This window comes from Xenopus tropicalis, chromosome 5 (genome assembly GCF_000004195.4).
Source record: "Xenopus tropicalis strain Nigerian chromosome 5, UCB_Xtro_10.0, whole genome shotgun sequence".
Taxonomy (NCBI): Eukaryota; Metazoa; Chordata; class Amphibia; order Anura; family Pipidae; genus Xenopus; species Xenopus tropicalis.
The window spans coordinates 35,482,256-35,626,434 of NC_030681.2; the positions used below are offsets into that span (position 1 = coordinate 35,482,256).

At 40.1% G+C, this 144,179-nt stretch overlaps 4 protein-coding genes and 1 long non-coding RNA gene across 5 annotated transcripts in view; 4 read left to right on the forward strand and 1 right to left on the reverse strand.

Annotated features, from left to right (window-relative positions):
• Positions 1-4,784: 4,784 nt before the first annotated feature.
• On the forward strand, positions 4,785-43,797 carry pnpt1 (polyribonucleotide nucleotidyltransferase 1). Its single transcript, NM_001017033.1, is given in 28 exon segments — positions 4,785-4,971; positions 6,806-6,866; positions 7,891-7,965; positions 9,646-9,751; positions 10,243-10,292; positions 11,082-11,145; positions 11,790-11,837; positions 13,453-13,566; positions 17,146-17,332; positions 18,880-18,931; positions 20,377-20,434; positions 21,692-21,788; positions 21,868-21,970; positions 22,733-22,803; positions 25,742-25,778; positions 29,176-29,242; positions 29,939-30,028; positions 30,250-30,303; positions 30,386-30,495; positions 32,873-32,944; positions 33,036-33,099; positions 35,389-35,472; positions 36,453-36,536; positions 38,360-38,466; positions 38,555-38,610; positions 40,998-41,076; positions 41,621-41,668; positions 43,542-43,797. Coding segments are annotated over 28 exon segments (2,370 nt in total). The 5' UTR covers positions 4,785-4,792; the 3' UTR covers positions 43,695-43,797.
• A 3,237-nt stretch (positions 43,798-47,034) lies between these two features.
• On the forward strand, positions 47,035-49,021 carry LOC116410807. Its single transcript, XR_004222644.1, has 3 exons — positions 47,035-47,264; positions 47,345-47,401; positions 48,968-49,021. It is a non-coding gene; the product is annotated as an uncharacterized LOC116410807 (long non-coding RNA).
• Positions 49,022-52,646: 3,625 nt separating this feature from the next.
• Positions 52,647-77,357, forward strand: ppp4r3b (protein phosphatase 4 regulatory subunit 3B). The gene is given in 16 exon segments (NM_001005004.1): positions 52,647-53,064; positions 57,478-57,533; positions 59,859-59,957; positions 60,529-61,152; positions 65,716-65,793; positions 65,998-66,114; positions 66,606-66,722; positions 67,847-67,978; positions 69,396-69,498; positions 69,873-69,914; positions 71,183-71,341; positions 72,077-72,246; positions 73,121-73,260; positions 73,827-74,011; positions 75,389-75,591; positions 76,818-77,357. Coding segments are annotated over 16 exon segments (2,463 nt in total). The 5' UTR covers positions 52,647-52,922; the 3' UTR covers positions 76,914-77,357.
• A 6,385-nt stretch (positions 77,358-83,742) lies between these two features.
• On the reverse strand, positions 83,743-98,058 carry cfap36 (cilia and flagella associated protein 36). Its single transcript, NM_203760.3, is given in 10 exon segments — positions 83,743-84,508; positions 86,761-86,910; positions 87,844-88,007; positions 88,933-89,008; positions 89,159-89,207; positions 91,335-91,422; positions 92,440-92,554; positions 95,482-95,583; positions 96,825-96,889; positions 97,776-98,058. Coding segments are annotated over 10 exon segments (1,020 nt in total). The 5' UTR covers positions 97,879-98,058; the 3' UTR covers positions 83,743-84,400.
• Positions 98,059-143,151: 45,093 nt separating this feature from the next.
• The window catches only part of foxa2 (forkhead box A2), a 2,620-nt gene continuing 1,592 nt past the window's right edge, over positions 143,152-144,179 (forward strand). Inside the window, 2 exon segments of the mRNA NM_204092.1 lie at positions 143,152-143,250; positions 144,086-144,179. The exon segment at positions 144,086-144,179 is cut by the window's right edge and continues 1,592 nt beyond it. Coding sequence (NP_989423.1) covers positions 143,182-143,250; positions 144,086-144,179 — 163 coding nt within the window. The 5' untranslated portion in view covers positions 143,152-143,181.

A 144,179-nucleotide genomic window follows, 5' to 3' on the forward strand; every position in this document is an offset into this window, starting at 1 on the left:
CCAGGTTGGAGCTGCAGAGTGCCAGTGAGCCCCATGGGAGACTTTCCTTGGGCCAGGTTGGAGCTGCAGAGTGCCATTGAGCCCTATGGGAGGCTTTCCTTGGGCCGGGTTGGAGCTGCAGAGTGCCAGTGAGCCCCATGGGAGACTTTCCTTGGGCCAGGTTGGAGCTGCAGAGTGCCATTGAGCCCTATGGGAGACTTTCCTTGGGCCGGGTTGGAGCTGCAGAGTGCCATTGATTCCTATGGGAGACTTTCCTTGGGCCGGGTTGGAGCTGCAGAGTGCCATTGAGCCCTATGGGAGACTTTCCTTGGGCCAGGTTGGAGCTGCAGAGTGCCATTGAGCCCTATGGGAGACTTTCCTTGGGCCGGGTTGGAGCTGCAGAGTGCCATTGAGCCCTATGGGAGACTTTCCTTGGGCCAGGTTGGAGCTGCAGAGTGCCATTGAGCCCTATGGGAGACTTTCCTTGGGCCAGGTTGGAGCTGCAGAGTGCCATTGAGCCCTATGGAAGGCTTCCAAAATCATGCAAAGTCTGAAAGGTTTGCCCGCCGTTTACAAGCACTCAATACGAAAAAGTCGCGACAATATACGAGCAAATCGTAACGGCTACGAAAAAGTTGCGACAATTTACGAAAAAGTCGTAACGGCAACGAAAAAATTGCAAAAAATATGAAAAAGTCGCAAAATGTTCGTTTCCAATCCGAATTTTTCCCATTCGGATTCATGGATTAGTAAATGTGCCTCATAGTCTAACTAACTGAGCATGTACACCGGTCTGGGTCTCGGTGCAGGAGTGAGGCATTATGGGAACTTTCTTTACACAGCTCAGCATTTTTTTCTTCCTGTTTGGCTTCTGATTATCTGAATTGGAGAAATATGGGGAGATTTAAGTGCACTATTGAGAGACCTGAAGGTATGCCTGCAGCTTGAGATTAACTCTTTATTAGCCTTTCATTCTCCTTTAAGATAAGGGGGAGAAAATAGTTTTTCTTGCCCTGATCTTTTGCTGTCTAGCTATTGCCTGGCTCCAGCTGCTTCACTTTTCTGGATGCCATTATCTGTGGTGGAAACTCAACTAGTCTGTTTCCCCAAAGAGGTACTGGTGAGCATTAGCATCAGCGTTGCTCTCCATCTTTAAAGGAAAAGTAACACTAAACTTGGCTTCCTGTCAATTGAACTATGGCGATACGGCGAAGGAAGGAGCGGCAACCACTATGCAACGATCGATTGATCGAGCCTAGCCTTCTTTCTGTAAAGGAAGGAGTCAGGCTAGGCTCGATCAATCGATCATCGCATAGTGGTTGCTGCTCCTTCCTTCGCCGTATCACCGTAGTTCAATTGACAGGAAGCCAAGTTTTAGCAGGTATTTTCTATTAAAGCATTTAAAATACCAAGTGGTTTGCAGGATAGGGCAGTTATTGGTGCAGGGTAGAATAGCTTTTTTACTTAAAAAATGTTAGTGTTACTTTTCCTTTAATAACAGAATTTCAATCTGAGTTAGACTAAATGGTGTTACAGTTTTGCTTCTTACGCCTGCAGGTTTTGTACATTTCCTTTTATGTATTGTTAACCCTCTTTCAATGTTTGTTCCCCTAAGTTTTTGTAGGCTGTTTGTGCCTACATTTTATTTCGTATGTATGTTTTAAAAAACCGTTTGCCAATTAAAGTGTTGTATGTGCCTCTTTATTGACATTACCCAGTGCCCTTTTGCACTTACATCCATACTTCATACTACAGCCATCCCACTACTAATCAGAGTTAGCCAAGGTTGGCTATATAATGCTGATGTTTAAAGGCAAAATTTGGAGTGGTCAATGCCACTTTGGCAAAAGAATAACCCTCTTGAAAAAAATCCTGTATTGAAATTTGCTTTTCAAGATCCCACCGATTGTTTTATATTTAATTTTGAAATCTGATGTGGTGCTAGACATATTCTTAATTTCCCAGGTGCTCTCAGTCATGTGACTTGTGCTCTGATAAACTTCAGTTTCTCTTTACTGCTGACCTGCGAGTTGGAGTGATATCACTCCCCCCCCCCCAAGCAGCCGATCAGCAGAATAATGGGAAGGTAACAAAATAACAGCTCCCTGACACTTGCATTGCTAAAAATGCTCCCATGCCCCATCTAGTGATAGATATGAAAATAGCAGATAATAGTAAAACCCAAGTCCAGCCATGACTCCTTCAGTTACATTGAGTTGGAGAAACAGTAGCTTATTCCATCATGCAGTCTCTTTTTTAAAGCACAGGATCAGGCACAATGCACTGAGATGGCTGTCTACACACCAATATTACAACTATAAAAAATACATTTACTGCTTTAATAAAAAATTTTATATGATAGAATGAACTATTTTTATTGTACACCGTATAATTAATTATATTAATTTATTAATAAAAAAATGACAACATAAAAATCATGACTGAATCCCTTTAAAATAACAAACAAGAGAAACAATGTATTTTTTTCATCTAGATTTCATTATACCTCTTGCATTCACTTCTGGCCAGTATCTCCTTGCCAGTGGCACACCAAAATGCATGTAGTCAGCCCACAGGCGTACATGCCTAGTGTTGCTATATGTGGAGTAGAATGAATCAGAATAATTGTACAAGACAGAAAACCCTTAAAAGATTAGAGACCAATTAAAAATCAACAGTCCGTTGTAAACATTTTATGATAAGTTAACTGGATTATAATGAACATTAATTGACTCCATCTATCTCTAATTACAGTAAATATAGCAGTTATGGAGGTGCAAGGATTTACTGTAACAGTAATTAGCCACGTGTTTATGAATGAACAGCATTCTGTTTGTTCAGTTTCTGAAAACAAACTGACATATATAACAGGCAACTATGATGAATGGGAATCTCACTATGCAGGTTTAAGAGAACCATTGTGCAGGCCAAGTCCAACATCTCCCACCCAGTATTGACGAGAGCCCTGCTTAGTAGGTTGGCTCCTGTGTGCAGTAAGCAGCATAATTCTCACTAGTGAGTTCCCAGCTAAATATATATCAAAATGATTTGTGTTACTTAGCCTAAATGACTTATATAAGGAATGAAGCACTTATACCTACCCTCTGCACAACTGACGTATTGGTGATAGGCGTAATTAACATAGGGTTTCCACACTAGTGCTTCCCATTTGCCAAAACATGATAGATGATCTCCCTAGAACTCCATAGGGCCCCTATTGCCCAGCAGGCCAGAATGTACAATGCAGCTGGGCACATTGCTAAATGCTTCACCTTGCTGAATGGAATGCAGATAAAGCTCAAATGTAATAGGTCACAATTGCACTAGGGTGACTGACTTAAATTGGATATATGTCATAAATATTGGTGACTATCGGTTTGAAAATGACCACATAGCTTTATCTTTAGTTTATTCTGCCAACATATGACAGCTTTCAACAAAAGAAAGGTCAATAATATATTTTATATTTGTACTGGCTTCCTGCCACCACCACCCCACACAATGATCCTTAAGGGATGAGGGAAGTTTTTCTGCAGGAGATGAAATAATAAAATTTGTCATTTTCTGCACCCTACAGAACTATGAGACATAGGCCCATCAGTTACCCTGCATGATAGATGTATCTAGGCAGGGGTAGGGAACCTATGGCTCGGGAGCCAAATGTGGCTCTTTTGATGGCTGCATCTGGCTCGCTGCCAAATCTTTAATAAAAATAAAATAACGGGGGGCGTGTCCTGCGCTCGGCAGATAGAAGACGTGTTCTACGCCCTCCTCCGCATCACATCCACATCCGGCATCCTTGGCACCCACCCTACCTTGCCCCTGTGCTCGGCGGATAGAAGATGTGTTCTAAGCCTTAGAACACGTCTTCTATCCGCTGAACGCAGGCCACGCCATTCTCTGCATCGCATCCGCATCTGGCATCCTTGGGACCCACCCTACCTTGCCCCGAAGCATCCGCGGCCAAACATATTGTTTGGCTCTCACGGAATTAATTTTAAAATATGTGGTGTTTATGGCTCTCTCAGCCAAAAAGGTTCCTGACCCCTGATCTAGGGTAGTTGGCCAGTTTGGTTTTCTACATTCAGAAAACTAGGCAGAAACCCTCTAAATTGGGTCTAGCGGACACATTACCTTGTCCCCAAAGTCACCACACCACCAGAAACAATTATTTGATGACATCACTGTAACAATTATGTGATGACGTCGATGGTTTGCGTGATGACGTTGGCATTGTACGCCCCCAGTGTTATCACACATGGGTCCCCCTTTGTCTGGGTTTATATATCAACAGATATGGCAACCCTATGAATAAACCAGAGATTTTACCAGCTTGATAGTTTTCCGCAAAACCTTGCAGCCCTAACTCAATATGGACTGGATGTATAAATGTAAATCGGGATTAAATAGCGGCATTTTTTCAGAGCAGCCCCATCTAGTGGCCGAATGCATGAACTAAACTCCAGATCTTATTAACTTTAAAAAAGCAGCACAACTACAAAACGTGCATGAACGCGGAGTAAAATCACTGGTTTCCGCCTTGTATTTGCGTCTTAGCAGCAATACTTTGTACTAATTGCTTAGAATAACAAACGTCTCGTCAAGTTCTCTCAGTGGAACAGCGCCACAGACAGCAGCCCTACCCAGCGGCCTAACGCACGAAGTACACGTCAAAATGTACACGACGTCACGGCGCTTAATTCAAAGGAAGAGAAACTAGGGCGATAGAAACTGGAGGGCGTGGCTTCATGCAGCGATCAGCCAATGAGCATCCGGGTTGTTGCAGCATGGTGAAAGGGCTAAGGGAAGTGTCATGGCAGCCCCCATTAGATGCCGGTGTTACGCGATGAAACGATTTCTGTACAGAGCTGGAGGCGCTGTCTGTGCCCGTTGGGCGGGGGTACATCGCTCTGGGCTGCTTTGTTACCGGATCCCACTCACACCGAGCAGAAGGGAAGCGAGCGGAGCCGTGACAGTGGATTTGGGAGCCAGGTGACTAGTGTGGGACTGAGTGTGGGACGGGTCACATGTCACACAAGGGTAGAAGGACGGGGGGGGGGGGGTAACTCTCTGGTGTTAGACTGGCAGTGATCTGAATAATCAGCAACCAATGGGGGTGCTGGGAGACTCCTATGTGGCCATGAGTGGAGAAGGAGCTCCCCATGTTCCACAGGTTATCACTTCAAATGTTATTACTTGTAGTAGGCAAGGCTGCTTAATGCCAATTTCAATATGGGACCGCTGGGGGGCACTGTTTATATGTATACACAGGTATATATACACAGCTGTATAACCCCAGGGGTTCTGCCAGGAACTCTGCTTTCCTCCCACACTCTAAAAGACATACAGCCAGGTTAACTTGTTCTAATCTGTCACATATATTTATATATTATGTATAGAGTTAACAGCATTACTAGGACTAATTAACTAACCCCCTTGTACATTGTCACAATTCCCTGGAATAGACACTCTCAGGGTTATGTTATGAAAGGCACTAAATTTGCCCAGGAGTAATAACCCATAACAACCAACCAGCAGGTAGAATTTACATATTATATATATAGAGAAACACACAAAGGTTTGCTAAAAATTGTAGTCACAAAGGGCATGAGCCATGCAGGTAAGTACAGCAGCCCTGCTATGTAGGAATCCTTAGATGTTGGGGGTCTGAAAATAATAACTGGAGGACTGACAGCTCCATTGCAGCCCATCAGATACTGTTGTAAATACTTACCCAGTGTTGTGGAGACATATCCTATAAAAATTATAAATGTACCAGGGAATTATACTCCTCTAGATATAGAAGGATTGTGCTTAAAAATGTTGTGTTTTGAACTGATTTTTGGAGAAATTCCACCAAAACCCCACTAGCCCCGCCCATCTGTTCCACTTCCTGCTGGCTGAATTCTCTGGATGTGCAGGGGGGGCCAGCGGCTCTCAGTATAGGCACTGTAGGATAGGAACCAATCAGCAGCTAGGCTGACCTGATAGGGAACTGAAGCCTGTCTGTGCTTGTGTGACTGCAGGGCTGTGATTGGCTCTCCCCCTCCTACTGTGCTTCTGGCAGGAACTGTTAGGACACGCCCACTCTTCATTTCACACACGGACAGAGAAGTGATAGGATCTATAGGGAGCTCCAATAAAGGGGCCATTTTTACAGATAGGATTAATGTTTAGCCCAAAGTGAAACCAGCACTGTATATTATTCATAATTGCCTACAAAATTAGGGGTTTCCCCATTTATTTAATATGTCTCCTTAAAAGGACAAGGAAAGGCAAAGTCACTTGGGGGTGCCAAAATGTTAGGCACCCCCAAGTGACTTAAATCGCCTACTTTTTACACTGGTGCCCCTGTTCGGAGAGAACAGGACCAGCCCGGGGTAGCTGCAGCGCTTCCTCCTTCCTGCTTCAGTGCGCGCTCATGCGCAGTAGAGTGAAAAGCTGAAGAAGTCAGAGTCAGAGAAGTCAGCTTTTCACTCTTTTCACTACTGCGCATGCGCCTGTCGTTTAGTCCTTGCAAAACGAAGCCGGAAGGAGGAAGCGCATCGCTGCAGGTACCCGGGCTGGTGCTGTTCTCTCCTAACAGGGGCACCAGCCCGGGGTACGGGATAAGCGATTTAAGTCACTTGGGGGTGCCTAACATTTTGGCACCCCCAAGTGACTTAGCCTTTCCTTCTCCTTTAAAGGACATACATAAATACCAACATCAAACTTGGTTTACTTCCTTCAGTTAGGCAATTAAAACTCAATTTTACCTTTAACTTTCCCTTTAAACGTTTTTTTCTTCATTTTTCAAAAATGGTAATTATGTTTTCCTAATTAACAGGAAGCTGGAAATTTCTTCTGGGAAGCTGGCACGGTTTGCAGATGGCTGTGCCGTTGTCAAGGTAAAAAATTAATATTTACTGATTTTTGTGCAAATCCTAATTTTTCTGGGAGTTTTTTTTCCTGAATTTAAAGGGGATACGTTTTAGTATGAGACAGTGATCCTTAGTTGGTCTTCTTTTTTTCCCCATCAAAAAATCCCGTTTTGCATTCACAGCCTATTTAGTTCATTGGAGAGCAATGAACTGTCTGCAGAGTCACGTAACTTGCATATATATGTAAGAGTGAATATTTCTCTTTGTTTGCATGGGTGATATTTTTATTTTATCTTTTTACTTTTTTACCTCTTTTTATTTCTGTTGTAGGTGTCCTTACTCAATATGCTAGTAAATCAGAGTAGGGGCACCTTGGTAGCCATGATATTTCCTGGCTTGTGTTTATTACGATCATATAACTGGTTCCTGTGCAATGAGTGTAAGGTTTGACAGATTCCTATTAAGGGGCTGAGATATGGCAGGCTTGTGACACTGGAGATTAGGGATGTACCGAATCCCGGATTCAGTTTGGGATTCGGCCAAATCAAAGCTTTTTTTGAAGGATTCGGCGACTCAAATCCTAATTAGCATTTGGAAAGGGTTAAATGATCAGGTGATATTTAACCCCTTCTGATCCTAATTACCATATGTTAATTAGGATTCGGTTCGGGATTCGGACGAATCCTTCAGAGCGGGTTCAGCCAAACCCAAAAAAGTGGGTTTGGTGCATCCCTACTGGAGATTAATGCCTTCAAGTTGTTTTCTATAACTGCATATTTGTTTCATCTTGGAGACACAGTGCTGATATGATGCCTACACTGGACATGGCTGAGTGTTGATCAGCCTGCTCTGAAGTTTATCCAGTGATGTTAGTAGTAAGGGACCAGATACAGACTACACAAGGATTTGGAGCCATAGCTTTCACAATTCATAAGGTAGATCTTCCTTGGGCAGATCCTTTATGAAGAAATAGCTTGGAATAACGGATAAACTGTAATACCTTAATGTCATTCGTAATTTGCTTTTAATTCCTTTTTAATATTTCTTCAAGTTAGGTGATTCTTCTGTGATGGTAACTGCTGTCAGCAGAACTAAGCCTTCTCCGTCACAGTTCATGCCATTGGTGGTAAGTGAGTATCTTTTTGTGGTGATCTTTTAGTTTAATTTCTGGGATTGTTAGGCAAGTCAAAGCAAAATGATATTGGCTTATTAAAAAATATCCAACACATCTGTCTGTTTTTTACATTCTGCCACTTTGTAACAATATTATACCATACACAGTTTGTAGCATTTTGCAGTTAAGTGCCATTAAATCCAGAAAGGGGGTGACTTTTTTTTTTTTTTTTTGTCTGTGTGTCTGACAAAAATTGTAGGTTTTGCTGAGACTTTTCTCTAGAAATGTTGAGGCACAAGTGGAAAAAAGTCTCACAGATCACATGTCATGAATCTACATTGTTATATTTATATTCCCACAGACGAAAAGATAGTATTGCTTGCTGTTATGACAAATTATTTCTAGAGGCAGATTCTTTCCATAAACTGCTGTAGAGCAACTCTGTGACTTGTGGTAGAGGCAGCACAACTGATGTTTGGTATGAAATAACTTTTGAATAAAACCTATCCTGTAAATGGCAGGGTCCTTATTTTAGAAATAATAATGGGAAGTGATCACAATCACTTCCAGCTTCCTGAAATGTATTGGATACAGATTTTTAGCGACAAAATCGAAAAGAACAGGAAGAACAACACCAGCAGGTGTAGCAAGTGAGGAAATACAGCATTATGGGAGATACTTTATAGTACAAGTTGATCCAGGGACTGGTCTGATTGCCATCTTGAAGTCAGGAAGGTATTTTTTTCCCCTCTAAAGGGTTTTTAGCCTTTCTCTGCATCATCTAGCAGTTGGACAGGTTATTTATAGGAATAAAAGGTTGAACTTGATGGATGTGTGGCTTTTTTTCAAACTAACTTATTGTGTTACTGCTAACTATTTATTCAGGTAGGGGTTACACAACATGTTTTGGATCAATACGTTTTAACATGTCGTGTAACCACTAGTTTGAATAAAACGGTTTGCAGTTAACCTGCGGGTATTCTTCTTCCTATTCTTTTGGATTTTGCCAATCAAGCTTGGTTGCAGCCAGAACGACAGTAGACATATATACTTTTGTACTTTTATAAATCGCCAACCATTTCATTTTAGGTTTTGATAGACAAACTAAATAGGTGTAATCTTCAGTGGGAAACTTTACTTCTTGGCACTTAGCAGCATATTCACAGTCTGCTGTGGAGTCACATAGAGAGAAGAAAGGAGGTACAGGTATAGGACCCATTATTCAGAATGCTTGGAACCAAGGGTATTCTGGAAAAGGGGTCTTTCCGTAATTTGGATCTCCATACCTAAAGTCTACTAAAAATCTATAAAACATGAATTAAACCCAATAGGATTGTTTTGCATCCAATAAGGATTATTTATATCTTAGTTGGGATCAGTTACAAGGTACTGTTTTATTACTACAGAGAAAAAGGAAATCAGTTTTAAAATTCGGAATTATTTGATTAAAATGGAGTCTATGGTAGACAGGCTCTCTGTAATTTGGAGCTTTCTGGATTATGGGTTTCCGGATAAGGAATCCCATACCTGTACTACTACTACCATTCTTTAGCCCATAATTAGATGTTGCATTCTGGGAGTTTTCTTTGGTCAACTGAGGTTAGGGTTACAAAAAAAAAAAAATCTACATGAGAAATATCATGCATGAACACTGTATAATTCTTTAACCATAATTTAATCTGATTTTTAAAGGTTGATTATCGTGAAAAATCTGCTGCTGCTGGAAGAATACCTACAAATCATCTCAGAAGAGAAGTAGGCATCACCCCTGATGAAATTCTTACCAGTAGAATAATAGGTACTGCACTATCATGTACTACATTTACTTTTATTATTTTCACTGTTTTGAACCAATTAATTATTTTATAATTTACTGCCATGAGTTACAGCACTGAAGATGCAAGTGTACAAGCAGGTGGAGCAGGTTTATTAATGTATTTGGTGCAGAATTCACAAAATATTTAAATTATAAAATGGATATGCTTGTGTGTGATAAAATGAGCTTTAATCTGTGCATTGGTAAATTGGTATTCTGGATGGCGGTGCCAGCACTTGATTTTACACATCTATTAAATTCCTACCATAAAAGAATGTATTGATACCATGCTCAAAAAAAATATTTTCCTTATACAACAGCAAATAGATCAGTGCGAGATGCAGAAGAGATCTCGGGGGCTTTGGGAAGATAAAAATATGTAGTTTGTATGCAAACTTTGGGTATCAATTTTCCATGGTCTAGAAAAGAAAAAAAACGGCAAACATAATTAAAATTGTGTTTCTTACTCACAGATCGTTCTGTACGACCTCTATTTCCTGCTGGCTATTTTTATGAAACACAAGTAAGTTTTGCATGCAAATTTGTCTGCAGTTTATACCTCGTTTTTTCCGTATTTAGCATATTCTTTGTGAATAAATAATCTGGCATACTTAGAGAAAAACTAAAGTTTAATTAAATAGCAAAGAAATGTTCATATGTTCATGTATATATGTTCTGTGCTTCTGTATCAGCCCAAGGCTACTACAGCCCTTTAGCAGGGAAGATCTGTGCCTCCAAAGATGCCCCAGTAGCCCCCCATCTTCTTTTCTGCTGATTCACTGCACATGCTCTGTGCTGCTGTCACTTACCTGAGCTTAGGGACTGACTCACAATATACTGTGTATGCAGAATATAAATGTGACAATATAAGGCTGATTAGTAATTAATACAGATAATTACTAAATGCCAACTCTGAAAACAATACAATAAGCATCGTATTTAATAAACAGCCCTGTAGTATCTGCTTCCATGACAAACCTCATTTACTGCTTGATGATTTGCGACAACCCCTAAGCTTAACTTCTCAACAGCTGCCCAGAGCCCACTGAGCATGTGAGTGTCTCTGACACTCCTCTCAATATCCAAGATGGGAAGCTCCTGTGACAGATTTGAAGCTCACTATGTATAATATGGCATTTCTAGCCATAATTATTTTAAGGGTTTAGTTCTCCTTTAAACACTATCATACTTGGTATCTCTGTGACAGCAGCACTTTGTGTTGTAAACTCTAGAAGCTACAGCATGCAATATTTTACTTGTTCTATTTAGTGTTTTATATATCGCATACAGCCATGTTCTTTCCATTAACCAGATCCTGTGCAATTTATTAGCAGTGGATGGGGTGAATAAACCAGATGTTTTGGCAATAAATGGAGGTGAACTATTTTATTTTTTCTCATTACAATTTTGAGTTTTGGTTTGTAGTACATGTATTTTCTTGAATCCTTTAAATGACATATGCCACAGAGTCTGCGGTGCTGGGGTAAAATTATTATTATGCCCACGCTGTAGCTTTCATAGCTCCAAAATGATCTATGCTGTGCCACATGTTTACTGGTATCAAGGAGTGCTGCAAAATTTATAGACCCAGGCATTGAACATACTGTCTGCAGTAATATTTCATTGAATACCCTTCCACTATTGCGGTGCTTTGTATGACATTACCTTCTACGATTCTAAACATTAGATTTTCTGGGCTTTCAAGGCTTCCTTTGCATACTGTCATTTTTTTAGGGCCCCCATTTCTCCTAAAAAAGATTACACTGCAGGATGTGCAATTGAAAACAGTTTTCCCCATATTCCCCTTCATTCTAACTGTGCAAACTGCGGTGCACAATTTGTTTGCAATATCCCCTTGTTTAGTAAATGAAGTCTGCAGAGTGAAACTTGGTAGGATAAGTAGAGATGTAATTGTAGCATAATAGTGTTAAAGCATGTAACAATATTAGAATAAGCTGTTAAGGTGCATCATTTCAGTTTGGTAATGAAGTGTTTATTTTCTTTTGTGTGTGTTTTGTAGCTTCAGCTGCACTTGCACTTTCAGACATACCATGGAATGGGCCTGTTGGTAAGCATATACTGAGCATATATCATTTGGATAAAAGTATAATACAGTTATTATAAAGCCAAAAAAAAGATTCTCAGAATAAAATTATGTTTGATAGCTTTTTCAAAATGTTTCTTTATGTTTCCTGCATTTTGCAAAATATAGTTTATGTGGGCCATAAGCATCACAGTTACAAATAACTGTAATGAAGTGGAATTTGAGGCTTGTAAGTTGCTTTTAGCTTTCCAAGGTTTAACTGGACAGGTATGGAATCTGTTATCCGAAAATCTGTTATCCAGAAAGCTCCAAATTACAGGAAGGGATCTCACATTGACTCCATTTTAATCAAATAATTCAGTTGTTCTTTATTTTTTAGTAGATTTTTATCCACTACACACTGCACTTCAATGCCACCCACCACATCTACTTTTCTTCATTGTCTTCAATTACCTGTGAGCAACAAAATGGAAACAATTGTTCCATCTAGTACAATTGGAACAATTGGAAACATTTGTCCCCCTGTCTAGCACATGCACAAGATTTAGGGATGATTCCAAGCTTGTCTTGATGACAATTTCCACCAAACAGGGTCAAGATAGAGCTGGGCGGTATGACCAAAAATTTATATCACTGTATTTTTCAAAATTATATCGGTGTCACGGTATTTGACGGTATTTTTTTTTAGGTATGCAGCTGTTCACAAAGAGATGTTCTCCATCCCTTCGGGAACATTGACTGGGTATTCATAATAAGGGAAATATTCTTTCCTTCTGGTCATTTACTTAGATGCAGGTTTATGAGACCTTTCGTCAAAGAATTCTGCTTTGCAACGCATTATCAAGAATAAAAGAGCTTGGTTATGCTGCTGATTATGTTTTTTTAATGTTCTTAGGCAATTTTAAAGTGGACCTTTATTAAAGATACAAAATTGTCTAAAAGAGCACTGCCCTCATAAAACTAGGGTCACAGGTGGAATGTAGCAGGGCTAATATGAAGAGTAATGGTAAAAATCCACTATTTGTGTTCTTTTCTTAAATGTCATGGTTTGGTAAATGGATTTCTCTACTTTCCTAGGAGTGTGCTTCTACATTAGTCTAGCAGCAGTCGCAGCCGCTCTCTCCCCCTCACTGCTGACGTGTCACCCGTGCGCTCATTTCTTCCCCTTCTGCCCAAAGACAAGCGGCGATAGGGCCTTTTATAAAGTTGCGCCCGTGCGTACTGACGTCACGTGCGCCCGTGCGTACGTGACGTCCGTACGCATGGGCGCCCCGTGCGTACGTGACGTCAGTATGCACGGGTGCAACTTTATAAAAGGGCCTGCCTCAACCGCAACCCCGATCTACACCGGTATGGGGGTATTTGAAAAACTAATATCAGCTTTTTTTAAAAAAACGGTATTCGGTATATGGCGGTATACCACCCAGCACTAGGTCAAGAATAGTGTCAAGTATTTCAAAAAAATTAAACATTTGTTTAATGCAAGTGACATTTATTTTGAAGAGGGTAGAAAAGGAGATAAGGTAGAAAAGGAGATAAGTCGCCAGTTTGAGATTTGCTTAGTAAAAATGTTCAGCTTTATCATTTCTTTCACACATGTATGGAGTCAGTGTTCTGTGTTTTTTGTTTGTTTGTATAGGTGCAGTGAGAGTTGGTCTGGTTGATGGAGAATTCATTATTAACCCTACCAGAAAAGAAATGTCTTCCAGTCTATTAAACTTGGTCATAGCTGGTGGAGTGCAAAGCCAGATAGGTAAGAGAGCATACAATTTTTAGAATGCTGTTATATTGTGAATAAAATGCGTTGGTCTAAAATGAATAGTTACCTTACTTTAAACATTGACTGAAATATTACAAGTAGCATGGTCATTTCCCTCAATATTCTGTGTTTCCATTTTCAGGTTATAACTATTTCTCCATTTCCTTAGAGACAAAAAAATCCTGTTGTAGAGCCTTTTCTCCTAGTTGGTCTTTTCATGTTTAATTTATGATCTCCCTTATGCAGAGATGATTTTTCCACCTTTTGCCCATTTTCAAATGCTATCACATTCACAAAGTGTTGGTGACACAGGCAAAAGTAACAGACTTAAAGGGATTCTGTCGTGATTTGTATGTTATAGTTTGTATTACACCATTCACATGGAAAATAAATCACTCTACCATTTAAAATTTAATTTTTGAACCAACAAAGGCGCCATCTCAGTGCTTTGTGCCTGATCTGAGCTTTCAGAAGGAGCCAGCGCTACACATTAGAACTGCTTTCTGGTAACCTATTGTTTCTCCTACTCCCATGTAACTGGAGGAGTCTCAAGCTGGACCTGGATTTTTTACTATTGAGTGCTATTCTGATATCTACTGCTATCTTGCTATCTTGCTACCTTCCCATTGTTCTGCTGATTGGCTGCTGGGGAGGAAGGGAGGGGAGTGATATCACCAATTTACAGCACAGCAGTAAAGAGTGACTGAAGTTTATCAGAGCACAAGTCACATGGCTGTGGCACCCTGAGAAACTATGAATATGTCTAGCCCCACATGAAATTTCAAAATGAAATATAAAAAAATCAGCTTGCTCTTTTTAAAAAACAGATTTCAATGCAGGGTTCTCTGGGAGGATCCTATGCATTTTGAAAAAAAAAAAAAAAAAACATTTTCCTGTGACAGAATTCCTTTAAATAGCCAACTCCCTTTGAGAAATTCTTGGTCACATGGCCTAAAGTAACTTGAGAACTAAATGCAATAAACTAATTTAATGGTTTTTCAACTTACATAGTTAGAATGAAATACATGTTGAAGTTTGTAACGATAAGTTTTATGGGCCAGTTGCTTATCCCTGCATGCATTGCATTGTATTTTTTTCTCCCAACCTACAGGCCTGTGAGAAAAGCACCAAAATATTACCCAACAATATGTCTTTACATAACCTCTTCATCAACGTCAAGATTTAAAATTAAAAATATGGAATTCATTCATTGAATTCAAAGTATTAGACTAAGGGGCACATTTACTAACCCATGAACGTTCCAACGGCATCCGAATGCGTTTTTTCCGTAATGATCGGTATTTTGCGATTTTTTGGAAAATTGTCGCGACTTTTTCGTAGCCATTACAAATGTTTCGCAAAATGTCGCAACTTTTTCGTAGCCATTACAAATGTTTCGCAAAATGTCGCGACTTTTTCGTAGCCGTTACGAATTGCGCGAAAAGTCGCGACTTTTTCGCAGCTTTCGCGCCGAGTACGAAAGATTCGGATTCATTCAAGCTTCAGTATGGTGACTTTTCTTGGACCAGGTTGGAGCTGCAGAGTGCCATTGAGCCCTATGGGAGGCTTTCCTTGGGCCAGGTTGGAGCTGCAGAGTGCCATTGAGCCCTATGGGAGACTTTCCTTGGGCCAGGTTGGAGCTGCAGAGTGCCATTGAGCCCTATGGGAGACTTTCCTTGGGCCAGGTTGGAGCTGCAGAGTGCCATTGAGCCCTATGGGAGGCTTTCCTTGGGCCAGGTTGGAGCTGCAGAGTGCCATTGAGCCCTATGGGAGACTTTCCTTGGGCCAGGTTGGAGCTGCAGAGTGCCAATGAGCCCTATGGGAGACTTTCCTTGGGCCAGGTTGGAGCTGCAGAGTGCCATTGAGTCCTATGGGAGGCTTCCAAAATCATGCTAAGTCTGAAAGTTTCGCCCGCCGCTTACGAGCGCTCAATACGAAAAAGTCGCAACAAGATACGAGCGAATCGTAATGGCTACGAAAAATTCGCAACTTTTCGCGCAAGTCGTATTGGTTTTCTATAGACAAAAACATGGCTGTGCCATGGGTTCGCCTGTGTCTCCAATTGTACCGAACCTTTACATGGAAGAAGTGGAAAAGAAAGCCCTGGACACCTTCAAGGGAACAACACCAAGTCATTGGTTCAGATATGTGGATGACACCTGGGTCAAAATTAAAGAACGCGAGGTTCCAGGCTTCACCAAACACATAAACTCGGTGGACAAAAACATCACGTTCACAAGGGAAGATATGAAAGACAGCAAACTGGCTTTTTTGGACTGTGCTATAGTTATCAAAGAGGGGAGGGACCTGGATATTGAAGTATACAGGAAACCCACCCACACAGACCAGTACTTGCTGTTTGATTCCCACCACCCTTTGGAACATAAACTGGGTGTAATTAGGACTCTACATCATCGGGCTGAAACTGTGGCATCCAATGCAGAGGCTAAGGAGAAAGAATATAAACATCTAAAAGGAGCTCTGAAAACATGTGGGTACCGAGACTGGGCCTTCATCAAAACCAAATCAAAGACCAACAGAAAGACCAGACCTACAAACAGAAGGGAGGAACACAGCAGGCGAAACAACATAGTCATCCCATATGTTGCTGGAACATCGGAAAAACTTAGGCGAATTTTCAACAAACATCGCATTCCTGTGTTTTTCAAACCCAGCAACACCCTGAGACAAAAGCTGGTGCACCCGAAAGACCCAACACCCAAGCACATGAAAAGTAATGTGGTCTATGCTGTCCAGTGTAGTGAAGAGTGCTCAGACTTATACATTGGGGAGACAAAACAACCTCTCTGTAAGAGAATGGCCCAACATAGGCGGGCGAGCTCCTCAGGACAAGACTCAGCGGTCTATCTACACCTCAAAGAAAAAGGTCACTCTTTTGAGGACAGTAACGTGCATATTTTGGACCGAGAGGACAGATGGTTTGAAAGAGGTGTGAAAGAGGCCATTTATGCCAGCCTGGAAAAACCATCCCTGAACAGAGGAGGGGGCCTGAGACACCGCTTGTCACCAACATACAATGGCGCGTTGACATCCTTACCCCGGCAGTTTCACAACAGTTCACACTTCCAGTCATGTACTTTGAAGGATTAACACCTTCATCAATGAGAATCTTGGTACCATTGTGATTGGATCATACCTGTCAGTTTCAGCTAACACCTAACTGAACAAGTTCAATGGAACCATTGTGATTGGATGTCTGTGACTCTACTACCATCAAGAGTTTAAATACCGGGGAATTCCCTACCAGTCATTTGAACTGAAGAAGCCACTCGGATGAGTGGTGAAACGTTTTCAAGAAAAACTCAGAAAAGTCCAGTTGTTTTAGACTTAATTCTACTAGATATCGTATTGGTTACGAAAAAGTCGCGACAATTTTCCGAAAAGTCGTAAAGGCGACGAAAAAATACGAAAAAGTCGCAAAATGTTCGTTTTCCAATCGGAATTTTTCGGATATAAATTTGTGTCTTGGTAAATCAGCCCCTAAGTATTGAATGTAATGAATGATAACCAAATGAATGGTCTGTGCTTAGCTTCAAATTAATTATTTTGCAGTCATGATGGAAGCAGCTGCAGAAAATGTTCTACAGCAGGACTTTTGCCATGCAGTCAAACTGGGTGTGAAACACTCACAGCAGATCATACAAGGCATCCAGCAGCTGGCTAAGGAACATGGGAAGGAAAAGAGAACCATACAGAAGATTTTTCAGGCTCCAGTGGATATTGTGGAGTCTGCAAGGCAGTGAGTATAAAGCCTAGCTTTTAATTTGAAACACAAGTTTTAGTAAGACAGTATTTTTATTTTGTTGCACCAAAATAAACCCAAAGCCACCTGTTAGGTTGCTGGAACCCCAGTATTTGTCTGTGTGTAATCGTGGTGTGCATTGGTGCTTGAGTGTGTGTCACATATTGGGTGGCCACTTTGCAGGTTGGATTGTTGTGCATGTATTTGGATTTTCTATTTCTTTTTAAAGAGGTCGTTTGCCTTTTATATGGCATTCGCAAATCTATCAGTTCACATTAATAGAACAATCTTTTCCATATACATAGTTAACAAAAAAAATGTGCAACTGATGAGATATCCCCCTCAGAATCATCCCTCTGCTAATCCTTCACCTCTGCGCAAACTCTAAGCTTGGGGGGGCAGGGACCCCTATTAACACTACAGTTGCTTTTTTACTTCCTTATTTCATGTAACACAAAGTTCTGGCAGCAGACTTAACTCCTATTGACTGTGTCTTCCATCAGTCTTTGCTTCCTGTGACAGAGTGCTGCAAATCTAACATAATAGTATGTTAGATTTGGGATATGCTGAGTCTGTTTGACTATGCTATTGCAAGGGAGAAATTAACCAATGAACTTTCAATTTAAACAACTGGTGCAACTTGTTATGGTGCACAAACAACCAATGAATTGCCCCAATAGGAAAAGAGTAAGGGTAAAGCATGGACCTGATGATTTAAGCATATAGAAAGTTCTCAGTGTGTCCGGTTCAAAGTAGGCCACTCCCGTCCCTTCAAAAAACTGAGAGACAGGAGAAGGACTGATTTTAATAGGTATAAAAAGTAGCTTTTACAATGGCTTTTTTTTATGGAAAATGGATCTTCTAACACGCTGAGAGAATTGTTGGTGATTTGGACATTAAAGGTGAACAACCCCTTTAAGTGTCTGTTGACCATAATTGTTCTATCAGGTGCAGGTGCCTAATTATGTCTAAATATTTAACCATACCATGGTCCAGCTTTTTGAGGTTGATTTACTAACATATTTGCTAAACTGCCGTTACCCATAGCCATTAGCTTTTGTCAGGCTACTACGAGTTAGTAAGTGGAACATCTGACTGTTAATCATTGGTGCCTGAACTGATGCCATGTAGCACATGCTGTAAATTTGTGTCATTTCAAATAAACATTTCACACACTTTGGCTGTCTGTTAACAGAAACCCTGTAGGTTTAGCAGTATCTTGCTTTTAGCAAATTGGGCAGAAAATATAGTGTGAGACAGTTGGCTGAAAGGGAAAGAATGAGATTTATTAGTGTGTATATTGCTTATTTCCAGCCTGCAACTGAAAAACGATATGGATGGCAATTAAAAAAAACTCCAATTAGCGTGTATCTTTCTGTTCTAGTCCTCTCCGATTCAGCTTCCAAACTGCTTGCTGGTTACCAGAGTAATTCAAAAGCAGTTGAAATTCCAATTCCAATAAAAAATGTATTCTAATAATATTAAGGGTAACTATACTTTTAAAGAATAGAACTTTTATAATACTGTGGTTGTTTTTGTAACAGGTATGCTTCTGAAAAGATATACGCTGTGTTTTCTGATTTTACACATGACAAAGTGAGTAAAACTGAAGTACTAAAATATTGTTTTGTATTTTTCACAAGTTCATTTTTGTGGCTGACCAAAACAGTTTATTAAGAGAGACTGACTTGTAAATCAAAGTGCTGAATATAGAGGTGATGGTGGAGGAATCATGTAATGGGGTGACAAAGCTGCTCACTGAAGTTTACAGTCCTAAAAAATCCTAAAAAAAATGCACTTTTTTAATGATCTTCTAACAGAAATGGCACAGTAACAGTGATCATTTTTTAGGTGATTTATAACGGTGAAAATGCAGTGTTCCTGTAACCTGTAATACATCTGCACTCACATTTTGACCTGTCGAACATTTTTTTTTCCAGTAAGTCCCAAATCCCTCTTTTAGCTTAATAGCACCAGACTATTAGGAGCTGCACAGTTTTTAGTTTATTACATTCATTAGCCTGATGATATTCACTTTGGTACATACGTAGTGTTGTGCTTGCATGCAAGAATGGGCTGCTGGCAGTAAGTGCAAAGCAAAGTGTACAAATGCACAGATGAAGGAAATTGCATTAGCTTTAAAGAATCCAGAGTTTGAACAAATTATTCTGGAGTCCTGTAATGGGGTTTTAAATCTATAGGTGCAAGACATTCTACCTGTAATTGTTGTACCTTCTAGTAGAGTTCAATCAGTCCTCAGGTGATGTTGTCCATGTATCCATAGATAGGATAATATCGGTGCGTAAAGGGCCTGCTGCACATCTATTCCTGTTTGAGTACCCATATTTCCTTGCCTGAGAAGGTTATCATGTTCTAGGTTCATCACACATGTTTGGACAGTGTTTCTACTGCACTGTACTTTCTTACATAATTCAAACGTGTTTTATAGACCAAAATGTTGTACGGTATCAAGACAATATTGTTTCCAATTACCTGTGAGCTGCAAAGGCCCCTTGTGTATGCAAGAAACTTTTTGTCTTTTGGATACTGAAATGTCTAATGCGTGTATATGCTAAAAGCTCACAATTCACTAAGATTCATAAACAGCAGAACATTGTGATAACTCCATCTATAATTGCGTGGGGGAACTGTTATAGTGAATGGTGTGTACACAGGGCTGTATTTAGGACCTAACTATGCCCCTAGGATGCGGAAGTGACCTCACGTGTACAAGTGCGCGTTATGTGACTTCCACCTGACTTGGCCTGGAACCATCTGGCGGTGGCCGGGGTAGGGTTTTATTTTTTTTTTATTTGTTTAAATCATCGATAATGTAAGCACACGGGGGCTGCCTTAGGCACAGACCTAAGACCAGGTGCTTATACATAGATATGGCCCTGTGTATACACCATATTTTTTGTCATTTTGTATCTTGTATAACACATGTACAGTGTACAGTTCTAGGCCTTTCACCTTTACAAACACCTTTTTTTGATTCAGTGCAACTCTGCTATTATTCTAACACTATAACGTATATTTAGATTTCTAGAGATGAAGCTATAAACAAGATTAGACTTGAGACAGAGGAAACCCTAAGAGGTATCGCTTACATTTTATTTTTCTCCCTTTGTTATGAAAGATGTTGCTAAACCAGCTGGCTGCTGCAGTCTTTTTTAATCATTTTCAAAGGGAGATGAAGCTGACATATGGAATTCTGTTTGCACTTCAGTTCTGAGGAAAACCAGGCAACTCTCATCTGCTGTTTGGCAAAAGTAAATTTGCCTGTGGAGAGAGAAAGTAGCATGGCAGCTGCCACATGAATAAATATTAAACATTTGTATAAAAATAAAGTAAAAGAGCACAGTTATGGCCAATTTTAGAAGTTTTATCATGTGTTTCTGCTCTACAAAACTGATGGCTCATTTACAATAAACAACCACTAGTTCAGGGGTCCCCAACCATCTCAGTCGTGAGCCACAGTCAAATGTAAAAAGACTTGGAGAGCAACACAAGCACCATAAAAGTACATGGAGGTGCCAAATAAAGGCTGTGATTGGCTATTAGGCAGCCTCTATGCACACAATCACAGTAGGCTTTATTTGGTAGGAAATCTTTTTTTTATTCAATCTAAACTTGCCACCAAGTCAGGAATTCAAAAATAACTCCCTGGTTTGGGGGCACTGAGAGCAACATCCAAGGGGTAGGTGAACAACATGTTGCCCCCGAGCCACTGGTTGGGGATCACTGCTCTAGTTCAAAGCAAAACTGAGTGAGACTTGATGCCATTGGTAGATGCTCTTTGTACACGCAGGGAGACCCAAAACACCAGACCAGCTTGCTCTAATGAAGTGTGAAAGTGCACTTGCCATTTACAAAATGTAAGCACTAATTAGCATGGCGCACCTCCTGCAGTTTCAATAGCTGCAAATTAGCCATCTTTTTGCTGGGGGAATCGAATTGTGGGTAGTAAAAAAAAAAACATAGCAATTTCCATTCAGAAACAGCTGTTTGCAATTATCACCACCATGTTAGTAAGTGAGCCTTCTATTGTTTTATGGAATAATTGTTTATTTAGTTGCTGAATACTAATTATTAAACTGTTATCCAGAAAGCTTTGAATTATGTGAAGACCATCTCCCATAATTCAAATTTTTAAAAATGATTTCTCAGTTGTAGATGATCCCAACTAAGATATATGTAATCCTTATTGGATTGGATATGGATGTCCAAATTACAAAAAACCCCAAGTCCTGAGCATTCTGGATAGCAGGTCCTATACCTGTATAAACATTTTATAGTACAGTGGTTTCTTGGAACAGCAACACATTTTCTTGTTTTGTACGATTTTATTTTTAGAGAGGTTTCCCGATGCAGAGCCGTTTGAAATAATGGAGGCGTTTAGTGCTGTTTCTAAGGAAGTTTTTAGAAACATAATTTTGAATGAATACAGAAGGTACTTTTCCTGCATTCTTTAGCACTTTGAATATTAGATGGTTGAGTCAGACTTGACAGAGAAGTTGCCTTTTCCTTAGGTGTGATGGGAGAGATTTGACTTCTCTAAGAAATATAAACTGTGAAGTTGACCTCTTTAAACCCCTTCATGGATCTGCCTTATTTCAACGGGGCCAAACACAGGTAAGTGTACGAACGTTGTATAAAATGTTTTCTTGAGGGTGATCTGAGCCTCCAAATTGGCACAATTTGTCCCCCACATATACTGTAAGTCAATAACAACTCGCTGTAGTTTCCCATCAGTACCACAGGTAGGCAAGTTCTGGCAGTTATACCTATATATTAGGATATCATTATATATGGGGATCCACCCAATCCAGGATTTAGCGATATCCCAGGATGATTTGAAGGGTTCAGTGCATCATTAGGACCTATATATATATAGATATAAATCAATACCTTTATTATGAAATGTTACTGCATTTTAACCCTTTCCATGCCACAGTCAGCTTTGATCCATGGTGCTGCCTGTATGAAGTTTTATGTAGGCACCATATGTTCTATATTTAAGGCACTTAGAGAGTTGATGGACAAGGAAAGGGAAAGTCACTGGGGGTGCCAATGTGTTGGACATACCCCAGTGAACATCATTGCTATCCTTAAACCCCGGACCGGTGCTTCTGTCTGCCATTTAGACAAATGTTTTTTTTCCAGACACATTAAAAAATTAAGGATTTTGTGCTGTTATCATTTTCACGTGACTTCAGAATTTTAGCACTAATAATTGTCACCCCTAAATAAGAAGAATTAGAATTCATTTTAATGCCTGAAAAAAGTTCAGAGCTCTCACTTTACAATTTGCAGTGCTGTTTTTGTCTATAAATGTAATGTAAAATCTACATGTTTAATGGCTATTTAAAGTACTGCTTTGTCCCCCCTTAATAGGTTCTGTGCACAGTTACATATGACTCAATAGAATCAAGCATGAAATCTGATCACATCACTACAGCACTGAGGTAGGAAAAGCATAACACTCCCTTACCTACTGCACTAAATATATATGTTATGGATTAAATCAGTTTGACCAGTATTTGTAAATTTGGGCGCCTAAGTTGTTTCTGTTTTTCTTTTTATAAATTTAAAAGTGGAAGTACCCTGAAGTGCGAGACTGTGGTATGTGTCCTGTCTCCTTAGGAACCCATTACCACTTTCTAGTAAAGGTTTCTTATAAGCTCCTTCAGTAAATGAGAGCATGTTATACAGAGTTTCTTAAAGGGCACCTGTAACCCCAAAATTCCCCCCCACCCCCCATAGGGGTGCAGGCTAATATTTTAAAATTTAAACACTTTCCATACAGGCCTATTTCAGCTGATTTTAACTATATTCCCCTAACATTTGGACATGTATATTAGCTTGGGAATCACTTTTTGACAGTTTGTAAGATTGAGTTGTTTAAACTAAAAATGCTTGCTCATAGATGAGAAAGTAATTATTTTCTCTTAGATCGAATCCTTCTCACTCAGTCTGCCTCAATGTTACAATAGCATAGGCCATCCCTCTGTATGGTCAGCCTATTTGGCCTGTCAGCCGGTATCAGACTTTATGTGAAAGAAACAGATGAACGCTTTGTTTACATCAACAGCACCAATTAATGTAATGGGAAACACCCAAAATAGTAGTTTTATTGTTTGTGAACAGCACTTAGTTGTTATGATCTACTGGTGACAAGCTTATTATCTTCTGGTAATAACACTGTGTACCTTTGGGGCACAGCGGACACTTTGAAAGAAACAGAAAAAGGTAAAAATGCCCAATTTGCTTGTAGACGCCGGTGAACTACTAAAAGAAAAATTTGGCTGCTTCCAGAGAACAACCATTGTTTTTGAATAGAAAACCCATATATCACTTAACCTGATCAGGAATGGGACCACACTGGAACCATCCAATAAAATTGCTTATGGAATATTAGCTTGAAATTGCAATTTACTGTGTTTTACCACTAGAGGGCAGAAACAGACTAGGAAGCTGTTTTGTATGTATGTATATTATATTTATTTATATAGAGCAAACCGTGTACAAGTGTTAAACACAAACAGGCGCTATATATATATATATATATATATATATATATATATATATATAATACACACAATGAAAATATCAAATGCCTAATGTCTCAAAGTGCTTTGTTCCATAAATTTCCCCTGCTTGGGGCCTTTTTCAAGGTTAAATAATTCAAAGTGAAACAAACCATTTATACCATGTGACAATTATTGACAACCAATCTCCCCACATGTCTGTTAACTATACATGTGCCAATTACCATATATATGTATATAGGGTATGATAATGAATACACTTTACAAGTGCTGTGAATTGTAATAAAGTTCTGTTTGAATGAGGTCCCTGACCCAAAGAGCTTACAATCTATGAATATGTGTATAAAAGATAGTGCTAGAGCACCCAACTGTAGATGTGTGTGTGAAGCATGCAGAGGGTGCTGTTTGTGATTGCACACCTCTATAATTAAACACCATTTTTTAAAGTAGCTTCTGTAGTTTCACTTTTCCATCTTGTTCATCTTCTTTTTCAAGGGTGTGTGTTTTTACTTATGCCCAGTCTTCACTCCCATGCATCATTATCCTAAAAGCAGATTTACTGGTTACCATGGTTGCAATACTGATAGTATTTATTAATAAGCCCAATAAAGTTGCGTTCTTGAGAGTATACAGCTAAATTTTGTATAAGGGAAAGGTCACATGAACATATTGGAAGCTTGCGTATAAGCTCAGCCTGACAGTACCGTACGCCTGTGTGACCTTACCCTTTGCTTCCTCTCATGAAAATAAAAAAACGTCAGGGGCCTATTTATCATGCTGTGTAAATAAACTGTAGCAAAACACACCACACATTACCAGGTATCACTGTGTACATAACAGTGTACCTCTATGAAAATGTGGTATTTATCCATTTGATCCAGTTGAAGTTTTTGTGCAACAAAACGAAAAAGTTGAGGTTTTTGTGTTTTTTCCACTTTTTTTTTTTTGCATTCATTCTTATTCAGTTTGGATCTTTTGATAAATTACTCATAAATAACTCATTTCTAAGAATGTCAGTTAATTATTCAGAATGCTCAGGGCCTGGGGTTTTCTGGATAAGGGGTCTTTCTGTAATTAAGTCTACTAAAAAAATGTATTTAAACATTAAATAAACCCAATAGGATTTTTTTGGGACTGTATGGGAGAAGGCTTTGCCATAATTGGGAGATTTCTGGATAATAGATCCGACACCTGTATATAGAACTTTTCTTATTTCAGTGAGAGGAAGCTTATGTTACATTTTTATTTTTCCCAATAGTCACCCTATTAATTTATCTCTCTACAACTGTGAAATCAATGTATTAAGTTTTCTAAACACATTTTTCTTGGATTTAAGCTAAAAATAACATATATTCATGCTGAATGAAAGCCTGAAAAGCTATTCTTTGTGTGGAAGCCCTAAAAATACACATGAATCACAAGCAAAAAGCATGAATGTGCGATCAGTCTTTTGTGTGCAAATCAGCGCGGGAAGAATATTGTTGTCTTCCCATTTATCAGCCTGTGCAGCCGCAGTTGAGCTTCAGAAGCCCCCAGATTGTGCCAAAGCTGAAAATGTGAGTCACTAGCACCACGTCACCAGGAGGATCGAGTCACATATCTGACATTTAAACTTGTCCTGATGCTGTTGCTTCCAGAATGACAAATTGTTGAAATTAAGTGAGCGCGTGGGTGCAATTTGTACAAGCAGCGTGCGTTAAGCGTTTCCATTCACAGCACTTGGCTGGTAATTGGCTGCTCTTTCATCTGAAGGAAAGTACCATATGACGGACTTAGTTAACACATAACTGCTGATGAAATTCTGTGCAGTGCCTTAGAAATATTTATGCTTTTATCTTTTTTTCTTTTTTTGCAGTGGTGTGAAAGATAAAAATTTTATGCTACACTATGAGGTAAGTATTCGCTGACATGTCGGATAATCGGAATGTCTTCCCAGCCAAACTGATAGAAGAGCTTTGAAAGCTGGCTATGCATTAAAAGATGTAATAAAATATTTTCCCAATACCCCCACCTTGAGGTGGGCAATATCAGGCTGATCCGACACAGGCCTTCGGGGCAAGAACTGTACCAACAAGCCAGTGTGGTCATTGCACCAATGAGATTATTAAACCTGTCTAATCAATACCTGCCCAATTATCGATCGATACCTGCCCAATTGTACAGTATCAGATGGGAGGGCCATTGGAGTGCCCCATACATGGGTAGATAAACTGATGACTTAAAGGACATGTAAAGCCTACATTTGCCTACAATGTATATCAGTTGGGCACGCCTCCCCCACCCAAATGGCATCATTTGTATTGCATATATCCCCTCCGCTTGCCAGCACCATCACATTTTCCTAAAGCAAATAGCAGCTTTCTCCCTGTGGCCATTTTTTCTCTGATACATTTAAATCTACATACACACACACACACACACAGACCCTTATTCAGCATACATTTCATCAAGAATACAGGCTCACACAGGCAGAAATGTCTTCGATAAAAGTTCTGCTTTTTTAAACTGAGCTCAGGAGAGAAAGTTACAAGAAAAAAAATTAAAGCAGACAGCTAGAGCTGAGTTTCTATGGAAACCAGCAATGCCATCTTTTCACTGGCTGCTAGACTGGAGGGCTTGTTTAGTAATCTGAGCTGAGAACAACTGAGCATGCCCACAAGCCTGGAATCAAAGCAAATTACTGAGGGGGGGTGAGTGGGTTACAGGAGGAGAAGGAAATCTAAGTGATAAAGGGGAAGCTGCAGCCTTACTATTAACCTCTAGACAACCAAAGTGGCTTTTATTGAAAGATTTCAAAGAGGCTGTTCACTGATTACATTTTTGTGTGTGGGGTTTACATGTCCTTTATCTGCATCAGCAGCTAAAATCTGCCCGTATACAATCAAATGAAAAAGTTTGGGAATCCCTTTCAGCCTGCATAATTACTTCACTTTCAACAAAAGAAGATCAGTGGTATGTCTTTTATTTCCCAGGAACATCTGAGTACTGGGGTGTTTTCTGAACAAAGATTTTAGTGAAGCAGTATTTAGTTGTATGATATTAAATCAAATGTGGGTACCTTTGTAATTTTGCTAATTTAAATGCATGTAACTGCTCAATACTAATTACTGGCAACACCAAATTGGTTGAGTTAGCTCGTTTAGCCTTGAACTTCATAAACAGGTGTGTCCAATCATGAGAAAAGGTATTTAAGGTGGCCAATTGCAAGTTGTGCTTCTGTTTGACTTTCCTCCGAAGAGTGGCAGCATGGGATCCTCAAAGCAACTCTTAAAAGATCTGAAAACAAAGATTGTTCAGTATCATGGTTTAGGGGAAGGCTAGCTCAGAGGTTTAAACTGTCAGTTTCAAATGTAAGGAATGGAATTAGGAAATGGAAGGCACAGGCACAGTTGCTGTAAAACCCAGGTCTGGCATGCCAAGAAAAATACAGGTGCGGCATATGCGGAGGATTGTGAGAATGGTTACAGACAACCCAAAGACCACCTCCAAAGAACTGCAAGAACATCTTGCTGCAGATGGTGTGTCTGTATGGCAGGGTGATGAGAAAGAAGCTCTTTCTGCACTCACACCACAAACAGAGCCACTTGTATGCAAAAGCTCATTTAGACAAGCCACAATAAAGTGCTTTGGACTGATGAGACAAAAATGTAGTTATTTGGTCATAACAAAAAGTGCTTTGCATGGTGGAAGAAGAACACCACATTCTAAGAAAACCACCTGCTACCTACTGTCAAATTTGGTGGAGGTTCCATCATGCATTGGGGCTGTGTGGCTAGTTCAGGGACTGGGGCCCATGTTAAAGTTGAGTGTCGGAGGAATTCAACCCAATATCAACAAATTCTTCAGGATAATGTTCAAGCATCAGTCACAAAGTTAAAGTTACGGGGTTGGATATTCCAACAAGACAATGATGCTAAACACAGTTTTGCAGAGGGAGAAGTACAACATTTTGGAATGGCCATCACAGTCCCCCGACTTGAATATCATCGAGAATCTATGGGATGATTTGAAGCAGGCAGTCCATGCTCTGCAGCCATCAAATTTAACTTAACTGGAGAGATTTTGTATGGACGAAATGATCAAAAATACCACCATCCAGAATCCAGATACTCATCAAATCAGATACTCATAGGAGGCATCTGGAGGCTGTTACATATGCAAAAGGAGGCTCAACTAAGTATTGATGTAATATTTCTATTGGGGTGCCCAAATTTATGCACCTGTTTTTTTTATGATGCATATTTTCTGTTAATCTAATAAACTTTATGTCACTGCTGAAATACTACTGTTTCCATAAGGCATGTTATATATTAAAATGAAGTTGCTACTTTGAAAGCTCAGCCAATGATAAACAAAACTCCAAAGAATTGAGAGGGGCTCACAAACTTTTTCATATGACTGTATTGCCACATTTAGTCTCCATATTTATGGTTCCAAACTTCTAAGATCAGTAACTAACTGTGAAGGTGTATGTATCAACTCCTAAGCCATTATACGCCTAAGACGTATTCTGAAATTCTCTTCCTCCTTACCCGGGGTAAACGGTGGAAAAGCAGTTTATTTGCCTGCCTTTTCAAAACGTGATGACGCCATTATGCTGTGCTGGTTCCCTGCCAATGACTGATCCCCTAGAAAGATAATACGAATCTAAAATAAACAAACAGCCTATTCATTTTCGGCAAAAGAAAAAACATCTTGGGTTATTTTCTGACCTGAATATGCGATTTTAGCTTCAGCGACACAGGCTTTTCTTTGCTAGTCCTGCATGAATAACTTGGCTTATGGTCACCAGCCTATAAAAGGTCTCTATCTCTAATCTTATATAATGTCTGCATGTTTACATAGCCAAAAAACAATTAAGCTGGCCATACATGTTCAGATTTCAGACTTATTTCAGTGAATGTGTAGATATTGATCGTTTAAATACAATAATCTAAAACTAACATTCAGACTGAAATGTTCTAAAAGGTTGCTATGTATTACTGCAATGAGGCAGACTTTGACCATGTTACTACAAAATCCAAATCATTTTTTTTTTTTTTTTTTTAAAGCATGGGATCTAGTATATATTTCAGTTATGCCAATTATTTTTTGTACAGAAACATACAAAATATTTAGAAAAAGGAGAGATTTTTTCCAGTTACAGATGTATTTATAGGTGTAGTATCTTAATTCACTTGCTGTACATTAAATATCCAACTGGACCTGATTGTTGTCGTGTTCTTGTTATTAGTTTCACATTTAATAAAATCAGAATTGTCCTGTTTCAACAGTGTTTTTGATTTTCAGTTTCCACCATATGCGACTAATGAAATTGGTAAAGTGACGGGGATTAACAGACGTGAACTGGGTCATGGTAAGCTATAATGAAAGCTAGCCACTTATGCAGATGCTGTTTCATTTCTATACAGTATATCCTCTTTATCACAACATGTGTTATATTGTTGTTGTTGGTTTTTGGGCCACCATGGTGGGGGGCAGGGGACACTGTTGTCCCAGGCCTGGTAAAATCCTTGTCCAAAGAGGGGCTAGAGCCTGGCCTCTTATGCAATTTGTTTACCACTTGTTAAGTTAAATATAAAGCTAGGGTAACACCTACGTAACTTCAGCAAAACTGCCCAGACTAGCCTAGAAACTTACGCAACTTACGTAGAGGCTTATGTAGCTTACGGGTCAAGCAGAAGACAATGCAGAGAAGCTTGACAGGGGCATGTATGTGACAGTATTGCTTTACTAGGGTATATTCTGTACTTTGTTAAATCAGATTTTAGGCTCTAGAAATGTTTTACATCATTCCTGTTCTGTAAAAGGTAATGTTAGCCTCCCACATTAATTGTTAAGGACAAAAAAAAAAAAAAAAATTAAGTTCCTGCACATATTTTGTACCTCATGGTAGTTTAGAACCAGCAGAATATACTCTGGGATGAGGACACTGCCTATTTAATGGTCTGGGGAAAGTGGCATGTATCCACAGAACTAGGATAACCAACCAGTGCCAAAGTGCTTGGAGGTGCTTTACATTGAATCACAGGAACTTGTGTTTATTTTGTAGGCGCCCTTGCAGAGAAAGCATTAAGACCAGTTATCCCCAAAGATTTTCCTTTCACAATAAGAGTGACCTCTGAAGTATTGGAGTCTAATGGTAAGTACTTTTAGGAACTCGCCTTTCTGGTCTTTAATCATTTATGGGGCAAAATGTAATTATAGTCTGGTGCAAACATTAGACCCCTGCAAGTTAATTGCTTATTCATTCAGGAATGGGTTATTAAACTGGAGCAAAGTATGCCTATATTATTACATAACTATGAAAATCTCTTGATTTGTTGGTCTAAATTATATTAACAATGTCATCAAACATTGCAGGCTCATCATCTATGGCTTCAGCTTGCGGTGGAAGTTTGGCATTAATGGATGCAGGTAACATTTAAAATTGCGGATGACTTCATTCTAAAAACTATGTTAGATACATGCAATTAATAATTTTTTTCAACCCTTTTAGGGGTGCCTATTTCTGCTGCTGTTGCTGGAGTCGCAATAGGTCTAATAACAAAATACAGCCCTGACAAAAATGGAGAGATTCAAGATTATCGCTTACTTACAGATATCCTGGTAGGTTCTTTTTTTATCATGCTGAATTTTTCCTTACAGTGTTGGTGTTACAATAACCTTATAATAATTGTCTTTCAAGGTATAAGGTGATAAGGCATGCTGCAAGATAATACTATTTCAAATTGAGATGCTGTTACATAATGTAATATTTGTTCCCCCAGCAACAGCTCACTGTTTATCGTGAAAAGACTCATGATAAACATAAAAAGAAACCGCTTACATGTATTTTCCTAATGCTTAGTGTTTATTCTCTCTGGTCGGTTTATATATTTACTCCTACTCCTTATTCCTCCCACACTTAACCATTGACTTAATGTTGCATTTTAGAAGTATTTATCTCTATGCTTTATATTTATGTAATTTAGATAATATGCATACATACATACAGGTATAGGACCTGTTAGCCAGAATTCTAGAAGCCTGAGGTTTTCCAGATAAGAGGTCTTTACATAATTTAGATTATTCTTTGTCTACAAAAAAAAATTAATTTAAACGTTACATAAATCCAATTCCGGATAACAGATCCCATGCCTGTCTGAATGTTACAGCCTCATTGCACCCCCACCTATTGGTCTTAAAATTTAGTGGTTGAGCACACACATTTTTCAAACTAAAATGTATGTTATATTGAGTATATCTAATATCTACTTGATTGTAAACTGTCTTGGGCAGGGCCTTCTTTAATATGTTGGAGTTTCATAAATACATATTAATAATAACACAGGTATAAGATCCGTTATCTGGAAGCCTGTTTTCCAGAAAGCTCCAAATTACGGGAAGGCCAGTGGGCAGTGGCACACGGGGAGATATGGCGCCCGCAATAAATTTTCACTATTACAGGCAGCTAATCTCACCAATATGCCATCCCAACAGCAAGAATGTAATCACTGGTGGGATGGCATACGCGTTGCTTCAGTTTTCCAAAGCCGCAGGAAGTTTCCTCCGGACAGGCAACTTTGCATGACTTCGGAAACCAAATCGATTCAAAGGGCTTTTCGGAGGGCTTACTCACCTGCGATAGCAGAGTGATTCACACCATGGGTTTCGTACCCTAAAAAGGAAAAAACCCATCAGTTAATAGAGCTTCTCCAGCAGAATCCTGCATTGATTTTTTTATATGTAATTATAAAATTTCACATGGGGCTAGCCATATTCTTCATTTCCCAGGGTGCCACATCCATGTGACCTGTGTTGATAAACTTCAGTCACACTTTACTGCTGCGCTGAAAGTTAGAGTGATATCATCCCCTCCCAGCAGTCGATCAGCAGAACAATGGGAAGGTAGCAAGATAGAAGCTCCCAGTAGATATCAGAATAACACTCAATAGTAAGAAATCCAAGTCCGGCTTGGGACTCCTCCAGTTACATGGGAGTAGCAGAAACAATAGGTTACCTGAAAGCAGTTCTAATGTGTTTAGAAAGCTCAGACTCTGGCAAAATGCACTAAGATGGCGTCTACGCACCAATATTACAACTAAAAAATGCATTTGTTGGTTCAAGAATAACCGTTTAAATGGTAGAGTGAATTATTTCCTATGTAAACAGTGTAATGTAGAAATAAAAAGTATACCATAAAAATCATAACCGTATCCCTTTAAAATTAGTTTTTTCAACATTGTTTTAATTTAGGAAATTGGTCTTTTTTTGTATCTCATGTTAAACTGGGCAAACAGAAAAAATGATATATGTTTCTAACTTCCTGGTACTTTCAAGGTAATTAATCAGTGAACAAATAACCTATCCCCTATGCATAAAAGACTTCTGCTTATCTGTAAGCCAAAACAGTCCTGGCAAAAGAAAAGGGAGGGGGTTGTTTATATAGAACCTATTATCTGTATTTAAACAAATGGCACAGTGTAAAAGCGAAACAATGCATCATTGTTTAATAATAAAAACTATGTAAAATGTGTTTTTTTATTATTTAAAAAATAGGCAGAATTATTTAAGAGCAAATGTTCAGTTAATTTTTTTGAAAAAAATGTTTATATTTGTATTTACTTTAAAATCAGTAAAAGCTTTTCCAGCCACATATATAGCCAGAATATCCAAAAGTACACTATTTAGTTACACTTCACAGTTTATATGTAGACATCAATGTGTTTATCACAGTGCATAACTGGTGCACCACCCTAGTTCACCGCTCAGTTTGCCACATTGTACTGCTAGATATGCTCACTCTGCTGGGCTTGCTATCAGCCAAATATTAATATGCTGATCAATTAGTGACCTAAACACATAGGGCTGTTGCATATGCACTATTCCCTGAGAGATTTTACAGTTCTGTTTGTAAGAGAAGGGTTTTATTTACTTTGTCTTTTGTTTGCAGATTTAGCATAAGTTATATTTTTGCTACAAGTGAATTCTTGTCTTTTTCTAGGGAATAGAAGATTATAACGGAGATATGGATTTTAAAATGGCGGGTACGAGCAAAGGTATAACTGCTTTACAGGTAATTAGCTGGTAAACCTTTTCTTTTAGTTTCAGTCTTTTTTTCTTATTAAAATACCCTTGTACTAAAATAACAACTTTCCTGATCCTAGGCTGATATTAAAATCCCAGGATTGCCGCTCAAAATTGTAATGGAGGCTATTCAACAGGCAACAGGTAAATAATGTATTTATAGTAACATTACTCAATGGTCTTAACAGGGTAGTTCCTTCAAGCTAACTTTCAGTATACTAGAATCTCCTTTTCTCCGCAACTGGTCTTTTATTTTTTATTAGTTCTGAATTATTTGCTTTCCTCTTCTGCATCTATACAGCTATTAAATGGGGGTCACTGCCCCCCCCCCTCCAAAATAAAAAAAAATGTAGTATTTTTTTTTTTTATTGTTTGTTTGGCTTTCTGTTTAGACCATCTCCTACTTATGTTCCAGTCTCTCGATTAACTCTATGTAACCGTGGCTGGTTACTAGCATAAATTGGGTAACTTGGATCCTTGCAACAAGATAGCTGCTGAAATTGTGAATTGGAGAGCTGCGGACCAAAAAACAAAATCAATCAAAACCCATCAAAAATAAAATACAAAGACCATAAGTTAATCTAGAGGAGCATTAGTAGAAGAAAACATGTTTTCCTATTGTTTATATTGCATCTGAGTGCTTCATTTATGTTGTTTTAATACAGCAAAAAACCAGTTCATGGTCATAATCCAAGGGCATAAACCCTTGTGTCCTGATTTGACCACAGGTTGCTACTATATATTATCACTATATATTCCACAGACTGCTGCTAAGGCATAATTCCTGGTGATTTTTTTTTGCCGAGGGCTGTTTTGGGCAAAATAAATGACAATAAAACTCGATGGCATGGCATTTTGTGCAGAAATAGGCATGTAATGTAGCCTGCTACTTTCTGTTATGGTGAGAAGGACCAACAGCTGCAGTCTAGTGGCTGCTATGGAGAGAAAAACATGCTCTATTATAAGCTCTATGTAAATATTCCATTTGACAGAGTTAGTAACAGCAGGAAGTGCTATGCCCATCAACAAAGACAGGCACCCAGCCAGGCAGTGGTGAAATGTGGGACATGTGGGAACATGACCAAAATGCATCTATGCTTTCAGTTTTAGTGCACAGGTTTTATTGAATGGGTTTTTATGAATTATTGGTTATTGTATAAATTCTGATGAGAAATCATATACACATCAATACCTACTCTCTATTAATGTGCTGAATGTGTGTGCAGTGTGTGTCATGGGCTTGTTTAAGAATCACATCAGAAATGTAAGCCAGCAAAATCATGAAATAACCAAGATAATATTTAGATTCTGTATTGATTAAAAGTGGATGGAAATCACCCCTAAGGGCACAGTCACACATGGTGGATAATCAGCTTTTCTCATGCAGGCTGAGAAAAGCAGATCCCCTGTCATCTGCTTCAGGTGGCTTCACAGACAGGCACAGTGCAGGAAACGCAGGCTGTGAAAAATGCATCATCCACCCCATGTGACTGTCCCCCAAGGCTCATTAAAGCCCCATAATATATTTCCTGACATATGCATGTTATGTGTTGTAGGGCTCTTCACATACTCTTACAGGACAGCCACCAGAAATAAATGGTACAGTAATATTTAGTTAGCGGGGCAGCTTGTCATAGAGTTTTATGACATCCCCCTGTGTATGTGCTACCATGCAAATATGGAGTTTTTGTAGTTGTATTAGCGTTTGAGCAGAAAAACGCATACAATAGTGTAGCCTGGCAGATGTCCGTTTGTAAGATCCCCATGGGATTACAATGGTGTGTATCCCATAATTGCCTGTAGGGCTGCATTTTATTCATATTTACACTCAAATCTGCATTTTTAAAAATGCAACCTAAAAACACCCCATGTGACCTTAGGGGCTGCAGGCCTTGCAATCACTCACAGTTTAAATTGTTGCATCTGTTGTATTTCCCTACATTTGAGTCTATAAATAGAAAGTATGCTTTTTGCACATATTCTTATACTATACTCATACTACATCAGATATATCCACCTGACAGTTAGTCAGCCACACATTACTGAATTGTTGCTGGACTACACATCCCACCCAGCATACATTAACATCAAAGCAGCAAAATAATCATCCAAGCAGAATCATACCTGATCTATGTAAATCTGCCTCCATGTTGTTTGTTCCTGCACTGGAAGCTTTAAACAGTTTTCTGGTGCTGAAAAAGACTATCCTCCTTCCAAATGTTTGATGATCCTGTAAGCCTACTGCTGCAATTATTTCTTATACAGTGTGGTTAGCTTGAAAGGAAACAACTGTATGATCTTTCTAAAGGCTAATATGACTATTATAATGTTCTTTCTATGCAATTTATGAAAACAAATGTATAGTGATCACACAACAAGCATACTAACTGGTTTATTTGTCATATTGCTTGGTTCCTTCATGTATTCCTATAGTGGCAAAGAAAGAAATTATACAAATTATGAATAAAGTTATTTCAAAACCAAGACCAAGCAAGAAAGAAAACAGCCCAGTAACAGGTAAGTGGTATTTGCCTGTCAATCTGTCTATAAGCTAGGCTAGAAATCCTGCACATTATAGGCTTCTTTACCAGCCCAAGACAACTACAGACCTTATAGCCACTACTTCTTACTCAGTCTCTATATTTTCCTAGTTTTTTAACATTTCATACTATAATTTATTCTTATATATATATTTGCTTTGCTCCCATAGAAAAATAAGTAATGACCATGAATTAGGCCAAATGGCTACAAGCAGGAGCGCCCACTGACACCAGGGCCCACCAGAAATTTTCCTGGTATCCCTGTGGGCCAGTCCGACCCTGCACTAAGTGGAATAAAGCATGAAAGCAACAAGCATACCTAAGCAGTTTTGCGCCAAATTCCGCATTGTGTGCCTGCACCCAGGCCGACACAATGGCTGCAGGTGGAGCATAACCATAAGATTTGTAAAGCGTTAGGGCAAAATCTGCTCCGTGTGGCATCAGCTTTAGTGGTAAAGGCCTGTGCCTCCTAAGATGCTAAACTTTTGCTGATTTACAGGATATGCTCTGTGCTGCTGGCAGTTGGCTGAGCTTGAAGACCAGCCATGATACAAGGCAAATTAATATTGAATTTCTAATCACGTTTCATGCTATCTCGGAAACTAACAATTGGAATTATTTCTTGTTAAAAAATGAACGTAAACCCCTTTAGACAAATATTGCTTTCAAGGGCAAATACATTTACACATAACTTAAAATCATGCATCAGTTGCAATAGATGTATTTTGGAAAGTTTCTTTGAACTACAGTCTTTAGGCAGAATTTTTTTGGGGGGGTTTTATTTCCTTTATGAGCCCCAACAGTTTTTTTAGGAGAAAAAAAAAATGTAACCTGCATTTTACTGTTCACACAATGACATGCTTTCTTGTGTCTAGGCTGCATCCACTAATTCTTACTGAGACCTTGTAAGGTGTACAATATTACAATAACAGTAACAGATGTTTGCCTGATTTCCAGAAACAGTTCAGGTGCCTTTGTCTAAAAGAATGCGATTTGTTGGCCCGGGCGGATATAATTTAAAGAAGATACAAGCTGAAACAGGTCAGTCTATGAATAAACGGTCCCTGTCCCCAACACATAAGACTTTCATTGTAACAGGAGTAACAGAATTACCACTTTATGGGACCTTTTTATGAAACGATTTTGCTGATTTTTCTGACTTCGGCTATTTATAAGACCTAGTCTCTGACTAATTTCCTTTCCATACAACTGACACAATACAAGATCTATTTGCCATACTGTCACTGAAATAATTTCCCCAGCTCAGACTAATACAACTAATATAGACAATGACTTCAACAACACTCTTGCTGGAATGTGTTTTTGAGCCTTAAAAATAAGCATTTGCAATATCCATGAAAACTGGCAAAATGCCTTGAAGCAGTAAACATAACAATATTTATAAATGTTGTAGTGAGCATTTACTTACATATTTAACATATATGTTGTAGGGAAATCCTGAGTGTTGCTGCAGAGAAGCCTTTTGTCTTCATACTCCAAACTCAGCTCTAAAGTGGAGAAAATGCTGTTTACCTAAACGATTCTGTGTGTGGATGCAGTTGGGTGTTTAAAATGATAGTTAAAAGTTCTATAACCACTGCATTCTCTTAGGGCTTGGAGCTGCTGTCATCTGCATGTGGCTGCACTGACAGGTACAGCATTGGCCTGAGTGCAGCTACACTGAGCGTAGATCGTCCCAAAAACTGCGAAATCCATTTTCTAGCGCTTAGACCGACACTGTGCCTGTCAGTGCAGCTACAAAGAGCTGAAGATGAGAGTGGATCCAACACATCTAGTAGGGTCCACTTCTCTCCTCCTTCATTTTGTAGCCAGGTGGAGAGAAGGTAACCTTACTCAATGTGGTGGTTTGCCCTTAGTGCTTACAATGCGCTTTGCAGTATAGATATAATGCAAGCAGTATTTTATAGCTCTGCCCAGCTACGCAGCTGTATAAGTGCAGAAGAATTGGGGTGGGGGAGCATAAAAAAGATGTCATGCAGAGAGCAGAAAAGAATTAAAATGAAAGGAAGAGCAGGAAAACAAATGGGGAGACAAAAGTTAATAATAGGGTAGAAAGGTCAGGGAGTATGCAAGAACATGAGAAAGGGGTGGGAAGAGAGAATGCACAAAAGTAAAGGGAGTGGAGAGAAGGAGAATACAGAAGGATAGGACAGTATGAGAATAGAACAGAGAGAGTTCACTTAAATATAAAGACTAACTGGGGTTTTAAAGAAAATACCCTAATGGAATGTGTTCCCATTTATCTTAACTTGCAGAAACACCAATGTTTTATATTGTATTTTATTCATATTATCTATTAAAGGAGAAGGAAAGGTTAATAAAGAGTTAATCTCAAGCTGCAGGCATACCTTCAGTTCTCTCAATAGTGCCCTTAAGTCTCCCCATATTTCTCCCGTTCGGATGATCAGAAGCCTCATAGAAAAAAAAAAACGCTGAGCTCTGTAAAGATAATGCCTCGCTCCTGCACCAAGACCAGTTTACATGCTCAGTTTGTAAGACTATGAGGAAGCTTCCTGCTGATTGGCTCAGATCCACATTCCTAAGTGGGGGGGGAGTGAGTTCTTAGGGGACGGGGGAGCAGGAGAGGTGAGAGAACTGCAAAGAGACAACAAATCTTTTGACAGAGGACTCTCTGTAAGTGCTTATGGCTGTATTTACATAGACCTTTCTGATAAAGCTTACTTCGTTTTTACCTTTCCTTCTCCTTTAAACATGTTATACCAACTAGAACTTTAATATGACTTCCAGTTTGTAGATCTAGAGCCTATAATGGCTAAGGTTGTGTGTCCCCTGCTTTGTTTTTATAACTAGCCTCTTTTTTTTTTTTTTTTTTTTTTGCTCAGGTGTCACTGTAAGCCAAATAGATGAGGAAACTTTTTCTGTTTTTGCTCCTACACCCAGTGCAATGCATGAAGCAAGAGAGTTCATTAACGAAATCTGCAAAGATGATGTAAGCAAATTAACAATGCTCTTTTTGGGTTGAAATTTTTTTTTTTTATACATTATTCTTATATGCTGCTCCTTTATATGTTTTTCAGCAAGAACAACAGTTAGAGTTTGGAGCGGTATATACAGCCACAATTACTGAAATCAGGTAATATTTCCATATATTTTATTTATGAAGCTCTATGTGTAATAAGACCATAAAACCCAATGGCTTTACCTATTTTCAAATATCTTAAAGGGGTGGTTCATTAATAATAATATACACCATTCTGTAATTTTAAAGAGGACTGTGACCATATAAAAACATGAGGATGCAGATCCAGTCCAGTGTATTTACACAGGGCACACACAGCCTTTTATATGTATGTGTATATATATATATATATATATATATATATATATATGTTTTTTTATTGAAAAATAGCACAGCACCCTGTTATAGAAAAATGTGCGGTGCAAGTCCCCAAGAGGCTCCGATTCTCCTTCCACAATATATTTCAAAAACGGACAGCACACACAATGAAAGTGCAAAAGGTATATTATAAAAATCGCGTCATGATCTTATTGTACACAATGAACTGCGACGTTTCGAGCCCGGCCAGGCTCTTCCTCAAGGCATGTGAACAGCAGCCACATGTACAAATTATCAGTAATGACTATTCATAGTCCACCAGAAGGAAATTACATCATTGTTCTATCACATAGGCTCAATACAGGGTTAAAACCCTGTTAGCAATACAAACATATATAGAAGAATATACCTCATCTTAAAGAATTTCGTTAACATCATTACTTAACATAGAAATGTTCATAAAAATAAATACAGATTATAATCCTTATTCAATCCATTAGGATGTAAAGAATTTAACCTCTTAATCCACCATACCTCCCTCTGCTTGAGTCTCAACTCCCGATCCCCTCCCCTTTTTAGTGGGGGCACTAATTCTAATACAGTATATCTCAACTGTACAGGGGTATGTCCTTGTTCTTTAAAATGTTTGGATAATGGTAAAGTGATATTTCCTAAGTTGATTGTAGACCTATGCTGTGAAATCCAAGATTTAACTCTCTGTATAGTCTCCCCACATATATCTTTTTGCAGGGACAAACTGTAGCGTACACCACAGATTGGGACAGGCACGTAAAGTGTCCCCTTCAAACACTTCACCCGTAGTCGGATGTTGGAATGTTTTCCCCCGCAACACATATTTGCATTGTTTACAGTCCACACAGGGGTACATACCATTTTGTAAATAACCAAATAAAGTCTTCGGACCTCCATGTTTTACCTTCGGGACAAATGAAGTAACCAATTTAGAGCCTATAGTTTTGCCTTTCCTATTTGAGACTAATGGAGGCAAGGAAAATTCTTTCACCTGTGAAAAGAGCCTTACAATAATTTAACAAACAAGGGTGCCAATAATTGTTGAGTGCCCTCCAATTTCCTGTAGTCCTTGTGCCCTTCCATATTCACCTTCTCACTATACTCTATGATGGCTTTTTATATTTAAAGGTGAAGGAAAGGCTAAGTCACTTGGGTGCCAAAATGTTAGGCACCCCCAAGTGACTTAAATCGCTTACCTTTTACCCCGGGCTGGTGCCCCTGTTAGGAGAGAATAGCACCAGCCCGGGGTACCTGTAGTGCAGCGATTCCTGCCTCGCTCACGCGTGCATGCGCAGTAGAGTGAAAAAGCCGAACTTAAACTATAAAGTCGGCTTTTCACTCTGCGCATGCGATTGTCCCGGGAATTTGCGGCAGAACGAAGCAGGAAGGAGGAAGCACTCGCTACAGGTACCCCGGGCTGGTGCTGTTTTCTCTTAACAGGGGCACCAGCCCAGGGTACAAGGTAAGCGATTAAAGTCACTTGGGGGTGCCTAACATTTTGGCACCCCCAAGTGACTTTGCCTTTCCTTCTCCTTTAACAGTAGGGGGTATATTATTTTATGTGTTAATGTTAGAATGTATCTCTGGTTTCATCAGGCCATTTAACTAGAGACTTGAGAGGTAGAGAGGCCAGGACTGGGAATCTGTGGGTTGCCAGAGGGGCTGCTGTAAGATGCCATAGACAGTCACTATTTATTGGGCTGGTGGGGGCTGTTTGGGCCTCTGTGTACTTGAAATGTCTGGGTCTATTTTGAATCCCAGGCCTGGATAAGGATGTTTAGCGTTAGGGAAAAACATTGAAACTACTCTTTTCAGCCTCCTCTGCTGCTTCTCTCATTTTTAATTTTAAACCAAGAATATTAGCAGTATGTTTGTAATTAGCTTCTGAGTTGTTCTGCAGCAATGAAGTAAACACAAACTGCACTTACACACAGAAACCTATCGCTTTGCTGTGTAGCAATGCAGCAGTAATTAACATTGTAGCTAAAACACCTTAAGGCCCCCAAGCAATGCAGCTAATATAGTATAATAGAGAAATGGATTGTGGGAAACAAAACAGATGTTCAATGACATGAGATATCCAAATAAAAATGTATATTAGTATAAACTTAAGATTTAATTTTGCGTCTTTAAAACCATTCTTTTTTCAGGGATATTGGCGTGATGGTGAAGCTTTATCCTAATATGACACCTGTGTTACTTCATAATTCACAGCTTGATCATCGAAAGGTAAATATAACCATTTTATCATAGAATTGCTTAGCAAGGTTGTGTGTGCCTCAAGTTACAGGGACTGGACCAGCCTGATAGCTATAAGAATATTTACAGCTGAGAAGTTAGATGACACAGCTTCTTAACCAACCCAGACATGGCTTAGTTGATTCCCTACTATATTCTGTTACAAATGACATGACAAAGGTGAAGTGATTATGAAGTCAAGATTATGTAGAAGTCCTTTTTCTTCATTGGAAGATCTTTCTTTGCTTCAAATCTTTAGAAGTTTTTGGATTTTTGATGCTGTCTTTTGTGCGACAATACGCAAACATTTCCACAACTTCTTCCCGCAGCTTTTCTGTTCAGATTTTTTGATAAATGTTTGATATTCATGAAAATTAGTTAATTTTTTTTTTATTTGAATAAAGAAAAACTTGTGTTTTGGTAAATTTGCCTCCCAAATTTAAATCTATGCAAAACATGTATCACACATTTTTTCCCTCTGTTTGCAAAATAATAGACTTGGCTTTGTTTAACTGATTTTCACATTCTGTTCCAGATAAGACACCCAAGTGCCTTGGGTCTTGAAATTGGGCAACAAATTCAGGTATGGTTTCCTGTATAAATAAAAGTCCAGAAACTGATTTAATGACGATCAGCAAAGTTATCTTTAAAGGTGTTGTTCAATGTTAAATTAACGTTTAGCATGATGTAGAGACTCCTACTCTGAGACAATTTGCAGTTGGTCTTCATTTTTTATTTGCAGCTTTTTAATTGTTTAGCTTTTTTTTAAGCAGCTCTCCAATTTGGAATTTCAGCAGCTGTCTAGTTGCTAGCATCCAATTAAGCAGGCAGTGGTTTGAAAGAGAGATATGAATATAAATAGAGGAGAGGGCCGGATTAGAAAGATAAGTAATAAAAAGTAAATATAACAATAAAATTGTAAGCTCACAGAGCAATAGTTTTTGGCTGCCGGGGTCAAGTATTGGAAAGCTGAAAAGAGTTAAAAGAATAAGGCAAATATTTCAAAAACTATAAAAAATGAAGACCAATAGAATAGGCCATTTTATAACATACTAAAAGTTAACCTGAATGTAAATAACCCCTCTAACTGAAAACATGACTGTTCTGCAATTAAGCTAAAATAAAATCACATTGTAATTAGCTGTCATGAAATGCTGTCAATATTAGCTGTGAAATATCTCTAACATTTGGCGCTCGTGCTACTGGCCACAGTTGCTGAAGAGCAAAACCGAAGTATGATCAGCGTTACTGACTACAAGATGAGGATGTTTTTATAAAATACAGAATGTCACTTTTAACACACACACACACACACACTGTACAGGCTGAAAGAGAAATCAAGCAAATTCCTCCTATGGACTGTGTACAGAGTCCACTCTGAATGTTTGCCAACCTATTTACTGTTGCTAAGCTGCTTTTTAGAGCAGGGTTACTATAGTATAGTACTGTAGTATGTATATATTTAGTACAGTGGTAAATATGTCTGTTTATGGATGATCATGCTGCATTTGGTGCAATTAATTGGGTTGTTTACCTTCTAAAATAACTTTTAGTATAATGCAAAGAGCTATTCTGAGACAGTTTGCAGCTGGTCATCATTTTTTATTATTTTGTTTTTCCAGTTGCTAGGGTCCAAATTACCTGACGAGGCAGTGATTTCAATGAGAAACTGGAGTATGAATAGGAGAGGGCCAAAATAGAAAGAGAAGGAATAAAAAGTAACAATAACAATTAAAATGTAGCCTCACAGAGTGATAGTTTTTTTTACTTCAGGGGTCCGTGACCCCCCCATTTGAGACTTGGAAAGAGTCAGACGAGAAAAGCAAATAATTCAAAAACTACAAAGAATGAAGACTTGAAGAATTGGGCATTACATACATACAAAAATGAACTTTAAATGTGAACAACCCTTTAATATATGTAACTGTAAGACTGAGTACGTGGTACACCAGCAGTTCTGCATTGTAATGTAAGGCAGGGGTCCCCAACCGCTGGGCCGCGAACGGCATGGCAGTGGGCCGCATCAGTTCCCGCAACGCAGAAAAACCATGCGCGTTATCCATGTATAACGCGCAAACACCCACCCCCAGCGCGTCGCATGTATAACGTGCCTGAAGTTTGTGCCTCGCAGCACCGCGCCCCCCTTTCCCCCCGGTCTGTGGAAAAAAATTTTTGCCTCCTACCGGGCCTTGGGGCAAAAAAAGGTTGGGGACCCCTGATGTAAGTGATCATTTGTATGTCTCGTTCCAAAATTCCCTAGGGGTGAATTGTTCCCTTATTTTGGGTTCTAAGGCAAGTATAGCAGGAGGCATATAAATATCTTTCGTTTTAAGAAGCCTAATCCTGAATAATATATTAATAACAATGATATTCAGTCAGTCTCACCCTCATAATGCTAATGTCTGTTTGCAGGATATCTAAACCACCCTAACGGGCACATTTTTTACGCTTTACAGGTGAAGTACTTTGGCCGTGATCCAACAGATGGGAGAATGAGGCTCTCCAGAAAAGTTCTTCAGTCTCCTGCAGCAACTGTAATTAAAAGCCTGAATGACAGGAACAGTATTACCATGGGAACAGGGGACCCTCATACATCCGCTTCCTCTTAGAATCCTGCAAATAATAAGCTCTGGCTTCTCCTCACCAGAAAAGAACATGTATGTTTGTACATTCTGTAGATATCTGTTTTAATAATTTTGATTAAATTGTATTTGATACAAGTGCTGTATTCAGTTGTGTTTATTCATGGGAAAGTGGAATGTTTTTCCTATGTACGGTAGAGTAGTCCCCTAGGTCTGTTAGATATTAACACACACCTTTCTCTGTTTATAGAATACTTACCATGTCTTTGTAGTTTTTTGAGTTGTCCTACAGTTTACCAGACTACCATTTGAACTTCTTTATGGTTGCTAGATTCGGTGACCCTAGAAACCAAGGTTTGGGCAGCTTTGAGGCAAGGGCAGAACTGGACAGTTTACAAAATATGAAAAAACTCAGTGAAATCATTCTACCCTTCATTTTTAATGAGAAACAAGTTAACAAGTAACTAACAATAAAACTGTAGCCTCACAGAGCAATAGTTTTTTGGTTGCTTGGATCAGTGACCCATTTAAAAGCTGCAAAGAGTTAGAAGAAGAAGGCAAGTAATTAAAAACCTATAAAAAATAAATAATGAAGACCAATTAAAAAGTTGCTTCTAGCCATTCTATACCATACAAAAAGTGAATTCAAGGGTGAACCACCCCTTTAGGTTTTGCAATTTTTGCTGCAAAAAAATGTAAATGCAGATAAAAAGTCAACATGGAACAAAATGAGGGAGTGATTGAATGACTTACTACTAGGATTATGGCACATGTGGCTGAAATATGCTGTAGTTTCATGAAAACACCAGCAATTCTCAAGAGGCTGTGTCACCATATCGACTCAGTGATATGCTGCCCCTCCTCTGATGGGTCCTGTTCCCCGCAAGGTTGCCAAAAGAGCGTCTTTTACCACCAGTATGCCCACCAAACCTGCCTGATCTACACCTGGATGATTTTCAGCCAGATATTGATTTGGTAGGGCCATCAGAGGTCACCATACATGGGCAGATAAGTTGCCAAATTGGTCTGAAGGACCCGAATTGGCAGGTTAAATCTGCAAATGTATGGGCACCTTTAGGTGGGTATATGGGTGGAAGGATCTGCTTGTTTAGTAACCTCACCAAAATAGCATATCTTATAGACTTTAGACAGCATTCTATAATGATGAACAGCAGACCAGTAAGTACTGTAAGTAAGCTGTATGAGTGTAGTGACTTCTGTGCCACTAGCTGCTGTGCGGAGTAATTACCAAGCCATTCAACCCAAGCAGATGCTGCAGGGCAGATCAGTAATGAGTTCAGATGTGCTGTGCTGGCAGTTTAATGGGCTGCAATTAACCAATAGATCAAATACTGACCCGTGTCTTATTTCAATTAAAAGATACACTTGACAGATGATATTTCACTTTCTACTAAGTAAACTGTGAATTGGTTCCTAAGCTGAGACGGACACAGAGTGCTTCTTTCTTCGCCACTGTAAGCAGTGGTCCCGTTGGACTGGTACATAAGGTACAGCATTTAGCCCAGTCTTTTGTTGTACTGCTCTCTTAATGAAAAGGCAGACCAGTTTTCTATACTAGAGGTTCCTAGATGTCTGTGCAACACATTAAGTTAAAGGAGATCATGTCTGTAAAGGGCAAGAATAGAGTACATAACGGGGTGCCAAATAAATTGATAACCCTAGGCTGAACCTGACTGATACTCCTTATTGGTGGGGTATATTTCTTATCTGCACTACACCTTCTTCATCCACTTTCCAGTCCGGGACCATGCAGCTGCAGTTGTCCAGGGCCAGGAGCAGTATATTAAAAATTGTAAATGTTACTATACCACCATAGGCCTTATTTAGAACCACAAGCTTAGTTTGTGTTAGTGCAAATTTTCCTGAAGTCAGTTGCTTTATTAAAGGTACGTACATCAAAACATGCTCCCTGCACTTCAGTATAGTTGCACTTGCAGCCACTGCATTCCTATTCCGAATCGAGTGCTATTGTCTTTATTGTATTCTATGTATTATCAACCAGACTTTCAAAATATTTGACACAATTGTGTCTGATTTGCAACAAGCACAAAAGTACAAGCGCAATTGCCATACTTTTGTGCCATCTGCCACAATTGCACCATGAGCAACCCCTTGTCCCCCTTGTGACTGCAATGACGGTGATATTTTGGAAGAAAAATGCATGATGGACAAATACATAGTGTTTGTGCTCAGAATTGCACTTCTCTCACTGCGGAAGTAAATGAGCCCTTGTGTGTCAGTCCTAGACAACTAAAAGGGACCAATGGGAAGCAGTTGAAGATGACGGCACTGATGAGCATATACCCCAGACCAGTGTGTTTTTCAGCAAAGTAGCGCACCGACCCAGTCTAAGGTTAACAATTGTATTCAATGGGGGGGGGGGGGTACCTAGTAAAATTGTACCCCAGCCCATTAAATTGCATGTTCTTTGTCCTTTAAAAGGAACCTGATCAGTTTACCTTACATTAAATGCAGTCTAAAGCAAACTTCCTAATAGAGGACTTTTGCAGTTAAATTTTCTATTTTAACCATTTCATAGTTATTATTTTAAAGCCATGTCTTAAAATGAGGGATAGCCAGCAGAGACAAAAGTTACACCATGTGCCAGATACACCTTTGCTAATGGGACACACAGAGAAATATCTATAGGAGCTCCTTCAGCCTGTTTTAACTTTCTACAGAAGTATATTCAGTGCAAAACTCTTAACTTTTAAGTTAACTTTGAGTATGCTATAGTATGTCCTATTCCTAGCAACTTTGCAATTGGTCTTCATTTATTTATTTTTTTTATAGGTTTTGAACTATTCGCCTTACTCATCTACATCTTTCCAGCTTTCAAATAGGGGTTACTCTATTCATTCCCTCTCCTATTCATATTCCAGTCACTCGTTCAAACGACTGCCTGGTTGCTAAGGTAGACAAGGCCCTAGCAACCAGATAGCTAATAAAATTCCAAACTGGAGAGAAGTAGAACAAAAAGCTAAATAACTGAAAAAGCCACAACAAATAAAAAATGAAAACCAATTGCAATTTGTCTCATAAAATCAATGTCTGTCATGATAAAAGTTAAAGTGAAGATGAACAACCACTTTAAAAATGGATATCCAGGAGCAGGACAAACCGACAATGTCCTAGGAAAAGGACATCAGGGAAGAGTGTCAGTGTTTACTCTCAAATTCATTTAACCTTAAGTTGATAATGTAGAATACAAATGCTTCTTATTGCTGATGTGATTTTGTATTTAACGATTGTTAGAAAATTACATAAGTATGTAAATAAATAAGTTAGTTTGCATCCTATCAAAAGTGTCTTGGGTTGCCATAGTGACGCGGATTCCACCATTTTGAAAAAATGTAGGTTAATGGCTGTTACAAAGAGATGATAGCTGTATTGGCACAGGAGACAGAAAAGGCTAGAGCAAAAAAAGAGTTTTATAGAGCGAGACAAGAGTTGTTCCAGCAATTGCATCTGTAAAGCCTGGGCACAATACAATAAGCAGGGGTTCAGGATCCAAGAGAAGTTTCTGACCCAAATGCCTGCCTGCCTGACTGACGTGACCTAGTATTGGCTAGAAACGTAAGTACCCCTAACGCACACTAATAACCAAGAGTAACAAACACACTAAGCCTCTAACTACCTGTTTCTTCTGTCCCCAGCCCGATGTAATGATTCGAATACTACACAGAAAAATAATAACTATCTATATCAATATGGTAAGATATGCCCTAGGTCACAAATGAAAGTGTCACTTAACTGCACTGTCTTGTCTGTTTGTGTTTCTGTTAAATACAAAGACCTGGCTATAGCAGCTACATTCTATCAGCCCTTTCCTGGGCCCGCGGGGCCACATCCTGTCCTGCAAAGCATTATGTAAGGTTCATTGCCTATTCGAACTCTATACCAGTGTTTTTAGGGGCCCCAAATAATATTGCTGATGCAGCTTTACAACCCAAAATTTGGTTTAGAACCAGGCCTAAACTGGCAATGCCAGAGGGGCTGCTGTAAAAATGTCATAGACAGTCACTATTTATTGGGCAGGTTTGGGTCTCTGTGTAATTGAATTGCCAGGACCTATTTTGAATCGCAGTCTGGGCCTGTTTAGAGCCAGTCATCCACCATGTTTTTAATGACTATTTTCTGTTGTAGAAAGAAATGCTGAAATTAGGCAGTGTAGTATTCACAGGGAACAAGGTGCTGATGTTTGGGTGCGGTGCAAAGGGTTAAAGCATGGTTTTTGCACTTTATACCCACGTGTTTATACGTGAATAGATAAAACATAAAATTATAACGTGCAGTCATTAGCACTTGTTTAAAGGAGAAGGAAAGGCTAATAAAGAGTTAATCTCAAGCTGCAGGCATACCTTCAGTTCTCTCAATAGTGCCCTTAAGTCTCCCCATACTTCAGCAGTTCAGAAGATCAGAAGCCAAACAGGAAAAAAAAACACTGAGCTGGGTAGAGAAGATTCCCATAATGCATCGCTCCTCCAAGACTTAGCGACTTGTTACTGCAGGCGGCGCATGCGCAGAGGGCAGAAGCGTCCGGTTGCCATGGCGATACAGCGTCGCCGAGCTCTGTGACAAGCGGGGGGGTGGGCAGGTGCTGCGAGCGCCGGGGGTTTGTGGAGCTTGGGGGGGGGGGTTTGTGGAGCTGCAGAATCTTTGTAACAGGAGCGGGGAGCTGCGGAATCTTTGTGACAGGAGCGGGGAGCTGGCTTGTGCTTTTCAGCCCATACAGACATGCTGGACAAGATGGCTGCGCCGTTCACTGAAACAAGTATGTAGGTTCTAGTATGTGTATCTCTGTAAATCTTTCATTAGGCAAGCCAGGAATATAGCGTTTTTACACAACAATAGTAGTACCATTTAATAGTGTGCTTAATAGATTTTGCCTTTCCTTCTCCTTTAATAGTTATCCACTAGTGACGAGCGAATCTGTTATGTTTTACCGTGGAAAAAATTCAATGGGGGGTTTTTCCCCCATAAAAAAAACATTAAAGTCACTGGCGTTTTTTTTCACACAAAATACAGTGAAGTAACTGGGCATTTTTTTTTCTCACAAAATGCATTAAAGTCAGTGGGTAGTTTTTTGCTGCATTTTTTTCTGGCAAAAAAAAAAATCACCAATGGTGAAACACAGAAGTTCAAGGCAAATCCATGCCTGACAAAATATTTTGCTAATCACTATTAAGCACCCCTGGATAGTTTATGTGTTCCTTAGAGCTATGTATGAGTGTAGGATTGAGGAGTTTTCTTTAATCTGTGCGTTTTCACTTTTACAGATAGAGCTGATAGAAGCTGCATATTCACTGTTTTGTGCCTGTTTAAAGAAAGGTAATATACAATGGGCATTTCCTCCTACTGTGTGTTTTAGGGTGTCACAGGCAATGTTATGCTTGCTGACTTTGTGATAGATTAAAGAGGGCAATAGTTTTTCCATACATTGCTTTATAGGGGGCATATTTAAGAATATGAATCCATTATAAAGAACCACTTGATGCATTTAGAAACTCCCTGTTCGCGGGCGACTAATCTCCCCGTGTGCCAGAGCCCTAAGGCAGAGAAATAGCTTATTACATCATTATTTTATTCCAGTCTAGAGCTAGCATAACCCATTAAAGTCAATAGGACAAAATCAGGTAGTAGGGTGACCAGACCACTTGAAAATTCAGGGACACATCTATAAAATCCAGCTAGAAGGGCTGCACTGATTTAATGAAATGCAATGAGTGCCCTGTATCATACACTTATTAGAAAAGTCCCTGAATTTTCAAGTAATCAGGTCACCCTATCAGGTAGGGAAGAATATCTGACATGAAAAGAGGAATAAAACGCAACTCTACTTGGGGTGCTTCGGTTCTAAGGGCTATTTAAAAACACCATGATCAAAGCATCAGGAAGCACTCCATAGGCCATGTTTTTCTTTCCCCTTCAAGCTATTAAGCTGTTTTAAACTGCTGCTTTAATTAATTTTGTTACAACAGTGCCATCTCCATATCAGTTTTCTTACAGTGATACTGTAAGAAGAACATGTGAAAAGCCGGAGAACACTTCTGATGTTGTAATACATGTAATACATGAAAAAAAATGCATCTGAGAGTTCTGATCTCTTTCCTGAGCAGATAAGTAAGTTACTGATAAAGGTTGCCATACATGGGCTTATTGTAGCTGCCGATATCAGTCCCTTAGACTGACGATATCTGGCCTGAAATCGGGCAGATGTTGATCGGGCAGGTTAAAAAATTTAGTCGGATCGGGGACCGCAAAGGCTCGTTGATGCAGTCCCCAAACCGACTGCGCCCATTACCGTCCTTTTAATTCGATTGTTTGGCCCCGGGCCAAACGATCAAATTAGCCTAAATTCCAACGATATCGCCACCCGTAGGTGGGGATATCGGGAGAAGATCCGCTTGGTTGGCGACCTCGCCAAGCGAGCGGATCTTGACTTGTATGGCCACCTTAACACTGTATCATGGCTGGAAGACTAACCAGCAGGTGGCGATATTGTTATAAATCTCATATTAGCATTTAAAAACAGATTAATAGCAGGAACATGAAAGGCTGTGTACCTCAGCCTTGATTTTGAAAAATTAATTTTAATAAAGAAAGTGTTGCAAAGGTGAATTAGCTTTCCAAATATTGAATCTATTCTATGCAATTTTTCAGACAGCAGTTTGAAAGGTTTGTTTTCCTAAATATTAACTTTTAGCATGATGTAGAGTAGACCATGCATTTCTAAGAGTAACTGCAGTTGGTTTTTGTTTTTATGTACTTACATTTTTTCTTCTGCAGCTAGCTCTCAGATCTGGGATTAAAACAGTTATTTGGTTGCCAGGGCCTAATTACATTAGGAACCAGGCAACACTTTGGAATTAAAATTAAGTGCCTATAAGTAAATGATATACATGCCAGGCTACATAGAGAAACAGATTGTTCATTAGATTTCCATGCGACTAGCCATGTTAGATACAGTTCTTCCTCCCAAAACTGTTATTAATACTGTTGATGAAACTTACTTTTGATGCACCAGATCAGGGATCTAGCTGAATTCTTGGCAACAACAGGATTTGCCTGAACCTTTTCCAAATGCTTAATTTTTTACTTTTGTAAACTAGACCACGAAAGGGAAGCAAAGTAGTGTGGAGTGACATGGAGATCAGACAGGGGTTTATCTTCATGGACCTGTTACTGCCAGCATAGTAAAGATTTTTGGGGCCCAGGGCCTATTTTTGACTCCCAGTCCACCCTCCACCACTTGAGATATGACTTACAGCAACCCTAACTCCTGTGCTGTGCATGTCAACACCGCCCCCCCCCCCCCCCCCCCCAAAGACCCCTCTGCATGTGCATTCCAGGTTACATATTTCACCAAAAGAATTAATAGGTTTTCTGTTATTATTACCATTTTAAAGATGAGCAATCCTAATTGCAGCTGGAGAAGTCATGTCACACACACAAACCTCCAACGATAAGTAGCTAGTGTTACCCTTTCTTGGCATTAATTTCCAGGGCCACACTGGGGCGCTAACAGGATAGATCCCAAGCCTTCACTAAAGGCTGAGGAGATTCACTACAGGCAGGGCTGGAACTAGGGGTAGGCAGAAGAGGGCCTTTCCTGCCTACCCCTAGTCCACGCTCCTTTGTCATTGCCCCCGCCGCGTTGCCCTGCGGGAACTGCGCATGTGCTCTAAAGCACACGTGAGGGGGGGGGGTGTAGGGGTGAGGTGGCCGACCGGTCAGCTTGGCCCACCCCTGACTACAGGTGTCACAGAGGCTGCTGGGTAATCCCAAATCCAGACCCAGTGTATAGCTCAGACCGGCTGCACTAGTCCCAATTACTATATGACTGAATGGGAAACATAAGCAAACTCCCTGTGCTCTATTTGGGTCCCTATATGGTATAATGTTCAATAGGTGGAACACCTTGCTCCCTACTTGTACTTTTATTCACAGAAAGGGTAAGTACCAGTGGCCATACACAGGCAGATTTCAGCTGCTGATTCAGGCCCTTCAGAACGATTCGGCAGCTCACCATGTATGGGCACCCATGACAGGCCTATCCGACCAATATCAGGCCTAAAATTGGCCAGATTTCTATTCTTGTTAGATCAGGGACCCCATTGGCTCTTTGATGCGGTCCTTGATCCAGACTGCCCATATACCCAATCTAAGAAGCCCAATATTGGGAGACAATCTGCTAGCTTTGTGACCTCGCACCCTTACATTTCCCTACACTAGGATTGGAGTTGCCACATTTGCCTGCCATAACTTAACATGGGGTTATTAATACGCACCACACACAGAATTAGCTTCACTAGACTGGGCAACTAGAGAATACTGCTTATAGAAGCTGCTGTTTCTGCTTGGTCCATATAAAACCAGAAACACATGAATCTACAGGCTGAGTAGCTGTAAGCTGCAGACTGCAATTATTTCTGTGCAGCCATGCCACATGCATCTCAAATAATTGCTAATTAGCCATAAAACGAGTAGATTTAGTATTTATTTGCCCCAGTAGAGACTTACAATATTAAATGTGGCTGTTATAATCTATACTTTCTTTTAGAGTACATTCTAAGCTTTAGAATTCAGTGTCTCAAGCAATCGAATAATACTGATTTGACGGTGTAGTACAACACTAACTGAATTGAAGTGTGTGAACCCGAGAATACGTATACACGTGAATTGTTTGGAATCACTGAACTACCTGTTATCGCTTAGTCCCGCCGCACAGTCGCTTTCCCTCTATCCATAAAGTATATTCCATTCCTAATGACCCGCCCACCCCGCGTCTCAGCCGGCAACTCTGCGCCCCTCCCACCTGCCCATTCACGATGTTCTCCCAGCATTCATTGCTTCGCGTAATCTGCTTTTGACTTTCTTGGTACGAGCGCGCATCCGTAGCCCCTGGGAAACCGCTCCGTTCAACCCGTTTCACTTATAGTTGGAGGAAGAGAAAGGAGAGAATCGGGTTACAAGATGGCGGACGTGTGATTTACCGACAGAGCGGGGGAGGAGGCGCGGAGAACGAGGGGGACAGCGGCGAATAGAACCGGACCCCACAACAGGCGTTTCGTTTGTGACGTTCTCCTTCCTGCCCCCTTTGCGTCCCTCTGAGGATGCTTTGCGGCGGGAGTTCCCCGCTGTAGTGTCCGGTGACAGGACGGTGGAAAGAAGCGGCCCGGTGTGGTTGAGGGAAGGATAAGCGGTGCCCCGTAGGGGGGAAACGGCGGCATCATGTCAGACACCAGACGCCGCGTAAAGGTCTACACTCTGAACGAAGACCGCCAGTGGGACGACAGGGGCACCGGGCACGTCTCCTCCACTTATGTAGAGCGACTGAAGGGGATGTCTCTGCTGGTTCGGGCAGAGTCCGACGGTGAGGGCTTTGGGGGGTGCTGGTGAAGGGGAAGGAACATTGAATGGTGTTCCATTACTGGCTCTTCTTTTAGAGTTCAACTACAACTCTACACCTTCTCTGTGCTTTCTGGTGCTGTTTCAGCACATCTGATATACATCTATGTATTCTGTTTACATGGCACACACTCATAGGCACTGTGCCTGGGTAGGCTTGTTTACCTTACAACTCTGGGAGGGTTTTGTGCAACTATTTCATCGCAGCTCCATACAGCAGAGAATACTAGATCGCATGTAGGGGTAGCAGAGTAGTCTGAGCTCTGTGTAGGACGTACCACCGAGGTGCATAAGGTGTATGTGTGGCCTCTTGTTGTACAGCTGGGCTCACAGTAAGGACATTTTCCTGTAGCGCTGAGATGCACATACACCTTCACTAGCACCCTGACAGACTTTGGGTCATTTCAGACTTTATAACTTCAAGGGGCATTTAGGCCTTAGCACATCCCCACAGCCATGGATTCTGAAACATGGATCGACATTGCTTATTTTTACTCACAAAAGGCACATTCTAACTAGCCGGCATCTCTTTTTATAGCTGACTTTAGTTTTCTTAAGGGTGATTTAAGGAAAGATCCTCAGCAACAGCCCGAAATAAAATAATGATTTTTTTTTTGTGTGTGTAAAATGCCCATTGTTTACAAAGGGAATAATGTGCCCTCTGTTATAGGGAAATTAGAAGTCAACTCAGTCCTGTCAACAAGTAAGGTAAATTCCCATAGATTGTAAAAGGCCATAAACTGTTATCTGCCGAGTAAGTTGTGCACATATATGTGTGTATATAGATATGAAATCTGACCCCCCCCCCCCCTACAGCCTACAGTATAGGTTACTTTAGAATGATCATTGATATTTAGTAACTGCATTGGTGGGTCTTATGAACAGAGTTTCTGTGGAGAATGCTTCTGCAGTCATGAACAGTATGGCAGCACCCATAAATACCTCTCCCTCCTAATATGACAAAGCGGAATGTTACCTTATGACAAGGTCTGACCTTATAATTGTCAGAAATTATATAGAAAATAGCCATTGATTATTAACAGGGTATATACTCCATATCTTATGTTTAGCAGACTAGCTTGATAGCAGGTCTAAATCTAATAATTTAATTTATACATGAAAGCCAAAATAAGTATGTGCTTGATTTTTTTTATATATATTTATTTATATATTTATATAATATATAAATAAATACTGGGCAGTAACTCTTATTAGGATTTTGAGGAATCCGGGATTTGATTCTGGATATGGCCTTTTTTCAGCAGGATTTGGCCACTGTCATGTGCCTGCCTGAACTGAATCTGAGTCCTTAAAATAACATTACTTTTTGTCACATAAACATGAAAGACAATTTTTTTTTTTTTTTTTTTGCTACATGCTAAGCGTGCAATATTCTTTAACCCCTCCATAACATAATTTGCGTATGTAACTTAGGATTCGGTTCAGAATTCAGCCAAATTTTTCATGAAGGATTCAGCTGCATCCCTAACTCATATTAGCCAATAGCAAGTATAAGCTTTTTGTTCCATCTGGAGGGGCTTTTGGGTGCAGCCACAGTTATGTCAGAAAATGAACGAGACACTAACATGCAGTTTTTGACTTTTTTTTTTTTCCTGTCAAGCAGGTTGTTTTTTTCACCAGTATTTTTTTCCAAAAATAAAAACCCCATAAGGTCTAAGGTGGCAATAGCTGCTAATATATCAGCCCCCAGTTGTTGGTTGATTGCTATAGGCTACTGCACTTGTGGTGTATAATTACTTAGTGTTGTAAATACAAAATATTAGGATTCTAAGTTTTATTTACAGAAGTCAACCCACTTGTGAAATTGTTCACTTGCAGGCTTAACAGATTTAGGTGTCTAGAAATTAAGATGGTGTATTATGATACAACATATATACATCTAACGGTAATGGTACAGCATCTAAGGGTGCTTGGCCACTAAGGGCTGTGTTCTCGATAGCCCCCAAATTGGCAAATGCATCCCCCTCCACCCAGGCTGACAGATGCTTGCTGGTGCTTGTCCAATGTTGATTCGGAAAACTTAGCGATACACGTCCAGGCTACTATAACTAAAACAAGACTTGCCAGGCAATATCCAAAAGTCCGAGTCCTGTTCTGGGTGCTTTTGGCTGTTTTTTTTTTTAAATATTTTTCTTATAAAGAATAAGCGAATTGAAAAACATAATTTGCAAATTTTCATATCATTGTCAACATCTTACATTAAAGGAGAAGGAAAGGCTTAGTCACTTGGGGGTGCCAAAATGTTAGGCACCCCCAAGTGACTTTAATCGCTTACCTTTTACCCGGGCTGGTGCCCCTGTTAGGAGAAAACTGCACCAGCCCGGGGTACCTGTAGTGAGCGCTTACTCCCTCCGCGTTTCTTCTGCGGCGAAATCCCTAGGCCGGCCAACTTTCTTGTTAAAGTTCGGCTTTTCACTCTACTGCGCATGTGCCACCGCGGAAGAAGTAAGCGCTCGCAGCTAATCGGGCTGGTGCTGTTCTCTTAAAAGGGGCACCAGCCCGGTGTACAAGGGCATTGACACACCAGGATATTAGTCCTCCAAGATAAATCTCCTTCAAATGCGGCGCAGCTACTTTGCGAAGTGGCTTGAAGTTGCCTCTCAAGGAAATGTTGGGCAACTTTGGAAAGTAGCTGCACTGCTTATGTTTCCCCACCGGTGATTTGCATTTTAGCCTTTATGAAGGTAACAAGGGATGTTTTGTCACCCAAGGTAGCCAAGATTTATTGCGAGTGACAGAAGATCCTGTGTGTCATTGCCTTAAAAGTTTATTATCTCTTTAAATTGCCTGAAGTAGCCTTCTGTGCCATTATTCTAAAGAGCATCTAAGTAAACTTCGTTTTAACATTTGTGATCAATATTTTCAGGTCTTTTTCAGTAAGAAAAGTGATACTTAATCATCATGAAATTGCGTCATCCCCAGAATCCAGTGTTCTGGGATGTGTGTTTAAAAACCCAAGTACCCAAGTGGTACAGACACCATAAGTTACCACCACTGCTACTATCCAGTCTCTCCAGTTCTGACCGTAATTTCAAGCAACAGCACAGTTTTGGTTTTATTTTATTAAGTTCCATCATCAACTTCTGAGGATAATGTGGGCATAATAATATGTTCATTTTATTCAATTCTGCTTTACATCTCAGTTTATGTACTAAACTGCAATACTGGGATCAACATCTAATAAACACATATGGTTATGTTCAAAGAAGAAGCCAGAAGTCAGTCATGATCAAATAGTTTTAGGTTAAATTGTTATACTAAGGGTCTTTGCACATGTGTGTTTTTTATTTCCCTGTGCCAGCATGCATGCAGAGCACAATTCGGTGCAATATTGCATATTTTTACGTTCTAGTGACATATCTGCTTTATGTATGCTCTGACACTCAGTGCCATTTCTGTCAGTGCATTGAGAGCACGAAGTAGAAGGCAGCTTATCAACCCTTTGTAGAGAAAACAACTAGTGTGCCAGTGGTCTAAACTGGACAAAATGGTGGTGGTGAAAGCAAGTTTTATATCTGCTCTTGCAGCATCAGTCAACAAATATTAAAAACTCAGCTGAAAGCTATAATACACTCCCATCTGATAAAGACAATAACCTTGTTATTTTCTGTTTATAAACATTTGTAGTTTTTTCCAGAATGTATGCAAGTATCACTATTTTTTTAATAGAATAATCCTTTGAAATTTTGATTTTTTTTTTTTCTGTTTAGCACCAGCCTGCACATTGCTGCACAGGCCCCTCTTATCCATACTCCTGATAAAGGGGACCTGTCCACAAGGCCCAGTGCAGAAATGTGCACTGGGGTGAGCTGCTGACAAGTTTGGCCACAGCGCATTCTGCCCACACTCTCTCCACAGCTATCATCACCAAACAGGGACATGTAGACAAAGCCAGCACCAGACACAAGGGCCCCTTTTTAGGTGTATTGTTGCTGTGGTTATGGAGAGGGCATTCTACAAGGGCCCTTTTTCTAGAAAATGTATGTGTTGTCCTTTCTTGAAATGTTGCATGGTCTTTGGGCTTTTTTCTCTGCTTTTTTTTTTGTTTATTGGATGCAATAAACAAGTCTTTATTAATACCATTGTGAAGTGATCATGGTGTCTATTGGCATTGACTCCAGTGGGATGTGCCACAAGTAGATCATTACCCTCATTTATCTCATCAGGTAAATAATAATTAGGTGTTGGTGAACAACACGCTGCTCTCTGCCAAAGCTCTAGTGCCTCTAGTTATGCATTATGTCTGTATGCTACGTATCCTGCTATAAAAGTACTCCATGTTTTCTAAGTACATTTATGCTCTGGCTTTGTGTTTGCTGCTTTGTTACCTAAAGTATCACTATTTTTGTCACTTCAGGTTCCTTGCTTTTAGAATCCAAGATAAATCCAAATACTGCCTATCAGAAGCAGCAGGTATGTACTGAAATGTGTTTTTAAGCATCTGCATATTCTCGTTGTAAAATTCTCTCATTTGTTAAGTTTTACAAGTATAAGAGACTGAAATTTTGATCTTGCGAATTTTTATGCTTGATCTTCAAATTTTTAATATCTTTGAACAGGTATTTTTATGACATTTTTCTTTATATGAAAAATATATTCCGGTAAACTCACTCTTTTTAATTCTATTGCCTTAAAGGGTATTTTCTGCCAGTCTAAATTATTCATAGGTGTCCTGTACCAAGCTTGAAGATAATAAATATAAGTCATAGGGTAGTTGCATTGGTACGCACATAAGGTTAGTAAGACTCCCAGCACAAATTATAAAAATATCAAAGGTGACTAGGTAGATCTAGGAAAACAGACATTTTGGTTTGGTGTTCTTGAGTTTCAAATAGCACTGCCATTTTTTTTGTGTTTTTGTAGTGAATTTTTGCAGCAGGTTTGTGAAAAACTTTTCTGATGGTGTAACAGGGAATATTGCATGCAAATCTATTCATGGCAAAAAAATATTCACTTATCACTAGTTATATGCCTACAGTGGCCCAGCACACACTAGACTTTTATGATTTGCTGACACTGTATAAGGGGCCTGAAAAGACTGGGCAGGGTAAAAAGCCAGGGACATAGTTGTACTTATAGCTATTCCGTGAGATGATTTTAGAAGATTTTACTTAATCTGCTTGTTGAGCTTTAGTTTCTTTTTAAAGGTAAAGGTATATATCAATAGGCACTTTGAGGTCTGTTTTTATTGTGCACCATAAACTATTGTAGATGCAAGTTATACATCTTCATAAGAGAAAAGAGCAGATAGCTGGTTACAGGGGTAGTATGATCACAGGAGTTCCAATAGTGGCGGAATAATAGCCCACGCAGTGTCCTCTTGCATTTGATGCCAATACTAGTCAACATGCTCCTACTGCATGTTGTGATACATTGAACATACAGGAGCTCTGATGGGTTCAAAAGTGGCCAGAGGTTCCTTAAAATATAAGCTGTTCACTGATTATTGTAACATGTTATATACCTTTTAAAGGAGAAGGAAAGATACAATCACGAGAGGGTGCCAAATCTTAGGTACCCCCAGTGATTGTAATAATTTACCTGATACCCACGGCCTGTGCTCCTGTTAGGAGAAAGCTCTGGGTACCTGCGCACAAGCAATCCTCTTCCGACTCATGCGCAGTACAGTGAAAAGGCCAGCTTTTTTTTGTTAAAGTTCGACTTTTTACTGTACATGCATGTGTGCAAGCAACGCAGAGGCACAAGAAAGAATAGGATCACTTGCCCCAGGCCAGTGTAGTTTTCTGCCAACAGGAGCACTGGCCCAGGATATCAGGTAAGTTATTTTAATCACTGGGGGGTACCTAACATTTTGGCACTCCCCAGTGATCATACCTTTCCTCCTTCTTTAACATGGAGGTACAATGTTATCAAATGTAGGGACAACAAATCTCATTAGGCAGCACCTTGTACCTGACTCCAACAAACATATAAGTAGTCCTTATTAGAGGCAAATACTAGTCTATGTAATAAATACCCAATAAAGATATTAGGGGTTATTTACTACCCGCAAGTTCTTTTGTGGATAATAGAAAATCTAGATGGGATGTAGGAAGCAAAATTTGCCAAATATACCTCTTTGGAAGTCGTACAACAAGAACAAAATAACTTACAAACACACTCTAATATCTTTCAACCTTTATATGAAAGATTCATACCCCACATGTTTTCCAGGTAGACATAATGTTGCTAGTAATGATTCTATTTTCTAAATACAATAGATTTAGTCGGTGTTATGTGAATATGATACACATAAAAAAAATAATGTAAAATAATTTTGTAAGAGGGCATAAAGGAATTCCCTTTAAATTATTTGATTCACTCTTATATAGTGTAACTTCCTGTTTTCTTGCTTACATTTTGGTGCTATACTGTAAGTGTATAAAACCGCAGATTTTGTTTTAGCAGTTACGTATATTTTTATATTGCACTTTAGTTTCATTGGGTATGTATGATTTTAACAGGAATGCTAGTCTTGAGATTTTATTTAAAGTACCGTTTGCTGTAATTGTTTTTTTTTTTTTTTTTTTCTTTTATATATATATATATGACTTTGCTGAGCAAGCGTAAACTTGTGTTTAAAGGATTATATTTATAAAACAGTTATGCTAATCTTGGGTTTCTGGCAGCCTCTATGAAAGATTCTTTTCCTCCGTATAACATGTAAAATACAAATTTTAAGATACAGGACAAAATAAGCTTTCTTTACTTTTGAACGATGAATATTTTTTCTTTCAGGATACTCTGATAGTTTGGTCTGAAGCAGAAAACTATGACTTGGCTCTCAGTTTTCAAGAAAAGGCTGGCTGTGATGAAATTTGGGAAAAAATATGCCAGGTAATGTTTCCAGGCGCTCCCATTTTTTTCTTTAATTCCATCCTTAATGCACATGCTTTCTCTTTCTACGCTGCAATGCATTTCTTTGTCTGTCACCTACTATCTGCTCTGCTGTATTCAGCTTTCATTTGTCTCCTTTGTCAGTGGAACCTTAGTATATATACGCAATGAAAAGGTGCTTTCAGAACAGGAAACATAAAGCTGGCTAAATGTTAAAAGATCCTCTAGTTTGGCGAGGTCACTAAACAAGCAGATCTTTTTCTGATATGCCCAAATATAGGTGATCATTATCGGTTGATCCAGTTGTTCAGCCCTCGGGCCAAACTAATGGATCACATTTATGGGATGCAGGTTGTTGGGGTGATGACCAAATCCGTTTAAAATATGCCCTATTGACATTTGGAAACATTTTATAAAATGTTATTTTACATACATCATCTAGTGCCTTTTGCCAGTGATTTATTACTTTGTGCTTTCAAACTGAGATTTGCAGAAATCTGCTCTTACAATGCAGTTAAGTAGATTTATGTGCTATTTAACAATACCAACTTATTGTACTTATGTAAAATAGGTTCAAGGTAAAGACCCATCTGTAGAAGTAACACAGGATCCTATTGATGAGTCTGAAGAAGAACGCTTTGAGGAGATGCCTGAAACCAGTAACTTAATCGATCTTCCTACATGTGAGCTCAGTAAACTTGAAGAGATTGCTGACCTAGTTACCTCCGTACTCTCCTCGCCTATTCGTAGAGAAAAGCTAGCCCTAGCCTTGGAAAATGAGGGCTACATCAAAAAACTGTTGCAACTCTTCCAAACCTGTGAAAACTTGGATAATACTGAAGGCTTGCACCATTTATATGAAATAATAAGAGGAATCCTATTTCTCAATAAAGCTGCGCTGTTTGAGGTGATGTTTTCGGATGAGTGTATTATGGATGTTGTAGGCTGCCTAGAGTATGATCCAGCTTTGGCTCAGCCAAAAAGACATCGGGAATTCTTGACCAAAACTGCAAAATTTAAGGAGGTTATACCCATTACAGACTCTGAACTTAGGCAAAAGATCCACCAAACATACAGGGTACAGTACATTCAAGATGTAATCTTACCTACCCCTTCTGTCTTCGAGGAAAATTTTCTTTCTACGCTCACTTCTTTCATTTTCTTCAACAAGGTAGAAATTGTCAGCATGTTACAGGTAAGTTGTACTGTAGCCTCACAACCATTTTCTCCAAATGGAATTTCTTGACACTGCATTTCTCTCCATAAAGATATAATGTCACACATGATGCTCTGTAGGGGTAATGGCAGACAAGGTGTTTGTTGCTGTAACACCACAGATAATGCTGGAAGAGTGCCTCTGATAAATTTGTTGGTTTGTAAATAAGAATTGATCACCTAATACCTTGTGTGTAATTATATTACATTATGTTGACATAAGTACAATGAGGATTAGCTAATCAATTTACCTTTTCAAATGTTAGCCACATAAGGATATTGTCAGAATTCTGATTCATACTTTAAATTATTTAACTTTAGTAGTGTAATTTCATGTGCATGACGCTGAACAAAATAACTTTGTAGGTGTTCACAAACCCAACTTTTTGTGGTAATAGCTGTTTCCCCTAAAGGGACAGTTCAGCATAAAAATAGGTGTTTTCATTATAGGTAGCTAAATATGTTATACATGAAGGTTTGAGTGACTGGATATAAAAGAAAAATATTGGCTGCTCCAGGCTCATCCTTCAATGCTGTCACTTCCACACCACACACTAAACTAGTCCTGGTGGGCAACTCTCTGCATTCCCCCTCTATAAACCCTTACCGTTTAATCATAGGCCTAATGATTAAAGGCTTTGCCCAAAACATGCCAAGCTTGATTGTCCACTGACAGGTTAGATTGCTGTAAAGAAGGAAGTTGTGTTCTGGCTGTTATGTTAGACATCTTCTCACTCCAGCCTTTATAGATGACATTTTTGGCTACCTATATTGAAGCAAGTGGTAGACATGGCTCGTGGCAGATGCTCATGAAGCAAATAACAGTATCTTTTGCGAGTACATTCTAATGCTGCTTTATATTTAAATATGCGATGCATGTTATCCATGTTTTCCATGTTTTAATGCACTTTGCTAGTCTGTTTTGCTTCATTTCTTAATGTAGTGTCTCAAATCATTAACTGGGAAACACAGCTGATCATAAGTTAGTCCTTTTTTTCCCTTTTAGAAGACATGGTGTATATGGTGCAGAAGCTAATACTGATGCTGGAAATAAGACTTTTATCATAAAATTATCTTAAGCTTTATAATTTTTCAGGTTAAGGAACTTCATGTAACAATTACTTAAAGAAGGCGTGTCTGTTAGCTACAAAATTAACATATAGTACCAATATTAAAGGACATGGAAAGACTAATAAGCACTGGGGTGCCAATTTCCAGAATCTGACTTGGGGCACAGGAGATCTCTGGGAAAACTGTAACATGGTAGCGTGTGCATAGGAAAAACTTGAGCCAGTTAGTTCCTCCCCGAAGAGCACTTGCCTAAGGAAAAACTTTTATTTTTTAGCAATTTACTGCTAAAAAACACTTAGGGTATATTTATCATGCTGTGTAAAAAGTGGAGCAAAACATTACCAGTGATGTTACTTATAACATCCACAATCTGATGCTTTGCTTTGGTTTTAACTGTTTAAATCTAATTGGTGATTGGTTGTACTGGGCAACATCACCGGTAATGCTCCATTCCACTTTTTACACAGCATAATAAATACACCCCCAAATATGAAAAAAGAGCCAAATAAAAGTCTGCAGCTACACATAATGCTACTGCTCAGTGCCCTGTGCATTGGTACCCAGGATCCTTTACTGAACCTTCTTTTTGCTATCTACCCCACTGTCCTGAAGTAACGCCACTTTTAACCAAGATAATTGGTTTTAGAGCTGAATATGAGGATATTATCTGCAATGCAACCCCTATTTTTGTTTTTCAAGAAACCAGAAAAACATGGCAATATCTGGGAAAATGTAAAATCAGGAAAATGATCTATGCATTGTGTATTGGAGGGACCACAAAAATGGTGTAAAAATGCAAGAAAATCTTTATTGCCCTTAGATTGGCTATTTACAAGCCAATCTATAGGCATAAAGATGTTATAGAACCTTTCCTTTTCTAAAACATCAGTCCCTAATGGAGTGTGCCAGTTTCTTGGGTCTAATTTAGGTGTCTGCAGGGCTTTCATGTACTGTAATTAGGGATGCACCAAATACACTATTTTAGGATCCGGTCGAACCCCAAATCCTTTGTGAAAGAATCGGCCAAATACTAAACCGAAGCCAGATCCTAATTTTTATAAGGGTTAAAGAAAATTGTGCACTTCACGTGCAGTGATAGATTTTCAACTTCCGTGTTTGTGACACAGTCACGTGATCTTAAGGATTTGGATTTGGTTCAGCCAGAGGAATAGATTTGGCAACATCCTGAACCGAAACCTGGATTTGGTGCATCCCTAAATGTAATAGTTCTCATACTTGTAATAGGATGTCATGTTCTACCAGTACATGTTATAGCAGGGGTTCTTAACCTTACTTACTCGTGAGCAACGGTCTAATATAAAAAGACTTGGAGAGCAACACAAGCATCATAAAAGTTCATGGAGGTGCCAAATAAGGGCTAAGATTGGCTATTAGGCAGCCTCTATGCACCCTATCAGCTTACAGGGGGATTTATTTGGTAGTAAATCTTGTTTTTATTCAACTAAAACTTGTCACCAAGTCAGAAATTCAAAAATAACTCCCTGGTTTGGGGGCACTGAGAGCAACATCCAAGGGGCTGGTGAGCAACATCTTGCCCCTGAGCCACTGGTTGGGGATCACTGTGTTATATATAGGGTATACAGCAGCTTTATAGGGACTCTAAAGGGTGGTGATAGGTGCCTTACAAATCTGACAGAATTGTGTAAATATACATTTTGTGCTTCTAGGTGAAAAATAGATTTAAATTACTTAGGATAAACCAAGAATCCTTTCCATGCATTGGGAGGAATGTGGAAATAGAAAGTGAGTCTCTGCCAGTAAGCTTGAATGCCCTTTGTTTTATGGTGAGCATAGATAAATAGCAGGTGTGCCTTGCAAACTAATAAAAAAAAGACTTCTGTACCCTGTCTCTAACCATGTTTAATAGCTATGTGGCTGAAGCTATAAAATGAAAACATTTTATAAAGACTAGTTATTTATTATACAAGCCTGTTTTTTACTGGAGTATTGAAAAGCCAGTACAGGTAGATTGTGAGCTCTTCGTTTTTAAGAGCATTGGGGAAGGGAATGATCTTTCGTATAGACCAGATGTGAAAGACACATTAGCAGTTACTGGAATTTTCCATAGTACCGGGTTGATGGCAACAGGCCCAGGAGCCCACAGCTTAATAAGGTTTCTTGGCAACCAAAAGAGGTCCCTGAGGCACAGACGTCAAAGTTAACTACAGTTGACTCGCTCGTTCAAATTTATTAAAAAAAGTATATTACAAGTAAGCATGTTTTTTGGTAAAACATTCAACTTCTGCTTCCTGCAATATACACAGAATTAGAATAAATAAAATGATTTTTGTGGGAGGGTTCATGATAGTGTTCTAACTGAAAGGGGCTATGGCTTGTTTATAAATACACCGATATGAGGACTGCATTGGTGGTGGATACGGTTTCTTTTCACCAGGACTCCAGAGGTCTATAATTATCCATTGAGCCAGTTAGATCAACCAAGATTTGGGCTCGCCATGAAGCTAGCCATATATAGTCGCCCACAGGTAATCTCTTCTACCGTAGGCAACCAATCTCCCCCAAAATACCGGCAAAAAAGTGAATTGCTGGTGGAAAGACATACGCGTCACTTTGTTTTCTGACTTTGTGCAAAGTTTCCTCCTGCTGGAAAATGTAGGAGTTTATAGTTCCAAGAATATGTGCAACAGTAAATACTTATTCATCCCAAATCTCACCCTAACGGAGCACTGGGTTTTCAGGTGAATGTAGAACTAGCCTTCACACTAAGTGCCACCTACCCCACTGCCATTGCCCCAATCTCCCCTAGGGGGACAGCCCCACAGTTTGGGAACCACTAACCTAAACTATTTGTCTAAGGTCTGAATGCTGTCATTCACTTGCTTTGCTTTTATATTTAGCATGGGATTCTGTCATTTATCCTTTTATGAACTGGGACATTAGGTATCCTGTTTACTGTTCAGTGTGCTGCCCATCTCTATGTAAGCTGTGCACAAAGTTTTAAAGAAGACCAAAAAGTGGCACAAAAGTACCTCAAAATTGTCCCTCATTAACATAAATTATGATCACATAAATGTGCTTCTGCAATTTTAGCTTAAAAAAAGCACTCACTACCCGTCCATAAACTTAATTTGTAATGACTGAAGGTATTCCACTGGTCTAGGGGTTAAACACTAGTTTAAAAACAAATTTAGTGGTTGCTTGAGATTGTATTTATATCTCCCTTACATTTTCTGAGTTCGTCACTGAGCAGGTATGGTCTTTTCTTACATACAGATAAAGAACTGGCTGCAGCCTCCTGCTACCAAGAATTAGTCAATCTGAAGAGCCTTGATACTTCCTTATATAAAACATTTGTTTTTGTAGCAGGTTTGTAGTTGCTCAACTAATTAGGGTCTGGCATAAGCAAAATGTTGAGCAGGGAAAGAAATAAAAAAAACCAAACCATGTTTCTTTAAAATTTTCATCGGTAAATTCAATTTGTTTACTACAGGAAGATGAAAAATTCCTCTCTGAAGTGTTTGCACAGTTAACTGATGAAGCTACAGATGACGACAAAAGACGTGAATTGGTAAGAGGCGTTTTGCTTCCCTCATCTACTTCTGAAGAGCTTCCCAGCATATGTTTCACTTCATAACTGCTTGCGGTATCAAAAGAAAATGTCATCCGGCTTACAGTTTCCCAATATGTTCATTCCTTTTTGATTATAGATATAGTGTATTGGTCTGTTTTTCAGGAATGCTTCCTAGTAGTAATAATCTTCTATTTTTGGCAGGTGAATTTTTTTAAGGAGTTTTGTGCATTTTCTCAGACATTACAGCCTCAAAATAGAGATGCATTTTTCAAAACCTTAGCAAATTTAGGAATTCTTCCTGCCCTGGAAATAGTCATGGTGAGTAAATATTATTTCTTGTTACATAATATACTCTGAGATTTAGAAATGTGATGCCAATGTGATGCACTATTAGTGTAAATAAGGGAAGAGAATGATATATTTTGTGGTGGTGGTGTTGTAGACAATGCCTTGGCACATAATCAGTCCTTGGCTTTATGCATATACTCTGTCCAATTACTGCTTAAAATATGCTAGCTCTTTAATTTCTTTAATGTATTTGCAGAAAGGAAAAATAAAGTAACTGCCATTCTGTAGGTTCATGTTAACAACACTAGTAATCTGTTTGATCATATTTGTTTACGGTTTTAATTAGATGCAAAGCAAATGCAGTACAAAAAGGTGAAATGTTATGCAGTAGGCTGTGTTCTGTTCATGTTACTTCCCCTCCACTTCTGTTGTCTTTTATATCATTAATTTGGGTTAAAAATGTCTGTCTATAATATTCTCTATAATGTACTTATTTAAATATTATGACCTCTTCCTTATAGGGCATGGACGATTTGCAAGTAAGGGCGGCTGCTACAGATATATTTTCTTATCTAGTAGAGTTTAGTCCATCTATGGTTCGAGAATTTGTCATGCAAGAAGCCCAACAGAGTGATGATGTAAGAATCTACACATTTTTGTTAATTTTGCTATAAGCATATGTTTTGAATAATTCAAAGAGAAAGCAGTTTTCAGGTCTTGAAACAAAGTAAGAAAATAAAAAGAAAAAATAATTTCTAGTGAACAATAATGGATTATAACCCTGAAGTCCATATATTCTTAAGAAATGGCCATATATTCTGATCGATAAGCTTGCATACATATAAAGAGTCTACAATGGTATTGCACAAACAGTAGCTCAAGTTATTGTTCCTGCGACATTTGTTTATAAATTATACAAAAGGCAAGTTGTAATGTGCAAGTGGATGCCCTAAAGTTATTGTTTAACAACAACTCCCAGAATCACCTGCCAACTCACTTGGCATGAATGTTTTCAAATTGTTGAGCCTTTGTGCTAAGTAACTCGATCACTGCTGTTTGGCAAAGAAATAGCAAGTGATATGTGACGACTTTCATGTTTGTCTCATAAATAACCAAGAAATAAAATTCTATGTGGTTGTTTGTGACTCAGGTGAGTGAGAGAGAGTGTAAGGGTGAATTGGGTTGAATTTTTAGACCTTGGCAGACTTGAAGTCTTTTCCAGGTTTTCTATCAGATAGGAAAGATAGGCAGGTGGGGGTTGAACTTAGATGTCAGTCAAGAATGGTTGGACCACTCCCACACCTCTGCTTAGAACACAAGCTGCCTGTCAGTACTGAGCCTAGTTAAGCAGATTCCTGTTAATAGTTTCCCTTTAACTATCACAGTATAGTTCAAATACTTCCATTATGTTAAATGAAAAAATATGAACACTTATATAAACACATTATTTGTCTTTAATCTGGGTTGGAAAAAATGTTAAATGTTGTTTTTCCCTTTTTATAGGGATATAATGTTAATACCATTGTACCCCTTAGTAGATTGTATTTGGACGCAATAAAGATATCTTTGAAAAACATTAATTGCTAGGCATTGAAAAAATGCCACTGATTTAAATGAAACATGGAAATCCTGGTGATATAGATTCTACGTCTTTTACAGAAAGGAGCAAAGCTTTCAGAAGTGGTTCTAGAACTGCATGTTATTTCTACATTTTTTTTTTAAAGATATTTTTTCAGCATATTCATATTTTTTTGCTTTACAGGATATTCTTCTCATTAATGTTGTCATCGAGCAGATGATTTGTGATAGTGACCCAGAGCTTGGAGGGGCCGTTCAACTAATGGGACTCCTTCGGACTCTGATTGACCCTGAGAACATGTTGGCAACAGCTAATGTAAGAACATGTAAAGAGGTTTAAACCAGTTTAGCCTAGTCTTCTTGTGGGAGTTTTCCTTTCTGATTGTTGCAGTATCTCTTTAACAGGAAAATATTGTTGAATATCTTTCTAATTTCCCTCACTTATGGAGCACAAGTAGCAATGTTTAGCATATGCGAATGGCTCTCTGGTTGGAGCACCAAACAGCATGACAAAGCTACTTCTGGAAATTTCCCTGTGTCTGATAATCGGCTTTACCAAATCTAGGCATTTATGGCTCCCTAATTGGAGACATTGCAATTTGACATCTTTTTAACCAAAGTATATTTTGTTTTTACTAAATGCTGCTTTATTACAAATTGGTGACTTTGTTGTGTAGAAATACAAGCTTAGTTTTTAGTTAAATTAGTATGATTTTCAAAGTTAGCGCTGCTTCTTTCCGTTTCATAGCAGAGTTTGTGTAAGCAGAGCTCAATGTTTTTCTGCACTTTAAATAAATATCACTTGCCAATTTATGTTGCCTCCTTTAAAATAACTTCCTGCTATCTGGCCTGAAGTATGTATGATCAGTATATTAAGGTGAATCAAGACTCTTTGGTTAGGTATTCTGTCTGGTGGTGATTGCATTTCACCCAACTATTTTTTTTTCTCTTACCAACGCCAGATTTCTCTTCAAAGGGTTGCAATATGTTTTTTTTTTTCCTAGTGGATAAACTAAGTACAATTCTGCTAGAAAGTTTAAAGCCAAAGTGGTTCTTTATTAGATATGGTAAATGGTATTGCCATAGGATATAGAAATGTACCGTATATACTCGAGTATAAGCCGATCCGAATATAAGCCGAGGTACCTAATTTTACCTAAGAAAACTGGAAAAACTTATTGACTCGAGTATAAACCTAGGGTGGGAAATGCAGCAGCTACTGCTAAGTTTCAATATTCAAAATAAAAACCAGTAAATTACATAAATTAAGGCATCAGTGGAGTATATGTTTTTAAATATTTATTTAAAAGAAAAAACGTAAACTAGCTCTGTAAGTGGAGAAGAAAGAGGGTCAACAAAAACAATATGAGTACTACCCCATGCTCATTGCACATTGGCAAACTGGCTGCAGACCCAGTCCTGGAGGACACGTAAGGGGGAATAAGTATTGCGACTGGGAGTGGGCCAGGGCACTGGAGGGTCTGGTTGCGAGTGGCCTAATTTGCAAACAAAGGACAGAGGGTACTAGTCTAGAGGGACCCATGGCACCCGACTCAAGTATAAGCCGACGGTGACTTTTTCAGCAAATTTTGGGTGCTGAAAAACTAGGCTTATACTTGAGTATATACAGTAAACAAATTAGTGCAAATTAGTGATCTCTCATGCCTTGTAAATTACTGCAGTTCTCTTCTTTAATTTCTGCTGATGACTGTTAATTTGCATTTTCTTTACAGAAAACTGAGAAAAGTGAATTTTTGAACTTCTTTTATAACCATTGTATGCATGTACTTACTGCTCCTCTTCTGGCCAATACATCTGAAGATAAGCTGGAGAAAGGTATAACTATAACACTAATTATGTCTCTCTAGCAAAGTTGGTTTTCACAATTTAGTCGCTAATAAATCTGTTTGAATAAAAACTGTTCATATTGTGAGTAATGTTGGGTAAGAAATTTGCTGCAGCTTTCTGCCATCACATTCCATACTATTATTTAATGCAGTATTGACACCAAAGGGGTAACTATTTAATGCAGCAGTGCAGTTTTGGTACTGCAGCAGTCCAGAAATACAGACCTGATCTTTGACACAGCAATGTGTTTCTCCTATAGGGATTAATGAGCAGCAACCCATATATCTCATATAACGAGGTACCACATAGAAGCCAGATATAGGGACTCCGCAAAAGTAACAGGCGTTGTGTTCTTTTTTTAGATGCAGTTCTTGGCTCTATCAAGACTAGCACAGTTTGTCCGGGTAAGTTTGTCCAGGTATTTTTATGCATCCCATGTTTATTCACATGGATATTCTTTGCTTATCTTCCTTTAAAAGAAATGTAAACCTTAATTCAAATTAATGTAAAATAGCTCTAAACATGCTTGCAATTTACTTTTTTTTTTTTAATAATTTAATTTTAAGCTTGTTGAAGCTGTTTTAAACTGCTAATATAGTAAATTTTGTAACTACACCACCACCTGCTGGTCAGTTATCTAACTGCAGTGTGGCATAACGCAGTGCTGTCCAACTGGCGGCCCGCGGGCCGCATGCGGCCCGCGACCCCCCTCTGTGTGGCCCCCCACCTGTCTGGCTGCTTTGATGGCTTACCTTTGAGTAAGCATTAAATGGTATCAGTACTGAGATTAACTGCCCCCCCTGCATGGTTCTCACCTCAGATTCAGGCTGTAATCCCTCTGTATTGTTTAAAGATGTAACCCCCTGTGTTTTTCACACCTTTTAATACCTGCATTGTTCATCCCCTGTAGTGTTCACACCTCAGGCTCAGACTGTAATCACTCCCATTGGTGTGTAATTATGTACTGGGGGTTGCTCTGCTATCCACAGGGGAGGAGGAGACATATGGAATTTAAGGGTATATCTTAATATGACATAATTCTTTCACATATGAATGATGGTTGATATCCCCACAGTAAGGACCAAGCATTTGGGATTTTGCTGTGCTACCACCATTGTGATAAAATAGGTGGGGTTTGAAGTGGGTGTGGTTTCAAAAAGGGGAGTGGTCAAAACTGGCTTCCATTAGCGGCCCTCCACCATGTATGCTAGAGAAATTCCGGCCCTCGGCACCGTAGAAGTTGGACAGCACTGGCATAACGTGCTTAGGGAAGATATCAGAACCCTCAGATAGCCTTTCTGTTCTCCATTTCCAGTTGGAACATGTCCTCTCCTGCGAAGTCAAAAAACTGATTAGCACATTGTTACAAAATTAGAACATTGTTACAAGATTTGTTATAGTAGCAACTTGAAATAAGAAAAAAATATATAATATTGCTCAGACACTGGAGGGGGGCTTATTTACAGGAGCCTTGTCACCTCCCTGGTTTGGTTTCAGTGATTAAAATTCAATATGCAGTTGTCCAACTGTTTGGGTTTATGTAAAATATAATTGTATGTTTCCACTTTTTAGAGTTGGTTTCCTGGAGGTATTGCTCTAGAAAAACCAAACTATGTAGCACCATTTGGGATGGAAACTATTTTTGCTGAATATTTTCTAATCTTTCTTCTAGACAATTACCAGACTGCCCAGCTGCTTGCCTTAATTTTAGAATTACTGACATTTTGTGTGGAGCATCATACCTATCACATCAAAAACTACATTATGAATAAGGATTTGCTGCGGAGGGTGTTAATTCTAATGAACTCAAAGCATACATTTCTAGCTCTTTGTAAGTATTTTAATCTTTGTTATTATTGTCTGTTAAGCCATTTACATCTGCATTTAAGATGGAGTTGTTACTTTTAAAGGGTTTGGTGGCTATTTTTTTTTATTTACTTCCCTTTAAAGGGGAAAAGAGGTGCGGATTGAAAAAGCCTGTAACGCTCATTGGAAAAACAAGTATATTTGGATACATTGAGAAGTTTTATACAGCCCCTCTCAAGCCGCGTACTAGTGAAATGCATTGGATTATGGGACATGGAGTCCATTTACCTGCCCTGTAGATTGTAAGATCTATGGAGCAGGGACATCCTTCATCTTGTCTTTTTAATACTTAACACTTGGGGAAATATTTATTATACTGTGTAAACCAGTATCGTTGATGATGTTGCCCATAGCAACCAATTAGCAATTTCATGTGAATGGTCACCTACATGTTGACTTACACACTAATAAATATGCCCCTTAATCTTGAAAGTATTGTATTATGTATTTATATTATCTTATTAACTACATCTGTTGTATGAATTTATTGTACTACAGTACCACACGGCATGCACAAGTATCACTATATAAATACAAACATACCTGCACACAAGTAACTAGTAGTACAATCCCTGATGCTTCCTACTCCTCCTCATGCCCCTTTTATCCTCCAAAGACAGTAATTAGTAACTAAATTCGTTAGGTCGCCACTGCTACTGTTGCCACAAAATTGTATGACATTTCTGTTTTTATTTTCTAGGCGCTTTACGTTTTATGAGAAGGATAATTGGCTTGAAGGATGAGTTTTACAACCGGTATATCATAAAGGGGAACCTCTTTGAGCCAGTTATTAATGCTCTTCTGGATAATGGAACAAGATACAATCTTTTAAACTCTGCCATAATTGAACTGTTTGAATTTATACGAGTGGTAAGTAAATCACAGAAATATACTAGCTTCCTGGTAAAAAAAACTTTAGGGCAATGACACAGTGTAATTTGTAGCCCGTGTGTTGTAGTGGCTACCAAAAGCCAGAAAATACCCAGCAATAGACTACTGGAAATTCTCTGCTAATCTAAAATTGTGTAATTTCCTTAAATGTGCATACAAAGGTATGTTTGAGCTAATATGCATTTTGAGTGTTTTAGCAGAGACAATTACCAGTATTGTCAGCTGCCACATAATGCGGTCTACAAATAGCATGTGTGTCATTGCCCTAAGGGGCAACTATCACAAAACTAAGCCTTTATCTCGTGGAACTAAGAAACTTCTAATTATAATCAAATAGGAGTTCTGTTTTTTTAAATTGTTACTCTTCGCTTTCCTTTTCTGAGCAATTTGTCTCTCTAAATGCAGGCCTTATGTCAGATTCTAATACATGTAGGCAAAAGAGAGCCGAGGGCCAATGAGGTATTGAAGTTACCTAACAAAGGACTTTCTAAAGGAGAGGTTAGTTAGGTGTAAGGAAATAGCTGCGACTGGGCAAGGTTGGTGCTGGCAGATAGTTTTGCCCATAGCGGAAGGTGGGTACTGCTGGAATTTGGAATCATGACAAAGAAGGGAAGGAAAAAAGACTCAAAGTTCTGGCAAGGGTCAAAGCAAGTAGATTTCTAAATAATATGACAGTTGGGCAAGGGCAGGAAAGAGGCGGGTGCATTACAGACACCTCCAGTGTAAGCAGTGTATCTCTGAATATTTCATCTGTTTCTTTCTGCTGAATATATAGATTGAGTGAATGGCAAGAACAAAAACTGTATTTTCCCTTGGAACTGTTATTTATCCAATTACTGGTTTGTCTCCACAGGAAGATATCAAGTCTTTAACATCACACATTGTAGAAAATTTTTACAAAGCACTTGAATCCATTGAATATGTTCAAACATTTAAAGGATTGAAAACGAGATATGAACAAGAAAAGGATCGTCAAAGTCAGAAGTTAAGCAGGTAATGATTAATAATTTGGATTGGTCTTTCTAGGGTTCCATTATATGTTGGGGGGAAAAAAGTGAGAGATAAGTGGGTAAACCTGGTGCAGGTTGAGCTGGGGCCTGGCAAAGTTCACCTCTGTTGATATCTTGCACACACAAGGTCTGTTAAAGGAGAACTACAGCTTAGTTTAGCAGTGCAGGCATTTGCTTGTGTGCCCCTCATGCTTTTACTCTCTCGTGTGTGGGCAGCAAAATATCTGCAATACCTTTCCATAGGCTGTGCAGGTATTTGCACCGACCCTAACATTGCAAATGTGAATCAGGTATTTGTTTACAAAAAAAAAAAAACGTTTTACAATAATATTGCACCTGCAGGGTCAGAAATTACCGGCATATCCTATGGAAGGGTATTTGTAGGTGTTTTGTCATGTGCCTTTAAAAGGTTTACCGTTAGGGTAACGTCAATGTAAAGGATGCTTGCATCAATGATGGTACAGAGTGACGGAATGAAAGCTTTTGTACATATTTCAGCTTGGTATTTAAAAAGAGGCAAGTTATAATTTTTACCTTCTGTTTTCTTAGCGTACCATCTATATTGCGTAGTAACCGGTTTCGTAGAGATGCGAGAGCACTGGAGGATGATGAAGAGTTGTGGTTTAATGAAGATGAGGAAGAGGAAGGGGAAGCAGTTGTACCTCCTGTTGAAAAAACTAAAACAGAGGATGACTTTCCTGAAGGTTATGAAAAATTTCTGGAAACTAAAAAAGGTATTGGTTTTGCCCTTTAACAAGGAAATACAGCAAATCCGCACAGTCCGTGGTTGTGTACAAGTGAAGCGCAAACATTTTAGCATTTACACTGTCCTTATTATAAAAGCAACTGAACTGTAGTAGCTGTTAAATATATCTGCCAACAGGTGTTTAATTTTTTAGAATTGCTCACTGTAGAATGTACGGTGTCAATATTAAATTACCATAGTGACAACACTGTAGATTCAACTCCTACAGGTTTTCCTTGTTCTGTGCCTCACTGTTGACTTCTATAATATGACCAGCAGAAGAGTTACTGACCGCTAATTAATTTTTATAAGTAGTGCAGCAGTTCTAACCCCAGAACTCAATTTCCTAAAGCTGATAAAATTTGGGAAACCTTTGGGGCATGAATATGTATTATCTTAAGGTGGCCATACACAGGCCGGTAGAAGCTGCCAGCGGACGAAGTCAGCAATTTACTGGCCTGTTTAGAGGCCTACCCGACTGATCTATAGGCAAAAATTGCCAAGAGAAAAGGTTTAGATAGGTAGGTTTAATTTTCCACTCAGATTGAGGCCAAGATCAGCACGTTGGTGTGGTCATTGATATGATGGCCTGCAATTATGAGATGATTGTTTGGCCATCGGATCAACCTGATATCATCCACCTCAAGGTGGCCTTATGGGGGGGAAGATTTTGCCAGCAATTTTGTTTATAAAATGCGTAAGTTAATAGTGCTCCTCCAGCAGAATCCTGCAGTGAAATTCCTTTTGTTTTTAAAAGAGCAAGCTATTTTTTACACTTGAAATTGTCTTGAAATTTGATGTGGGGCTAGACGTGTTTTATTTCCCAAGTGCTCTCAGCCATGTAAATTATGCTCTGATAAACTCCAGTCACTTTTTACTGTTGCACTGCAAGTTGGAATGATTCCCCCCTCCCTTTCCCTGGGAAAATCTGCAAAATCACAGAAAAGTAACAGGATTACTGCTCCCCCTTCCCTTGTGGTAGATATGAGAATACCACTCAGTAGTAAAACTCAAGTCTTTCCATTGGAGCCAATCTAAAAAGCAGTTCCTTTGTGACGCGCTGACTCTTTCTGAAAGCACAGGATCATCCACAGTGATCTGAGATGGCTCCATACACACCAATATTACAATTAAAAAAACATTTATTGGTTCAGTAGTACATAGTAGAGTGAATTATTTGCAATGTGCACAGTGTAATTTAGAAGTAAAAACTACACCACATAAATCATGACCGAATCCCTTGAATCTCTATATATTTTTTTCTTTATATTACATCCATTTAGAGGCAAAATATTTTTTGCCTCAAAAACTGATTTTATTAATCTGTTATTAATATTAATGCTTTGGGTTTTGTTTTGTTTTTTAGCGAAAGAGCTTGAAGATAAAGAGAATCTTCCAAAGAGGACATCTGTTGGAGGGTTTAAATTCACTTTCTCTCACTCAGTTAGTGCAGCTAATGGGGCAAACAGTACAAACAGCAAGTCTGTGGCAGCTCACACACCACCAGCAAGTTCTAATGGATCTTCCTCCAAAAATACAAGCTTGACAACCACAGTGGCATCTGCTAAGGTGAGTCCATTCTTTGTATGTGGCAGCGACAAAGTTAATTCTGACTCTTATGGTCTTGAATGCACCAATCTTTTTCAGCACCGATAACTGTGGATTTTCTATATTGAATGAAATCTATTCTTTCAAAAACATTTTTTCCAGAAAGCTCCGCTACTCAGAAGTGATATCTCCCTTTTTCTCTTTAGTAGGCCGTAAGACAGCCCTTGTACTTTGTTAACTATGCTAGCATGTTAATGGCATAACTATCCTACTGGTAAAAGTGAGTAGATCACCTTTTAGTTAATTTAGTATTTTACAGAATGTACTATTCTTAGCACTTTTTTTTTTTTTTTTTTTTTAATTAGTCTCAATATTGCAAATTCTCAGAATTTAAAGTTAAACTTGGTGGGTAGAAACTTTTCTTGTTCAAGCATTTATATGGAGAGAATTAGAGAACAGCATTTTGTGCCTCCATCTGGCATTGGAGCTTATGTAGAAATACAGGGAACTAATAATTCACACTTAAATATAAATATATATTACAGTCTGTGGGGTATGTGACATTAAAGAGAAACCATATCACACCTGTATTTTTAGCTGTACTTTTACCTTTTTACATCTTTTATGTGCAGTATCTTTGTTATTACTGTGGTCCATATTATTCTGCCACAATTTTCACTTGGTGGGATGGCATTAGTGTCACTTCGGTTTCCTGAAGTAGGCCGGAGTTTCCTCTTGAGGCAACTTTGGGCAGCTTCAGAAAACTAAAGCAGCACATATGCCATCCCACCGGCAATAAGCATTCTTGCTGGTAGGAAGGTATTTTGGGGAGATTAGTCACCTGCAGTAGTAAAGATTTATTGTGGGCAGATAAAATAAATGAGTGGCCATTTTCTGGAGGAACGTTTTCAGTGTGTAAATACCATCAGCTCTTGCTTATTCCCTCAAGGAACCAATTGCGATCCATTGCCTGGGCCAGGGGACAAACTGCCCTCTGGTAAAGATGTGCTTGACTGGCAAGAAGAGCAGTTTAACCTAAAAGGAGCTAGAAAAATCCTTGTACAGTAATATAAAAAGGTTTAATATCTCCATTAGAGTAAGTGTAGCCGCCCTTATACCAACCTTTCTTTGTGTAGAACTGAGGCACTAATATTCCTTTAATGTTGCACCACTAGCTGGAGGTGTATAGTAAGTTCCTTATTGCCTTTGTTACCATGTTAAATCTGACATTATCATTCTATCACCAGGGAAGTCTAATTGGCCTTGTGGATTATCCAGATGATGAAGATGAAGAAGAGGAGGAAGACACATCCCCTAGAAAAAGACCTCGTCTTGGTTCATAAAGTGAAGCTGACAAATCTTATTTGGGGATTCTTAACTGATGATGCAGCTGATGTTCATGAGCTTAGTGAATCTGCTTCCCCCCTTGAAAATGTCTGGACATAGCCAAACAGCTGTGGCAGGGCAGTAATGGCGAGCTTACACGGAACCTTTCTAGTATTTCAGGGTGGGTTAGCTACGACAACCTAGACAACGACTGCTTGAATGCACTGCGCATCTTGTGTTTGAGACGGGGGCAAAGTGGAACATTTATATTGAAATGCGATGTTGCAGGTTTGCCCAAAGATGTAAGTCCTCTCACGAAATAAAAGCAAGACGCTTTCAGTTGCACACCCAGTAATCTTTAATTTTTTTAATGGTGCTGGCCATAGTGTTTTATCGATTGCCTATTTTTAATGTCCGTTGAAGGGAAAAAACAAAACCTGTTATTAAAGAAATGAAACCTTTAGGATACAGCCTCGGGACCATTCTTTGTAAATGTAAAGCCAGTCTCCGATAGTTTGGGTGGGAGGGTAGCCAAAGCAGCATTGTAGTGCATGTTCAGTTTTAAAATCTAAAAAAAAACAAAAAAAACTTTTCAGTGTGTATTTTACTAAAAAAAAAAAGGCAGAATGGACAGATTTGTTACAAGCAGCCCGTCCTGTGTCCGGCACTTCCACACTGACACCAAGGATCTGTAGCTTCCATACCGCGACCTCCAAACCAGTGCCTCAATCTCTCACAGTGTTAGAACCACACGGAACCATTTGTTTGTCATTGCATTCGGCTTCCTTGGTGTAACGGTACCACGTGCTCGCTGAGACTCTGGAGAACTATACCAAAGGGTTAACATCAGGAAAAAAAACAGTTTTGCAATACGATTCAAATCCTTTTTATTGCTAAAAGTCAATGAATTTGAGAGTCAATATATGCAGCTCCATAAATCTGTGCAATCTGAACACTAATTTTATGAAAACTTTTTATAGATCCTGATTGACAGCACATTCCATGGATGTAAATGCATTGCGAAACAAATACACGCGTCAGCGGAGTCAGGTGCGACTTTTTGAAAAAAAAAAGAGAAAAAAAGCCGTGTTTCACCAACTGTAAATATTTTAATAGTCACCCATATATGATCTGCGATCATGCTCAATAAGAACCCCCCCCCAACCCGGTTCCCCTTCCTGATTTACTGTTTTAGAACCCTGATACCAGCTGCAGCCGTCAGCATCAGTTGCCCTTGTTCTACGTTCTGGGTCCATTTCTCCTGGAAATAGTTTTAATCCGTTTCCCAGTTTTTGGAGATTTTTTTTTTTTTTTTTTGTAGTTTCATTTTGATTTTAGCTATTGTTTGGAAAGATGGGCTGTCTGTGTAGATATGAAGTATAGTTTTTTTTCCATAAAACAGAAGTTTATTTTGTATTAAATACCACTGTACTTGTTTTACACCATTTGTATACATGTGGTGATATTATTGAACTGTACAAATTTCAGGAATTAAAATGTGACCCTGTAATTCCATTAAGTTTTTGGCTTGGTTTTGTTGAGAAGGGGAATGGAACATGGCCGCCTTAGGATCTCTGCTACTTTCACTCAAGTATCAATGCCAAATGGGTGGGGGTTCACAAAGAGCTTGGGAAAATGTAAGTTCTTCTGCTGTGCCATTAAAGGGAAACTATACCCCCAAATAATGTAGGTCTCTAGAAAAATATATTGCATAAACAAGCTCATATGTAAAACCCTGCTTCAGCTAAATAAACCATTTTCATAAATATACTATTTTATTAGTATGTGCTATTGGGTACTCCTAAATAGAAAATTGCCATTTTAAGAATTAAGGGCCGCCTCCTGGGATCATAGGATTCACAGTGCACACAAACAAGCCAAGGCACACATACATGCTAGGCCCCATCAGCCAATGAATGGACAGAGTTCTGTCTTTTACTCACACTACTTCCTGATACAGTTAGAGCTGCATTATTTCCTGTCAGCTGATCTCTGAGGTGCCACACAGCCCATCACTAAATGGCGGCTCAAGGGAAAGGATGTAAAAGGGCAATATTTACTGATATATATGTTCCAGTTTGGTGAGATTCTTTAATAGGCCACTTAATATAATATAAACTATCTGTTGGTTAAGTATTCATTCTGGGGGTATAGTTTTCCTTTAATTGGGACACAAAGCAGCTGCACTGCTCCCTTCGTGATCTCCAATTGGCACTTTGAAAAAAATATGGTGCTAGATGACAATTTACACTTAAAGGATAACAAAAAGCAGCTGTACCGGGAGTTGCCAGTTTGTATAGTGATTTTGCTGACGTTAGCACGGTGCTGGCCCAGGGATGTGCACAAACACTGGGAATATAGGCAAAGATGGCAGAGTGGGGTTCGACTGAAAAGTACCATGGCCTGATGGGTATGTTAAAGGAGCCCTGGCCCGTCATCCAAGATGAGTGATTTTATTTACTAACAAATTAGCACCCTCAGTGTAGTTGCCTTTCTTAGCCCTGTAGACAGGTGTTTGAGTCCCAAAGTGAGCTTTATTTGTCAGTCATACGCACTGGTTAATCGACATTTTTAAGTAAAATATTGAATTCTTAAACTGTAGCCCTCACTGCTTTCGCCTGTACCCACACACACACAAGCTCTCTCTTCCTACTGCCCAAAGGTGCCAAGTCCATGCAACCCACTACCCAGCCATGTCCCAAGGTCTAAACCTTCTAATCTTCTATGCATGTCTTGTGGAAGGGTGGGGTTGGCCTGTTTTTAACTAAAGGGGGTGGGATTATGTGCCCTCACCTGGCGGGGCTTGAGCTGCACTAGTTCAGATCCCACCTCTCTCTCTGCATCTTGACAATCTAAACTGGTAGCAAAACTAAGCCCCGTATAGGAGTCACTTGAACCCAGTAACTCCATGGCAGTGCATTTTTGTTACAACACTTAATTTGCACCAAAGATGTTAATTTCAGCCATAATATTAAATTATCATAGTGAAAGTGCAGCTGAGTGAAAGGCGTTTAGTCTCGCTGCACTGCTTGGCCTTAATTTTCATTTTACAATTGTATCATGTAATGAGCAAATTTCACATGAATTTATATTGAAGGACAGAATAATGAGCAAACATCAAAGTGTTAGTTACATCAAAGGATAGAATTAGGAGCAGATTTCACATGGAATTTTATTGATACCGAAGGAGAGAGAAATGGGAATTTTACATGGAGCTGTATTTATACTAACGGATTGAATAATTAGCGCATTGCACATGGAAACGTATTATACCATAGGATAGAATAATGCAAGTTTTAAATGGAATTTATATCGAAGGATAGAATTTTGAGATTTCACGTGTAATTCTATTTATATTGAAGGATAGAGCAATAAGTCACAAACCACTCATGGAATTGTATTTACATTGACTGACAGAGATAGAATTATGAGCGAATTTCACATGGAATTTATGCAAAAGGATAGAATAATGCAAGTTCTACATAGAATTTATACATTGAAGGATAAAATTGAGCAGATTTTACAAAATTTATATTGATAGAATAATGAACCAACCACGCATAGTGGTATATTTTATATTAAAGGGTAGAATTATGAGCTAATTTTACATGGAATTCTATTTATATGAAAGGATAGAAAAATAAACACATTTTAGATTGGCACTGTTTTACATTGAATTTCATTAGTATTAAACAATGTACTTTATTTTAATGGGGTGGTTTACCTTTAAATTACCTTTTAGTTTAATATAGAGAGGGATATTCTAAGACAATTTGCAATTGGTCTTCATTTTTTTTTGTAGCCTTTGAAATATTTAGCTTTAAATGTAGCAGCTTTCCAGTTGTAATTTCAGCAGCTATGTGGTTGCTAGGGTCCAGATTACCCTAGCAACTAAGCACTGATAAGAATAAAAGACTGGAACATGAATACAAGAGGGCCTTAATACAAAGATAAGTAATAAAAACTAACAGTAAAAATTTTTAAAAAAATTAAAAAAACAAAAATTAAGACCAATTGAAAAGTTTCTTAGAATTGTCGAAAATGCTTTATTATATTTATAAGTATTATTAGTAAGTATTGTATTATTAGTAAGTATTAAAATACTTTATTATATTTAAAGTATATCTATATTAGTAGTTTCTGCCCGCAGCTGGACTGAGCCCCAAGAGGGTGGCTGAACCATGTTTAGAGAGGTACCTCGGAAATCCCTGTGCCATACTTTGGGGGTGAGTAAGGGGGGAGCGGGGAGATGGTAACAGAAGGGAAAGGTTAGTGCACACAGGTGAGATGCTGAAGCACGTACTGAAATCACGTTATAGAAACAGACTTGCTCTTGGTATTGCAAATGGTATTGGATAGGTGAAACCCTTAAGGTGGCCATACACGCACCGATAATATCGTACGAAACCTCGTTTCGTACGATATTCAGTGCGTGTATGGTATGTCGGCGAGTCGACCGATATCGCAGGAACCTGCTGATATCGGCCGACTCGCCGATCGGACCAGTTTGAAAATTTTGATTGGGCACCATAGAAGGCGTCTGACCAAAATCTCCCTTCAGAGCTGAATCGGCAGAAGGAGGTAGAAATCCTATTGTTTCTACCTCCTTACCTGCTGATTCAGCCCTGAATGGTGTGTGGCGGATCTGACGATGTTTCGTGCGACCATCGGTCATCGTCAGATCGCCACGTGTATGGCCAGCTTTAGATGTTTGTGTCCTCAACAAACGCCTGGAGCGCAGCTGCCTAAAGGGTTAATGTGGTTAGAGTACAAGTAATTACCCAAACGCTAGTGCTGCTTAGTAATAAATACAGACCCTTTTATGACTGTATGGTCAGAACATTCTCCCCTGGCCCTACATGTGTATTTAATCTCTGTCCGCTGGGGGCAGGGCACATATAGTGGCCATACACAGGCCAATTCGGCAGCTTTTCTGCCCGTGTATGAGCACAAACGACAGGCCTGCCCGACCGACATCTGGCCTGAAATCTGGCAGATTTGATTTTTCCATTGGATAGGGGGCTGCATTGGTTCATTCATGCAGTCCTCAAACCAATGGCGCCTATACCCCCCCGTTCTAATACGATCATTTGGCCCCAGGGCCAAACAACTGAATTAGCCCAATATCGGATATAGGGAAAAGATCCGCTATGGCCACCTTTAGACCTTGTGGAATTCTTCCTTTCCTTCAGTTGAACATGGATCATGCTACTTATTCATATGTTTAACTTGCAGCAGACTGGGGAGAAGATACAAGCACACCCACACTCCTATAGAAACTACAGGGTATCAAGTTCAGAATAAACATCTGGCTAAGAGCCTTAATACTGACACAATATCATGGGGGGCATTGGCTGAGGGGCTCAGACAGGATGCTAAACCAGGAATGTTTTGTATTACACACACCTTCCACTACCTAAAGTATTTAGTGCAGCACTCTCTGCCCTGTATGGTGTGTGCTCACTATACCCTCTAATTGTATATGTACAGAGGATTTTAGCTGGCCTCTGCTGCTTGAGTATCTCTGGTTCTAACGATGTAACTGGGGCTGCTGCCTCCTCACATAAACACTGCATTACTTAGCAGTTCATTTAGGTGCATGATGGTAGATGCCTTTCTGCTTTAGTTTGATCGCCTTATTACTGTCTCCACCTCCTTGTGGGCTGTCGGGGCCAGAAACTAAAGGACATATATAAATAACCTGTCTAAATTTATATAGTTAGATATAAATTTTTATGTCATCAAAAAAAAAAAAAAATAGTGTCCATATGACCGTTTCTCTGTAAGTCCCAGAATCCATCACTTCAACATGAACAAGGGGAGGGGGGTTAATTGCACTAAACAGCCTAAGGGGTGTTGGTAATATTCCCAGCAGTCCATTTGGGCTTCAAGTATTACAGATTTAGAATTACTTGCCTTCTTCTGCTGCTTTCCAGTTTGCAATTTTAAATGGTATTTGGCTATCGGAAATCACTGACCTCTGGCAGCAAGAAGCTGTTGCTCTGTGAGGCTACAACATTATTGCTTCTTTTTATTCCTTATCTTTCTATTCAGCCCTCTCCTATTCATTTTCCAATCTCTCACTCAGAACACTACAAACACTGGTGAAATGCCAAACTGGAGTGCAGCTGAACAAAGTGTTAAATAAGTCAGAAACCAACTGCAAACTGTCTACGTCAGTGATCCCCAACCAGTGGCTCAGGGGCAACATGTTGCTCACCAACCCCTTGGATGTTGCTCTCAGTGCCCCCAAACCAGGTAGTTATTTTTGAATCCCTGACTTGGGGGCAAGTTTTGGTTGAATAAAAACAAGATTTCCTGCCAAATAAAGCCCCCTGTAAGCTGATAGTGTGCATAGCGGCTGCCTAATAGCCAATCTTAGCCCTTATTTGGCACCTCCATGAACTTTTATGGTGCTTGTGTTGCTCTCCAAGTTGAGGATCGCTGGTCTACACTATACAGAAAGTAATGTAACAGTGAGAGGGTAAGAGGACTTGCTTTAAATGTATCCATCACAGAATGAAAATACATTTTGTCAAACAATTATGTGTGAAACACCACGTGTGACACTGTATTTAGCAACAAATACGCCCTCTGGCAATAAACAATGGCAGACAAATGCCGTCTCCTCCTGCCGCAGCTTAGAATACCAATGAATGGAAAGCACCATGTGATTCATGTGACAGACAGACCTTGGCTTGAGTCTTTCGACACCAATTTTTACCTGGTCCTAGTTCTGTGGGCAAACAATAGGGCACTTGACATTTCCAAATATTATGGGCAGTGACAGGCAGAGAGGCACAGTTTGTGTGTCACTGTTATAGACAGGAGGTCAACAAGAGACAATTTTGTCTTTAAACAAGTCATTTATTTGTGGTTTTATTGTGACATTGCCCTAAACAGGAGAAAGACTTTGGCTTTAATGTAAACAGAAGTGCAAGCTATATAACCCCCTTGTAACTTGCCAGCAGTACTAGAGCACAGGTACCAATAAGCTCATTTTCATAGTCGCATCCACTCATCATTTCTCTTCTGTCTCTACACCCTGTCTCTACTCTCCAACCAGCAGCTCGTGAGTAACATGTTTCTCTCCAACCCTTTGGATGTTGCTCCCAGGGGCCTCAAAGCCAGGTTTTATTTTTTAATTTCTGGCTTGGAGGCAAGTTTTGGTTGCATAAAACCCCAGTGTAAGGTCAAACAGAGCCTCCTGTAGGCTGCCAGTCCATTTAGGGGCAACCAGTTAGCCAATCACAGCACTTATTTGGCACCCCAAGAACTTTTTTCGTGTATGTGTTGCTCCCCAACTCTTTTTATATCTGAATGTGGCTCTCCGGTAAAATAAATTTGGGGACCCTTGCTCTAGTGTATGTACAAAACATGCATCTGTCCCAGGCAACCATTTGGTGATATTAACCTCTTCCAACCCAAGCAGCTCTAAATATGTATTTAAGGCATACAAAAATATACGAGTAGCTTTGGCAATGGGGTCAATCATTTAGGAGACTCAAGAGGCGGAGCCAGACTTTTCACATGATAAAATCACTTCCTCCTTCAGCTTTTCCGCTAGCCGTTTTCTTCTTTGCAAACTTTTCTTTTCTTCTTCTGTCATTTCCTATATGGAGGGATTAGAAAAGAAGGTTTCTCTCAGCATCAGAAGGAATACAGTCCAATCCAAGTAACCTAGGGCAAGGAAGTATTCATTTGGGGGTATTTCTGCCCAATTAAAACATCTGCAGCAGACATAAAATGATCACTGACGCTAATGCACTAATGCCACACAAAATGGCAACTGCATGGCGGAGTCTGGTTGGTTGCTCCAGTATCCATATTAACTGGGATAGACCTGCTCCTAAGCCGGACTTAAAACCCAACCCAGATCACTGACACATTATGCCCCCTGCCCTGTCCCCGCTACCTGTGCCTTTAGCCTGACCCAAGGACTCGCGCAAAACTAGAAGGAACGTCAGTCTAAAGGCAGATCAACCAGATCAGGGCAAAAAAATGGCTTATCTTGGGGAGGTGGGGGGAATACAAGCTTCCAGTTGACCTGGGTACACAATGCTTCCCATGAAAATGAAATGCAAACAAACAATCTTAGATAAGTAGCAGCATTCACAATACACAATGCCATGGCTCTTAAACATCAGCAATAGCAGCAGCAGCAGCAGCATCAACAGGCCTCTAGCATTTTCCTTTAAGTTCAGAAATCTGCTCCAACATTTTGTCCTGTAGCCACAGTACAGAACAAGCGGCAGTCAAAGGCAACACAGCAAAAGTCATGGGCACGAGCTGCGCGAGCTTACAGAAGGAGATGAAACTTTAGGTAAATATAGATTATGGTGTGGAAGGATAAGTAGTTAAGCAGGGTGAAATGAGTTTAAAGGATTGGATTAGTTATTTCCAGGAAGGTGAGTTTTGAATTATTGTAATCTCTTTGCTTCTCTGCACTTGTGCTGCTTCTTCCACATATTCCCTTCTGTGGCACAAGCTGATTGGCAATGGGGATTTTAATGGGTGTATTATTATTATTAAGCGGCAACATTGTGCAGCAACAAAAACCGAAAGGTATTTATTTCACATATACAGATTACATAGCATTAACTACTACAAAGTGTAAACAAATCAGGTGGAACAAAACCCTGTTTTACTTGCCCTTTACCCCACGTAGAACACTCCAGTCAGATCTTTGTATTGCCAACACATTTTTATACTCCCTAACCCCAAAATGGGCCCTCAGTCCTCCGGTCTTCACACCATTCATCTTGAAACATCTTTATTGCGGTCTCCTCCCTCTCCATCATTTTGAGTCATTGTCAGAGCTGAGGAGGGCTATCTCTGTCGTTACCCCTCCTCCATGCTACTTACTGTCTGTTAAGTCAGCTGCCCTGCATTATCCACCCTAACCTGAGCTCTTACCCTAAGGCTTACAGTTTTAGGGCTCTGGTACACGGGGAGATTAGTCGCCCGCGGCAAAACTCCCTGCTCGTGGGCGACTAATCACCCCGAGTTGCCTTCCCCCTGCCATCCCACCGGCGTACATGTAAGTCGCCGGCGGGATGGCAGACGCGGCGATTTCACGCAAATCGCCGAAAAAGACTCGCGAGGCTTTTTCGGCGATTTTCCGAAATCGCCGCGTCTGCCATCCCGCCGGCGACTTACATGTTCGCCGGTGGGATGGCAGGGGGAAGGCAACTCGGGGAGATTAGTCGCCCGCGAGCAGGGAGTTTTGCCGCGGGCGACTAATCTCCCCGTGTACCAGAGCCCTTATGGTTAGGATGAATTAATTGTTTAAGGATGGGGAATCAGCCTTTGGCAGTGCCACACAGAGAAGGGCTGAAAGGTGGGCAGCATATACCACTGGTCCATGCAACATTCATAATAATTAAGCTGGTAACCTCTGTGGGAAACAAAGCACTTGGAAGCCCTGTTTAACTCCTGCTGCTTTTGGCTTCTTGTATGGGCCCTAAGGGGTGCAATTTAGTGACCTTTAGGAGTTCAATACTTGCACCTGTAGCACTGGGAAACAAGATCCTAAGTTTGTCAATATATCTGTATTTGTACTGTTAGTGTTGGATGCCCAATGATCTTGCCACAGAGCACAGGCAGTAATTTCTTGCTCTAGATGTCTTTATTTGTATGAGACCTCTGGAAACTATTCTAAATACATAAACAAATATTATAACAATTAATTTGGTGGTATATATCATGGCATGGAGTATGGGCATTTTTTATATTTATAGCTGTGTAAATTATGATCCCGCATAGTTTTGCTTTCACTTTCTTTGCCTTGCTCGAATTAACCCTTCTAATGCTGGGGTCAGATAAACTGAGTTTACTGTCCCTTTAAAGTATAAGCCTGCTTACCTGTTTCGAGCATGTTGCTTTTTCTTCATGTTCTTCCGAATTCTGTGCCATTTTCTTTGATTCCTGTTTCTTCGCCAGCAGCTCTTCCCTTCGCCTTCTGAGATATTCTGCTCTTTTCTGAAGCTGTTCCTTTTCTGCTTGTGATAAGTTCTGCACAGAATAAATTGAAATAGCACTGACCAATTAAATATCCAATTTTCCATGCAAGACACCAGACACCATGCAATGTCACCAGGCTGCATAATGTGTGGCTACTTGTCTCAGTGCTTTCAGCCACACATGGAGGTAGAGGACATGAGTCTTTTGGAAATTAATGACACTGTACTTCAATTTCATTTTGATTGGTGTTTTGTATAGCCTATAGCTTTCTAGCTACTCTGACTGAATCTTGCTAACAACAGAAAACTGTATCCAGCCAGCTAAATTCATTATTGCAAAATTAAATAGCCCTGTGTAAAGATGGCCATACACCTAGCTAGGTCACCAAATAAGCGGATCTTTGCCAAATATGGCCACCTTTATACTAGGCCATATCAGGCTGATCCAGTGTTTGGCCTTTGGGCAAACAATCAGATCATATCAGAAGCCAATTCAGACCCCAGTGGAATTTTAAAACCTGTCTGATAAATATCTAGTTGATTTTTAGGCAAATATCTATTGCGGAGGGCCCAGATAAGATGCCAAATTGGTCTTGAAGGAGCCAAATTGCCATCTTAAATCTGCCTGTGTATGGCCAGCTTACCTCAATCCTTAAAGATATATTATATAAAGCCAAACCCATTTCTGAGCGCTGTCAAGCTAAAAACAAGAAAGCAATGATACTATACACTTTAAATGTGAAAAACAATTCAGGTTATGTTAACAAAACAGGCAATAAATCAGCAGAGCTTTCCACGCTAGACCCGATTTATTTCGGCATTATCTCCATGGATCAATATTTACTTACATTTAAATCCCAGTTTGGGAGTTTTTCGGGATTTACAGTTCAGAAGGCGGCTTAACGTGTTTCTTTATTTGTAGAAGCTGGGCCTGGGTGTTAAGAGGCTTTCAGGTAATATACGTAAAGCACAAACAAGTACTTACTGTAACTGAACTGAGGATACCGGCCTCTTTCCTTGCTTGCTCCAGCCAGGCCTCTGCTGCTTCTGTGTTGCTCATTTCTTTTAATTTTATGGAAACTTCTTTATAAGGACTTTCCAGCATATTCACTGGCTGCTTTTCTTCTTTTTGAGTCTTAACCGGAAGTTCTATTATAAACAATTTACAAGCATAAGCATCTATAAAATGCAAGTGTTACACATCCCAACACACTTGGATATTAAAGGAGTGCAAAACAAATTCCCTTCTCATTTGTTTTCCCGAGATTCTATGAAGGCATGACAGCGGTCTGCGGTCAGTTTCAGCCTTGAGTCAACAACCGCAAGAAGACCTTTTAAATGCTTGATAAATCAATTCCTTTCATACCCCATGATCCACAACACTTAACTTACAATCCCCCTTCTTTAAATATGAGCAGTCTCCATCCCCCTTCTGCCCCATATTCTCTCTCCCTGCAATGCTATACAGGTACACACGCAGGCCTTCCTCATCACCAGTGCTTCTTCAAATTTAGGACAGCTGCCTGTAATGCATATGCACAAAGCCAAAGTGCAAATGATGTGGACAAACATGATGCTTTTAGTTAATTAACACTGAACGCAGTGACAGGGTTATCAGGTGTTTTGACCACCACCATTTCCCACCAGGCAGCAGCAGGGGTTAAACACCCCCTTTGTGATTACCCTTATTTTGCGGACAGCCTGTACAGAGAGGAACTTCATGTATGGCCCTTAAAAGGGAAATGTAAAACTGTAACCTTAATGTGGATGATTATGAATAAAGGGGCAAGAAGGGCTACTTTACAGACTATATTAGGGCTAGATTTCAATTAAGTCTAGTTCCTAATTGTTCACATAAATATTGTGATATATCTTTAGTACATATGAGGCTGGGCTGACTTTGTACAAAGCTGTGGTGCAACTAAGTCCCTTTGAGGAAGAGTGACCTTAATCAATAAAAAAAATTATGTAACGCTTATTACATAAAAAATTGAAGAAAAATGTAGCATTAAAGTGCAAATTAATTGTGTTCAGTACACATAACTGGTCAGTACTGTCTCCCTTTAAGTCGTACCAGTATTGTTTGGTGTTCTCTCACTGCCACTCGACTGTTTGTTTTCAGAATGTTCCCCAAGAGTGAGATTCAATTCCTGTGCAGTTAGGATAAATGACATTAACACTTCAGTAAAAAATAAATCAATTGAGGGGAGAAACTGAACACGGGTCATTTTCAGATCAGATTCACAAATGTTATTTTTGCTGAACCCTTGGGACTATAATACATCTATATTAGCCTTCACCTTTGCACTCCTCCGTAGCTGCTCCCGCTCATACTCTTCCTTTGATAACCTGTAAGAGAGAAAACTGCTGTTTAGAACATATGGGGTGCAGAGCTGGTCATTTGCAGATAGCATCACCTGCACTGTCATCAATATTAGATCACTAGTCTGTCTCAGGGTTAAACAGACTCATACACTAGAATGCACTTGGCTAGACTGCTGCTAATGGGGATCAGAATGTCTCTCTCACAGTAGTACATCCCCACTGTTCTGTACATAATCAAAGGCTTAAGCTGCTCTCTGAAAGAAATTGCTTTCTGTTGAATGTCTATTGCACATTATGGAATAGATCCACAGCAGACCTCTGATCACAGAGCAGACACATTCAGGTATGTTTATTTCAATGATCCTTTATATAGTGCTACCATTTATGAAGCACAGTACAGATATTGCTCATCATTCACATCAGTTCCTGCACAAGTACAGCATACTATTAAAGCTCTCTCACATTTACACAATACACTAGGAGAGGCCTACACTATGCCACACATCCTGCATTTGGTGTTCTTGACACTCTCTACCTATAGGAGCTATTTAGGAAGCTTTATTTTGTTCTATCTGCTGCTCTACAAACAGGAAATGCCCAGTACATAACTGATTTAAAACTATTGAGAACCAAAATTAATAAATAAATGATTTTCCGCTCTAATTACAATATATATCAACAAACAGACACCATGGATAGTATTCAGTAACATAAGACATAAGAAATCAATGACACAACTGAGAAATATTACATTTATCTATGTGTGTGTGTAAAAAAAGCTTTGTCTCTTCTGGTGTGGATATTCCTGGCTGCCTGGGTTGATGGTTCCAATCAAAGATCTGATAAGCCAAAGCACCAATATAATGAGATTTTTATACTACTCCAATGCACAGTATCAAGGCTATGTGAAGCAGCTAAGGGAGGGAAGAGAGCATTTAGAATGGTTTTAAAGTTACAGGGACTCAATCCTATAAAAACTAGAACATGGTAGTATCATTTTAATATGTACCACAAAGCAGAAACATGGAATATGTATAAACAAAAGGCTGTGCAAAAATGTAAAACAGCAATGTAAACAGAGACTCTGGGTAAAGGAAAATGAACAACACAGAAAGCACATTCATTTAAAGAAAAACTCCACAACTTAAGCCTTTTACAAAGTAAACATAATTTCAAGCAATTTTGCAATATACATTAATTAAAAAAAGCAGCCTTTTCATGACATTTAATGTAATAATATGGTGTGGAACAGTTCCCTAAGCCCCGCCCCATGTTCTCCTGCTGATCTGGCTGCCTACTTTAAAAAAAAAAAATCTAACAATAGTCAACTGTCATCAGACTGCCTTCAGCCTGCATTCTTCAAATCTCACAATTCCCTACACACGTGATGTCAATAAGGAAAAGAACATCACAGTGCAATGCATTGTGGGTTATGTAGTTCCTGCCGGCTGTGGAGAAGTTGTTACAATTTGTAACATCAGTGTTTTTGTCCCTCCTCCCCTGTCAGGATTTCAAATGATGCAGAAAGAGAAGAACTGTTCTGCAGCTGGATCTCAGCATATAAAAACTGTATTTATACTTTTTGAAGAAAGAGGTTACAGAGATAGGTATTTTAGGGGTTTATGTGTTGTGTGGGGCTCTTTAACAAATGTTGGTTCAGAAGCCAGACTTCCCCTTTAACACAAACGCCACACAGTTTGGATACCAGTGACACATAAATATAATCAGATCAGGAATTTCAACCCATAAAACATCTCTTTTGTAAACATCACTGTTGAAGATTAACAGCTGCCTTGTAAATAATTACTCCATCAGCCAATAACAAACTTGTAACATTATAAAATAAACAGCTCAATCATTTCCAAATATTAGGTTATAGTTTAGAAAAAAGTTAAAGTTCCCCTTTGCGTCTGCTTTTTGTATGGTACAGGTAAGCCATTTATAAGCAACTTTTCATTTGGCTTTTGACTTATAGGACTTCCTAATAGGGAACAATTTACATGCAATAACAAATATGACCAAATGATAACTGTCTGAGGAACTCTGCTGTTAATGCCATACTATAAGTTAATACTGGGGAAAATACGTGCGATTATAATGATATACAGGCATATTTTGTACATTTTAGCTACTGCAGTCAAATGACTTTACCTGAGTGCTTCTGATACCAGTTTCATCTCTTGTTGTTCAAGGTCAGAAATAATATCTCTGCCATGCTGCAAACAATCCGGGAGCACACCTGAATGAAAGATAAGCATTCTGTGAATATATTATTATTTATAAGTTCCCCTAGGTGCTATCATTCCCTTTTCTAGTTCCGGACCTTTATAAAGAGGGTCATCATCTCTCTGAAAAAATTCTCTCTGCAGCCAAATGTAGGGCTGGGCGATATACCATTTAATACCAAATACCGGTGTTTTTTTTAAAAACTATATTCATTTTTCAGATACCGCAATACCGGGGTGTCAGGGTACTCACCCGTGCGGCCCGGTCTTGCGCGCCTCCTTGCATGCGCGTGTGCGTGTGCGTCCCGTTGTCCGTGGGACGTTGCGCACGCGCGTCCAGGTGCGCGTGCGTCAAAGCGCACATACATGTCAAAGCGTGCATGTCCGTGACGCGCTGACGGCGCCGGTTCTGCGCATGCGTGGGGGGTATTTAAAGCTATCAAACGCCTCCTCCTGTGCTATGTTGTCTGCGGCCTTGCCTGGGAAACTAAGCCTGCCTGATTTACCTTACGACTTTCTGTTGCCAATCCTTCGCTTGCCTGACTCTGATTTTCAATACTGCAGTAATTATTCTCTAATTTATTAGGAAATGGGGTTAACACCTAATCATGCATGGAAAAAAAAATACCGTCAAATACTGTGACACCGATATAATTTTGAAAAATACCGTGATATACATTTTTGGTCATACAGCCCAGCTCTAGCCAAATGGACCTTTGCCTTATACTGGCTGTTTCACAATATACAGTGTTTTACCTTTCTGAATAAAACCAAGGAAACATTGATATGGAGATGCTGGATAAGATCTACATATGGTACAGGTATGGTAGATGTCAGAGGTAACGGCATATACACATAGGTTTAATTGATGCCAGCATCCTTGTATCAACATATCTTTTTTTGCTTTCCTCTACTGCCCCAGGGGTACCTGTTCTTCCCACCCCTTCCATTTTTTCCCCTTTTTCTCTATGTCTTTTTCTTTTATGAATGATATACCCAGTTACTATCTATATAATAAAGTTATGTGTTACCATTTCTTTCTTGTATTATTCGAATTGCTTGTAGTTGTAGTTCAATGTTTTTCTGCACCATCATCGCTTTAAAGATCTTAAAATCTTCCACAGCCAGAACAGGCTGCAAAATAGTCTGCAGCAAAAAAAAACTATTACTGAAATGTAACAGACACACAGATGCGCTGCTGTACTGCTACATGTAGCTCAGTTAACTGGAGTGGCCTGCCCCTCAGCTGGGCTATACATCATTTTTTCTGTCAAAATGCATCTATTGCAGAGATCTTTCAGCTCATTAAAAACGTAATTCGTTTGTGGGAGATGCCTTGCTGCATAATGATGGCAGACAGAAGCAGGTCTGGACTAAGACCCAAAAACAGACCCTGGAATTTCCAGTACACAGAGGCCTAAACATCCTCACACCAGCCTACTAAAAAGTGACTGCCTAACTGTTTACTCTCCAATCCCTTTCTTACCTTCCTTTTCTCTCCCTTTTCTTTCTATCCTATTCTATTGTTATAAAAACCAATAAAAAAACAACCTTTAAAAAAAAAAAAAAAAAAAATAGTGACTGCCTATGGCATCTTAGAGCAGCCTCTTTGACATTTTCCAAAACCCACAGATTGCAAGTTTGGCCCTGGACAGAAGATATATTACAATACAAGCTTACAGATTATCAGCTGCAGTAACAAACAATGCTTCCCATAGGGTTGCACAAACACTGGCAGTTGTTTGTCCTATAAAAATGGAAGAACCCTTATTTTAAACACCAGTACACTATCAAGAATATTTAAGGTGTGTAAAATCATATGTGTATACATACCACTCTGTAATAAATGCAAAGCCAAGTTTAAAATCCTAGTTGGAAAGAGCGGTTTAAAAAAATATGTGCTGCTTTTTACTCAAGATTTTCCTTCAAGGCCAAAGTCACATTAAGCGTTGGCTCTGCCTGCCTACAAAATAAAGACAAAGAATCAAATCCGCTATCTCTTCCGCAGCTCCATATAGCTTCCCTGACTGGCACAGCTTCTGCCCGAGTGCAGCTACATTTTTGGGCCGATCTTTGCTCCACTCTGAGAAGCTGCACTTCTCAGTGTGGAAATCCACTTCTCTCCTCCTGCCTCCAAAACACCTTAGACTTTGGCCTTAAAGGAGAAGGAAGGGGGTGCTAAAATGTTATGAACCCCCCCAGTGATTGCTTACCTTATAATAACGTTGGTAAAGTTGCTGGGACACTGATTCATAATAATGCTGGTAAATAATTACACATACATGGCGAGCAATGCGAGACAATCCGAAGTGCTTTTTACTTAATGAAGCAGCTGACATAATTACATGAATGCAAAGACGCAATGCGACATGGGGAACAAAAAGTCACTTGTAATTGCAATGGAGTTTGGGAAAGTGTTGAAAACCATCTGGGTGATATCAGCTTGAATCAGCTTAAAGGGCATGTCAACCCCAAAAATAATGTTTTGCATAATGAAAGAAAACATAATACTAAGCAACTTTTCAATATGAAATAGTTAAAAAATTGTAGCACTTTTAATTTGTAAATGTAATTGCTATTGAAAGCAGCATTTGCTGAACTCCTGGTTGTTACATTTTAAACAATGTTGCAAAGGTCTTGCTTTCCAGCAATACAGGTCTGTCAGGCTGCTGCCTTCTGTTACATTGTTTCAACAGTCTGAGCCACCAGGGCAGAGAATAGAAAAGGACAGACAAACACTGCTTCTAATAGCAATTATAAATACAAATAACTCAAAAACCATTACAAACTTGTAATAAATGTATATTGCAAAGCTGCTTAGAATTTTGGTTTCTTTTATTAGGCAAAAAATTATATTTTGAGTTGCCTTGTCCTTTAAGGTTTAAGCATTGGTGTATATCAGTGCTGTCCAACTGGCGGCCCGCGGGCCGCATGCGGCCCGCGACCCCCCTCTGTGTGGCCCCCCACCTGTCTGGCTGCTTTGATGGCTTACTCCTGTGTAAGCTTTAAATGGTATCAGTACTGAGATTAACTGCCCCCCTGCATGGCTCACACCTCAGATTCAGGCTGTAATCCCTCTGTATTGTTTAAAAATGTAATCCCCTGTGTTTTTCACACCTTTTAATACCTGCATTGTTCACCCCCTGCAGTGTTCACACCTCAGTCTCAGGCTGTAATCACCCCCATTGTTCCCCTGTTCACACCTCAGGAGCAGTAGAAACCCACAAATAAACCCTGCACACTACAAAAAGAACATATACTGAGGTGGTACTGCAATTAAAACGTTTTTTAATATATAGTTATTGTGCAGACTGTAGGAGCAGTGCCAGCATTGTGTCACTGTAGGCTGCCTGTGTGTGCCATATACACAGGCAGCATAGGGCAAGCAGAGTATGGCACACACAGGCTGGGTAGGGAAGGCAGAGTATGGCACACACAGGCAGAGTAGGGCAGGCAGAGTATGGCACACACAGGCCAAGTTTGGCACAAACCAGCCAAGAATGGCACACACAGTGAAAGTATGGCACACGCAGGCAGGGTAGGGAAGGCAGAGTATGGCACACAGGCAGGGTAGGGCAGGCAGAGTATGGCACACACAGGCCAAGTATGGCACAAACCAGCCAAGAATGGCACACACAGTGAAAGTATGGCACGCAGGCAGGGTAGGGCAGGCAGAGTATGGCATACACAGGCAGGGTAGGGAAGGCAGAGTATGGCACACACAAAGGCAGGGTAGGGCAGGCAGAGTATGGCACACAGGCAGGGTAGGGAAGGCAGAGTATGGCACACACAAAGGCAGGGTAGGGAAGGCAGAGTATGGCACACAGGCATGGTAGGGAAGGCAGAGTGTGGCAGGTTTTTGCTGTACTACAACCATTAATATGGGTATGGTCATGTGATAACATGGGTGTGGTTTCAAGTGGGTGCAGTTTTAAAAAGGGGAGTGGTCAAAACTGGCTTCCATTATCGGCCCTCCACCACGTAGGTCGGAAAAATTCCGGCCCTCGGTACAACAGAAGTTGGACAGCACTGGTGTATATAAAACGCCATGTGTGGCATTAGCCTTACTATACCTTAAGTGTTGCAGAATGTGCAAGGGGAGCTGTGCAGGCTTCTTGAAATTGCTCCTCACTAATCCCCACTTCATTTAGATGTTGCGTTAGAAGAGTTTCTACCTGCAGAAATTCAATTAAATCATTTAAATGAGATACAGACAAAGCATGATTGTTAGTAGGAAATAGGAAGTATGTGTTTAGTGCCAAACCAGAGTGCTGTGATGCACAAGGCCAGAGGCACACAACAGTTTTTACAAAGACATTGTTATGATAGTTGTAATAGTTTTAATTTCTGGTGTCAGTATCCCGTTAAAACGCCTTTCAGCGCACAGTCCCTTTTCTCAGTAAACCTCCATCCTTCTTCAGTTCTGCAACTGCCTCTTGTAATCCCTATATCTTAACCAAAGTCAAACTATGTGGAACTGTGGTCAGGGTCCCCAAGGCAGAAAATTAGAATTCACGGCTTGAAAAAGTGCAGGGTTTTGGCATAACTGACTGGGGAGTGGCCAGGGGCACAGATATTCATTTTTGTTTTTAATTTTACTTGTTGGCAGGGCTCTCCAACCAGGGTACCCAGGTGAACAGTGGGCTAATAATTTGTGCTTACTAGAGGGAAGGGGCCTTACTAACTTAGTATGGGGCCCTTGATTTCTGATATCAGCCCTGCATGGTTCCTGCAACGGCCTTAAAAGTTTTTTTTTTTTTATAAAGCTTGACAATTTGTTAAAATAGAAGGAAAGCTACTCAGTAATTTTATTGTCAGCAGATTAGTCACATTAGTGCAAGCTAGACTGCTATATTTATTCTGCAGAATGCTTTACCATGCCTAAGTAAACAGTTCTAGAAGCAACCTCTGTTTCTGTAAGATAGCAGCTGCCATTTTAGCTTGGTCTGACTGCAGTGAGCAGGCAGGGAACAGCTCTCAGCTCAGATTACAGCAGAGAGGGGAGGGAGAGAGAGAGTAGCAAACTGAGCAGACTCGTGCAGTGCCCTTGAAATTTTTTTTCTGAAAAAAGGAAGTCTGACACAGAAGATCATGTATACAAAATAGAAGGAAAGAAATGTGATGCTTCAGCTTTTCAGATGTGCACATGGAGTGGATTTTGGTGCTGAAACACGAGTATTTATCTCGGCACAGTAATCAACTCCATCGCACCCGCGCTGATGCATTGGCTCTGAATGCGGACACATGGAAAGCCTGTTCTGAGCACAGGGGCTGATTCTCACCCTGTGTTAATCTGCAGCAAATTAGCCCAATAAGAGTTGTAATTCTACCTGATAAATATAGCTTGACTGCTTTGTATATTGTTTATTTCTTTTGATATAAAATTGTTAGGGAACAGGGAGGAAACAATATTTACCAGTTCTTTGTACTCATTGTGAATCTCTGTGTAGGATAACTTGTTTTCCTCTTCATCATCAAAAACTGAAAATAGAAAAGATAGTGAATAAGCTGATTGAGTTGGTAGTTACTTATCACATAAAGCAAGTAATTGGCATGCAAAGTGAGCTCTAGATCCTAAGGCTGCTGGCACATATTGGTGGCTAAAAGCCCAAAAAGTTAAGAGTTGTAGTCAAAGGGATGCTTCATATCTAAATTGCTTTTCGAATAATGTAGACATTGATATTCTGAGGCAATATGCAGTTGGTCTTCCTTTTTTTATTTTTTATGGTTTTTAAATTATTTAGCTTTTCGTTCAGCAACTCCCCAGTTTGGAATTTCAGCAGCTATCTGGTTGCTAGGGTACAAGTGACCCTAGCAACCAGGCAAAGCCTTGAATAAGAGACTGGAATATACATTGGAGAGGCACTGAATAGAATAAAAGAATAATAAAAATGAAAATTAAAAATTGTAGTCCCTCAAAAAAATTGTTTTTTCTTTTCCAGGGTCACTGAACCCCCATCTGAAGGGGGAAAGGTAGATAATTCAAAAACCATAACAAATTAATAATGAAGACCAATTGAAAAGTAGCTAAGAACTGGATATTCTATAACATATTAACATTTAAAAGATGAACATTCCATGTAAGCGACAGCTAGAGGGGTACAGCACACACCATACTATATGGTAGGTCAGAGAGAAGCCCCAGCCCTCACATACAGGGACATGCTATACATAACCATCAGTAGCAGCTGCCCCGCCCCCAATCTGCCCCAAGAACCCAGCCCAGATAGTATGTTTTGGTGAGAGTGTTAGTTCTGCACTGTTACTAGTCCTTGCTCTATTGCCTCCATTGAATTTACTCCTCTAATCTCAGCCCTGTCCCGCCGCTGCCTGGGGTTCCCTCCCATGTACCCCTCTCTGTCCCCACCTGAGCACTTCTGCTCCATGAATTCCAACACTGGCACCGTCCAGACGGGCCCACTCACGAAGCCCAGGACACTCTCCAGCACCCATTCCGTATCCGAGGCCATGGCCGCCCCCTCACAAAGCTGCGGCGCTGAGGGAGAATATGTAAGGCTAGAGCAGGCGCGGTGTATGAGCGCCACACAGCAGCGTCACTCGCGTCCACGAAGCCCTCCGATGACGGTACGGGAACCTCGGTGCCACAGAGCGCGCCCCGCACGGCCGCAATGCGTTTCCATGGTGACCGGCGTGTCCAGGCACTGCGGGGAGCGCTCGGGAGCGAGCGCCGAGATTTGCACTCAGGCAGCAGGGGCGGGAGTTGGCTTGTACCATGTACTCACTGAGCCACAGGGGTGCGCAGTTCTAGGGGGAATCCGTAGAGACTGAGCTGTCAGTTATAAATACATATGGGGGGTTCTTGGCACCCCCCTCTCACGATTCAGGACTTCTTTCTCTCCCAGCATTTTATCGTACAAGATACAGGCATATTAGAGTAACAATACCAACCAAGAGCTGCCAGTAAGGGATACGCTTTATTTAGTGCCATTAGTGCAGTTACGGGGAAGAAAGACAATATCTGATTGGTCACCAGTGGATGAGAGCTGTCTGTGGAGTTTGCCCAAAGTTTAACCCATTTCTGCCCCTGCTCTGTCTGTGCTGTCATTTCTTGATATGGAAGTTTGTTTTTACATAAGTAATGGTAACTATATAAGTTTAGGGGCCCAATAACTAGTCAAGAGTAGCTCATGAAAATAGTAAAAATAATGGATGTGCTAATAAGGCATTCTTTTATTTTGGGGGTCAGTGGCGTTTATATGTAAGTTTGTTTGATAGTAACACGTTTTTGCATTAGTTATAAGTTGTGTAAGGGTAAGGGCTCAATAATCAGCCCTTCCCACTGCGGAAAATGTAATGTAGATGACTCTGATATAATTCAGTAAAAAGCTTGAAATATAAACAGCTGAAGTTCCTTTATAATAAGCATTTCATATAAATAGTTAAAATGAATAGTTAAAGGGGAACGCCAGCTTCGGAACAAAAAACTGTTGAAGAGCCCCACACAACACAGAAACCCCTCAAATATCTATCACTGTAATCTGTTCCTTCAAAAAGTATGAATAAATACCATTTTATATGCCGAAATCCAGCTGCAAACCGGGTTTCTTTCTGCATCATTTGAAATACTGGCAGGGAGGGGGAGCTAAAACATTGATGTTACATTTTGTAACAACTTATCCACAGCTTAAACTGTCCATACACGTACCGATATTATCGTACAAAATGAGGTTTCAGCCCTGAACATTAGTGGAGGTAACGAATGGTCGCAGGAAAGATTGTAATTGTAACGTGTATGGCCACCTTTATAGACAGCATGCAGGTACTAAATAACCCACAATGCACTGTGATGTTCCTTTTCTTATTGGCATCACATGTGCAGGAATTTGTGTAATTTTGGGGATAAGCACAGTTGACTATTGTTACATTTTTGGAGTCTCAAAGTAGTCAGCCAGATCAGCAGGAGAACAGGGAGCCAGGCTTAGGTAACAGTTCCAAACCATTTTATTACATTTTGCTTCTTACGCAAGTTTCTAAGCAAGTTATGTAGTTTTCTAGATGACATGTAATTTTGTTGTGTTAATGGTTAAATGGTAACGAGTGTGACCAGTAGGTGGCAGTATTGGATAAGGCTGCCTATTGAGAAAAGATCCCTGTCAAGAGCATTAAACAATAAAGTTCATTGAAGAAAAGTCAGTAAAAGGGAGCCGGAAACTGAGAGGGTTGGCCATTCGGGTAGTCAGGGGTGTAACTACAGAGGAAGCAGGCCCTGCGGTTATAGGGGGCCCCAGGTGCATAGGGGTCCAATAAGGCCCTAATTATAGTGCCATTTCAATATATCTTGATAGAATAGGTCAACTTTAGGAGCCCCAAATTGAATTTGTTGTGGGGCCCAGTAACATCTAGATACGCCTCTGCTGGCATGTTAGTGACAGGGTAAGAAGCATCTTCTTTTAGGGAGAGAGTAGGTCTCAATTCTTCTCCGGACACAAATATAGAGTACAACCTACTGAAATTGTGTGTACTGTAAAGAGAAATAAAAGCAAGTTTGGTTAAGTGCTCCAGCCTTCCATAAAGTTATTGTGTGCTTCTAAAGTTTTGGCGTAACTTTAGACATAACTCACGCAATTTGTGTAACTTTTGCAGCGTGACCACTTGAAGATTTCACAGGGCTTGGCACAACTGTACCCCATCAACCCCCTGATGGAGGCCCTGAGAATTACTCCACTAGGTCCTGAATAGCTATCTGTGGATTCTGGCAAATGCCAGGGGGGCTGCTGTAAAATGCCATAAACAGTCATTATTTATTGAGCCTGTGGGGCAGTGTTTGGCTGAAGGATTCATCTGAAGCAACCCTTTTTTGGCAGGATTCGGATTCATCCATGTGCCTGGCCAAACCAATCTGAATCCTTAAATTCACATGAGTTTAGATCACACAATTAAGGAAATTGCAACATTTTTTCTAAAGGGTTCTTCCTACATGGGCTAATTTGCATATGCAAATTAGCATTCACATCTGTTTCAGGATTTGACCAAATGACCAAGGAAAGATTTGAGATTTGGCCGAAGCCTACAAAAAGTGGATTTGGATAAAACACTACTAAAAGCTGAATGGGAAAGGCACTGTCTGTGCTACACTACAGAGTGAGTTGAGTGCCTATTGTTGTTAGATCATTGACTCCCATTCTCAAGTACAGCACATTGTGAAATGAAGAGTGGCTGCTGAAAGTCACGGGTGCTTTGATCACAGCAGAGTTTCTCAAGAACTTTCTCTTTAACTCTTTCAGCAAATGAAGAAATGCAAGGCAGCTCCTTCAGCTGAGCATATTGTGCTGTGCTTTCCATACTGCAGTCAGTGCAGAGTCAGTGCAGAGTGCTTTGGTACGATGGTTAATATTACAGATAAGCACAGGCAGTAAAAGTACTGGTATGGTAATGGAAGCAATTTTTGCCTAGCACTGCCCTTAGGAATTACATTTACGACCCAACTATTAGTTTAGAATAGCAGCATAATATATTATTGGCTAAAGTAGCAGGACATTTTATTTAGATAAACGAAACAACACTAAACTGTATAGGTACTCACTTTTGGGTCTTGGTCCATGGGTTAAAGGAGAACTGAAGCCTAACTAAAGAAGTAGGCTAGAAATGTTATAAATTATGTTTTGGGCTTAATTATCGGATCAAGGCAACCATGGTCCTTTAGCAGGGACATATTTATAATAAGGACCCGATGTCCTGTGCCTAGGGTGGAAGGTTTTTGGGGAGCCCCTCTGGTGCCCCAGATGCCCCAATAGCTCCTCATCTTCTTTACTTCTAATTCGCTGCACTCATGCTCTGTGCTGCCGTCATTGCAGATGCAAAATAATTCCCCAATGAGAATGCTGATCGCCAGCACTATGTCAGGCATTTTGCTGTTATCTTACATACAGATATTATCATGTCATTTTTGTTGAAAAGAATGAATTACAAACTTTAAGCTCATGGCGTAAATTAGGGATAATTAAGTAACCATAATAATCTGCAGTTCTCTTAAGCAGCCACATGATGGCTTGCAGGTTCTAGCAACATAGTTATAGATCTCCTTCTTCCTTAGGGCAAGTTTCTCAAAAAGTGGATTTTTTTATGCTTGGTAACAACATTAACAGTTTTTGAGTTTGTGAATTCGAGTTTATCTTTCTAAATAGAATAAACATGCATATTAAATGCTCGCTTATTTACTAATAAGGAAAACTTGTTTGAATAAAAAACTCAAATCTTTTCAAATTTACAAACTAAAAAACTGAGTTTGAAATTATGCATGTTTGCATACATTCCTCCCAATAACTGCAGAAACTCTGGATTTCTGAAATTTTGGGCAGAGACGTTGGGGGAAAAATATGGCTGAATTTGCAGTTGTAAATGACCCCTTTTAAATCTTTGTTTAACAACCACCAACCCTTTAGCTGTTTTTTAGGTACTATTCCCATCACTCACTTTCACCTAAAGGCTGTCAGGGGTGCTGGGAGTTGTAGTACAACAGCTGCTAAAGGCCAGTCCTACTTTTTATTAAAATGAGACCAACAGTTCTTTCTGGGCCCCACAACAATTAAAGCTATCCCCAAACCAAGGCGCTACATTATAGGTGTTGGGAAGTATATTGAGGATAATCCATACAGGACATGGGACCCCCCATTTTTATTTACCATATGGCAAGTGAAGCTGTTAGGGAAAGTTTCATATGCCTTTATGGCTTTTGGGCACACAGCAGCACTGATTTATCCTGCTGTTTTTTTTAAGAAGAAGCTGAACTAGTGCTGACTACATTATCCTCTTCAGGTGGAAGAATGTTCTAATGGACGCTAAATCAGTCCAAATATAAAAAAATCAGATAATAAAAGCTTAAAACTCTTGGGATATATGGGACATATAGGGTAAAAAGACCTCTAAAAAAGATTTAATCTGTCTGTACAAGTGGATTGTGTTTGAGAGTACCGTTACTGGAAATTTTGCACAGAATTGTCTGTGCATCTGGGATTTTGCATCTACTTGGCCATATTTGCAGTATCTGGATGCTGGACTAGAACAAAGCCATAAACATTGGCCAAGACTTGGCAGCTTGTGAGACATGTTTGGCCATGAACCAAGTCATTATAGGGGGTTGTATAGTGTAGGGTACAGGGGCATAGGCAGTGCATCTCTAAAACTGCAGTCACTAGCCAAATGGAATGTACATTGCTGTGGTGGCTGTTAATATGCCACTGACTGATGTAGGGCACCAAAAGGGTCTACTTTGAGACATTTTGCACAGCTTGTCATGGCTACATCTATGACAGGTTATTTTCTGGCATTTAGTAACTGAGACAAGTAACAGCTACAAAGTACCTCTGTGTGTCTTCACCCTTGAAGTTCTTTGCTTTTAAAGTTAGCTGTTTGCTGCCTAATGCAAGGTTTTTACCTTGTATAATAGATACAATCTCTCTGCAAGGGAACCTGCAGCCATTACATACAGGTCTCTAGTGGTGCCTTGTCTTCATAGATGTGCCTTGTCAATGATGAATAGGTAAGAGGCATCAGGCTTGAACTGGTAAATTGTGTATTCTGGCAAATGCCAGAGGGGCTGCTTAAGATGCCATAGACAGTCACTATTTATTGGGCTGGTGGGGACTGTTCGGGCCTCCATGTACTTGAACTGCCAGGGCCTTTTTTGAATCTCAGTCCATGCCTGAGGGGCATCCAAGGGGAAAGCCAAGTTCCATCCTCATGCTGCCCCTTACAGTGGGACACTTAATGCAGCCGTGGGTCCTAGAGAGTTAGAGGAACTTTATGGATATGATCTTGATATTGCTGGACTACAACACCAAGCATGCTTTAACCTTGATAATATGTTAAAAATGCTGCAGTGTAGTACAGTAGGATGTTGTTTCCCTTTAAGGACATGTTTTCTTGCAATTCCTTTATCCCTACATCTGATTACAGTATAATATAATTTATTTCATAATCTCTGTATGTAAGACACCCAACATAGTGCAGGTAATGCTCTCTGGTGAATTCCCTTGTGTCTAAAATGGTCAGTAGAACATCTATAGTGAACTAGGGGGCCAGTTTTATGGTTGGATTTAGATCCCCTTTAAAGTGTATGTTCGATTGTATGTAGTATGGCTACATATCGATTGTCACGGGTTGGAGAGCCCTAAATTAGGGGCAGTTGAGCTAATGTAACATAAGTAAGTACATAATTTAAAATCTACCCTATTAAAGGATGAGGTGAACATAAGACTCCCCCAAAACAACACACCTTATAAAATTTGTAAGGTTTCCATTTAGTGAATGTGGTACTTAATGGAATCTTGGTTTCTGTGTTAGTTATGAAAAATAGCCAAGGCAGATCCACATGGTGTATGGGAACTTCTGCCGGTGTAAGGCACATATTTGAAGGGTACAAATGCCCCTTTGCCCTAGTATCTGCTTGGTTATAGCTGCTGTTTTCCTCTACCCAGTTCTAACTCAAGTAAATAAGAGAATGATCTAAAATGTGAATGAGCATGTGTTTGTCCTTTCGTCCAAACTGTATGCAATAAAGAGGAAACAAATCAGCATACGACTTAGACATCCTGAAATTCTCAGCATTAAATACACAACTATCTAAGCTGCCATCCATCAAAATAGTTCACTCTTTACTTTACTCACTGCCCAGTTCAGCAGTCTGTTTGTGCACCTGAAATACACAATCTCCACCGCTGCTATGTCTTTGGGAACAGAGGAAGAACTGGCAGCTGGACCTGCAATAGGCCAGGAAGTGTTTTTGGTTCTCCCTGGGAAATATCTGCATGACAAGGAGAACATTATTTCCTACACGAGGTAGTCTGTGTTTGCCTTTAACCCCAGGGAGCTGATGATTTGGGAATGTGATGACTGTCAGTGCCATTCTTTTTCAGCTGTAAAGTACTCAACATTCTTTGGTCAAAATTACTCTGGGTGATCCAAGGCTACGTAAACACAGATTGGCCCTTTCCACTGTCACAATGGAGATACATTCTGCTAGAACGTTCTAGGAGACATTCAAACATTGATGGACATAGGGTATTGTCTGAGCGACCCACTCGACTCAATCACACATTAACGAGGCTGTACAGAAATTCCTCAACTTGCTTTTGTTTTTAAGAGAATGTTCTGTAAGTGAAGGCATTTTTGACATTTTCCTCTTGGTTTTAACTGACATTGGCTCACCTTTTAGTGAACCTTAACAAGAGGAACAATTCTGCCCATCATAATATAAGTGACAAGCCTAGGGACTTAGCTTTTTAGATAACAATGCATTTGTGAAACTTGGAAAAGGTATTAAAATATAAAACCTGTAAACTGTTTCCAGCCAGAGGGTGACTTTAATTGTAATAATGGCACACATCATTTTATGTTTGGGGACTGGTGCACATGTGTGTTGCAGCCGAGGAATATATGTGTATGGAACTCTTGGGTGCACATTCATCAAAGTACGAGTTCAAATCCCGAAATGGGAAAAATTCGGATTAAATATGATAATTTCTGATGATCACAAATATCACGAAAATGCTTACAAAAAAATCGTATTAGTCATGATAATATCGTATTGGCATTCTGAAAGTCACAAAATTTTCTTATCCAAACGAACGGCGGGAAAACCTTTCTGACTTTGATCCTTCTGTGCATGATTTTGGAAGCCTCCCATAGGACTCAGTGGCACTCTGCAGCTCCAACCCGGCCCAAGGAAAGTCTCCCATAGGGCTCAATGGCACTCTGCAGCTCCAACCCAGCCCAAGGAAAGTCTCCCATAGGGCTCAATGGCACTCTGCAGCTCCAACCTGGCCCAAGGAAAGCCTCCCATAGGGCTCAGTGGCACTCTGCAGCTCCAACCCGGCCCAAGGAAAGTCTCCCATAGGGCTCAATGGCACTCTGCAGCTCCAACCTGGCCCAAGGAAAGTCACAATACCGGAGCTTGAATGAATCCGAAACTTGCGTACTCTGCGCGACAATACGATTTTGTCACACAAATTTTGTCGCAAAGTACGAAAAAGTCGTGTAAAGTACGAAAAAGTTGCACAAATATACGAAAAAGTCGCAGAAAATACGCACAGTATGAACAAATACAATTTTTTTGTAGTTCGTACCTGGCGTACTTTAATAAATCAGCACCTTGGTCTAACACCACAAAATGAATCAACATTCATGCACCGTGTTTTCCAGTTCAGGTGTGCCATACTTAAGGCAGTTGTCAATAGGAATCTGTAGGCAATAAGTCCTCTCCCCACTGACATAATAAGATCCTAGCTAGGGGCCTGCTATGGACATGTCTGAAAGCAAGGAATATTCCTATTATTGGGCTCCTGCAACTCTGGACTGGTACAGTAAGTGTAAAATGCAGCTATGGGGGTTTTATATGTCAAGATAACACTAAGAAATGATTCAAAGCAATCAACCGTGAAACCTAAGATGTCAGCTTACAATGAGCGCAGTTTTTCGGGGACGTGTAACCAAATGTAACAATATTACATTACACTGAGTCCTTACATAGTGCACTAGGAATACATAATATGGAAATGTGCTTTAGGAAGCGGAGGGAGCCTTTGTATGTGCTTCTAATAAACAGAAAGCACAGAAACACCTGCCGCTTTGCACTTTCTGTAGCTAGTGAGCAGATTTATTCATGTATTGTCACAATGATTTGGCCCCTCGTGCCATTTGCCAAGTTCAAGCTACAAAGGAGCTGAGAAGCTAAAATATTTGGACAATGGCTAAATATATCTTAATAAATCTCTTCACTCACAGCAAGAATCTTAAGAACTAGGCATTGATACTGGCTATTCTGAGCTACACAGCGTGGGCAGCTTTGTTGTACCATACAATGTGAAACCCAAAGCCCTCACGTGCCACAATCATGCAACATTCCCGTAAATCAACTCACAGAGCAGCAGAATAATAGGGATACAGTTGTGTGTATTTCAGAAATAACACACCTTGGCTGTGCTCATCAGTAATCTCTTTCCTACTTTCTCTACAATGGAACGTTTAATTAAAATAATGATTACATTTATTAGGCTGAAAGCTTGTATGGTTTAAAACTATTATACATAGGCGGTTTTCGCTGTGTCTCAAATAGGACGTAGCCATATTTACATATATATATGTATATATATATATATATAGGGAATAAAGTACCCCCTTTTCTAAAATACAGTATGAGGATAATATAAGTCACTGAAAAGTTCCATAACCATATGAACTCCAAGGTGACTTTTAACAGAAATACAAGTTCCAATAAGTCATGTGACAGAAATGACATCACTAAGCACCCTTTATAAGGGTATTATTTACAGAATCTTCATGGTTCAAACAATAACAAAATGACGATTTCTTACAAATTAGTAATAGCAGCCCTTGGGCCCACCCAAGGGCTGCTATTACTAATTTGTATGAAATCTTCATTTTATCTAGTATAAATAAATTTAAAGCATTACTGATAAACTGAAGAAGCTGCTCGGATGAGTAGTGAAACGTCTTCAATGATTACTTAACAAGTCCAGTTGCTTTAAATTTATTTATACTAGATATACTATGACCTGGATGAATGAAAATCTTCATAGACAAATCTTCATTTTGTTTTTGTTTGAACCATGAATATTCTGTAAATAATACCATGGGTACCATGTGGTGCCTGTATATATTTGGGCAACCATAATCTAGCTAGGAGCATTTGCCTATTATTAACATTGAATGGTTGTGATCACTTTTAGCAGTAAATGGGCAATTAAGCATACCAGGCCCAACTGCTGATATATAAGCTCAGGTTCATAGGGTTCATGATTGAAGGATAAGAAATATCAGAATGGAAATTATAGAACAGTGGTGTCTGACATATTCAAACTCGCTTGTTTGTTCCTACTGTCACCTTGAACACCAGGGACTGGACACACAGGTGATTTTGACTGTTGTTGAACCTACCAATTTCAGTGCCCATTGCTCTTGGTGTTGGTAAGAATGAACAAGTAAGCCTATATGGGGGGTACGGGGCTGGCCCTAAGGCATCCATTTTAGATATCCAGCCCTGAGAATAGGTTGTTTTTTTTACACAAAAACCACTATACAATTAACTGTATGGATCAAAATTGTTCTAAAAGCATCTTCTATTTTCCACTGTGCCTCCACCATCCATCTGTAAGGAAGTAATTTAGACCCTAGCAACCAGATAGCTGCTGAAACTTCAGACTGCAGAGCCGCTGTACAAGAAGTGAAATATCTAAAAACCTACAAATAATAAAAAAAAATGAAGACCAATTGCAAATCATCTCAGAATATTGCTGTCTACACCATACTAAAAGTTTACTCAAGGGTGAACAACTCCTTTGGTGAACCACCCCTATAAATATTAGATCACTTAGAATATCACAGTTCCTGCAGCATACTAATATGGAAATGTAAGGTTATTCCCCTTTTAAGACCTTAGATTTTATAGTGTTAATGGTTACTGGCTTTCACCAAAAATATGTGAAAATCCCTTCTAAGTACTGTGTGTAGCCAAAACAGCCCACATGTAACACTGCTAATCTAATTCAACTATTTTCATAAAAATGTACATTTCCAGCAGTATGTGCCATTGAATACTCCTAAATAGAATAACCATTATGCCATTTAAGTACAATTTTAAGTAACCATTGCCAAAAAAATGTATGGCAGCTACCAGCGATATTGTATGTAATCTGGAGGCATGGCTGTCTGTGTAGCATAACCTGTTTCCATTCCACATTTATAAAAGATAAGTTACAATAAAGGTGAATCATTAGACAACATACGAGGCATAAGGTTTGTATTTAGAAAAGTATTCATACTCTAAATAGGAGGAAAACATCCCAGTCTGTGCCCTGTACATGCCCACCATGGAATAATATTATCTTATTAACCTTCATAGATGTATTCAATTATTTATATGTTTTAGGTCTTTGATTCCATCCGCTGATCTGTAATTTCTATTTATCTTTAATTCCAGCACATTATGCTTCACTTGTGTAAAGGCATCTGCCTGCCATGTTTTTGTGTTCAAGCGTATTAGCTTTATAAGTTTGACCTTTTATCACCGGTGCAAAGCTCTGATAATAAAAAGACCCGGGAAGCTCATTACATGGCTCATGCATGCAAATTTGTTTTTGTCCCTTATTTCTGTAGGTCAGCCATAAAAGAGAACGTTGAAAGAGAACTGCACAAATCCCATACATATATACATAAATTATTCTATATTATAAATAATATATCAGCCGTGCACAATTCCCATCACCCAAGCACCTTTTAGAATATCAAGTACATTTAATTTGGCATTTTAGAAGTCTGCTTCTTGCAAATAGAAACCCAAGCCCCAAATATGTGTTACAGGAAATAGAATATAATTTCATTAGAGGCCAATTTATTTTGTTTGTCTTCCTTGATTTTCTTTTTCATTATTATTTTTATTAGTTATTTCCTATTGCTAATTCTGATTAATCTGATTAATCTGTCATCATTTTATTGCATTTTCAGTTAATGAATATGGTGTATCCCCCCTAACTGTTGGGGTTTCAGGCTTTTTGCACACTGCACCTTTATCCTATTAAATACAAGGGCACTTAGACTTGCCCTCCATTGGCGTCTTATGATATTTTGCCCCTGCCCTTTTATGCCATCTCACCAGAGAATGTGGCAGTGTGCATTTAGAAAAGAATCACATAACAGGTAGAGGTATTTGTGCAGTGACAACGCTATAAGTTATAGAGCACCATTGCAACATCATTTTAGGGCCCCTCTTAATTTTTTATAATATTGTTTTTATAATAATGTTTTTCCTCAATATATAAAGATGCTATTAATCATTCTATGCTCCTCTGGGGCCTTCTGTACCCTCTGGGCCCCCTTACCGTCCCGGGTCAGACTGGGGGTACAGGGCCCATCAGGGCTACCACTCCAGGAGCCCCACACCCCCCAAGGTGCCCCTCACCAACCGTGTTCCCTGCACCCCCTGTGGGGGCCCCCGCACCAGACTGACATCCTCCACTGAACGAATGTAAGTGAAACACGTCGGGGGAGGACACTAGCGGCTGGGGGAGCGGTAACAGGGATCAGGTCTGGGCCCACTGGGTTTTTCCCCGTATCCTGGCAGCCCAGTCTGACCCTGCTATCATCACAGGATTTACTTCCTTTATACAGGTATTAGATCTGTTATTCAGAATGCTTGGGACCTGGGGGTTTTTGGGTAAGGAATCTTTTTGTAATTTGGATTACCATACCATAACTCTACTAAAACATGTAAAACTAAAAACTAAAAGTATTAAATAAACCAAATAGGATTGTTTTGCCACCAATATGAACTCATGCAGCCTAGTCACAAGGTACTGTTTTATTATTAATAATGGATCCCATGCCTGTACTTTTAAGTAACTTTTATATGGGGTGATTTTATACATTTTTTGTGCAAAACAACTGAAATCTTTTCTGAACAAAATGATTCAAGGTGGGTCATTATGGCACACCACTTGCCTAGTGTTTTCATTTCTTTAACATTTTCAGGAGAAGGATGCAGTGACAAAGCAAGGGCAATCACTGTGCCCCCCTTCCCCATAATTGGCAATTGTAAGCACTGCAAATTTGGCACATATGTGTTATTATGGCCACACAAGTAAGCGTGCATGATACTCGTAGTGCTGCCTATTGATGGTAATGGGAAGCAATTTGCAACAATTCCTAAGCTGCATAAGAGCAGTACCTGGTTGCTAGGGTGGGTTAAATGAGAAACTGGAAAATAAATACAAAAAGGCCTAAATAGAACATTGCTAATAAAAAGTAACAAGGAAAATAAAATTGTAGCCTCACAGAGCAATAGTTTTTTTTGCTTCTGGGGTCAGTGACTCCCATTTAAAAGCTGGAAAGAGGTAGAAGAGGAGGGCAAATAGTTCAAAAACTATAAAAAAAAATTAAAAATGAAGACCAGTTGAAAAGTTGCTAGGAATAGACCATTCTATAACATACAACAAGCTAAGTCAAAGGCAAACCACCCCATTAAATACATTTTTTACCCCTATTAAAGACTTCCTAAAGTCAATTTTTGGGGGATTTTTCTATACTTATAAAAATATATCTGTTTACTGACAATTTCAGTAAAATATTATTACAAAGTCTAGTTTTGTTTCTGGAAAATTAAATCAAACTGCAGAAATTGTGTTTTTTTGTAAAATTCTGACTTCAGATAACCTTTGTTTCCCAGCTTAGGCATATACATTTCAATAAGAGCTATATTTCCTTAAGGGATTTTTGTTCATTCATCTATACGTTTGCTTGAATGACTTAATGGGTACACAAGTACACAAGACAGTTTGCATAAGAAAATCCAAGACCTGGAACCTACAGACTCCCAAACAGAACAATGCAAATGAATGAAAAAGCCATTGGAAATGTTTGCGGTGTTTAATGTAGGTGCATGTCAGCTGTATTATTAATGAAATCTGTAAAGCTTGGGACATTTTTTGTCCATGGTGACTGCTATGGCAAAGGTATATAAACATTTTTTTTCCCATGAGACCCAGTGTACAGCCCTTTTTGCTTTAAATAAGCTGCAGTTTAATGTATTCAACCTTCTTGTACACAGTGTCTGGCCTTTCAGATTCATTCACAGGTAAACATACTGTGACAGGCTCTGGCCCCATAACCAACTAGCGTTGTCACAGCTGTGCTACATATTATGGCATCCCAATGCCTATCCTGCTTGGGAATGTTTGCTGTCACCACAGGCTATGGAAGCAAATATTTTCCGTGGCGTTCCCAGTAAAATGTCTTTGCGTATTTCACCTAGATCGATTGCAGCCGCACAATGTGGCAAGCTGCTATAAAGCCCAACATGCCTGCTCTATTGAAGAGTGGGGATGAAAGGATGGATGCGTAATCCATTTAGAAAGCTGCTTCATGTCAAGGCGGATACTTTCAAGCATGAAAAATGATGTACTTTAGCTTCTCAAGCAGGCCCTAAACTTCTTCAGCTATAAGGAACTGACCTTCTCTATAAATTATTTTTTTTATCTGTAAGACTTGCTGATTTTCTCTTATGTGTCTGACTCATAACTTTTCCTGATGACGTCTTTATTTTAAGCGCCAATTAATACATAAGTACATGTAATGTATGGAACTAAATAGATAATTGCCAGAATATATAACATTCAAGTAGGAGTCTATGTTAGACACCGAAATGTAAGCAGTTTGTTTTAGTTTATCTTAGGGCTGTGACACACGGGGAGATTAGTTGCTGCACGACAATTCTTCCTTGTTGCGGGCGACTAATCTCCCCTAAATGCCATCCCACTGGCTAGAATGCAAATGGCCGATGGGATGGCATATGTGGTGCCACGATTTGCGAAGTCGCGGAAGTTACCTTAAGAGGAAACTTCTGCGACTTCAGCAAATTGTGGCGGCGCATATGCCATCCCACCAGCGATTTACATTCTAGCCGGTGGGATGGCATCTTGGGGAGATTAGTCACCCACGACAAGGGAGATTTGTGACTAATCTCCCCGTCTGTCACAGCCCTTATTGTGTTTTCTCCTTGGATATTTAGTATAATCTGCATCTTGTTCACTGGGCGCACATGGTATGGTCCATTTGAGTGGATGCTTGGTTCATGCCTCCTAGCCACTTAGCTCATGACAGAACACCTCTTCACATTTCTTTGTGTGCATAAGAACAGACAGAAACTGAAAGGGTAATATGCTTTTACACACTAAGTGAAACCTAACTAGACATCTAGATTGTTAGGGATGGTCCTGTCATGAAACAAGATGAATACCTTGCCTGAGGTGGATAAAGTAGGGAGCAGCACCATTGTTGAAATGTATCATTTTGCTTATTTAAAAGCATTTGTGTAGAGAAAAAATGTTCCCATTGCCACTGGAGTATGCAGGTGTCATCCAGGGCTGTATAACTATGGAAAGTACGTTGTGTAACTGGAGGCATGGCTAGGGCAACAGTTGTCAGGGAGTGAATGGAAATCATGATGCAATCCATGCATCAAAAGGTTTCTTGTACAGGTGTAGGTTCTGTTATCCTGAATTATGGGATAGCCATCTCCCATAGAGTCCATTATAAGCAAATAATTCCATTTTTTAAAAAGTATTACCTTTTTCTCTATAATAATAAAACCATACCCTGTACTTGATGGTAACTAAGGTATAATTAATCCTTATTGAAGGCAAACCAATCCTTTTGGTATATTTAAATTATTTTTTAGAAGACTTGACAGGATCCAAATTACATCCAAATTTATCTTGTTATATTATCTCCTAACAAATTGATGTGAATTGCTATGTAATTCCAGGAGAATAAATCACAATATATGGGAAAACTGTGTGTGTTTTTTTAAAGCAGATAGGATTTTGTTGTTGCTTTGTGCAGTACAATATCATATGGGGTCATTTACAATGCCCCATGCAGTGTGGAAAATCCCTTGGATCATCTAAGTAGAAGTAACAGTTCTGGTTTGAGATTAGGAGAAAAGAGATATATTTGGACACCATATAAATTGATTACCTTACCAGGGAGGAAGTATATATAGAGAATAATATGGGGTCTAGGACAGAGCCTTGGGGAACCCAAACAGAGAGAGTTAAGGAAGAAGATGACATTCTGTTGTAGGAGTTGAATTGGGGAGCTCAACCCTCTGTTAGCATACCCATAAGGGTATCAGGTGCAAAATACTGGAAGAACCCCACCTTGCATGGGGGTCAATATTCAACAGCCAAAAAATCCAGTAGCACACTGAAATTGCAAGCCATGTAAAAAAGTGTTTTATTTGCCCAAGTACATACAAAACAAGAGCAACAAGGCCCCTCAGGACCCTTTCTATAGTAGGAGATACTGAAAGAGCAACCTAAAGGTAAGAGGAAAATCAGGACAATGGAGTGTAATGAAGGCCAAAGGAAAAGACAAGGAGGAGGTGAGGGTAATGATGTCAAAAGCTGCTGAGAGATCTAGGAGTATTGGTTATAAGAAGTGTGTTTTGGATTTTGCTGATAACAAGTCAATAACTAGCCAGGTTGGAGCAGTTTCTGTGGAATATTATAGCTCTCCTAGTTCTTTTTCACTTGACCATGACTTTAGAAAGGGTTGATGCAGTAAACATGTTGTTTAGGCTAGATAAAACTGTATTTCTTACAGGGGTTTGTCATTTGTTCCTACTCTGCTCAATAACCAGTTAACCTATCACTGCATTTCCTCCAGGCTCTCAGGCTGCACTCACATAGCAGTAGCACAAAAGGTAATTAACTTATTCCGTGCTGCTCAGGAAAAACCTTTTCTATGCCTCATTCATTAAAGCCTATGCGAGCATGTAAGAATAATGGACTCAACACAAAAGAGATGCTTGCGGCTAGCTATAGAGCCTTTTTGTATATTTACAATGAAAAGGAACTGTACATGTAAATATAAATGTTGGTATTGTAAGAGTTATTAACAGGGAAGAATAAAAGCGAGGGGGATGTGTGGGGTACGTACATATATATTTTCTAGGGCTGGCCATTTATATTAGTTATGTCAGACCTGATAGTCACATTTGGTGACTATTAGCCCCACAATAGCCTTGTGATTTAGTAACGATTGTTGAATATTTCATATTTATAATTATATTTTCATTTATTTATAAAGGCTGTGCCTACTTATCCACTGAAAGCTATTCACTAGTTGTAGATTTATGAGCACACATCCATAGTTTTACTTTATGTGCCCTTTAGGGAAAGTTAATATTCTCCGCAATGTGCCAAAAACATGAACGTGCCATATGGAATAAGCAATGAGTGAATTAGGAAAGGAAGGGGACATTGAACAGATGACAATGTGTAACAAGTACAGAATGCTTTGATAGCCCGATGTTTACCTATTCCATCTGTCTGGCTGCTCTGGTCACTGATGGAATCATAACTATCATACACAATGGCATTGCCATGGGAACTTTTGGACAGCAAGACGCATTGTTTATATCTTTTCTCTAACTGTGACAATTGTACTTTCTTACTAATACAGAATCAAACTGAAAAGAGAAACAGGTTTTCCCGTCTGCTATCTACAGGAGATATAATACTAGCTTTGTTTCATACAACAAGAAAGGTTCTCTTTTTCCTTGTGTTCTTTCCTTACTTTCACCTTTGCTTCTCTTTCAGTTAGTACAGGTACAACACTTTTGAAGGTACAATAAAGCCTAGCCACCTTAAAATGGTTTTCTATTTCTATTTATTCTGTAAAGATATTAAGAGAGCTTTTAAACTCTAGTCTGCTTGTAGTCTTTCAGTCAAGACCCTTTAATTGGCCCATACACATATATTCTTTAGATACAAGTTTTATATGATTTTTGGGATGCGTGTGTCCAGGGAATGATTGGAACAGAAATCCTCCTACTATGGGTAATGGTTATTTTCTCAATTTCCATTTGTTTGGTTCAAACAATAATATCTGTTTGTGTATAGTGAGTTTGACACTAACAACTAGAGTTGTTCCTGACTGATTCACCACTGGCATATTTAAAGCAATGGTCAATTTGGTAATTATGTTCTATTATGGCCAACCTGTCAATTTGAACCTCTTATGATAGGAGTTAACACATGCTGGAAAGCTAGGCTATAACCCCAGCCCCCCCCCCCCCCCCCCCACCAAAAAAAATAAGAGCTTGCAAAATAACTTTTACTTTTTACAGTTGTGAAACTGCTGGAGCAGCTGGGGGTCCAACTGCACCAGAGCCACCCCCATTTGGCCAAGAGGAGTATAATGATGTAAGAACGTGGTAACAAGAGATTGTTAACTGCAATCTGTGGTTCCTTACAGATGTTTGAAGAGTTTCATATGTATACATGAAGCAAACTAATTATATACAAATACTGACCAATACAAGAGGTAAAGAGCTAGCAATCAAAAAAGAACATCTCTATTGTTGTATAACATTGGAAAGCATCTGTTAACCTTCCCTATTACAACTGGCTATGGTAGGCTCACAAACCTGTTAGGTACAAGAAGCTTCACATCCTAATAATTGAACTGATGCTAAAGTATTAAAATCCCCAGGTGAAAGTAATAAAATATGGACACCACAAGGAAAGATGCTTGACCACTCACTCCACAACAGTTATGCTGGGAGACAACATGGCCTGTTTTTAAAGGGCACCAGAGGACCAAGGTTTTTTTGATGGTGGACAGGAATTGGCAAAACAAGTTTTGTAGAAAAATGGTGGCCTGGAGAAGATAGGAACGCTCCTGAAGAGGGGTTGAATTATTTATATGAGGGACATTGAGTCTGTGATCCGCCAGGTGATGTTAATCTACAAACCATAGCACCGCCAAATGGCCTTTGCTGTTGGTGGGATTCTGGGAACTGCACTTTAAAAAGAACTACTATGCTACAAATTTCCATATTTCAAAATATCTGTACATTTTTATAATAGATAATATGCCCTTTTTACAATAATGATAAATGCTTTCTCCCCTACCCTAAAACTCTTTAGTCTTCCCTAAGGCCTCTTCCCTCTGTGGATCATTGTTCCATCACTGAATAGGAAGTGCTATGGGATACATGGCCCCATGATTGCCAAAGATTTTGGAACAACAAGGGCCAATATGGGGTGATTCACATCTCCCATTCAAGAGAACTAGATGGTTTTGATCAACAGCACAAGTAGTGGCTAAATCCCCTATGGGTTGGCATACTGAACAGTCCATTGTCATTAATAAAAACAAATTCTGACAAACAAATGTGCAGCTTCTATTAGTTCTCCAGGGTTGTCATTTCTAATAAGCACTGCTCATACATAACATTTATGGCTTTATCGTCCTTTCTTGCATTTTTCCACCCATATTAAGTTGGTGTAAACTGAAAGTCGGCTGGCCAATTAAAGCAGAACAGTTAATTATTCCCAGGGCTTTACATCACCATTTGTAATGATCCGTAATAACTATTTATGACACGGAAGTCTGTGTACTCTTTGTCCTTAACAGTAGCACGCCTGCTCAAATGAAAAACTGTAAAGTTTTATTAGTTAAAGCCAATTTAATAAAAGGAACAGATTGGCAATAGGAAAGCCATATCAGTTTTAAAATGAGACTGACAAAGCTAACATCAGGGCTGTTTCCTCAGTGGCAAATTCCTGGATCCGGGATGGCACTAGACCTCATGTTCCTTGTGTTTGCTTAGCTAAATATGCTCCCTGATGAGACCAGACGGGAGGAGGTCACGTGAGCCACAGCAAACAACTAACAGATGCATTATATTTATTTTGTTTTACTGCCTTTTCATAACTTTTCATAAACCACAACACTCATTTTACTCCCATGGCTGCCTAGCTTGGTCATTTTCCTCTTTTTATTCCTGTAATTCAGTCTTTGCATCTACAGCAGTTATCAGAAGACATTTAATTTTATACAGAATATATAAAACTCAGAGTTGTAGTTTAAAGGTAGAGATGTAGCGAACTGTTGGCCGGCAAACTAATTCGTGCGAAAATCGGGTGTTCGCAAGTTCGCGAACTTTTAGCGATGTTCGCAGTTTGGGTTCGCCTTAGCTGGCGCCAAATTTTGACCTCTCACCCCAGAGCCAGCAGATACATGGCAGCCAATCAGGCAGCTCTCCCCCCTGGACCATCTCGCCCCCCCTGGACCACTCCCTTCCATATATAAACCGAAGCCCAGCAGCCATTTTACATTCTGCCTGTGTGTGCTTGAAGAGTTAGCATAGGGAGAGAGCTGTGCAGGGATTTGAGGGACAGTTTAGGTAGCTTTGCTGACTAGTAATCTACTTTCTACTGCTCTGTATGTAACTGCTGAGGGCAGCTGTCCTGCAGATCTCGTCATCTGCTGTAACCCAATAGTCCTTGTAAGGACTGCTTTTATTTTCTGATTACTGTTACTCTAGTCTTCTTTTCATTGTGTACTGCAGCTCCATCTGTGTGTGTTGGAGACAGGTGTGCTGCTCATAGTAGTGCACTAAGCACCAACCACACATTCACATCATTTTTTTTTTTATTTGTGTTTTTTTACTTTGCTACTGTAATTTATAGAGCCCAGTGCTATTAGTCTAGCTGTGTTGGGGACTGGTGTGCTGCTCCTAGTAGTTCACCACCAGCACCAACCAGAGATCACTTTTGTTTTATTATTATTTTTTTTTAATTTATCTTATTATTTAGATATTCAGATATTAGATATTAGATACATATATATTAGATATATATATATATATACAGTATTAGATATAGATATTTATTTAGACATTCCGTCTAAAAATAATAATAATAATTCCGTGTCCAGAAACATCACCTGAGTGACGTTTTTCCACCAGCAATAATATATTCCGTATCCACTACTGTATACGTTGCCATTGCAGGCCTTGTTGCCCAGTGTCTTCTTCAACCAAGTGCCACCTAGCTGTGTGAGCTTTTTCACATTCTGTCTAAATAACAATAATAATTCCCTGTCCAGAAACATCACCCAAGTTGTTGTTGTTTTGTAAAAATAAAAAAAATGCCAGGCAAAGGCAGGCCGCCATGCAGAGGAACTAGGGGCCGTGCTGCTATGATATCCTGTGACCCTAGGAAATCGACCAGTGTTCCGAAGGCACTTACCCTGAACTCCAAAAATGCTGAAGAGGTAGTTGACTGGCTTACACAGCACACCCCATCCTCTACCGTTTCTAACTTTGCCACAACATCCTCATGCTTCTGCTATGGGCACCCCACGTACCACTTCCTCCACCACCGCCGCCCCTTCTTCACTGGATGAGTCAGAGGAGTTATTTTCACATGAGTTTGTTGAACTGAGTGATGCGCAACCATTATTACCTGAAGGAGATGAGGACGTTACACCAGATATCATAATTCAGGCAGGCAACACAACAGAGATGGACATAAGGTGTGATGAGGCCCCCGCTGCTGCTGCCTTCTGTGAGCTGTCAGAAGAAATTGATGCATCTGAGGAGAATGATGATGAGGAGAAGCAAGAGGAGGATAGTTCAGATGGAGAGACGGAGAGTCAGAGAGGCAGGAGGAGAATAAGACTTAGAAGAAGCAGGGACAGCTCGCAGGGAACAGTAGGCCAACAACATGTGGTCAGCACCTGTGGTCAGCCAGCCAACACACCCGCCAACTTCTACTGTTACCGCCAGAATGCCAGCATCAAAAGGCTCAGCAGTGTGGCATTTTTTTAATGTGTGTGCCTCTGACAAAAGCGCTGTAATTTGCAATGAGTGCAGTCAGAAACTGAGTCTTGGGAAGCCCAACACCCACTTAGGTACAACTGCTATGCGAAGGCACATGAACGCCAAACACAAAGCACTATGGGAGCAACACCTCAAAGGCAGCAGCCAAACTCAAAGCCACCCTCCTTCTGCTCCAGCATCTTACTGCTCTACCTCTGCTGTCCTTGACCCGTCTCAACCACCCTCCACTCCGCCTTCCACCTTGACCACCAGTTCCTGGTCATCTGCCCCCAGCCAAGTTTCTGTGAGGGCCATGTTTGAGCGTAAGAAACCAATATCTCCAAGTCACCCCCTTGCCCGGCGTCTGACAGCTGGCTTGTCTGCACTCTTAGCCCGCCAGCTTTTACCATACCAGCTGGTGGACTCTGAGGCCTTCCACAAATTTGTAGCAATTAGGACACCGCAGTGGAAGGTACCCAGCCGCAATTTTTTTGCCCAGAAGGGAATACCACACCTGTACCAGCATGTGCAGAGCCAAGTCACCGCATCTCTGGCACTTAGTGTTGGGGCAAAGGTCCATATGACTACTGACACATGGTCCTCCAAGCATGGTCAGGGCAGGTATGTCACCTACACTGCCCACTGGGTGAACCTGGTGATGGCTGGGAAGCAGGGAATGCGTGGCTCAACAACAGTGGAGTTGGTGTCACCGCCACTGGTTGCATGCGGGTCTGCCACCACCTCTACTCCTCCTTCACTCTTTACCTCGGCTTCTTCCTCGGCTTCTTCCTCGACTTCTTCCTCCTCTGCTGCTGTGTCCTCCTCCACACCTGTGCACCCCCAGCTCCCCATAGGCTATTCGACGTGCCAGGTACGCCGTTGTCATGCTGTCTTGGGGATGACGTGCCTGGAAAGCATAAACCATACTGGATCTGCACTCCTGTCATCTCTGCACTCACAGGCCGATCGGTGGCTGACCCCACACCAACTGAAGATCGGAAAAGTGGTGTGTGACAACGGAAGCAATCTGTTGGCAGCACTGAGACTGGGCAATTTAACACATGTGCCCTGCATGGCACATGTTCTAAATTTGATAGTCCAACGGTTTGTCTCGAGGTACCCAGGATTGCAGGACATTCACAGGCAGTCCAGGAAGGTGTCTGGCCATTTCAGACGTTCCTACACAGCCATGGCACGCCTTGCTGACCTTCAGCGGCGGCACAACTTGCCAGTCAGGCGTTTAATTTGCGACAGCCAGACCCGCTGTAATTCAACGCTAATGATGTTTGAACGTCTGCTGCAACAACAAAGAGCCGTCAACGAATACCTGTTTGAACTGGGTGGTAGGACTGGATCTGCAGAGCTGGGGATTTTTTTCCCCCGTTACTGGGTGCTTATGCGCGATGCCTGCAGGCTCATGCGCCCTTTTGACGAGGTCACAAACATGGTTAGTTGCACCGAAGGCACCATCAGCGACCTAATACCCTTTGTTTTCTTCCTGGAGCGTGCGACGAGTGACAGATGAGGCCGTAGATCAGCGTGACCAGGAGCAGGAAGAGCACAATTTCTGGGCGGAATCACCAGAACGAGCCCAGGCACCTGCTGCAACGCAGGGAGAGGTGTCAGAAGTGGAGTCAGAGGAGGAAGGTGGCTTTGTGGAGGAGGGAGATCAACAGGAGCAGGCTTCAAGGGGGCTTGTGGTCACCTTTTGGGGACCCCTGGTCTTGTACGTGGCTGGGGGGAGGAGACCGTGGTGGATGACGTAGTCCTTGATAACGAGGGAGGGGAGATGGATACCTCTGCATCCAACCTTGTGAGAATGGGGTCTTTCATGCTGTCATGCCTGTTGAAGGACCCCCGTATAAAGAGGCTTAAGGAGAAGGACCTGTACTGGGTGGCAACGCTACTAGACCCTCGTTACAAGCATAAAGTGGCAGAAATGTTACCAACGTACCACAATTCCGAAAGGATGCTGCATTTCCAAACCAGCCTGCAAAACATGTTGTACAATGCTTTTAAGGGTGATGTCACTCCACATTCCAGAGGCAGAGGTGCCGGTAATCCTCCCACGAGCACACTTGCAAGGACAATGCACTTTGGCCACTCTGTAACATCAGACATGCAAAGTTTTTTCAGTCCAAGGCAGTGCCAGAACCCTTCTGGATCCACCCTCAAAGAACACCTCGACCAGCAGGTAGCGGACTACCTGGCATTAACTGCAGATATCGACACTCTGAGGAGCGATGAACCCCTGGACTACTGGGTGCGCAGGCTTGATCTGTGGCCAGAGCTGTCACAATTTGCCATCAACCTCTTGTCTTGCCCCGTCTCAAGTGTCCTCTCAGAAAGGACCTTTAGTGCAGCAGGAGGGGTTGTAACTGAGAAGAGAACTCGCCTAGGTCACAAAAGTGTGGATTACCTGACCTTTATTAAAATGAATGAGGCATGGATCTCGGAGGGTTACTGCACACCGGAAGACTTGTTCTGACTCCCCATGCAGCTGTCCTTCTCTGCACGCCGCATGACTCCACACACAGATGTCCTTTAGTGCCCTCCTCCAAACTAGGGTGCAAATCCTACTGATTTAATTTTAAGCCAAACTTTTTGGACAGGTAAATCCTGAGTTTTTCTGGCCTCTGTGCTTCAGTGGCTGCGACAACAAAAAACGAATATTTTCAGCATTTATATGCCATATTTTTTCTGGCCTCTGTGCTTTAGTGGCTGCGACAACAAAAAAATGAATATTTTCAGCATTTATATGCCATATTTTTTCTGGCCTCTGTGCTTCAGTGGCTGCGACAACAAAAAAACAAATATTTTCAGCATTTATATGCCATATTTTTTCTGGCCTCTGTGCTTCAGTGGCTGCGACAAAAAAATTTTTTCAGGAATGTACACATTCCTGATTTTTCAGGGTTCTGCAACAGCGGCAAAATCGTATCTTTTATGGTCACCGCAGGTGATCAATAAAGTAGGCCAAAACTGGGCCCACACTGCAGAATCAGTGTTTTTTGGTTCACTTCACTGTACATTGAATCACCTCTGCCTGACCGTGCACGTGCGCACAAGCACGGTGACTGCTAAACACACCACTACAAAAATATTCCCACTGACAGGACGAACGTCCTGTAGGAGACAAGCAACTAGTAAAAACTATTATTCGCTCACTTGACGGTATCATTAAAGCTTTTTGCAGTAAACACGGCATTTTGTCTTAGCGTGTGAACCGGCTCTAACCTTTACACGACTTGATTGGCATGTAGACGCCGGACGTTTTAAAGCAGTTTATTACACAAGTTTAGAAATGTAGTGTGATTTGTGCCCTTTACAGCACAAAACGCAATGCTATGTCAACAACGTATTTTTCAGAGACATTTTTGCCCTCCGGCATGCCACTGTCCAGGTCGTGGCACCCTTTAAACAACTTTAAAATCAGTTTTCTGGCCAGAAATGGCTTTTCTAGGTTTTAAAGTTCGCCTTCCCATTGAAGTCTATGGGGTTCGCAAAGTTTGCGAACGTTCGCACTTTTTGGCGGAAGTTCGCGAACGGGTTCGCGAACTTTTTTTGTGAGGTTCGCTACATCATTATTTAAAGGGTTCAAATGGGGGGACTTGCCTAGGCCCTGCACATCAGGTGCCCCTTCAGAGCGTATGGGCCCGACAGTAACTATTTTTTAAGAACCCCATCCCACCGAAGTGAAGGGGAAGACTGGGGGAGAGAGGTCACCAGGGGAGCCTGGGAATGGATCTGGTCTGGGTTGGTGAGGCACATTGTTTTTTTCCCCTGTGTCCCTCTGGCCCAGTCAGACCCTGGGCCCTGGGATCCACCACCACTAAACCCTTATGGGCAAATTTATTAGCACCGACTAATTGGCATCTGGGCAGTAACCATAGTAACTAATTATTAACTTTTTTCAGCTGTCTGCAAGTAACATAATTAAACCAAACTTCTAATTGCTTGCTATTGGTAACTGCCCAGGTGCAAATTTGCCCAGTGTATAAACAACAAGCAAATGTTTTATGTTGTAATGTTTTTATGTTTTTGTTTTATCATTTTGGGAAAATAAATGCTGCCACAGAGCAGATGCTTCATCAGTAAGCCATAGCATATCTGTAACATCACCAACATCAGATTAAGCCTTCTAGCTTTATACAGTCATTGGTAATTGGGAAAAACACCACTACAAGCAATTTTATTTACCATGCTCTTATCTAATACAAGAAAACTACTGTGCAACTTTGTATAAATTTTCGCCCACATACACTTTCTGGTTTTGCCCACTTTGAAGCAAAGTAATTTTGCTATTTCCATTTACTGAAAAGTATGTCCATTACCATACCCTGTGAAATAAAACTATTTTGGTTTGTTTCCTGCACCTAAAAAGAAATAAAATCTTTTTACATTTTTTTCCCTGCTGTCTGAAACTACCAATGACAAGTTTTACATGTTACACCTGTATAATGTACCTACACATACAGTACATTGTGTGTAAGAAGGTACACAGGGAAAATTAGAATAGTTCCCAAGCACTTGAAATGAGTATTGTACCTGGGTCCCCATGAATAATAGGACTGGGACATATGGATGTAGCCTTTCTTCCCAAATAATATCACATACTGTATTATCTGGTTATGTATAGTGCAACGCATTTATACTCTCTACTTATACAGCCTCCCTAGTTGGAAGCTGTGAGTGACTTTTTTGGCTTTGCTAATAAATTAATTTCCTGCAATCCTGGCATTGCCTTAGCATCTGTATATAGGCTTAGTTTAGAAAAACAAGTTGCTTTTGGTTTACTATTTTGCCCCAGACTGAAAAAATTTCTACGGATGCCCATGTCTGTGCAGCCACAATATTATGCCCAGCTCCTCTAGAAAACAGATCTATTTCAGCTAAAACCCTGTGTTCATAGCTGTATTCTCAACAAAGGTAAATACTGTATACAGTGTACTGTATACAAAGGCAAAATCAGTAGGTGCAAGTGCAAACTGTATGGTGCACCCTTGATTCAAAATATGACTATTATTATGTATAACAAATAAGGATTAGTGTTTATTTTTAGTATAAAAAATATATATTCCTCTGCTGAGTTCAGTTAATTCCTCTGTTAACTTCTATTCATTTTCCAGCTAGAGGTTTTCATTCTTTAGTACCTCCCTTGCTAACATAAACATCATGGAGAGAATATACTGTATTTATTGACCTTTCTCTGTCTTTGTGTATGGAATTAGTAGAGGTCATTAATCTCCATGTGCCTCACCTTCAGCTCCATCTTATGAGTTATATAAGGCAAGGGTTCTACATCTTTTTTGTTTTCTTTACATGTTTCTTCTGATCTGCTTATAGTTTCAAAAGCAGGTTTTAATCAATGTTCCCATAGTGAATTGAAATGTAAGAATTTCCTTGCATTTCATCAAATACTTAGAGTGTTCACCAGCCTTTACTTGCCCTCCTCCTCTCCCTCCCACCATATTTTTTCCCAGCTTTCTGCCTCCTCTTCCTCCCACTGGAAATCTTACACCCCCCCTCCCTCCCATCATTACTTCAGTATTCCAATATAAACGTCACTGGGAGAATATATTGATTGGCTGGCCTTTAGTAGTAAGTTACGTACAGTCTCTTCATCTTTTGGGAGAGTATGTGAGCATAGGTTGTACATCTTCAACCATGTACCATAGTCAACCATAGTTTTACTCTTGCTGTCATGATGAATCAAGATTGAGATGCTGATTCTGTCATGCAGCCATTCATTACATAGCAGCTCATTTTCTATCATGCCATGTAAAGTTAAAGGAACAGTGACACCAAAAAATTAAAGTGTTTTAAAGTACTTAAAATATAAAGCATCCATTCAGGCTGGAAAAAAGGAGAAAAGGCACAGGTTACATAGCAGATAACAGATAAACTGTGTAGAATATAATGGAGCTTTATTTGTTATCTGCTAAGAACCCTGTGCCTTTTCGCCTTTGAATGGCTGCCCCCATGGCTACACAGCAGCTTTGTTTATATAAACTATAGTAGTGTTTCTGAAGCAAACACCCCAGTTGTACCAGTGCAGTGCAACAATGCATTATACTGTAATTTTATACACTTTCATTTTTTGGTGTTACTGTTCCTTTAAGTGTGGGCTCCAAGTCAACCACACAGGCATCTGCTTTTTTAGGAAAAGCACTAAACTTCCTTCTCTCAAAACAACGAATGAGATGTCCTCTCATCTTCTTGCGATCATATTTGCAGATGGGGTTTCCACCGGACAGGAATTCATATGCATTAGCAATTGCATAAACCCCACAGTCATAATTGTTTTCTTGTTCATCAACATCAAGTATCTCCATAGTTCCTTCAGGATCACTCACTAGTGCATTATAACAATCATTTATCTGTTTCTTTAGTGAGGTACAATAATGTTTTATCTTAGCACTGTCTGCAATCTCCACATGATCCATTGTAAAGCAGCTTGTCAACCAGTGTTTCTCTAAGCTGTCATAATGAATCTGTACAGAGGGTCCTTTAACCGGATTAAATCCAAGTTGGGAAAGGAGGCAGCTTTGAAGCCCCTCTGCCCCAAACTGGATTTTTAGCAAGGACTGAGCCGCATCGATGATTCTGTCATCCAGACATTCCCTACCTCGTAGGTCGTTTTTATGCTGCTGCGTCAGGTTGAGTTCAGGGATCCAGTCATCATTCCCCATTGGGAAGGGCTGGCCCGTAACCTCAACATGCGCAGAATCATCAGATAATTCATTCTCTTCATCTGCGTAGTATCTGGTGTGTGATTTTAATCCATCCATTAACTTTTCTCTCTTTTTATTTTCTTCTGCTTTGATAGTCTGTCTGCTATATTTTCTACCTTTCCTTTCTTCTTTTTTGGCCCTTCTCTCATGTAAGCAGTCAGTGAAGGGCATGCTTTTCTCATTTATCCAAGGAGTGTAATCAGGTTCTGTTTTCCATTCCTACATTTTGTAAGTTGCCTCATTTCTCTCTCCTCTATTAATACAGTCATATAAGGGTCTGTATAATCCTTCATAGTTGGTTGGTGTGTTTTTCTCTATTTCTGCCTTGATAAGTCGTTTCTTATTTTTCCTCTCTTTTCTCGCCATCTTTTTACTATTTTCCTCCTTTAGACAAAGAGTAGAGTGTTTTTCTTTCATTTCCACCTTGGGGATCTGCTTCTTATTTCTCCTCCCTTTCCTTGCCACCTTTCTGGTCTTTTTCTCCTTTAAGCAAGAAGTAGGTGCCTCATTTCTCTGTTCCTCATTGGAGCAGGGATTTGGCACTTCTGGTTCTGTTTTTTTTTCCTCTTCTTCATTTTTGCAAAGAGTGGCATCATTGCTTGTCTCTTGCTCTGTTTTGCAAGAGGCGTCATTTTGATTTTCCTCTGTTATGCTGTTCATTTCTTCTTTGTTATCAGATTCTGTTTCTTCTTTAGGTTCCACAATTACTGCCTTTTCAGCATATTCCTCTGTTAAGCAGAGGGTGGAGAACTCATTTAGCTGTTCCACATTTGCGCAGGCACTGAAGTCACTGCTTCTTTCTTGCTCTGCTTTGCAGGGAACGGAGACCTCATTTCTCTCTTCCTTTCTTATACAGGTGCTTAAGGCCTTGTTTGTTCTTCATTATAATGGAAAATTCGTGTTTCTAATAAAAATATAAATATTTGAGGAGCAGGTTACATGTGAAAAGTAAAGCTGGCCATACGTGGTCCAATTAAAGCCCTTCCTATAGCAGTTAGCAGCTTATCGACTGTTGGTGGAAGGCCTGCCTGACCAATATCTGGATAAAAATTTGCCATCAGTCTTTCAGGCAGGGTTACAAATGCAGTTCTCATCCAACCTATCCCCATAGGTAAGCTGCATGGCCTCATATTTGAGCCCTGTGCAAATGACTGTGTCTTGGTTTGGGCCAGTACATCGGTGGCAAAATTGATCAGAAAATTGGCAACCTTTCCATATGAGTGGATCTAAAAGTGTATGGTCAGCTTTAGAGTCACAGCCTCTGTGCTGAGAACAGGGTCCCCATCTGTGGGTTATTGCAGTCAGGGACTCCATGGCAGAGGGGGACCCGAGATGGAGAAACTGCAAGGAACAGGTGAAGCTGTGCAGCCTGCAATGCAGGACACCTGATCACTGGCCCTAAATGCTCTAAGGTTGCCTCACTGGCCTCACTTACAAAGTGCAGGGCAGGGGGCAAAGTGCAAAAACCAGGCAAACCATCATGATTTTAGCCCTGCTCTATTTGGAATAGCCATAATAAAGACCTGCTGGGAGAGGCATGTGGGTGTCAAATAGCGGCAATAAGTGCTCAGTACCATTACTGTTCCCTGTGTGTAAGTCCCCAGAATGTATGTGCAACAGAAGGGCATTTGTGTCTAATTAACCACTGATTCATGGAAGCTTGCTTCTTCTGAGAAATGGATTGGGGCAGTAATATGATTTAATGGATGCTCAATACCATTGGTCAACTGAGGGTTAAATTAACATTCCAAGAAATCAGAGAATTACACAAAGAGGGCTCTGCTATAAATCAGAATGTGTTTGATGCATAAAGGAACAATATGAAAACTGTCATCACACACCGATAGCAGCTAAATAGCAATCATTTCCCTTGCGATTTTAGAGATCCTTCTTTTACTGCATTTTGCTGGGCTCAGCAACATCTCTCTCTAACACACAAAGGGGTCTGACAGATCTAAATAGAAGAAACTAGGGCAAAGCTGAGATATTTTTTCCTTCCTTTTGTAGTTAATATTTCTCTTGTTCTAAATTGAAAAGCTGTTAAAGATATATTATAAATCAAATATTGACACACTGGGCAAGATATTTATATACCGGGACTTTCATTTTATAACAGCTCAAACACTGGTTACGTTGGAATAGGGACATTAACCTCTTGAGTACTGAGGAAAATCTCATTCTGTATTATCGTTATAATAAGTAAATAATGAGTGTCTTTTAACTGCTCATTAAATGTAATTAAGGCTTATAACAACGTCAAAATATTTGTATTTTCCCAGAATTATTGATCGTTATTGATTTATTTGTTGAATTCTGGTAAATATAATATTTCCATAAAAGAACAAGCAGAGGCAGCTGCCAAGAACAGCAAATATATTTGGGTTCTTAGGGCTGAATTCCATCAATGGCAGCCAATATACAGATCCAACCACTGCACTGATGCCCTTTGTGTGTGGCCAAAGATTCTAGAGCAGATACTAAAGGGCTTTTGGCTATGGCAATGAATTTGCTTTCAAGCAGAAACTGAAGAACTTATTGCACAAAATAAGGGGCGTTATCGAATAATGTCAATTATTGTGCAGAAATAACCCATTTTCCATTTGCCTTTTAGATCCACAGTAGCTATATTGGATAACTTCACCAATCATCTGACCAAGGGAAGATGTTTTCAAATACTGTTTGCAAGGGCTTCTTTGCAGTTCAACATTGGGCCTGAAACCCTTATAAAGGAACAGTTCAGTGTAAAAACAAAATTAGGTAAAATAGACTGCGCAAAATAAACAATATTTGTAATACAGTAAGTTGGGCCAAAATGCAATCTATAAAGGCTAGAGTGAGTGGATGTCTAACATAATAGCCAGAACTCTACTTCCTCCTCCCCCAGCTCTCTAAGCTGTTAGCAGTCAGTAACCAATCAATGACTTGAAGGGGGGGCATTTGGGACATAACTGTTCAGTTAGTTTGTGTGCTCACAAACTACCTGAACAGTTATGTCCCATGTGCCCCCCCTAAAGTCACTGACTAACGAAGAGGTTAAAGAACTGAAAGCAGGAAGTAGAGTTCTGGCTATTATGTTAGACATCTGCTCACTCCAGCCTGGGCAAAATAAAAAAATATTTGTAATATAGTTAGTTAGGCAAAAATGTAATCTATAAGATTACATTTTTGCCTAATTAACTATATTACAAATATTTTTTTATTTTGCCCATTCTATCTATACCCTATTTTGGGCATTCTATCTATATTTTTCTCATTCTATCTTTACCCAGTTTCATTTTTACACTGAACTGTTCCTTTAAGCTCATAAAGGATATAAGCTCACAAGGTTATAGTGAAATATATGAAATCTGTCAGGCTGCCATAGTGCAGGAAATTAGAATTTATGCCAAATTTTACCCAAGTTGGCCTTCAGCCTGGCCCATCTTCTACTGCTCACTAAAGGTTCCAGTCCCATGGCATGGTGATGTATAAACTAGACTCAAGGATAAGTGTTTTAATCCCAATAATAAAACACAAGCTTGCTGTTTATACTCATGGAACTATGTGGATAAATCACAAAATCTCCTTGTGTCTCAGCACAGATATTGTTGCTGTATTGATATCATAAATAAATACATTTCCCCTATATCACCATAGAACCTTACATTTATATTTCATGTTTTTTTCATGCAGCAGAGCCCTGTATTTGATAATTTGAATATATGTGGTGTCACATTGTAGTCACATGTCTCAACAATAGCCAATCCTACACAGAGACAGCTTTAGACAAGGTTAAAGGAGAACTATTCTTACAAATGAATATGACTAGAAATGCCATATTTTATATACTGAACTTATTGAACCAGCCTAAAGATTCAGCATCTCTATAGTAGTAATTACCCAGGCCTTCAGTTGTAACAGGGTGTCACCGTACTGAATTCTGTTAGAAGTGTCAGCGATACTGCACATGCTCAGTGTGCTCTGAGTGATTGTTGAGAAGCTAGCTAAGCTTAGGGCTGTAGAAAATTATCAAGCAAAAAATAACACACGTTCAGGGGAGGATGTTGTGTGGGGGCTCCTTCGGGGGGGTTAGGGGGGTAAAGTGGGGGGTTAGAGGCCATGGCAGGGGCCCATGTGGGGGGTGCGGGGGACGCGGCGGGGGAACTTTGGGTGGTGTGGGACCAGGGCCGGATTTAACTTGCCGGCGCCCCGAGGCCGCCCCCGCACGAGTGCGCACATTTAAAGTCCCATACGGAGCAGTGGGGAGAGGTCCCTACTGCTCCGTATGGGAGCCAAATTTTAAAAAACTGTTGCGGCGGGGCGGCATGCCGCCCCTAAACTTGTGCCGCCCTAGGCCCGGGCCTTTGTGGCCTTTCCACAAATCCGGGCCTGTGTGGGACCTCTGTGGCGCAACCAATAGATAATTTCTGAGCCATAAAAATGAGAGCGCTTCATAGGGCTCATTAGGGGCGCTCTTCTGGAGGGTGTGGTTGAGGGACTTAAAACACATGAGTGGGATTATTGTAGGGCAACTTTATGCATACAGTGAGATCTTACTGGGAACGGACATGGTGACACTCAGGAAACTGTTTGGCATTGTATGTAACCTTGCTATCTACATTAAAGCCATTGTCTTCTTTTATCTGCCCTTATAGGCTCAGGGAGAGCCCTTCAATAGGCTTAGTGGCAGGAAGTCCATCCACAACCAAAGCTTTAGTTCAGGGAAATTTTGCTTTAAAAGTTATTAAAACCTTTAGGCTAATGGCTAATTGAGAAGTAATCCCTTCAAACATTCACTATTGAAAATGCCATTTGGCTGTTTTTTTCCCCTTCAACCCCCTACATGAACCCTAGGATGTCAGCCATGACAAATGGGAACCATCTGAGTAATGGGCTGCAACATGGTACAATTAAGATACCTTTTGATATCAGTTTCAGACCATAGGCTCAGAGTACCCCAGCTGACTAGAATGTCACTCAGGGAAATTCACCTGTAGTTTTCCCCAGGATACATCTCAACTGATACTTCCCCACCTGGGTACAGCCTATTTGCACCCATTGTAAAGCTGGCCATACACCAGGGATCCCCAACCTTTCTTACTTGTGAGCTACAGTCAAATGTAAAAAGACTTGGAGAGAAACACAAGCATCAAAGAACTTCATGGAGGAGCCAAATAAGGGCTAAGATTGGCTATTAGGGGCCTCTATGCACACTATCAGCTTACAGGGGACTTTATTTGGTAGTAAATCTTGTTTTTATTCAACTAAAACTTGCCCCCAAGTCAGGAATTCAAAAATAACTACCTTCTTTGGGGGCACTGAGAGCAACATCCAAGGGGTTAATGTTGCTCACGAACCACTGGTTTGGGATCACTGCCATACACTATAAGATCTGCTGGTTTGGTGAGGTCGCCAAAACATGCAGATCTTTCCACTGATATTCCCACCTAAGGTGGGTGATATCAGATTAATACGATTGTTTGGCCCTTGGGCCAAACAATGGAATTACACTGATGGGAATAGGACCCATGGGAGTGAGGACAGCATCAATGAGCCTATGCGGCCCCTATCTGATACGAAAATCAAACCTGCCCAATCGATATCTAGCATATTTTAGGACTGGTATCAGTTGGGTAGGCCCGTTGGGCAGTGCCAATACAGGGTCAGATAAGTCTGAAGGACCCAAAATGGCACCTTAAATCTGCCTATGGATGGCCACCTTAACACACGTCAGGTAACCCCTACAGACTTGCTCACTGCAGGTAAGAATATGTACAAAATGATATGTTTTCACAAAAAAATCTTTTTGCGAACTACAACTTATTTTGTGCTCTGGTCTCAAAATTTGTGTGGGAAAAAGAACATGAGCTGCGTTTAAAAACTTTTCACTTTGCACCTTGCCCCCCTTTGTAAATAATCTGATCCCATTTGAGTCGTCAGACATGGCTTCTACTGTGCTTTCAAATCATCTATTTAAACTACCGCTGCCATTCAGAACTAGTCCCTTCATACAAGAAAGACTGTGAACTGGCTCCTCGTATAATAACAAAGTTATTCTTAATGGGACAGACAAGAGGACTTAGGCCTTTGTCTCCAGAAGACAAACAGCTCTGCAACGTACTGAGACAGGGCAAACATGAGATAACAATCACAAGGGTCACTGTTGAAGCAGAGTCTGGCATAGTTTACCTACACCACTTCTAATTAGAGCATCCCTTAATAAAAGGGAGAATGGGGGGGGCGCTTTAAATAAGAACATATACATTCTACACTTATTGCTGAAACTGTAGTTGGTGACACTAGCAGGTCCCATTGGAGAGCTGGTACAGACCTGTCGACTGAGTGGTGGGATTTATCTTGCTTCCCTAAAGTTTTCTGATTCACAATGATCACTTATTAACCCAGTCGGCCACTGACCTTGTGCATGTATGATTAGCCAATATTTCCACATATCAGTTTTACAAACTTTTATATTTTAATTGGTTGATGTTTTTGTTCCACTATAAAACCTTTACATCATTCTGCCTTACTGGAGCTTGCATCCTAAATCCCTATCACAGCAATCCCCACCAGCGGCTCACAAAGAACATGTTGCTCACCAACCCCTTTGATATTGCTCCCTGTAGCCTGTAGGTGCCCATTTTTAAATCACTGGCTTGGAGGAAAGTTTTAGAAGCACAGAGACACGGTTTTACTCCAAGCAGAGCCTTCTGCAGGCTAGCAGGCCACATGGGGCTACCAAATAGCCATTCACAGCCCTTATTTGGCACCCCCAAAGAACTTTTTTCATGCTTGTGTGGCTCACACAACATCTGAGCCTGGCTCACAAGTAAAAGAGGTTGGGCCATTTAACCTACCTGTACTGTATGCCTTTTGGAGAATACTCATGCAAGCACATACAAACTTTTTTCAGATGCCCTCTGTGGAACTGAAGCTAGGACCCAGTACTGCAAGGCAGAAATCCTAATGGTCACCATGATGGTTAAGTATAGATCTCTAAATTGATTTATTGTTTTCTATTGCAGATTTTTCCCTGAATTGGTTGTGAATGGCCCATGTATAGCTACCCTAAATTTTGGGCTGCCAAGCCAGAGAAATTAAAGGAACAGTAACACCAAAAAATGAAAACTTTTTAAAGTAAATGAAATATAATGTACTGTTGCCCTTAAGTGGTAAAAGTTGTGTGTTTGCTACAGTAACACTACTATAGTTTATATAAATAAGCTGCTGTGTAGCCATGGGGTAGCCATTTAAGAGGCACAGGTTTCATAGCAGTAGAAATCCAAAAAAATAGGAAAAAAAGCTTCAGCAGCTTCTGCTGAAGCCTTTTTCCTATTTTTTGGATTTCTACAATTGTACTTGGTTTCAGCACAGAGCAACAACTAGAAACTAAAGCTTTTTTTTTGCAAGTATTTTATACAAAGTTCACCAACAATTTTTTATTTAGGTTTCATAGCAGATAATGGATACGCTCTTTAGAATGCAATAGTGTTTTATCTGTTATCTGGTATGTAACCTGTGCCTTTTCTTCTTGAAATGGCTGCCCCCATTGCTACACAGCAGCTTTGTGTAAATAAACTATAGTAGTGTTTCTGAGGCAAACACACCAGTTGTACCAGTGCAGGGCAACAGTACATTATATTGGAATTTCTTTTATACACTTGAATTTTTTGGTGTTACTGTTCCTTTGAGCATTGCTGCAGGCAGGGCCAGTATTAGGGTTAGACAGAAGAGGGTGTAAAGGTTGGGGGGCACCAGGCACATACTTCTTTCACCTACCCCTAGTCCGGTGCCATGTCCCCCTCACTACTTGCCATAACTTCCTTTCCCCTGTCTTAATAGCGGCCATGTGTGCACATTCACTCGCTCTCATCCAGGGGTGGGGAGTGGTGGGTGGGCTGACTAGCTGGGTTAACCTGGTCCGGTGCTGGCTGCAGGGCTTATGAGAGGAAAAGAGGCTTTAAAACTTAATTTCCATTAGAATGACTAAAATAATAACAATAATATGAAAAAGTAAATGTAAAAAGTACCTGAGATCTCTTGTGTGCACTTTGTTTTTCCTGGGGAATTTAGTCCTCTTTAAGGAATTGTTCTAGAGCAGTGCTGTCCAACTTCTGTTGTACCGAGGGCCGGAATTTTTCCGACCTACGTGGTGGAGGGCCGATAATGGAAGCCAGTTTTGACCACTCCCCTTTTTGAAACCGCACCCACTTGAAACCACACCCATGTTATTACATGACCATACCCATATTAATGGTTGTAGTACAGCAAAAACCTGCCATACTCTGCCTGCCCTACCCTGCCTGTGTGCCATACTCTGCCTATCCTACCCTGCCTTTGTGTGTGCCATACTCTGCCTTCCCTACCCTGCCTGTGTGTGCCATACTCTGCCTGCCCTACCCTGCCTGCGTGCCATACTTTCACTGTGTGTGCCATTCTGGGCTGGTTTGTGCCATACTTGGCCTGTGTGTGCCATACTCTGCCTGCCCTACCCTGCCTGTGTGTGCCATACTCTGCCTTCCCTACCCTGCCTGTGTGTGCCATACTCTGCCTTCCCTACCCTGCCTGTGTGTGCCATACTCTGCCTTCCCTACCCTGCCTGTGTGTGCCATACTCTGCCTTCCCTACCCTGCCTGCGTGTGCCATACTTTCACTGTGTGTGCCATTCTTGGCTGGTTTGTGCCAAACTTGGCCTGTGTGTGCCATACTCTGCCTGCCATACTCTGCCTGTGTGTGCCATACTGTATGGCACACACAGGCAGCCTACAGTGACACAATGCTGGCACTGCTCCTACAGTCTGCACAATAACTATATATTAAAAAACTTTTTAATTGCAGTACCACCTCAGTATATGTTCTTTTTGTAGTATGCAGGGATTATTTGTGGGTTTCTACTGCTCCTGAGGTGTGAACAGGGGAACAATGGGGGTGATTACAGTCTGAGCCTGAGGTGTGAACACTGCAGGGGGTGAACAATGCAGAAACTAAAAGGTGTGAGCAACACAGGGAATTACATATTTAAACAATACAGCCTGATTACAGCCTGAATCTGAGGTGAGAACCATGCAGGGGGGCAGTTAATCTCAGTACTGATACCATTTAAAGCTTACACAAGAGTAAGCCATCAAAGAAGCCAGACAGGTGGGGGGCCACACAGAGGGGGGTCGCCAGTTGGACAGCACTGTTCTAGAGTGTACATTTCACTAAGAGGTGCTTTTCTACTACTCTACAATGCAGCTCAATTCCCAACAACAAGAAGGGTTTAGCACTTCTTTATTAGTTGCACCTATGTGCCGGTCACTGGTTTATCCAGGAGGAGCTCCCAGACACCTGGCATCTGCATTAGATCTGACGGGCACAGATGTGGAAAGAGGCAGTGGTTTATGGCACATTAAGTCACAAAGACTCCAAAATGTCATATGATTTGAAGATGCACACGTTTTCTTCCTCAAAAGGATCAGGCTGCAAATGGGCCATAACTTACAGCACATCTGTTTCCTCTGACTGTGTGTTTGTTTTGTGTCATGCTTGCTAAACTCCTTGCAAGAGCAACAATGGATTACAAGGGATCATTACACAGGTGGGTGGGGGGCTTGTAGTCTAAAAATGACAAGGTATGTGTCAGAGTTAGCACCTATAAGAACATATGTAAATCTATAAGTATTTGCCTCTTTGTCTTTGTGCCGCTTAGCTAGCACAACAAATAGTCAGAGCAAGGTTTTCTTCCAAATTTGTCTGGTTTATATTTATTCAGAAAGTACTGACAGGCAGGTCAGCTAAGGTTCTCATTGGACAACTATTTTCCATTTTAATTCAGCCGCGGGCCCTTGAGAACTGGGGAAAGTTTTATTGAGCAATATTGCGTAATGAACACAACCCTGATGCTGGGCTACAGCTCCCTGCATGCCTTAATATTGATAATATGTTAAAGCATGCTGGGATTTGTTGAAATGTGATTAAGCAGTGTAACACAGTAGGGTCTAGTCCCTTTCAGGTTCAGTTCAGGCATTGTTAGTTTGTATGCTATCTACAGCAGAGTTCTGAGTTCTGAGCTCATCTTATGTCCTGCCCCAACTAAAGCTGAAAATAAAAAAAAAACAAAAAGACATTCAGATGTAATATAACAATGCAAACACTGCATTGCAGGTCTATATTTTGAAGCAACATAATACAACATATATAAACTTAGCAACAGGTGCATATCAATGTATGAATTGACCCCATATGACTCTGTTGTGGCATTAGATCAGTTGCACACACAGCATGTATTAATATGAGCAGAGGAAATGCTCCCATCTTGGGCCAGATTCAATTCAGTGACAAAAAAAGACCAGAGTCCATCAACCTTCAACCTTTCTAAGTAAACCCAGCACACACAAACCTATACTTACCAATCTATACCAACACATACATAAACTATATATACAACCACTAGTACTAACTGTAGATATTAGTATCACAATAGCCTTGGATACTATGTTTGTTCAAGAACTCATCCAAGCCCCTCTTATAGGCATTAACAGAATCTGCCATTACCACATCACTAGGAAGGGCATTCCATAACCTCACTGCCCTCACCGTGAAAAACCACCTACGCTGCTTCAAATGGAAGCTCCGTTCCTCTAATCTAAAGGGGGAAGGGCCTCTGGTGCGTTGATTGTTTTTACGGGAAAAATAACACCCCCATCTGCCTATAATCCCCTCTAATGTACTTGTACAGAGTAATCATGTCCCCTTGCAAGCACCTTTTTTCCAGAGAAAATAACCCCCAACCCTGACAGTCTCACCTCATAGTTTTACCCTTCCATCCCCTTTACCAGTTTAGTTGCAGTCTCTGCACTCTCTCCAGCTCATTAATATCCTTCTTAGGGCTCTGGCATATGGGGAGATTAGTCGCCCGTGGCAAAACTCCCTGTTCGCGGGCGACTAATCTCAGCGAGTTGCCTTCCCCTGCCATCCCACCAGCGAACATGTAAGTCGCCGGCGGGATGGCACATGCGGCGGGGTGATTTCGGGAAATCGCCCCGCCGCGTCTGCCATCCCACCGGGAAGGCAACTCGGGGAGATTAGTCGCCCGCAAACAGGGAGTTTTGCCGTGGGCGACTAATCTCCCCGTGTGCCAGAGCCCTTAAGGACTGGAGCCCAAAACTGCACTGCAAGAAAAAACATCTCTCTTAATCAGTTCCAGTTTTTCCTATAGATTTCAGTAGAATTTTCGCATGATAAACAGTGAGATTATTTTTTATAATTGAATTGCTTCTCAAATTAAATCTTGTGATTAAATCGTCACGTGATAAACATTTTTCTCACTGAACTGAATCTGACCCATTGTGTGCACAATGACAGGCATGGTATTAACATGAAAATGAATTTTGGCAAAAAAATGCATTGTTTGAGCCAAAATATGCCCTGTGCGTGCACTGATGGACCAATGCCATGCCAATGCGCTCACACAAGATGGGGCAGATGGGAGCAGATCGACCTTTTCTCCACTGGCGTTTTATTTAAAAAACATGAGGGGTCATTTACGACGTTCACAGCCAGTGCTGTATTTATGTGGGGTGCATAGAGCCTGCATTGTGTACAAAAAGCAAAAAAAAATGTAAGTGCAGCTTTGCACACAGCATTAAGCTTCCCAAATTACCCCTTACATTTTTAAAATAATTTTGTTGGCTTAAAAATTAAATGCAAAAATATCTTAGTTGGAAAAAAAAAGAATGCATTACTATTATTAATTTTTTTGTCGTTTTAGTCATTCAAATTACTTTTCCCTCTGCCTTCTCGCTATAGTTACCGTGTAGTCACTATTTTAAAGGATTTTACTAAAATAAAACAACTGCCTCTCAGGTCTGTGCAGAATGCAATACATACGTGAAAGCTGCCATCTCCAGCATCAAGAGAACCTTCTCTGTACCATTTGCCCATTGTCAGTGAAAATTTTTGTTTGATAAATGCTGAAAGAAGTCTACGGTGCTTAGTGCCTTCTTCTATGGTTAAACATGGATAACAATCTGTAGTGGTCTGTACAGCAACATGTCTCCCTTAGGTCCCTTATTACCCTATTTAGTACAATAAAACCAGTGACTATGTTGACATGTTGACATTTCAAGGGGCCAGACCTGCCCAACAACTCAATCCAGCAAGAGGAGAAATATTTAAAGATAGTAATGATAGTAATGACCATGAACTGCTTGGAACATGGTGAGAAGTCTCAGCATCTCCTGTGGCTAGCACAATCTTCAGATTTTAATATAATTAATTCAGTTTTTGTTTAAGAAACAGGAAGGGTAAGTTCAGCATTTCCTGCACCCAGCCCAATTTCTCAACAAATTAATCAGTGAAACAAACAGCCATTTATTGGCTTAATTTACAAAACGTTTAAAAAAAGATTACAAACATGCTATACCAAATGACAAACAGGTGTCTCCCAGTGCCTCATGGTACCCTTACTGATGAAGCACCCAATGGTGTGAAACGCATTAGGAGGGCGGAGTAAGGGTACCATGAGGCACTGGGAGACACCTGTTTGTCGTTTGGTATAGTATGTTTGTAATCTTATTTTCAAATGTTTTGTAAATTGAGCCAATAAATGGTAGTTTGTTTCACTGATTAATTTGTTGAGTAATTATCTATATATTCAGGACCTATCAGTGGGGTATAACTTTAGATTCTCTTTCTCAGTCTAACAATTTTGCTGTGTAATTACTCAGCCCAATTTCCAGATCTAAGTAGAATCAAGTCACTGTGGTGTTTTTGTGGTCAGGAGAGAGAATTCCCACCGCTTCATCACTCAATGTTCTCTTCAGTTCAGAAGGACTCTATTCCGTATTGTGGGAAGATAAGCTCTTTTGATGGTAGGCATGCAGTTTTCTCATACAGGGAATGACACAGTAACACCAAAAATGCAGGAAAAACAATGCTTTGCCTTTAATTATTCACTCAAAAACATTAACAAGGTGCTTGTCTTTATATGGCATCAACAAATAAGACAGTCTCTCATACATGAGCTTGTAGTCTTCCTGACTACCCTGGTCCTCTCCCAGACCCTCACAGGTTACCCCCTGTTACTCATGGTTCAGGCCACACAGCCTTTTTCCATCTCAGTTTCCCTGCTGCACTGTCTCCAAAAGACTGAGTGGGAATATTAACCCTATATGCATTAGGTATCCCCCTGCATCATGCACTTTAAATGCACACTTCCCTGTACATTTTTAGGCAAGACAGATGTGTTTTCTAAACACACCAGAACAGCATAAATAGCACACGCTGCACTAAGAGCAAATTTTGGCCTAACTTGTTCAAACACATTTCTTCCATGAAGACAAAAGTATTTATCGGATACAATAGACCTTTGAATGGCCAGAGAATGTTCCACAGAGCAGTCACCAAAGGGATTTTGTAAATGGGATATTTTTACTCAATTTTTTTCAGACTGAACTAATGTACCACAGACCATGGATGGGAAGCAGGAGTCAGTATTGACACCCAGCGTTACCTCAGGGCTAGAGTACATGTAGCATTTAGGCATCCCATGTGGTACCACAGGGGCACTCAAGGCAATGATGGGTTCAAAACAAATATCACATAGGACTGATAATGAATAGACAGAGACAAAGCGAAGACTGTGCCTGAAAATTAGTTGTAGTGGGCAATTATGCTGCAGTGCTACAACATTGTCCACCCTTGCCCAGGCACAGGCAACATAATAATTTCACTAAACAGAAGACGGCAAAAGGCAAATATTTTTTTGTTTTGTTTTTAGCTACACATACTACGGTGTAGCTACACATACTACACCGTAGTATGTGTAGCTAAAAACAAAACAAAAAAATATTTTTACATTGTTTATTTATATTGACTGCTAATAATATGGCTCCTATTGCAAAGTTTCCTCCAGGGTGGTAACAAATAGCAACCAACTAACACCCAGCCATTTATCGGCTTTTTAAAAGCTAATTTCCAATTGGTTGTTCTGTGTTATTATCCTACAGCAAATGTTGCATTTTTTACTAAATAACCTTTTAAGTTGTCTGTAGGTCTCTCTAATGCAGACCCATCATGCAGAGTAAGCACAGGAGCAAGGCAAATGGGGAAAGGTAGGAGCATTAGTGAGAGAGTTGCATCCATGTGGGAAGCCTGTGACTTGTGCTAAGAAGGATTGCAGCATTGTCTTTCACCCATTTATGTCAGACTTGCCCACCAGTATACTAGGTAAACTCCTGGTGAGCCCAGGTGTCAGTGGGCCCTCCTGCTCCTATTTGGCATATTTCATGGTTGTTCCCTATTTTTGTATGGGAACAAGAGGCTTAATAGAGTATACACAAGTATGTAGTGAAAAGAGATTAGGAATAGGATAATAAAGCGGTTGAGGGAGAGGATAAGGAATAATAGTTTAGAGAGCAGGCCCATGGTGTAAGGCAGTGATCCCCAACCAGTGGATCGTGAGCAACATGTTGCTCCCCAACCCCTTGGATTGCTCCCATGGACCTCAAAGCAGGGGCTTATTTTTTAATTTCTAGTAAGGAGGCAAGTGTTGATTGCATAAAAACCAAGTATAATGCCAAACAGAGCCTTCTATAGTCTGCCAGTCCACATAGGGTCTATCAAATAGCCAATAATAGCTTTTATTGGCACACCATTTTCATGCTTGTGTTGGTCCCCAACACTTTTTCCACTTGAATGTGGCTCACAGGTATAAAAGGTTGGGGATCCCTGGTGTAAGGTTTTCTGGTGGGCACTGGCATCTCAGCCCAAGACGGTATGCCACCCATTTATGCAAATAAAGGCTTGCACCCAAATAATCACTGGCACTGTGTCAGTATTAAAAATAATTGTCTTTTATGTAAGATATGCAGTAAGATAACATTAATCCGTTTTAATACAATACATAGTTTTAATTTACAGAGTTTATAAAAAGACAATACATACACCACAAATTTGCAAACCGTAAAAAAGACACACAAGTTAGTGGTACACTTGCCAGAGATGAGAATTACCCCAACGTTTCGGCAAAGAAAGCCTTTCTCAAGGGGAATCCTTGAGATTTCATAAAAGACAATTCTTTTTATCCTACCACAGTGATTATTTGTGTGCAAGCTCTTATTTGCATAAAATACATTGATTTTTAGTACTCCATATGGGGGTATTTATTGGGCGTTTTATTTGCACAAAATCTGTATGCTTTAATTTGTGATAGAGGTGTCTGAGTGCCCTCCACTGACTTATATATTGGTATTGCCACCCTTTGCCAATGTTTGGCACTGAGACCTGGATATTAGCCTAATGACAAACAGGTGTTGGGGGGGGAGAATTGCCTACTATTCTGCAGTTGGGCAGACACAGAATTCACAGGTTTAGCTGGCTCCCTAAAAATACTTCTGTTATACTGGCCCAGGTTTACTAAACAGTGCTAAATCACAATCAAAAGATTGGGGGTTTCTCAGGGATATCCTGGTGTTGTACAAAAAAATAATAGTTCGATTTTTCATTTCAAACACTTGGATAAATACATATAAATGTGTGTGCCTCTTTTCAATGGAATGGCGGCTTTATTATCCTTTTTTATAACTGTTACTTTTTAGATTGTCTTTATAATACGCCTATTAACACTGTAAATGGGCTCTCATAGGTAACTATTTTTTATTAGTGAATAAGTCCATATTTTTTTTCATTTTTAAATTACATTTACACTTTGTGAAATATCGACCTTTAGCGGATCTGAGCCCAAGAAAAAAGACGTCTTGATCTTGCGAGAGTCCTGCCTAAAAGCAAGTGCAGTGACTTAACATTAGGGGGCGCTCTCTTACTACTTTGCTGAGATAATATCCACATCATGTCTAGCTGTTGCACTGAATTTTTTCTGCATTTCCCTGTCTTTCCTAGCCTTATATTTTTAGATTATATTCTAACTTTCTGTTGCCAGTTTATAGCTGATTTATTAATAATTAATAAGATTTGCACTTTGCAAATATTTTAATATATAACTCTATCTAGTTATCCATTATAAAAAAAAATAGAAACGTCCTAGTTGGTATCCTTATAGCTGTATTTTGGTATAAACCTAATTTATATAATTAAAGGCAGCCCCATATAGATTTGTATAAATAAATAGTGAAGTATTTGTGGCTGGTTCCTAGTTTATTATATTGCATTTGATTGTCTAGAGCTTCTGGGTGTTTTGCTGCGCTTTTATAATAAAATTATTATAGGTGTGCTTGTGAATGTGTATACATAAATATAAATTATTTTTAAATTTTAATATATAAATCTATCTAGCTATCATCTATCTATATATATATATATATATATATATATATGTGTGTGTGTGTGTACATTACACTCAGTATACATACAGTCAAAGCCTAGTATATAAACAATGTGTATTTAGACACATGCCTCCCACCTCCCTACTGTATACAGCTTGTGCGTTCTGTTTTATTTTATTATTAGTAATTTCCCCTCATTGTACAAGATTAGCTTTCTGTACATTGCAGGGCTGTTCAAACGAAAGGCAACGCTTTATTCCTCTTCAGAATTTCCTTGTTTTCCTAAGGCCCAATTTATTGACCATCCCTGAGACGATCTGCTAAATCTGCGATGATCAAACACGTTAAATAAACTTTACTTTGTTTAATATCTCAAACAGCAAACGTGCCCTCCAGAATAAATATATGTTGCAGCTCTGCTTGTGCGCTTAGTTCAGTCGGAACGGGCGGCAAATGACAGATCTCAGGCAGATGGAGCAGACACTATACAAAATACAGAACAAATCTATTTTATTATATTTTATGCAAGTGGATTATCGTCGGTTCTGGGGCAAGATTGGAAGGAATACAACAAGATCGTAGAACATTTCGTCTCTTTGAGTCGATGCTGTGGATAGGTTTTCATACTCAAATGTATTATCTGTAATAAATTTTTATTTTGGCATTTCCCTTTCCCTGGGATCTGGGTTTTTAAGGTAACTTTCTGTAAAGATTCACAGGACTTTGTATCAAATTGGAATGGAATTTTCCTGATTGTGGTGAGATTAAAAATGTAACCTTATTGCATTATCACTTTATTCTATTTCTGTTATTTATCGTTAAACCTTTACCTAATTGCACTTTCATTGGTTCTGAAATAAATCGCAACCAATTATCTTATGTGGGAGTAATAATTCTTATTTCTATTATCTGTATATGCGTCCCAGTTATTTGCCATTCATATTGATTGTGAATTCAATAAAATAAAATGGTGTATAAAATAATGTGTGTTGGGGAGTTGTATTTTGCTTTGGTATCAGTTAATAAGATATCTGCCAGTTTAGGTGACTACAGTTTCTCCCATATCCATGTAGAGGAACAAAAAAATTGGGTAATAAAGTGAGTTTGTGTCCTTCTCTCGTCCAATCCCCACTCCTCCCCTAGGGAAGTGCACAATCAGATTAAAGCTTAATGAATCTATTCAAATAGGTTTAAGGCAGGTGTAGAATAGCAGGGCCAAGGAACAGTCTGGCACTTAGGTGTGAGCTGATTATTCAAATGGGCAGGCGAAGACCTGGGGATTGGAGGTTTGCCTGGAGCTGGGTGCTATATCACCCTGCAGCAACGTCACTACTAGACTTGGAGTCATCATCATCATCCTCCTCCTCAGCAGCAGCACCCTGAGGTCTTTTTCACCCCCTGCAGCACCTCTTGCTACTTCAGTTTCCCTGAAACCCCATCCCACTCATTGAGCAGCCCCTCTGGCTGTCCATTTGTGCCCAACACTAGCCCAGCAGCAGCAGCAGCCACCTCCAGCCTTCCCCCTCCTAGTGATCAGAGAGGAAGAGGGAGGGTTCCTGGCTCCCTCACACTCTCTCTCTTTTTGTTGCTATCGCTGTCGTAGTTGTTGTGGCAGTTAAATTTTAAACTGCCAGGCACTCAGCTTCCAGTATGCTCGGGGCTGTGAAAATGGAAGGACACGAAGCCACAGACTGGAGCAGCTACTACGGGGAACCCGAGGTAAAGAGCCGCTTGTCGCTAATGGCACAATCCTTGCCTCATTCTGCCTCTTTATAGCGCACTGTTAGCCCTGGGATAATATTAACTTGGTCATCAAATATTGACTTGTGGCGCCTCCAAATCCTCCTCGATGACTGAGCCACACACTGTCCCAACAAAGTTCTGTTTGGCATGGGCAGGGGGGGCAAGGCAATGGGCACAGGCAAGGGGAATTGTATGGAAAAAAAACAGATTATACTTGTGAATTTAACTAATCACACTTTCAGGAAGAACAGTTTGTACTAAATATGGACATTTTCCTGATTTTCTCCTGGAGTTGTCTTTAGTAAGAACCCTTATACCCAAAGGGCTTCCCAAGGCTGGCTTGGGGGGAGAGGGGCTGCTATATTCCTTAAATCATTTTATTTCGTTTTTTGTTGTTTTTTTAGCATTTCTGGGTCTCTGAATATTTGACACTTTCGTTTTCTTTATTATGGAATCAACAGTAGGGTCAGAATAGCAATGTGTGGGCAGCCTTATAACTGGGCAGGTATAGAGAAACGTATAAATAAATATTTATTGATCTTTTCTAGAGGGGCTATATATATGTATGTATATTGTATTTAATATTATTTGACATGATTTAAGCCCGAGTTGTTTAACATTAACAGAAGAAAACGTTCTACGAGTTGTACATGTGTCTCTACAACCTGTGACTTCCGAGCTCTTGCTGAACTACATCTTCCAGCCTTCCACGTCTGCCTCCACGGACAGTGTGTTTCAGCCAGAGCCGGAGGGCCACAGGTTGCTGTTGATTTTGCGACTTTTAGATTGTGACCCTGTCGTTTGTTCCCAGGCTTACTCCTCGGTGGGTAACATGAACGCCGGGCTGAGCATGAACCCCATGAACACGTACATGAGCATGTCTGCTATGAGCACCTCGGCCAACA